The 112,352-nt window shown below is 40.9% G+C and overlaps 2 protein-coding genes across 3 annotated transcripts in view; one reads left to right on the plus strand and one right to left on the minus strand.

Annotated features, from left to right (window-relative positions):
* The first annotated feature begins 2,219 nt into the window (after positions 1–2,219).
* On the plus strand, positions 2,220–72,797 carry LOC138740375 (retinal dehydrogenase 2-like). Of its 2 annotated transcripts, XM_069892929.1 has the most exons (14): positions 2,220–2,323; positions 2,434–2,549; positions 3,100–3,204; positions 15,369–15,509; positions 16,886–17,015; positions 22,066–22,127; positions 25,022–25,150; positions 42,796–42,909; positions 50,935–51,037; positions 55,185–55,369; positions 63,908–64,072; positions 64,869–65,026; positions 65,137–65,211; positions 71,890–72,797. In XM_069892929.1, exons 2-14 carry the CDS (start codon positions 2,457–2,459, stop codon positions 71,960–71,962), a joined length of 1,533 nt encoding a protein of 510 aa, XP_069749030.1. In that variant the 5' UTR covers positions 2,220–2,323; positions 2,434–2,456; the 3' UTR covers positions 71,963–72,797. The 2 variants fall into 2 exon arrangements, with proteins under 2 accessions (XP_069749030.1, XP_069749039.1); XM_069892938.1 differs by lacking the exons at positions 2,220–2,323; positions 42,796–42,909 and having other exon boundaries at positions 2,378–2,549.
* A 16,216-nt stretch (positions 72,798–89,013) lies between these two features.
* Positions 89,014–112,352, minus strand: part of LOC138740384 (transmembrane channel-like protein 2-A) — a 106,546-nt gene continuing 83,207 nt past the window's right edge. The window contains exons 16-20 of the mRNA XM_069892959.1: positions 107,239–107,478; positions 95,629–95,754; positions 92,280–92,358; positions 91,133–91,244; positions 89,014–90,256 (exon numbers count right to left, since the gene is read on the minus strand). Of these exons, the coding sequence (XP_069749060.1) occupies positions 90,033–90,256; positions 91,133–91,244; positions 92,280–92,358; positions 95,629–95,754; positions 107,239–107,478 (781 nt within the window). The 3' untranslated portion in view covers positions 89,014–90,032. The remainder of the gene's footprint in view (positions 90,257–91,132; positions 91,245–92,279; positions 92,359–95,628; positions 95,755–107,238; positions 107,479–112,352) is intronic.

The raw sequence follows: 112,352 nt of genomic DNA on the forward strand, positions 1-112,352 counted from the left end.
TTGGTCACAGAGTCGCAGAGCACAATAACAGTCCTTTCAGCTCATCATATTCATCTATATTCATTTCATTTACTAGCTCTTGGTCTGTGGCCTTCCATGCAAGTGTAGACCTTGAACATCTGATTGGAACACTTACCTCCGTTTACCCTTTACAAATCAGCCATCATTGGTCAGAGAAAATGCTGATGCTGCAATCTTGAGTTGAGAGAAGCAGAAGATTGGTCTGTGGGTGCAAGAGATGACCAAGAAGGCAAATAGAATGTTGACCTTTATTGTTGGAGAGATTGAACTTAAAGAGAAGGGATTTTCTACTGCAACTGTACAGGGTGCTAGTGAGGCCATACCTAGGGTATTGAATTCTGGTCTCCTTATTTGAGAAAAGATGTACTGACTTTGGAGTTGGTGTAGAGGAGGTTCACCAGGTTGATTCCAGAGATGAGGATATTAGCCTATGAGGAGAGATGGAGTTGCACTTGTCTACACTAAATGAAATTCAGAACAATTAGGGATGATCTTATAGAAACAAAATTATGAAAGGGATCGATAAGAAAGTGGCAGGAAAATAGTTTCCACTTGCAGGTGAGACTAGAACTAGAGATACAGGGGAGCAGATTTAGTATGGAGATGAGGAGAAACTGCCCAAGAAGGCAGTTGCCTCATTAAATGTATTTAAGACATAGCGAAATATATTTGAACGTAATCAGGGAATTAAGGGATATGGAGAAAAGCCAAATAGGTAGAGCTGAGTCCACGTCCAGATCACCCATGATCTTAGTGAGTGGGCCGAGTAGGCAGGGTGGGCCAAATGGCCTTGTCCTCTCCTATTTGTTATGTTCTTTTTTTAGCAGTCCAACTAGTCAATCCAGCAGTTAAAAACAGGAGTGACAGAGAGTGACAGAGAGTGGCAGAGAGTGGCAGAGAGTGGCAGAGAGAGGCAGAGAGAGGCAGAGAGAGGCAGAGAGAGGCAGAGAGAGGGATCAGTTGGGACAGAGCAATGGCAACTTTGTTTTACTTGAGTGAGGTTTGTTCTGGAGTCAGATAAAGGCTGCAAAAAGCTGTCCTTAAATCTTGTGCTGTGTGATCTCACACTCATGAATCTTCTTCCCAATGGGAGAAAGGTGAAGAAAGTGTGGCCAAGATGGGATGTTTTTCAACATGTTGACTGCTTTTACAAGGTAGGGTGAAGTACAGATGGAGTTGAGGGAGGGCAAGGAGTTAGTACATTGTTATATTGACAGTCTTTGTGCTACAGTAAATTTGGACACTACCTTGCACACCAATGACCAATATAGAAGAATACATTTTAAGGTAACAACTGCACTTGTCCTAGCAAGCACAGCAAAACACAATCTGCTGGAAGAAATCAGCAGTCTAGCAGGATCAGAGTTGCCCCTGTTGTAAAGCTCCAGCAGAATGAGTTTGGCTTCAGATTCCAGCATCTCCAGTATCCAGAAAACATAGCTGTTGCTTAGTTTAATTCCTACATTATGAGGGTGACTTGTTTTACAAGATATATTATTGGACACAACATTATGGACATCCTGTTGTAGTGAAGGGTATAGTTTCTGATGAATGGCTGGGTGCCTGAAATGTTCATTGTTTCTCATTCAGTGTTTCCCCGGTTTTATTTCGGATTTGAAGCATCTGCATGTTTTTTTAAAATTAAAAAAAAAATGCAACTGTAAGGTCAGTGGGAGAAATAAGAAGATTCATAAATCACATCAATTGGCTCAAACAAAAACGTTTACAGATGGTTATCAACGGACTGCATGTGCAACAAGTTGTCTGTGGTCCAAGTCCCCATTCGAGAAGAACAAAGACCACGAGAAGAAAGACAACGACACGAACGTTTGTTTTTAATGCGACTATGTGAGGTCTAATATCCAATGACTGTGGTGCAACTTAGGCAAGGTAATCAAGACACAGTGTTACAGATACCCCGATGAACAATTCCCACAAGATCCCTTTCATTTATGCCAATCAGTTCGCTGGTTGCAAAGGATGAACATTTACCACATTGACAAAACAAGCTTAGATTTTCTAATCCAATTTATGAAGTTGCATTTAACAGACATCTTACAGGATTACATGGATCATAAATTTTTATAACAAAGGACGTTCCCATCGCCTGTTTTGACCTCACGGCGCTGACTGGAAAGAGCACGAATGGTTTTCAACCAGCCGTGGCGGGTTGTTCCAGATGAGGGGTGGGGATTTGCCCTTTGGCCGTACCATGTATGTAGCTACTTTCAGCCAATCGGTTCAAGGAATGTTCAACGTGTTTAATAACCAACACCTTGTGATTGACAGAAAGAGCAGAGAAGTACTGCAAACTTTTTTTTTGGTTGGGGGGGGGGGGGTGGTGGGGGGTGGGGTGTGGGATAGGAATATCATTTGCTTTGTTGTGCCTATATTGAACTGTGTCTGCTCCAGGAACACAAGCGAACTAGCACAATATGAGTGCCCCAGCTGCCGACCACAAAGCTCAAGCTCCAGGTCCACTCAATGTGCCCGCACCACTGACTGAGCTGGAGATCAGACACACGAAGGTGAGTGCCTTCACTCCACACTTCCTTGACATCGCCAACTCCCCCCACCACCCCTCCTTTGCCACCCGCTGAAACCCAACATCACCCACTCCCTGTCAACCTGGGGCTGACGTGGAATGGGAGCCGGGGAAGTGGGCAGTTTATTAATCGTGAAGTTGGTTTCAATGACATTTTTTTCTGATTGCAAATAAAAGCAACCGGCGAGTGCGAGACTTGTGCCTACAGAACCGGGAAGGTTGCAGATACCTCCCTGCCAGCACTGCTGCCATCATTCTGCCTCACCACTGCTGGGGGGTGGGGGGAGAGTAAAAAAGCATCTGAGTCCAATTGCAGTCAGGAACCTCGAAGCGCGGTGCGGCGAAGTTCATTATCGACTGGGATGCACAGGGTTGAGTTAGAGATGCCCCCGGCCATTGGTTGGACTCAGACCGGTGGCAGCGAGCAGTTGGCATGGCATTTGTGTTGGAAGAGGGGGGAAGGGGGGGGGGGGGGGTCGTCTCGGTGCAGATTTGGGCAAGTTGCTCATTTGTAGGTGTTTGCTTTCTTGCAGATCTTCATAAATAATGAATGGCAAAACTCTAGCAGCGGCAACAAGTTCGCAACCTACAACCCGGCCACGGGAGAGAAGATTTGCGACGTAGAAGAAGGCGATAAAGTGGGTGCTTCACTTACTCCCGGGGCGCTTTGTTGTCGCTGCGTCTGTTTTCCGTGTTAAACTCGCACAATCGCTTTTGCCCCCTTTATCACTGCAGCCTAATTTCTCTCACCTACCCAACAAGTTCCCTTCGGCGAGACCTGGTCTGCCGTAATATTACAGTCATGGTCTCCTTAGGCAGTCAGGCAGTGGATGTTGCCAACAAGGACTTCAGTAAAACATCATGGTAAGCTGATGCAAGAAATTAAGTCGTATGGGTCCTTTCATCACTTGGTAAATTTGATTCAAAATTGGCATGGACATAGAAGACAGGGAATGGAAGGGCATTATTCCAACTACAGGTCTGTAACTCAGGCATCAGCACTGGGACCTTCATTTGGGCATTAATGCTGGTAGGGTGATTAGTTGGATGTGTGAAGATGACATGAAAGTTGGCAGAATTGTTCATAGCAAGGAAGACTATCAAATGCAACTGCTGGATATTCACTGTAGGGTCAATTCGGCCTATGTGTGGAGAAATGGCAGATGGAGCTTAATCTGGATAAGTGTGATGTGTTGCACTTTGAGAGGAAAGGATGCAGCGAGGCTTTGAAAGGCATTGATGTGCAGAGGGATCTTGAAGATCTTAGCTCCTTGAATGTGGCAAAGCAAGTAGAAAGGGTGTTGAAGAAGGTGTATTGTATACTTGCCTTTATTGGTTGGGGCATGGAATATAAAAGATGGGAAGTCCTGACGGAGTTGGCTAAATATTTGATTGGCTCAAATTTGGAGCATTGGGTGCAGTTCTGGTCACCAGACTTCAGGAAGGATGTGGCGGCTTTGGAAAGGATTCAGAAGCAGTTCACCAGCATGTTCAAGACACAAGAAGTGGAAGATGTTGGAATATCAAGAAACAATGACAAGGTGAAAGAACACAATGGGTCAGACAGCATCCATGGGGAGAAATGGTCAGAACCTGTTCCAGTCTGAGCTGGGAAGGTGAAATAGCAGATATAAAAACAAAGGTAGCCTGACCCATTGTGTTCCAAGCCCAGAGGACCCCAAAACCCAGCTGCAATAAATATTCACCAAGACAAATGGATACTTAAACAAAAATTCCTCTTAATTATCTATAAACATGAATAAAGAATCAAACTTTAACTTATCACTATTGACTTACTTAACCTAACTTAACCCCCTTCTAATTCTAAGCACACATGTATGTAATCTGTGCCTAAATTCAGAAAGGTTCTTTGGTTCACAGTCCAATCTCACTTCTCATTCCTCCAAGTTCAGAGGTTGCAGGCAATTCTTGTACTGTGCACAAAATTTAAGATTTATAAAGTTCACCAGGCTTTGGTGCTTGAAAGGTAAATGGTTTCAGCTCAGGAAGGTTCTTGTCGGTTTTCAGAGAGAGATTTGTTGTTCCAGGACATCCACAACTGATGTAATTCCATCAGCCACTCCAGTTTCTTGCTGATGAAACTTGCCCCTTCAGGGTTCTCCAGGTGATAACCTCTTTCTTTCAGGTCACCACAGAGTTCCTTTTTGTTTCTCTTAATCTTAGTGAAACATTAGACAGCCAGTCCTCTCCTCTTGCATGAACCACAAGGGCTTTGAACAGTCCATCTTCAAAAAGGGCTTTCCATAAGCTTGCCAGCTTGTCCTGTTCCAGTCCCAGCTACTTCTGCTGGCTGTAACACTGTACGAGTGATCTCTGCCTGTCTGTCTGTCTGTCTGTCTCCCTGCTTCCAAAACCACATGACCCTCTTACAACAAGCTCTCCTCCAGACAATATGCGGCTCCAGCAAGATCTTTCATCTGTTGCCTTTTGTAAATAACAATCCATTAGTGAAGTTCCTTGAGCACTCTTCAAAGCTCTTGAAAAAGGTCCGAGGCCCCGATATGTCGAGCATGGGGAAGAGCTCCAGTATTTCAATTAAGATCTGTTTTAAAGAATGTGACCTACTCTAACAAACCTTTACAAATTTATCTCCCAAAAACATATCTATATACTCTGTCAGAATTGAAACTCTCTCATTATATGACCAGGATGTTCCCTTGATGTGAGAATATAAAGGGAGGTTGGGCAATCTTGGATTGTTTTCTTTGGAGCATCAGAGCCTGAGGGACGTCCTGTCAGAAGTTTACAAAATTATAAGAGTCATAGGGATAAGGTGGAAGTGTCAAATACCATGGGGTATTTTGACCATGGGGTAATTTACCATGGGGTAAATTGAAAGTGAAAGGGAAACATGTTATGGAAGATTTGCAAGGCAAGTTTTTTGCACATACTGGTAGTTGCTTGGATCATGACACCTGGGGAGGTGTTGGAAGCTACATTTAAGAGGCATTTAGACAGGTACACTATAAGGTAATGAGTGAGCGATTAAAGACCACGTTCAGACAGATGTGATTACTTGAAACAGACATCATGGCTGGAATGGACATCGAGGGCTAAAGGCCTATTTCTGCACTCTACTGTTTCTTTTAGAGATATAACACGGTAACAGGGCCTTCTGGCCCATGAGTCCATATTTGATGTTCTATTTAAGGAAGAATATAAATGCAATATAAAGGAAGAATAGCAGTTCAAAGATGGTTCGCTGGACAGGTACCTCAAATGAATGGTTTATCTGATGAAAGCAGCTGGTATAGGCTTTAAATAGACACCAAACTGTGTTATAAATGGCTGTGTTTAAAACATGTGACAGTAGCAGCTGCATCAAGGACATCACAGATGATATTGCCTTCCATTTTATTTTTCTGCATAGGCATGTTGGATTCACCAGTTAATAAAAAAGATTGTGCGATGCTTATTTAACCTTAGTCAACTTTAATTTTAGGAAGGGGAAGCCAAAGGACCATTGCCTTGTGGTGGAGAGGATTAATAGTTTCTAGTTCCTGGGATCCACATATTTGAAGACCTCTCCTGGGCCAACACAACAAGGTTCCCATGAAGGAGGCACATCAATAGCTTTACTTTCTAATGAGTTTGACGAAATTTTGGCATGACGTCAAATACTCTCTCAAACCTCAGCAGGTGTATTGTGGAAAGTATACTGATTGGTTGCATCATGACCTGGTTTGTAAACTTCAATGTCCAGGAACTCAAGTGGCTGAAGAAAGTGGAAGACCAATCAAATTCATCACGGGCACTGACCTCCCAGCCACTGAATGCATCTGCATTAGGTCCTGCCTCAATAAGGCAACCACTATCTTAAAAGAATCCATGACCCTATCCTTATTCTCTTGTCTCAGGCAGAATATGTAGAAGTCTGAAATGCAATACCTCTAGTTCACAGCAGTTTTTCCCAACAGCTATCTAGCTCTTTAACCCCCCCCCCCCCACCCAACCCCCATATTTACCTCAATCCTTTCTGAACATTATTTCAAGACCGTCAAAGATCTGTTTGCACTACTGACTCAGCACATTTTTTTCATCATAACCAACTGTGAACATTTTTTTCCCATTCCTTTTATCTTACTATCTTTTTATTTTCTCTTCTTTATGTGCTGTCATGAGCGTTGTGTACCTGGGAAGATGCAGCATGTAAGACTTTATTACTTTTGTACTTTGGACTTGTGTATATGGCAATAAACTTCATTTAATCCTTTATAAAAATACAGAAAGGAAAAAAATTTTATTGAAAACTGACTTTAAAAAAAAATATATCTGCGGCATCAATTGCTACCACAAGGAATTAATCAATTCACTATTTGGACAGAAGATAGTATTCAGAAAGAAAGAAATGTTATGAATATGTTTTTGTTCCTTTCGGATCATCATGGTCTGTTTACCAATCAAGACTGGCTGTAGAAACAAGCCAGCCAATTCAGCAAACTCCCATAAACAGTAATATAATTCAGTAAAATCCCTGTCATCTGGAATTCAAGCATCCAGCAACCTCAAGCAACCAGGAAAAAAAAATTGGAGAAAATAAATTTTAAAAAATTACATAAGTTTAAAATGGCACCCCCAAGTGGTTACTTCGCCGGACAAGCAGCACAAAATCTCAAGCAACTGGCAAATTCACTTATTCGGCATCTGCCAATCCCCTTAGGTGCTGGATTCTGGAGGTTTTACTGTCATAAGTAGAAAATATTGATTTTGATGTAAGTAATGGCCAAATATCAGCAGCTACTGCCCTTTAAATTAGTGACACAAGACACTGAGATAGCAGTTGGGTTTTGCTTTAACATCCGAAAGATTCAACAATGATAAGGGGTTTATATCATTGGATGTGATTGGGCGGCAGGGGTCTATTGGCTGAAAAAGCTCAATTCTAAAATGTTTATAATTAAACATTCAACAATGATAAGTTGGAGTGTCAGCCTGGATGATGGCACTCAAGTCATGAACCCAGAATGTTTTGGATAAGAGTGCAATCCACAGTAAACATCATTAAATATATAAGGACATAAGAAAATAAGACCAGAAGTAGGCCAGTCACCCTCTCAGGTCTGCCCTGCCAGTCAATGAGATCACAGCAGATCACGCCTCATTTTCTCTTTTGTGCCAATCACCAATTGCCCTCGATGCCTTGACCTTTCAAAAAGTTATCCACTTCCTCTAGAAATACCTCCAATATCTAACTTCTACCCCCTGTGGTGTAGAGAATTTAAGGAATCCACCAAACTCTGCAAGAGGTAATGTATTTCAGTTATAAATGAATACTGTAACTATAATTTTTGTTTGAGATTCTCCTACTAGTGAAAAATTGTTGATATATGAAACTATCAGATATGTTATTTACCACCTTAGACACATGGAACATAAAATAAATCTCCAAGAAATGTTTAGTTATAATCAAATCATTCCTGTTCCAGTTTCATTACGCAGTAACTTCAGAAGTAACTCTAACTTTTTAATTTACATGGCTACTTTTTTAAAGAGCCTTTTTACTATATTGGAAGCACGTATTTGTAATAATAGAGATCGTTGTTGCAATGCAACTAGCAATGCCCTACTGTTTGATTAGACTTGGCTACCACCAGGGACTGACATAGAGCAGGACACACAGTATGCAAGATCTGTAATGGTCATGGCCTGCCTCATGGTGCTGTTTACAACAACGTTAAAGTAAAAAAACCTTTTCCTTCATTCATGTGTTGTCTAAGAACTTACCCATATGAATACAAGATGAAACAGTATTCAATAGAGCTTAATGAAGATTGCCATTGTAGTGACCTCCAGTATTCTTGATTGACCATTGCTGAGACTTCATTCCTATTAAATATTATTTGCAAACTGATTCATCACTAATACAGTGAGTTACAATTGAGACATATAAAGAACACAGAATATGGCAATGCAGGATTAGGCGCTTGAGCTCACGATATATGTACTGAGTACAATGCCAATTTTAACTAATCCCACCCTCTATCTAAAGACATACTTGTGGATGTAGTATAGTTAGATATCTTTTTTAAATTATAAAAATTTTAGAATTGAGCTTTTTCAGCCAATCACATCCAATTGACCTACAAACCCCAGTATGTTTTTTTGTAGAGGGTGGGAGGAAACCAGAGCCCCAGGGAAAACCCATGCAGACACAGGGAGAACGTACAAACTCCTTACAGACAGCGTGGGATTCAAACCCCACTCCCGATCACTGGCGCTGTAACAGCGTTGCGCTAACTGGCACGCTAACTGTGCCACATTTGATAAGGTGCCTCATCAGAGAGTATTTCAGAAAATAGAATATCATGGATAGAGTATACTTTGGTGAACACAAAATAAACATCAATGTGTCTATTTGCAAAATGTAAGAAATGGTCTTTCATGCACTTTGTGCTGAAATCTCAAATGTTTGCAATTTACATTAACTGATTTAGATGAAGGCACCATAGATATGATGTTAAATTTGTTGATGACACGAAGATAGGTTGAGATATAAGTAGTAAAATGGACATAAGAAGGCCACAAAGGGTTCTCAAGTGAACTAAGCTCTGGCAAATAGATGATAACGTAGAAAAATAAGAAACTGCACATTTTAATTTTTAAAAAGTTTAATAAGCATTTATGTTTTTCTAAATGTAAAACCACTGAGATGCAGAGGGATCTATTTGTTCTTTGCATGACTAGCAAGAACTGAAGCTCAGCCCGCTCCTGTTCGTGCTAATGATCCACGACTGCGTTGGCCAGATCCAGCTCCAGCAGCGTCATTAAGTTTGTAGATGACACGACAGTAGTCGGCCTCGTCGCCAACAATGAAGGGTCGCACTGCCGAGAAGAGGTAGAAAATCCCATGAAATGGTGCAACCTGAGTCTCCACATGGACAAGGTGAAAGAGATGATCGTGGATTTTAGGAGGACCAGGAACGACCACCCTCTACTACACATCAACTGCCCTGAAGTAGAGAGAGTGGAGACCCCCAAGTTCTTTGGGGTTCATTTAACTAGTGCTCTATTGTGAGCACGCAACATCTCCTCACTTGTCAGGAAGGTGCAACAGCGACTGCACGTCCTGAGAAGAATGAAGCGGGCAAGGCCATCATTATGCGTGCAGAATCATTGAGGAACCCTTTCACCCTGCAATCTTTCAGCTGCTTCTGTCCAGAAAGAAATACAGGAGGATCAGAGCCAGCACCATCAGGCTGAGGAACAGCTTCATCCCACGGGCAGTGAGAACGCTGAATGACCAAAGGAACTATTCACACTAACCATCTGAGACTTTCACATACATGAAACAATGTTTATTTATTTGTATATATGGAGAATTGTCCTGCATAAGTATTGTTTCTCTGTATGTGTGTTATGTCTGTTTGTGAGTCTGCATGTTTTGCACCGAGGACTTGAGATCGCTGTTTTGTCTGGTTGTACTTAAGCAATAAGTTTGACTTGACTTGAGAAGACTTATTGAGTTATAGCAAATAAATTTTAAAAATGATGGAATATTGTGGTTTATTGTGAGGGGAATTGAATACAAAGGTGGGGAGGTAATGATTTAGTTACATCTGGAATTCTGTGTACAATTCTGTGCGGTTGGCGTAACAGTTAGTGCAACACCTTTACAGCGCCAGTGATCAGGACTGGGGTTCGAATCCTGTGCTGTCTATAAGGAGTTTGTACATTCTCCCCGTGTCTGCATGGGTTTTCCCCAGGGGCTCTGGTTTCCTCCCACCATTCGAAACATACTGGGATGTAGATCAATCGGGTGTAATTGGCCAGCACGGGCTCATGGGTTGAAATGGCCTGTTACCTTGCTGTATCTCTAAATTTAAATTTAAAATTTAAAATAGTGGAGGGATGATAATGTGTTAGTTACAGTTTAGATTAAGCTAATACCTGGAATGGGCGGATATCTTGTAAATAAAGAATGCATGGGCTAGGCTTCTCTTTGCTGAATTTTAGAAGAGTGAGAAGATGTTTGTTTGACAGGGTGGATGTTGAGACGTTGTTTCTTCTTGCAACTGAATCTAGAATTTGAGTCCTGTTATAAAATAAGTTAAGAAAGAGATGAAATGATTTTTTTTTGATTCAGAGCATCATTAAAACTCTTTCTCAAAGAATAGTACAAACAAATCTGTATATTCTTAAGGCTGTAACACATACAGGCAATTTCTGGGTGATATATGAGTTTCGTATTTGCAACCTTGCCAGCAAAAGGTGTAAGATCATAAAAATAATTTAATTGCTGGCAATTCATTCTGAATTTTAAATTCCTTTAATGTGTATATGTTTGTCATTGCTGTGTCAAATTTCTGAGACCACCATGGTGCTGGCTGGAACTCCAATTGGAAATGGAAGATTGGGATTGGAGGTAGCAGTTAGTAGCCCAACACAATTTTTGGCTCAGCAGGCCTGACTACGTTAGCTATCGTTCATGCCTATCAAAGTTTTTTTTGTGATATTTTATCATTTTAAATATATTTTGCAATCAACAATCATACTAAATACAAAACATCAAGATAACCCCTCCCTCCACCCCTCCCCTCTGAGTCCTATTAAACTGAGAAAGAACGTAGAAAAAGAAAAAAAAAATCATCCAATTATCAGTGCATACAGTAAAACAGATGAAGACACAATAATAGCACAGTGTTAAAATCTTTATAGAGGTCTACTGGCTATCCAGTAGCAATTGTAACTCCATATTAGTGCCAGTGAAATACCTATATACTCTAAATAAAGTTGCCAGATTTTTAGGAAGGTGGGAATCCCTTTTTGAGATTTATACGTGACCTGTTCAAGTGGAATGCAGCTATTCTTCTCCGAAGACCACATCCATGAGTAGATGGGATTCAGCCTTCTATGTTACTGCTATGCACTTCCAGGCCACGCTTAATGGAACTTCTGTGAATATAATTTGAGAATTAATTAGTGATCTACCAACCAAGGTAAAGTTCCTCAGAAGACAAAGCTCTGGGGCCTTTCAATCTTCAACGATAGTTCAGTGATAGTTAAATATATTCTCAGATACATCTGAGATCGGAAATGTGCTTTAAATGTGGTGTGGAGATTTGGACCTTAATCCATTCAACCTGGCTGTGCATAAAGTCGAGATCCTTCTGGGAGGACCTGGGGGACATTCTGGGAAAAAAAATACAAAGATGGATTTTCCACAGGATTCGGAATTGTACCTTTTGTGGTTTAGACTGTCCAAATACCAAGTTCAGTTTGTGAGGGTCACCTTGGCGATAGCCAGAAAATGTATACCAGTCACGTGGAAGTCTGACTCCCAACTAAATATTACACAGTGGAATACAGAAAAGCAGAGTTGTATTCCCCTGGAGAAAATTGCGTACAATTTAAGGAGAAAATATTTCACATTTGTTAGAGTGTGGCATCCCAATTTGAAACTCATAGATACACAGACATAATTTCACCCCTTTGGAATAAAGGAAATGAAGTAAACCATCTCAACAGGGATCAAAGTGGTGGGACGTGGCGCAGACGATGTGTCTTTTTTGTCCCTTACCCCCTTTTTATTTAAGTACCTGGGTTTTTTTTTCAGTTTTTCTTCAGTTTTTTGCAAGGGTCATAGACCTCAATGGTATTTGTGTTTTGTGCATTTGAATAACTTATATAACTTTATTCTCAGTTGTATTGGGCATGGTGGTGGTGGGGGGGGTGGTGGGGGGATGTGTGTAGGGAGGGGGAAAACAGACTCTGTTACACATAAGTGTTGTAAAACAATGTTTTCTTGCCTGAATTTGTACGAGAGTTTGAAAACCAAAAATAAAATAGTCAAAAAAGAAAACTTATACATGCTTAGATGCCATTCTTACTGAAGGACCTTGTGCGTTTTGTGAACCTTATTGTTTTTCTAACTTAATGTATTTTCTATTGTGGATTCTATACACATTGCCTATGTCTGCAAAGTGCCGATTCTTTTAATTTTCCATTTCATTAATCTTACTATTTAACAGGCTGCCCTAAGCCCTTCACATTCATTTTCGAAAACACAATGAGATGCGGTTTGAATCAAATGCTTTCTTATGCAATTAGTCCTCGACTTCAACCATTTCAGGTTTCCTTTTAAGATAAGTAATGAAGACTATCATTGTGTGTTCATCCAAGTGTCTTAAAGCACTTCCTGTTTTCATTACCAGAAGCTCATACGTTGTACTTGAAAGGCAAATTGTAAATGCTGCAGCAGGATTCAAAGAGGTGGGGCAAATATCAAGTTAAAATAAGCCAAAAACACTTTTGTTTTAAAGAAAAAAAACTCAACTTTATTCTTTAAAGACACAAACAATGCAAGGCATGAGGGAATCACATCTTTTTGGACGTTGCTTTTGTTAGTTTACTGAACTTTTGTTCTGATTTCTAAAGACAAAATTGTGAGAAGAGATATTCATGAATAGTTTGTGGAAGTTCAGGCTACAAACTAAATTATGTAATTTAAAAGGGAGAATTTTGTTTTGCTGAATAAAAAGGTGCAGATTTATTTAAGATTAAATTACCGGCATACTGATATTTGACAATGCAGGAGTTAGAGATGAAATGCAATTGAATTACCTCACTCTGTTTTTTGACTTATTGCTTGAAGCTTGGTTTCACATGCATTTATTCCCTATACAAAGCTGAAAGAATGGATAATGTCAGGTGCTTTCATTGAACTAATCACTAGGGAGAAAAAATGTTGCCACAGACATTACATTACATTTTGTTGGTTTTCCCCCTACATTCTTTCTATGTTGTTCATCATGTGCACCGCATGAAGATTATAATGAACGTGCAGATGTTATAAACAGGCAATGATGCAAATGAATGTCTGATTAGTCCACTTCTGAAAGAAAATTGTTTCAATATTTGTATTTGAAACCACAGTAATGATGAATTTCAATTTATTTTATCTTTGAAATTGTCTAATCCTATCTTCAGATTACTTTAGTATTACACTTGGAGATAAAACCTGTAGGGTATGCAAAGGGCCTGGGCCCGAAATCTTGGTTCCATTTTCTATGGATACTGCATGGCCAGCTGAATTTCTCCAGCCCATTTAAATATTGCACCTGACAGCAGCATGTGCAGACTCTCTTGACTAATGGCATCCTGTTTTCTCCAAGAAAGCAGCGAGGAGTCTTCTGCTTTGAATTCAACTTATTTCATATATCAGTTAAGTATTAACCATATTAATGTGAAACTCGAGTCAGAAACCAGAAAGGAAAATAGAAGATTATTACGCTGGTTATTTTTATTCAAGATCTAAATTGACTTGCTAATGTTTAAATTTGTCTGTCACATTGTACCTGGTGCAGAGAGAAAGGTTCTCCACGAGCAGTCTAATACTTCAATTCTTAATGTTTATACAGCCTACAAAGTAGATGATATCGATTGCCAGACCTTGACAGAATAGTAAGATAAGCCTCCTAATGTAAAAGTAAAATTAAATATTGTCTTTTTGAACCATAAGAAAAACCAAACCAGAGTCTGCCTCAGTATGGGTATTTGGAGTTCCAAAGTACAAAACTAAAAATGGCCTTTGAGCTCATTTTCCTGCAGTTTTTGAGCTCTGGATAGTTACAGAGCTTATCAGCAAGCACAACTTATTAAAACTGTTATGATTGTGGCTCAATTTAGTCATTTATTTTCGTAGCACCTGTTAAGCTGCACACAGACGCACATGTCCGCCCACACGCGTACTCCAGCAAACTCAGAACTGGACTCACAGACTCAAATATGCATTTGGCCTTCTATTATAATCTGCAAAGAAGGCCTACTAACCTCAGGTTTGGATATAGGTGTTTTTAATCTAAAATTTGATTAAGTGAAATACCATTAATCAAAAAAACTAGATAAAATGCCATGTGGGCATTTTGGTGTATGGTATGTGTAGTGGTGGAGAGTGACATGCTATTAATTTGGTAAATTGAAGATATGTATCAGAAAAAAAGAGGCAATGGTGTTGTATCAATAATCCATCCATCCATCATTCCTCAGCATGCACTGATATTATTTGGCAGCAAATGAAGGATCACCACTGAACCTTCTCTTTTTTGCCTACTTTATTAAAGGAGAAGCACAGAAATGTTGTAGGAACTCGGCAGGTCTCACAGCATCCATAGGAGGTAAAGATATATAATCGACATTTGGAGCCTGAGCCCTTCTTTAACGTTGAAGAAGTACTCAGGTCTTAAATATTGGTTATGCATCCTCACCTTCCATGGATGCTGAGAGACCTGCTGAGTTCCTACAACATTTCTGTGCTTTTATTGCAGTCATAGCATCTGCAGACTTTTGTGCTTAGGGTGGTTAATAATCACCTTTAAACAAAGTTCTGGCCTTATTTTCTTTAAAGAATATCAGGTCTTTCCATTTAACTGATTCCTATCCTTTTAATATGACTTTTGATTTGTCAAAACATTCACCCCTGAAACTGCAATGTTGTATTCAGACACTAGAAAACTGAATGTGTGTGATGATGCGAGAACATTTATTGCCATTATGTCGTGCTAAAATCTGATAGTCATACTCAGTGGGTCTGGCACCATCTCTGGAGAGAGAAAAATAATTAATATTCTAATGAAACGTGCAAGGACTTTGAACATTAACCATATTTCTCCCTCCACATATGCTGAATAAATTATGTTTTTATTTTGGACTTCCAGTACTGTGATGTATTTCACTTTTCAAATCTGTATTATGAATTATTAAAATGTTTTAACCGTGTTCTTCCTGTACTGTCCAAATGCTATTGAATCTCAAACACCTTATGTTATGAATTGTTTCCCTGAAGGTGGAAGTTGACAAGGCAGTAAAGGCAGCCAGAGACGCTTTTCAGATTGGCTCAGTGTGGCGCAGGATGGACGCTTCTGCAAGAGGAAGGCTTTTAAATAAACTTGCCGATTTGATGGAGCGGGATCGTGTTGTACTGAGTGTAAGTTCTATGTTACTCTTTCACATTCATACTTGTGAAGATTCTACATTTATTTTATTGAAACACCAGTATAATGACATCGCACTTAATAAATAACGCAAGCTTGAATTTAACAGAACTTGTCCGATCCTCTGCTTTTGAAATTGTTTGCACAAGTGCAAATTACTTTTATTTCTACAATTTTGGTAAAGTTACACAATGCTGCAGCCCTCTTTAGTCAAGTCCAGTTTCTCTTCAGAACTGAAATTCTTCATCCTGGGCAACATCCTGGCAAATCTCTGCATTCACTCCAGTGCAGTCCCATCCAATGTGGTGACTTGACACACAAAGTATACAATGGCCTTAGTAATGTTTCAGAAAATTATACTATCACATCCCAAACCTTAGGTTATGTACCTCAGCTAATGATTATCAATTTCCTGTGAGCCTTCTTTACTACTTAATCTGCCTGTGCTGCCACCTTAATTGATTCTTGAAATTTTATACCATGCTCTCTCTATTCTTTAATATTCCCTGAGGCTTTATCATTTATAAATATCTCCTCATCTTTGTGATAGAGATGGGAGTTTAGGAGGTACTGTTGAAGTTGTCTGAGTAAGTCATTGACGATAGTACAAACTGCAGTCTCTGGGCATTGTCGATCGAGGGAATGAATGTTCAAGCATCTGGTTGTGGGACCAATCAAGCAGGCTTCTCTTATTTTGAATGTGGTCAAGAGTCTTACGTGCAGTTGAAAATACACTTATCCAGGCCCAAGGACAGTACATGGCAGAAAGGCTATGAGATGAGTCCCTTTCCACATGATACCCAGTATTTGACCTATTATTTGCAGGTACAGTATCTGCGTGGTTGATCTAGTTGAATTTCTGGACCAGGATAATGTCAAAAGCTCCAAAGCATGGATTTATTATCGCAGCAGTGCTATTGACACAGGTTTAGCTGCCCTCGCATCACAACCCATTCCATGTCACCAGACAAAACGTTAAAGATCGACAAAAAGTTCAAGCTAGTTTCCGTTAAATAATTAATAAGGAACCTAAACAACAGCTATGGAGAGACTAACTGCTGTATTTTTATACTGTATCCTATACTGCTGTATTTTTAAATGTTACTGTAATTAATGAAATCATCAATTTCACGTGCAAAGGGATCAGGTTTTACTTTCTGATAACTGTTCAAAAAATGGTAACATTTTTCCACATAGCATAATAGCATATATCTTTAAAAATATTTTCATACCTGTGTCCTAATTCTTAAATCATAATTAACTTTAACTTTTCAGTTGCTGAAGTTTTCACTGGTCAATCTTGCAAAACTATTAATGCTGAATTCAATGTACATCATCAAATTTAAAGTTATTTTTCTTTTTATTTAAGACAATAGAATCTATTGACTCTGGAAAGCTGTTCCTGCATGCTTACCATGTTGACCTAGATGGTTCAATTAAAACATTACGTTATTATGCTGGCTGGCCTGACAAAATTCAAGGACGCACCATTCCTGTTGGTAAGCTTTAATTTATGACCGATAATTGTGTTAAATTAATGTCCTAATCTGCCCTTGAAATAAACATCATGGGAATTTTATTATAATGCAAGAGTGTTCACGGAAGAATGTCTATTTTTGTCCTTCGTATTTCAATCTCTGTTCAGAATTTGACACAAATTATCTTGGTACATTATACCCAATTCAAGTCTTAATGAATCAATTGAATCCTAGAACTGTTTTGTTGGAAATGTTGGTTAGAATGTCAATTATTTCATTTATCTTATTTTAAAACAAACAATATATTTGACTCTTTTAGTTCAGGGGTAGTTGAAATGGATATTAATTCTAGGCATTGCCAACAACATTCACACTCAATTGGGGGGGGGGGGTGGGAACCAAACTAATAAGGCTTTGAAATCTGTTAATTAATAGATCCCCAAAACATAAAATTATTATTATTGTACATATTTATTTATGGATGCTTTACTCCCTAATCTGCTATAGACATGAACATCTTGCTGATGTCTCAAGTTCAAGTTTATTTATCATCTGATTGCACAAGTAAAACCCGACAAAACAACGATCTCCAGTCCTCGGTGAAAAACATGTAAACACACTAGAGATAAAACACACACAGGCAAGCAATACATATGCAGAACCAATATACATATATAAAAATAAATAAATATTGTTTAATAAACAGTAGAGTCAAAGAGGGTTAATATGAACAGTTCCTTTGGTTGTTCTGCAATCTCCCTACTTGTGGGAAGAAGCTGTTTTGCGGCCTGGTGTTACTGGCTCTGATCCTCCTGTATCTCTTTCCAGATGAGAGTAGCTGAAAGACGCTGTATGCAGGGGGATAGGGGTCTTCAACGATTTTGCGAGCCCTCTTCAGACGATCCCAGTAGATCACATTAATGGGAGGGGGGTGGGGTGGGGGGTGAAGGGAGACCCCAGTGATCCTCTCTGCTGCCCTAATGGTCCTGTGGATTGGCCTCCAATCCAATACTCTACACAAGCATCTTGTGGAAGTAGTTGTTGTTTATTCATAAGTTTACATAACAAATCAAGGGGCATAAAAACTACCTGGTTAAAGTTAAACTTCAGTCATGTCGGGACTATAGTGCTCTGAACTGGTACTGATCCAAATCAGCTCTCACTGTCTAACAGTATCATTAAAATGAAATGTTCCCTTTTATTTCCCGATCTAATTATACATTGTAAAGCCACCTGTTTATAGCAAGATAGTTGAAAGATGAAATAAAGGAAGCACTCCTAAATTAAACAGTGGTTATCCATATATTTCAATCTTTCACATACCTAATGCAAAACTATTTTCAGTGCTAATTAGAAACACAAATAAATCAATTTAGCCAGATTTGCAGAGTCAATCCTAGATTATTTCATTCTTACCATGAGCATCGTTTTTTTTTCTTTAAGGATAAACATCCAACTCAACTTTTAATTTAGTATTGTTATAGAGTCATACAATGGAAAAGAGGCCATTCAGCCAACTTGACATTGCCAACCAGAACGTCCAACCCACACTAGTCTCATCTGCCTGTGTTTGGCCCATATTCTCAACCTCAAAAATAGTAAAATAGTACCTACCTCAACCATGTCCTCCAACAGCCTGTTCTATACACCCACCACCCTCAGTGTTTTAAAAAAAAAAACCCTCAGGTCCTTGTTGGGGTGAAATATGCACTTATAACCATCATGAATTAAAAATTAAAATAATCCATTGGTGTTTAGATTTGCAGTATTCACATTGCAGGATTCGCATGTTCATCTGTGTTTTGAGAGATACACAATGTTTTCCAGATTTTGGTGAACGGACTATGTTCTTCAATATTGTGACAGATCTACAAAGTTGCTGGAGATCTTACATCAAAACAGAACAACCACCTAGTTTTTCTCAAAACTGAAGATGCTGGAAACAGAAAGAGGAAATGCTGAAAATGGTCAACAAGTTGAGCAGTTTCCGTGTTTTTTTTTAAAAAAAGTCGTATCAATACTTTAGGTCATAAATTCTGATGAAGGGTCTTGGACCTGAAAAGTTAACTGTTTACCTCTCCACGGATGCTGTCTCACCTGCTGAACATTTCCAGAACCTCTGTTTTCTTATAGAAACATAGAAACATAGAAGATAGGAGCAGGAGTAGGTCATTCGGCCCTTCGAGCCTGCTCCACCATTCAATGAGATCATGGCTGATCTTAAAGTTCAGTACCCCGTCCCCGCATTCTCTTCATAACCCCTAATTCCCTCAAACTGAAGAAATATATCTAATTCCCTCTTAAATATATTCAATGAACCTGCCTCTACTGCTCTCTGTGGCAATGACTTCCACAGATTCACCACCCTCTGGGTAAAGAAATTCCTCCTCATCTCAGTTCTAAATGGTTTGCCTATTATCCTTGAACCATGGCCCCGGGTTCTGGACTCTCTCACCATTGGAAACATCCCTTCCGCATCCATTCTGTCCAGTCCTGCCAGAATTTTATATGTCTCTATGAGATCCCCTCTCAATCTTCTAAACTCCAGCGAGTAGAATCCCAAATTACACAATCTTTCCTCATAAGTTATTCCTGCCATTCCAGGTATCAGCCTGGTGAATCGCCTTTGCACTCCCTCCATTGCAAGAACATCCTTCCTCAGATAAGGTGACCAAAACTCCACACAATACTCCAGGTGTGGTCTCACCAAGGCTCTGCATAGCTGCAGTAAGGTATCCTTATTCCTATACTCAAACCCTCTTGATATGAAGGCCAACATACCATTTGCCTTTATAACCGTCTGCTGTACCTGCATGCTCGCCTTCAGTGACTGGTGCACAAGAACCCCAAGGTCTCTCTGCACTTCCCCATCTCCCAATCAATTGCCATTCAAATAGTAATCTGCCCTCCGGTTTGTATTAACAAAGTGGATAAACTCACATTTATCCACATTGTAGTGCATTTGCCATGTCCCAGTCCCCCAATTTATCCAAATCAACTGGAGCTTCCTGAACCCCTCTTCAGTGCACACAACCCCTCCTAGCTTAGTGTCATCTGCAAATTTGGAGATATTACATCCAATCCCCTCATCTAGATCATTAATGTAAATTATGAACAGCTGGGGTCCCAGTACAGATCCCTGTGGCACCCCACTGGTCACCACCTGCCACTCAGAAAATGAGCCGTTTATCCCAACTCTCTGTCTTCTATCTGCCAGCCAGTTCTCAATCCACATCAATACCTTGCCCCCAATCCCATGAGCCTTGATTTTGCTTGCCAGTCGTTTATGTGGGACCTTATTGAAGGCCTTTTGGAAATCCAGGTACACCACATCCACTGGCTCTCCCCATCTATTTTACCTGTCACCATCTCAAAGAATTCCAATAGATTTGTCAAGCATGATTTACCTTTTGTAAATCCATGTTGACTCTGTCTGATCCCTTCTCTGCTAGTCATATGCTCTGCTATTACATCCTTAATAATGGATTCCATCATTTTGCCCACTACTGATGTAAGGCTCACCAGCCTATAATTCCCCGCTTTTTCTCTCCCCCCCTTTTTAAATAGTGGGGTAACATTAGCTACCCTCCAATCCATGGGTACTGATCCTGAGACTATCGAGTTCTGGAAAATAATTCTTAAAGCATCTGCTATCTGAATGTCCACTTCTTTAAGTACCCTAGGATGTAGATTATCAGGCCCTTGGGATTTATCGGCCTTCAATCCCTTCAATTTCCCCAAGACCATGTCCTTAGAGATACTGATTTCTTTCAGCTACTCCCTTGCATTAGTCTCTATGTTTCCCAACATCCTTGGGAGGTTATTTGTATCCTCTCTTGTGAAAACAGAATTAAAGTAAGAATTTAATTGGTCTGCAATTTCCTTATTCCCCATTATATATTCCCCTGATTCTGAGTGCAAGGGACCTACTCTGGATTTCACCAATCTTTTCCTCTGCTTTTGCAGTTGGTTTTTATGTTTGCCGCAAGCTTATTTTTGTAATTTATTTTTGCCCTCTTGATTAATCCCTTTGTCCTCCTTTGCTGCATCTTGAACTGTTCCCAGTCTTCGGATTTGGCACTTTTTTTGGCCAATTGATATGCTCTCTCTTTGGACCTAATGCTGTCTCTAATTTCCCTTGTTATCCACGGTTGAGACACCTTTTTTGGTTTACTTTTATGGCAAACTATTTCTGCAATTCTTCCATTAGATCTGTGAATGCTTTCCATTGTCTTTCCACAGTCAACCCCCATAAACACCACCCAATCAATCTTACTCAACTCCCGTCTCATACCATCATAATTCCCTTTATTTAAATTCAGGACCTTAGTCTCGGTTTTAATTTCATCACTCTCCATGTCGAGTGAGAATTCGATCATATTGTGATCGCTCCTACCCAAAGGGCCTCGTACAACAAGATTGCTGATTAGCCCCTTTTCATTACATAATACCCAGTCTAAAATGGCCTGCTCCCAAGTTGGTTCCTCGACGTATTGGTCTAGATAACCGTCCCGTAAACATTCAAGGAATTCCTCCTCCTCAGTATTTTTACTAATTTGGCTAGTCCAATCTATATGTAAATTAAAGTCTCCCATGATGACAGCTGTTCCCTTATTGCACGCTTCTCTAATTTCTCTTTTTATGCCTTCCCCACCTCTACATTACTATTTGGAGGCCTATATACCACCCCCACTAACACACATGATGTCACTGAACTTTTAGATGTTGAGGCATTACATTATGCAGCTTAAAGGGAACCTTAACTGTAAAATTTAGAAGAATGACTTTTTTTACAATAATATCGATTCTGAACAACCTTAAAATAACTAAAAATATATGTGCAGCATTATGATTGGGTGAATGCCATTAATAGAGACTGTACATTAATTTTAAAATGTTAACATCACATTGATTATATCTATACCAGGGTAAAAATGCAATATCTGTCATTCTGTCAAATTGCTTTTATGTATGTTATTTTAAAAATACTGTTGAGTTGTTGAAATATATAAAGGTTTGCTCATGTTATCTCATGATCTTGTCATTAAGTTAAATCGATGTTTTCTGTTAGATGGTGATTATCTCACATTTACAAGGCATGAACCAATTGGTGTGTGTGGCCAAATTATACCTGTGAGTAAAAGAATTGTAATCTTTATTTGCAATTATTTCTGTATAGAGCTTAATTTTCAGTTGCTAAGTAGAAAAAAACAAATTAAGCTAAAGTATTGTAAGCATGAGGCCAAGTAGGTAGTCTCTTATGGAACATTATTCATTCATATTTGGAGTTACTTGCACGCATATATCTTCATCATGGAGGTTCTGAACACCAGTAACATCTCCTTAAATCTATCACATCTCTCAAGCTTCAACACGCTCCTTCAGGCTTATCTGTGTGATCAGGTTGTTAGCCACATGTCCCTTTTTTTAGTTTCATGTGTGCTAGTAAAGCACTTGGAACATTTCCCACATTACAAAATGCCAGTATGAAGCCTTCGTTAATTATTCTTCACTTTCCCCTCTTATAAATATCCCAAAATGAACTGAATGTTGATAGTTTAATTAGATGTGTTCATTAGCAAAATGTACTATTAAATCATATTTTTGGTTGTTTTCTTCATAGGCAAAATAAAATGTTTTGGTTTACAATAGTATCGCCATTTTCCTGCTTATCAAATTTCCCGCTTTGTCTCAAAATACATCAATTTTTTAATGGCAGCCTCCTGAACTATGCTGACACCTTTGGGTGCGACATTGAAAGTGAACAGGATATTTTGCAAAATTATTCGATTGAAATGGAGTAAATAATGGAGTTAAAAAATGTCCTTTTTGTGTGATCAGCTGCATCGTATCCATTTTTAAATTTATTCCTTACCAATAAATTATTCCCCAAAAAACACTTAGTACTTTAATCTGTAACCTCAAGCACAAAAATGCTTATTGTTTTATAAAGTTCAGCCAAATGAACAGCAAGGTGATTAGGCTTTATTATAAATGGTTCTTTGTCAAACAACCAAAAATTAAAGAATGTATGTTTGATTGAGGAGTAAATAGAAATAATTAATATTTGCTATTTCAAAAATTTGAAAGAATTGTATATGCAGTTATGTTTGTGCAGAGTCAATTTGTGAATATACTGGTTAAATGGGTGTTAACTTTGATTCGCATCTAAATTACCGATGTGTATCACTGCCGAGAAAGATTGGCTGGAAGGTCATTGGCATATTCGTGGTTCAATATTTACAGTTAAGAATCTTACTGTCCGTGATTGTTAAGAGAATCAACATTGAAATTTATTTTGTGCATTTCCTTTGTTCACATACCTCATAATATCTCCTCACAACTTATTCCTTGACGCCACATTGACAGAGGGAGCTGTGATTAAAGGGTGTATCAGCCAAAGAGCTTAATTATAGCCTTCAGTCTGACCCATACTCTCAATTCATAACTACACAATATAAGAGCATAGAAAATAAAAACGATTTGCTCTTTCGAGATTGCTCTATCATGTTTGATCTTTTATTTTCATACAATTGCAATATTGCCACCCTCTCTCCAAACTCCTGGATAATTTTTGTCCTTCCTAAATATATTCGCAAATTGGCCAGCACAGCATTCTATGATAGCGAATTACACAGATTCACCACCCTTCAAGAGAATTAATTTATCCTCAGCTGCCAAATGTCTTTCCTCTTATCCTGTGACAATGACGCCAGGCTCTAGATCTTCAGCTGGAAGAAGCATCCTTCCTACATTCAGCCTCTGAGACCATGTCAGAATTTTGTACGTTTCAATTTAATTTGTGGTGGTTTTGAGAAGGGTACAGAACAGATTTACCGTGATGCTGCCTGGTTCAGCGAGATAATATACTATGGGACAGGTTGGGCAAACTTGAGTTGCTCTCGCTAGATCATGGGAGGATGGATGACAGGGCACCTGATATAAATTTATAAAATCATGATTGGTATAAATAGGGTAGACACAGAATCTCTTTTTCCCAGGGTAAAAATGTCACCTACTAGAGGATGTGCATTTAAATGAGGGGGGAGGCGTGGATTTGAAAGGGATGTGTTGGACACGTCTTTTACAGCTGTAGGGGCCTAGAGCAGTCTGTCCGTGGCAGTGGAAGAAGCACACACAAAAGTACAAAAGTAGTGTTTAAGGGGCTTTAGTGGACACATGAATATGTAAAGAATCGAGGGATATTTTTCTGCACAAGCAGTTGAGTTTTAGCTCAACTTGGGCATGATGTTCAGCACAGGCATGTAGGAAGAAGGATCTGTACGTGGCTGTACTTTTCTATGTTTTTAAATTCTAAGGAATCTTTTTTTCTCTTTTCATGCACTTCCAGTTGAGCGCTGAACAATATTAACCTTGCGATTTCAGTCAAGGACTAAGCTACAAGAAGAGGTAGTGCAGGCCATGGCTTTATTCCTTGGAGTGCAGCAGGACGAGGAGTGATCTCATAGAAGTGGTGCTAAATGAGGAGAGGAATAGATTGGGTGAATGCCCAGTGTTTTGTCTAGAGTAGAGGAATCGGTAACCAGAGGACAGAGTTTTAAGGTGAGCGGTTTAATAGGAACCTGAGCGGTCATACTTTTGCACTGAGGGTGGAGATGAATGGAATGGCCCTGCCAGAGGGGGTATTTGAGGCAGGTACTGTAGTGCTGCTTAAGAAACATTTGGACAGATGTATGGATAGGTTTAGTAGGATATGGGCTAAGCAAAAGCAGGTGGGACTAGTGCGGTTGGGACGTTGTGGTTGGTGTGGGCATGTAGGACCGATGGACCTGTTTCCATGCTGTTTGACTTTATGAGTCTGAGATAATATACTATCAAATTATAGTTATCATTTCACTTTAAATTTCAACAATGTGCTTTTGAAATTAAAAAAAATTTCTGTGAATATAAACCCACCATGTTATATTACTGTAGTTCGCAAAGTTTAAATTTTGTTTGTCAAACTAGACTTTAAATTTTCATAAAATTCGATGCTATTGATGTAGTACATATTTTTGTCACTTTAGTGGAACTTCCCTCTGCTGATGTTCACTTGGAAGCTGGCTCCTGCTCTTTGCTGTGGCAACACGGTCGTTATCAAACCAGCCGAACAAACACCACTCACCGCCCTCTATATGGCAGCATTAATCAAAGAGGTAATGGGTTGGAATTGAGAATCACTCATGTTCTACAGGTACTCATTCAAAAGTTCCTATCAATCCATGTAAATATCTTAGAAATGTGGAATGGTAAAGATAAAAGTTATGCATTTAATAACTCGACACCAGCCAAGTGAAAATGTTCCAGGAATGATTCTGGCCTTCTGTTGCAATGTGTTTACAGAATTTAAATAATTGAAAATATATGGGAGGCTTGGTGGTGGCAGGCAACAACCAAACAGCATTGAAGCCCTGACAGTAGCTTCTGGCACTGTCAGGCTTTAGGACCCCTGAACGTGAAAAAAGGGAGGCCGCTGCCTCTTTTAGGATATCGACAAGTAGGTGATTTCCCCAGATCATGACAAGAAGCTCTACACTGAAAACGGAGCTTACTGCCAGCCGTTGCTCACCCTCCAGTGTAACCGCTGAAATCTCATCCATCTGATCCACCTGAAAAGTCACCTCTGGGATTTCAACTGGCTCCTGTGTTCATTACAGTTGTGGACCTATTTATTCTGTTACGCCTTGACTACACATGACTGCCATGTTCAGAATCCAATATTAGCTTTTAATGCAGACATTATCATATCTCTATACTGGCTGTTCCTCCACAATACTTGCAGGGACTCTTGACATTTTAATCATAATTCCTCAATTTATTTTTCTAACCCAGGTTAAACATTTTCATGTGCTTTGGTAGCTCACTTGAGATATGCTGCTTGCTTTTGCTTGAAATTTGTTTGATTGAAACTGGTATATTCAATAGCTGGAATGGCATTCATAAGTCACAGCAAATAAATGATTTACTCGAACTGTGAACATATTGAATTGGAATTAGTTGATAACTTTTCTTTCACTTCACACCAAAGGTCTAGGTCAAGTCAAGCTTGAGTTGATCTCCTCAGGCATCTCACTCAGTAATTACCATAAAGGATGCAAAACGTCCTGCTTTACTGGTTTTTGAAGTTAACTGTTAATTGAAGGTAAACTTATTTTTCAGAAGCAGTTTCAACGCCGCTGTGTTTTGTAATATATGTAAAAACAAAATATTTGGCATTGTTTCCAAATTGTTGAGAGGTTTCTATTAACATGGATAAAAGAAACATTGAGATTTCTCATAATTGATCACCTTTAGCAATAGACTATGGCATTGTTCCCACTGGTTAAAATATTGGGTGGTTAGTACTTCTTGCTACCGAAAATTAAAAATTAACTTTCAAGTGAAAAATGCTTTGATTTTTTTTAAAGACAAATGTCCACAGCATTGGTATTCTTTGTTTTCCCACTCTGTTTAAAAGTTACATTGGACTTGCACCTTTACCGATCATTAATTGTAATTCAAATAGCCTAAAGCATCTGCATTTTTTGTTGAGAAATCTAGGTAAAGGGCTGAGGCCTAGAGACTAAAACATAAGTTAGTTTGACAAAAATCTGCAACTCAAGTTGATAGTCATTTGATTGTCATTTGCAATACCAAGCCTGAATTTTTAAAAAAATTACCTCAAATATTTGACGAATCTATCTCAGGAATATTCCTTCAGTCCTGTTCCATTTCTCGAGCCTGAAATCATTATAATGCAATTTCTAAGGATGTAATATCTTTCAATAAAATTTAAGACACTGTCAAATTTAAATATTTTATTTCATCCTTTGAAGGAAAATCAGTTTGTTGCATAAAGCTTTCATCTTCATTTTTGACCTCAATTTTTACTATCCATTAAACTAAAATTGTAAAAATATGTTTCTTGGAGCAAGTTGATTGTTGCTAAATCCTGTTTCAATTACAGACAAATTTCAGTGAATGTAGATAGATCATTCAAAGCTAAGTTTAAAGCCAGAATGTGTCCTTCCTTCGTTAGCTAAGCCAAAGTCTCAGAGCATGAGTTTGCCAACAACTTAATAGGTGAATGGCAATGAAGCCCACCCTTGAAAATTGTAATGGTGGTTGAGCAATGAATACACTCTACCTGAAACCTTCCTCTTGTGCTTATGTTACTGATATGCACGGCAAACCAAACTCTCAAGCTAAAGAACTAGATTTTAAGTTATTATAATTTACTTGTTTTGAAACATTTAATGGATTTATGGTATAAAAAAATGAAGTCATAGGTACTCAAGGTAAAATTCCTTTGTATCAAAATAAGCAACTTAATAATCAACTTCTGAAGTTATGGGTTCAAAATGGTATTAAATTGGTGCAAGATTGGTATGAAACAGGATATTTTATTTCTTTTCAAAGAATGAAAGAGAAATATGATATATCTTTGAATACTCTTTTTTCTTATTATCAAATTAAAGCCTTATTGTTGGATAATTTTGGATGTACTTTACGGTTACCTAGACAATCTCAGTTTGAAATTTTACTTACTGAAGGTGGCAAGAAGGGATTTATATCTGAGATGTACGCTTTATTACAGAATAAAATGCTAGATTAAAATGGGAAATAGATTTAGCCTATCTATTTCTCAGGATGACTAAAATTGTAAATGTAAGGTATCGATTGGTTCATTATAATTCTATTCATCAATTATATTTAACCCCGGAGAAATTATGGAAATATGGGAATTTCTTCGGATTTCTGTTTTAGATATCATAAGGAAGTAGGTTCTTTTTTACATTCAACTTGGTTATGTGAGACTGTGAAACCCTTTTGGAATAGATTTAAGGAACTTTTAGAAGCTATTTTTAAACTGAAACTTTCATTAGATTCTTTCGTATTTTTGTTGGATAATATTAAAAGATTGAGTTTAGAATTAAAATTAAATACATTTCAAATTGCTTTTTTGAGATTGGCTTTAGCTGTGGCTAGAAAATGTTTGGCAATTACTTGGAAAAATGTGACTAATTTGAGTGGTCAGAGATGACATATGGAGTTCCAAACCATGGTAATTAATTGCTGAATTTTATGTTATGTGATCTTCTCTTTCTTTCTTCTTTCTTTTTGGGGGTGGATTAGAGGGGGTTGAGTAGGTTAGGGTAGGGGGTGGGGAGGTTGTAGGGCTTTTTACATACAAAAAAATCATGTTGTGGCGGCATGCCATTAGGCAGGCGAACCGGCCCTACATTTCTCACACACAGTGGGCCAGCCGGCCAAAATGGCGCCATCAGGGATTTCTTCCCGACCTAGGCACCAGGCTTAGAAGCCCGCACTCTGCGGCCCATGTGACACCCTGGCGGCATTGGGGCCCACAACGTGGTTCTCAGCCAGATCCGGGCTGGGAGCATAAGACCAGCCAGGCAGACCTCAATAAATCAGTTTTGCTTACAGAACTCAACCCGTTTGGTTGGGGAGTTATTCAGTAAGCAGAGTAGCCGTCACTACATTGGTGACCCCAACAGGTTAAAAGGCCTTTGAACCCAATATGAACGACTCTTCAATTAATGCTATAGCCATCAAGCTTCTTGATTTCTGGGTTCAGGAGCCTGAGACCTGGTTCAGCCATGCAGAGGCTCAGTTTCATCTCTGCCAGATTTCATCAGATACGACCAAGTTTTATCATGTGGTCACTGCCCTGCACCAGGCCACTGCCAAACGAGTGCTGCACCTCGTTCAGCACCCTCCCACAGAAGATAAGTACGGGACCATCAAGTAGGTGCTTACTGGCTCCCTCGGCCTCTCCAGGCACCAGCGTGCCGCTCGGATGCTGCACCTCAACGCCTTGGGAGACAGAACTCCAATCGCGTTGATGGATGAGATGCTCATGCTCATGGGCGATCACACCGACTGCCCACTCTTCGAGCACATCTTTCTTGACCATATGCCTGAAGACATCCGGCTGTTACAGTCCCAGGAGAGCTTTGATGACCCCAGTAAGGTCACTCCAAAAGCTCAGGAGCTATGGCTTGAACAATTCCCAGAGGGCTCAGTAGTCCAACTGGTTACAAGTCCCGGGCATGACCATGACAAGCCTTCCCCTAATGCTGCGGAGGAATACTCAGCCCCTGCAGGGGCCTCAAAGTGCATAGCCAGAAGCAAGCCATCCACTTCAGGCCTCTGCTTCTTCCACCAGTGCTGGGGAGCCAAGGCTCGGAAGTGCCGTCAGCCCTGCTCGTTCCAGGGAAACGAGCAGGCTGGCCGCTGTTAATGGCTGCAGTGGCTGGCCAAGAACACAGCCTTCTCTACCTGAGAGATGCAATCAGCGGCCGACGCTTCCTCGTTGATACCGGGGCCCAGATCAGCGTCATCCCAGCCACAGCCATCGAGTCCCGGATCTGGCCTCGAGGACCTCCACTCAGTGCAGCCAATTCAACGGAGATCCGAACGTATGGTAACAAGACCGCCCACTTCGAGCTCAGCCAGCGGAAGTTCTCATGGAGGTTCACTGTTTCGTCCCTCCCAACCTCCATTCTGGGTGTCGACTTCCTCCTTGCCAATGGGCTCCTGGTCAACCCCCGAGGTAGCCAACTTGTCGATGCCCATACCTTCCAATCCATTCGTCTCAACACCTCCTGCACAGAGCAGCTGCAGATGGCCATGGTCAGCGCACCCAAGGACGAGTTTCAGCGCATCCTGAATGAGTTTCCTTCCCTCCTCAAGCCACAGTTCTCTGCTGCCTCACCATGCCACAGGGTGTTTCATAATATACCCATCCAAGGCCCACCTGTCCATGCCAAGGCATGCTGGCTCCCACCGGATAAGCTCCAGATAGCAAAAGAGGAGTTCTCGCATCTGCAGGAACTGGGGATCATTCGACGCTCTGACAGTCCTTGGGCCTCGTCACTCCACCTGGTCCCAAAAGCTTCCAGTGGCTGGCATCCCTGCACAGATTATTGATGGCTTAGCAGCACGACAATACCTGACCGTTACCCGATCCCTCACATTCAGGACTTTACGGCCAATCTGCATGGCGTGAGGTGTTCTCCAAAGTCGACCTTGTGCATGGGTATCATCAAATTCCGGTACACCCCGAGGACATCCCCAAAATGGTCATCATCAGCCCCTTCGGTTTGTTCAAATTTCTACAAATGCCTTTTGGGCTCAAGAACGCCGCCCAGACCTTACAGCGCCTCATGGATATGTGGGCAGGGATTTGAACTTTTGTGTTCATTTATCTAGACGATATTCTTGTCGCCAGCAGAGATGGGGCACAACACAAGTCTCACCTGCACACCTTCTCCCGACTGGCCGACTTCGGCCTAATGATCAACCTGGCCAAATGCCAGTTTGGGAAAGAGTCCATGCAGTTCCTGGGTGATACCATCACAGCCAAAGGAGCTGCACTAGCTGCTACAAAGGTCGCTGCAATCAGAGAGTTCCCGCGCCCGGACCACCTCAAGGGGCTACAAGTGTTCGCGGGTATGGTCAACTTCTATAACCAATTTATTCCAGGCACTGCACGCATCATGCAGCCGCTCTTCGCTCTCATTGAAGCCAAGGACTTCAGAGGCCAGCAGGGCATTCAAAGCCATGAAAGTTGCCCTCATGAAGGCTATCCTGCTCGTCCACCCGCGCACCGACCTTCATATGGCGCTCTCCGTTGCCATTGGTGCTGTCCTGGAGCAGCAGGTTAATGGACAGTGGAATCCACTGGCATTCTTCAGCCGACTTCTTCATCCACCAGAGCGCAAGTATAGTGCTATCGACTGTGAGTTGTTGGGCACGTACCTCGCTGTGCATCATTTTCGCTATTTCTTGGAGGGGAGGCCTTTCACCATTTTTACTGACCACAAACCCCTCACTCAGGTGCTCACTATGGCTAGAGATCCCTGGTCGGCCCACCAACAGTGTCATCTGTCCTTTGTGTCGGAGTTCACCACCAACATTCGGCACAAGGCGGGGAAAGACAACATGGTCGCCGACGCACTCTCCAGATCAGCCGTTTGCTCGCTGACACCCAGCTTAGACTACGACCAGCTTGCCTGGGACCAGAAGTCCGATGAAGAGACACAGATCTTCAGGACTGCTATCACGGGCCCACAGTTCCAGGACCTTCCGACACCTCTCGGTGATGATACTGTCCTGTGCGATGTCTCCATGGGCACCCCATGACCAGTGATCCCCAGCAATGGTGCAGACAAGTCTTCCACCATATCCATGATCTTTCCCACCCTTCCATCAGGTCCATGATTTGTATGGTGGCAGAATGCTTCGTCTTGCACTGGCTTCGAAAGCAGATTGCAGACTGGGCCAGGACCTGCACCCATTGCCAGCTTTCCAAGGTACACAAGCACACCAGAGCACCTGTGCGGAATTTTGAACACGTCTGAGAACGGTTCAGCCACATACATGTGGACATTGTTGGCCCCTTACCCGTTTCCCGAGATAACCTTTTCACGGTGGTAGACCGCACCACTTGTTGGCCCAAGGCGATTCCGATGCCAGATGCCTCCATGGACTCCTGCTCCTGAGCACTTTTGACTGGTTGGGTTGCCCGGTTCAGCATCCCGACCCACCTCATCAGTGAACGAGGCACGCAGTTCACCTCCGCGCTCTAGGCACAGCTCGCCAACAGGCTGGGAATTGAGCTGCATCACACAACAGCCTATCACCCACAGGCCAATGAACTGGTCGAGCAATTGCACCGCCACCTTAAGTCGGCATTTATGGCCCGCTTCACCGGCCCCGACTGGGTGGGTGAGCTGCCTTAGGTACTCCTGGGCATCTTCTCAACACCCAAAGAAGACCTGCAGGCATCATCGGCTGAGCTGGTCTACGGTGCACCGCTTGTCCTGCCCGTTGAGTTTATCAATGCACCTCACAACCCTCAACAATCACCGCACAGTTTACTTCCCCGCCTCTGGGCCCAGTTGGACTCCTTCACACCCCCACCACTGCCCAGACACGGCACACGGGCCTCTTACGTCCCCAGCGAGCTGTATTTTGCAGAATATGTTTTTTTATCAGGCAAGGCCCGTCCACAGCACCTCTTCAAAGACCATACAAAGGGCCCTACGGAGTCATCTAGCGTTCAGGATCCACTTTCACACTGGACATCAGTGTTTACTGTGGACAGATTAAAGCCAGAACGCCTCGACTCCAACGGGCCAGTGGTCGCGGCTCAGCCCAAGAAGCGAGGCTGCCCGGCAAAGAAGGACATTGGCATCGGTTCGGGGGGGGTGGGGGGCTGTGTGGTGGCACGCCATTAGGCAGGCGAACCGGCCCTGCATGTCACGCACGCGACGGGGCAGCCGGCCAAAATGGCGCGGTTCTCAGCCAGGTCCAGGCTGGGAGCTTAAGACCAGCCAGGCAGACATCAATAAATCAGTTTTGCTCACTGAATTCAATCCGTTTGGTTGTGGAGTTATTCAGTAAGCAGAGTAGCCATCGCTACAATGTATGTATCTTGTCTTTCTAATTTGTATCCATTATTGTTTGTTTAACCATGATTTAATAAATAAAATTTAAAAAAAGCTAAAGAACTAGATTTCAGACTGTAGCCAATTGCTACAAAGAAATACACACACACACACACACACACACACACACACACACACACACACACACACACACACACACACACACACACACACACACACACACACACACACACAGTGTGGCAGGTTAAGCTCACTCCTTTACTAGGGCTGGTAAGGCTGCTTTTATACTCTTCAGGTTCCCGCCGTTTTTGCTGATTGACTGAGTCAGCCATATGAATAACGATATTGGGCGGGAACATCCATGCATATGAATTCCCTTCTTCCCCAGCCTGTTTCTGCTGAGTTAGCTGAGCAGCTTGACCAACGCCATTTTAGAGCTGTTGGTCTGATGCTGCCCCAGCTTCTACCTCTGCTGGTTCGTTGTCCTGGGAGTCGCTTTAGTGATCTCTGTCCGCATCTGCTGCCGCTCGATGTGCCGGGCCGATCTCCACACTTGTGGGCTGCCACATGACACCCCCCCCCCCCCCAAGAACCGGCATTACAGTCTATAGTGTCCGAAGATATAGTCCCCAAAGTCTTTTGTGGTCTGCCTCTGCATCGATGGGTCTGTGTGGGCAGGCTTGAGTCTATCTGTAGTGAAGACCTTTGGTTTACCACCGATGCCCAGCTTGAAGGTGGCTCCATTGTTCCAGATGACGTGAAAGGGACCTTCATGTGGCTTCTGCAGTGGTGAACGGTGGGGTCCTCTGTGTACAAACACATACTCACAGTCCTTGAGTTCTTTGGGGATGTTGGACTTGGCTTGTCTGTGTCTGGAGGGTGGGATTGGAGCCAGATTACCAACCTTTTCACACAGCCTGTCCAGGAAGGTGGTTGTCTCCTTGGAACGAAATCCCCAGGAACTGTGAGTGGGGCTCAATAGACGAGTTCAGTGGAGGATGCATGAAGGTCTTCTTTTGGCACTGTGTGGATGTCCAGTAGTGCCCATGGTAGCTTGTCCATCCAGTTGGGGTCCATGAGTCTGGTCATGAGGTGCCTGTGGAAATGCTCCAACATGCTGTTGGCTTGCGGGTGGTATGCCGTCGTATGGTGTAGCTGAGCACCCCACAGGTTGGCAATATCAGTCCACAAACTGGTGGTGAACTGTGCGCCTCGGTCAGAAGTGATGTGCTATGGCAGTCCGATTCTTGCAATCCAGGATGAGAGGAGTGCTTTGGCACAGGACCTGGTGGATGTGTTGGCCAGGGGGATTGCTTCTGGCCACCAGGTGAAGTGGTCGACCACTGTGAACAGGTAGCGGAAACCCTGAGAGACTGGCAAGGGTCCCACTATGTTCACGTGAATGTGGTCAAACCTGTGTTCTGTTGGCTTGAAAGGCTGTTGGGGGGTCCTTGGTATATCACTGCACTTTGGCTGTTTGGCACTGCCTACACACCTTGGCCCACCCCCGGACTTGTTTCTGCAATCCGTGACACACGTACTTGCTGGCCACCAACCAGACTGTAGTCCTGATGGATGGGTGTGCCAGCCCATGGATGGAGTCAAAATCTCATTGCCTCCATGTCATTGGGACTATAGGTCGAACCTGCCCAGTGGCCACGTTACACAGGTGGGTGGTAGTACCTGTGCTGATGGGAACGTCCTGAAGCTGAAGGCCTGTGACAGCGGTTTTGCACTGCGGGATCTCGTCGTCCTGCTGCTGCGCCTCTGCCAGTGCTGTGAAGTCCAGACTGTTGACCAGGAAGTGGATGCTGTGTCTTTGCCTGAGATATGCTTGATGTCGTGGTGTACTCTGAAATGTAAGACAAGTGTCTCTGATCGATTGTAATTTCTCAATTGTACTATTTCTCGATAGTACAATCGAGAAATAGAACAATTGGAAAGGGAAATAACAAATACAGAAAAAGAATTAGCAATAAAGGAAGATACAACTAAAAGAAGAGAATTGACAGACAAGAAAATAAAATATGAAACACTACAAACATATAAGGTGGAGAAGAACATAATGAAGACAAAACAGAAGTATTATAAGCTAGGAGAAAAAACACACAAAATACTAGCGTGGCAGCTAAAGACAGAACAAACTAAAAGAACGGTATTGGCATCAAGGAAAAAGGACAAACAAATTACATATAACCCAATGGAGATCAATGAAAACTTCAGGGAATTCTACGAACAACTATATCAAACTGAAAACGAAGGGAAAGAAGACAAAACAGATGAATTTCTAACTAAAATTGAACTACCGAAATTGCAAATAGAGGAACAAAATAAATTAATAAAACCTTTTGAAATAGAAGAAATACAGGAGATATTAAAAAAACAATAAAACACCGGGAGAGGATGGACTCTCAATAGAATTCTATAAAACATTTAAAGACTTATTAATTCCTCCTCTCCTGGAAGTAATGAAACAGATTGAAAAAACACAAAACATACCAGATTCATGCAAAACAGCAATAATTACATTAATACCAAAGACAGGGAAAAGATCCACTAACACCAGCATCATATAGACCAATATCTCTACTTAACAGAGATTATAAGATAATAGCTAAATTATAAGCAAACAGATTGGCTGACTGTGTACCAAAAATAGTAAAACTAGACCAAACTGGATTTATTAAAAAAAGACAAACAGCGGACAATATCTGTAAATTCATTAACTTAATCCATGCAGTACAAGGAAGCAAAACTCCAACAGTAGCGGTTGCTTTAGACGCAGAGAAAGCCTTTGACAGAGTAGAATGGAATTATTCATTCAAAGTACTACAAAAATTCAACCTACCAGGGAAATATATTAATTGGATTAAAGCATTATATAAGGGACCATTCGCGAAAGTGACAGTAAATGGATATATATCAAACCAATTTAAATTAAGCAGATCAACAAGGCAGGGATGTCCACTATCTTCCTCACTGTTCACGCTAGTTATAGAACCACTAGCAGAACTGATAACAAACAGAAAATAAAATAGGAGGGATAAAAATAAAAGAGAAGGAATATAAAATCAGTCTATTTGCAGATGACGTTATAATATACTTAACAGAACCAGAAATATCAATAAAAGAATTACATAAGAAATTGAAGGAATATGGAGAAGTATCGGGGTACAAGATCAACACAAATAAAAGTGAAGCAATGCCAATGAATAATGCGGATTTCACAAAGTTTAAGAAAGAATCACCATTTTGATGGCAAACACAAGCAATTCGATAATCTCGACCATCTATATAAACTAAATTATCAGCCATTAATGAAAAAAATTACAAGACAACTTAGAGCACTGGAAAGACTTACCACTAACACTGATAGGAAGGATAAACGCTATTAAAATGAATATCTTCCCAAGGATACAATACCTATTTCAATCATTACTAATTCACCTAACAGAGAAATTCTTCAAGGAGCTAAAGAAAATAATAAGGAAATTCTTATGGAAAAGGGGGAAACCAAGGATAGCACTAGATAAATTAACAGAATGGTAGAAACAAGGAGGCTTACAACAACCAAACTTCAAGAATTATTATAGAGCAGCACAATTAAGATACCTATCCGATTTTTATCAAACAAGGGAAAAACCAAATTGGACCAGATTAGAGCTAGATAAAATAGGGGAGAAGATACCTAAACATATACTATATAAGTGGGATGAAAAATTGGTGTAACATAGGAATTCACCAGTATTGCACCATCTGCTCAACATTTGGAAGAAGATTCACGTAGAAAGGAATAAAATAAATTATCAACTACCAAAATTAATACTGACACAAAATCAACTAATCCCTTTTACAATAAATAACCTTTCCTTCAGAGAATGGGAGAGAAAAGGGATCAAAAGAATATAAAATTGTTTTTTGGGAAATAAATTATTATCTTTTGAACAAATGAAGGACAAATATAATATAACTCATGATACAATGTTTGCATACCACCAACTGAAAACCTACTTGAAGGACAAATTGGGAAGCAGTCTGAGGTTACCAGAAGGAAGCAATTTTGAATATGTGATTACAGACACAATGGTAATTAAAAAATTTATAGCAAACATGTACATCAAACTGCAAGAAAAGTAGAACAGCGAAATAAACTGTAAACCTAAACAAAAATGGGAACAATATCTAAACATAAAGATAAAGAATGAAATATGGGAAAAGCTATGCTCCGGAACTATGAGAAACACAATAAACAAGAGGTTACGCATGATACAATATAATTGGTTACACAGGCTATACATCACACCCCAAAAGTTAAATAAATGGGACCCAACAGTATCAGACAGTTGTTTTCGCTGTAAAAAGGAAACGGGAACAACAGTACATGCAATTTGGGCATGTGAGAAAGTGGAAAAATTTTGGGAAGATCTAAACCAGATATTAAATAAAATCACAAAAAGCAATATACCAAAAAACCCAGAGATCTTCCTTCTAAGTAATATAAGAAATAAAGAATTTGGACTCGATTTGGATGGAGCACAAAAAAGATTTGTTATGATAGCCCTAGCTGTAGCAAAAAAATGTATTATGTCAACCTGGAAATTAGAAGACAACTTGAGAATACAACAATGGTACATAGAAATAAATAAATGTATTCCATTAGAAAAAATAACATATAATTTAAGAAATAACATCACAATATTCGAACAAATATGGGAACCATACATGAAACACAATAGAGAAATCCTACCGTAGACCTCCACCACCTAAAACGACAGAAGGAGAAGACAACAAAATGAACTGACTCAGTATGTAAAAGTAAAGGACAAAAATTTCTTGTTTATTTTTATTAAGTGACGACATTGTTTAACGAATTTAATGTATCTTATAGATTGAACTTTGAATAAATGGGAACGGAGGGTGAGGGAGGGAGGGAAGGGAGGGGGGAAAAAGGGGAGAAAATGACACTATATATATTCAAGAGAAAAATGTCTGTATGTATTTTGGTCAGTATGGTTCATTGTGTAAAAAATAAAAAAAAATTTAAAAAGTGTCTCTGATCGGAGATTTTAGCCAGGGCGAAAGTCAATGTTTTGAACTCCATGAAAGCCCTTCCCTCAATAAAGTACCGCAAGTGGCGGGTGGCTAAGTACAGAGCCAGCAGCTCTCTATCAAAAGCGCTGTATTTTAGTTCAGGGGGCTATAGATGTTTGCTGAAGAAAGTTAGTGGGTATCAACTTCCTTCTATCTGCAACTCCAGGATTCCACCAATCACTGTTCCTGGGGTATCAACTGTGAGGGCTGTGGGTGCATCTGGTCTGGGGCGGGTCAGGAGTGTAGCTTTGGCCAGGGCTTCTTTGGTTTCTACAAACGCACGTGCAGATTTGTCATCCCAGGTCCTTTTCCTTGCCGGACATCAGGATGAACAGAGGGCGCTTCACTCGAGTAGCTGCTTGGATAAACCTGCAATAAAAGTTTATCATCCCCACGTTCTCCTGCAGACCTTTGCTTTACTGGGCTTCAGGAAGCTGCGAGTGGCCTCTACTTTGTCGGGCAGTGGTGTGGCCCTGTCCTTTGTAATCCTGTGGCCCAGGAAGTCGATGGTGTTCAGGCCAAACTGGCATTAACTTAATTCATGCAGTACAAGGAAGCAAATCTCCAACAGTAGCGGTTGCTACTGAACTCCTACAGACGACTACAGAGATTTCGGAGGTGCTGAAAGTGTTCCTGTTGGGTTCTACTTGCCATGAGGATAGTGTCGAGGTAGATCAAAGTGCCATCCAGGTCTCGGTCCACTGTGTCCATCAGTCGCTGAAATGTCTGTGCCGCATTTTTGAGCCTGAATGGCATCGTCAGGAACTCGAACAGCCCAAATGGAGTGATGATAGCCGTCTTAGGGATGTTATCAGGATGCACTGCGATCTGGTGATATCCTCTCACGAGGTCCACTTTTGAGAATATTGTTGCCCCGTGCAGGTTTGCTGCAAAACCCTGGATGTGTGGCACAGGGTAATGGTCCGGGGTGGTGGTTTCATTGAGCTGGCGATAGTCACCACATGGTCTCCAGCCCCCAGTTGCTTTAGGCATCATGAGTAGTGGCGAGGCCCATGGGCTGCCTGACCGTCAAACAACACCCAACTCCTCGAGCTTGCAGAACTCCTCCTTGGCCAGATGGAGCTCCTCCGGGGGAAGTCTTCTCGACATTGCGTGGCGAGGTGGGCCCTTGGTCAGGATGTGATGTCTGACATTGTGTTGAGGTATCTCTGCTGTGAACTGAGGGGAAAGGATTGCCAGGAATCCTGCTAGCGCTTGGAGAACTCACCCTCTGGCTGTGGACGGAGTCCAAGTGCATTGCTGGAAACCTAGCGCCCCTCAGTGCAATGGTTTGGTAGGTCTCGGAGTGGATGAGTCGCTTACACTAAGGTCCACTAGAAGGCTGTGGGTTCGCAGGAAATCTGCTCTGAGGAGTGGTTGTTCCACTGCGCCCAGCATGAACTCCCATGAGAAGTGGCTGCCCCCGAACTACAGCTCGGCCCTACAAGTGTCTTAGGTCCATATACTGCTGTTGTTGGCAACCCTCAATGTGAGTCCTGCTAGTCTGCGCCTAGTGTCCAACCCTGTCGGGGGTATCACGCTGACCTCTGCTCCTGTATCCACCAGGATGCGTCTGCCAGACAGGTGGTCCCAGACGTACAGGAGGCTCTCTTGGTGGCCAGCTGTCATGGCCATCAGTGATGGCTGGCCTTGTTGATTCCCTGGAACTCACGGGGGACTGGCATCGGCGGGCCTCGGTGCCCCACATCCGGTGGTAGAAGCACCATCTGTCGCTAGACTCGCTCCTGCTTCTTGTCTGCTGTTCCTTGCTCGGGACCTCTCTGGTCTGATTGCGGGTCTTCTTTACGAGCCCCACGGTAGCCGAGCAATTCTGTTTCTGTTTCCACAGAATGTCTGCCCATGCTGCGACTTTCTGGGGATCGGTGAAATCCGCATCCACCAGGAGGAGTTGGATGTCTTCAGGCATCTGTTCCAGGAACGCCTGATCGAACATGATGCCGGGCTACTCATCTTCCAGGAGGGCCACCATCTTGTTGATGAGTGCCGACGGGGATCTGTCTCCAAGCCCATCCAGGTGGAGCAAACATGCTCCTCACTCTCGCCGCGGAAATCCAAACATCTCGGTCAATAGCTCTTCCAAAGGTGGCCTGTGGATAAAGTTGGCCACTCTGTCTGCAATCTGCGGATCCAGGGCACTGACCATATGGTAGTACCGGGTGGTCTCTGCTGTGATGTCCTGGATCTGGAGCTGAGCCTCCGCCTGGCCGAACCACAGGCCGGGTCCAACTGTCTAGAAGGTCGGGAGCTTCAGGCTGACTGTGCTGACTGCTGCTTTGTTCTCCATCGCTGTTTAGATTCCTTCTAAACTGTCGGGATCACCAATTGTAGCCAACTATTACAAAGAAATACACACACAGAGTTTTTTTCTTTGGCTTGGCTTCGCGGACGAAGATTTATGGAGGGGGTAAAAAGTCCACGTCAGCTGCAGGCTCGTTTGTGGCTGACCAGTCCGATGCGGGACAGGCAGTCACGATTGCAGCGGTTGCAAGGGAAAATTGGTTGGTTGGGGTTGGGTGTTGGGTTTTTCCTCCTTTGCCTTTTGTCAGTGAGGTGGGCTCTGCGGTCTTCTTCAAAGGAGGCTGCTGCCCGCCAAACTGTGAGGCGCCAAGATGCACGGTTTGAGGCGTTATCAGCCCACTGGCGGTGGTCAATGTGGCAGGCACCAAGAGATTTCTTTAGGCAGTCCTTGTACCTTTTCTTTGGTGCACCTCTGTCACGGTGGCCAGTGGAGAGCTCGCCATATAATACGATCTTGGGAAGGCGATGGTCCTCCATTCTGGAGACGTGACCCATCCAGCGCAGCTGGATCTTCAGCAGCGTGGACTCGATGCTGTCGACCTCTGCCATCTCGAGTACCTCGACGTTAGGGGTGTGAGCGCTCCAATGGATGTTGAGGATGGAGCGGAGACAACGCTGGTGGAAGCGTTCTAGGAGCCGTAGGTGGTGCCGGTAGAGGACCCATGATTCGGAGCCGAACAGGAGTGTGGGTATGACAACGGCTCTGTATACGCTTATCTTTGTGAGGTTTTTCAGTTGGTTGTTTTTCCAGACTCTTTTGTGTAGTCTTCCAAAGGCGCTATTTGCCTTGGCGAGTCTGTTGTCTATCTCATTGTCGATCCTTGCATCTGATGAAATGGTGCAGCCGAGATAGGTAAACTGGTTGACCGTTTTGAGTTTTGTGTGCCCGATGGAGATGTGGGGGGGCTGGTAGTCATGGTGGGGAGCTGGCTGATGGAGGACCTCAGTTTTCTTCAGGCTGACTTCCAGGCCAAACATTTTGGCAGTTTCCGCAAAGCAGGACGTCAAGCGCTGAAGAGCTGGCTCTGAATGGGCAACTAAAGCGGCATCATCTGCAAAGAGTAGTTCACGGACAAGTTTCTCTTGTGTCTTGGTGTGAGCTTGCAGGCGCCTCAGATTGAAGAGACTGCCATCCGTGCGGTACCGGATGTAAACAGCGTCTTCATTGTTGGGGTCTTTCATGGCTTGGTTCAGCATCATGCTGAAGAAGATTGAAAAGAGGGTTGGTGCGAGAACACAGCCTTGCTTCACGCCATTGTTAATGGAGAAGGGTTCAGAGAGCTCATTGCTGTATCTGACCCGACCTTGTTGGTTTTCGTGCAGTTGGATAATCATGTTGAGGAACTTTGGGGGACATCCAATGCGCTCTAGTATTTGCCAAAGCCCTTTCCTGCTCACGGTGTCGAAGGCTTTGGTGAGGTCAACAAAGGTGATGTAGAGTCCTTTGTTTTGTTCTCTGCACTTTTCTTGGAGCTGTCTGAGGGCAAAGACCATGTCAGTGGTTCCTCTGTTTGCGCGAAAGCCGCACTGTGATTCTGGGAGAATATTCTCAGCGACACTAGGTATTATTCTATTTAGTAGAATCCTAGCGAAGATTTTGCCTGCAATGGAGAGCAACGTGATTCCCCTGTAGTTTGAGCAGTCTGATTTCTCGCCTTTGTTTTTGTACAGGGTGATGATGGTGGCATCACAAAGATCCTGAGGCAGTTTACCTTGGTCCCAACAAAGCTTGAAAAACTCATGCAGTTTGGCATGCAGAGTTTTGCCGCCAGCCTTCCAGACTTCTGGGGGGATTCCATCCATACCTGCTGCTTTGCCACTTTTCAGTTGTTCGATTGCCTTATATGTCTCGCCAAACGAACACAGCTCAGCGCGGACATTGGCGACTTCAGTGGTTTCTACGAGGCCCTAAAGGCTGTGTACGGCCCCTCACCCCAAGTCCAAAGCCCGCTGCGCAGCTCAGACGGCAAAGTCCTCCTCAGCGACAAGATCTCCATCCTCAACCGATGGTCAGAACACTTCCAATCTCTTTTCAGTACCAACCGCTCAGTCCAAGATTCCGCCCTGCTCCAGCTCCCTCAACAGCCCCTAAGGCTAGAGCTGGATGAGGTTCCCACCCTGGATGAGACACACACACAGAGTGTGGCAGGTTAAACTCACTCATTCATTAGGGATGGAAAAGCTGCTTTTATACTGTTCAAGTTCCCGCTGTTTTTGCTGATTAACTGAGTCAACCATATGAATAACAATAGCGGGCGGGAACAACCTTGCATATGCCCTTCTTCCCCAGCCTGTTTCTGCTGAAATAGCTGGGCAGCCAACGCCATTTTAGGGCTGTTGGTCTGATGCTGCCCTAGCTTCTACCCCTGCCGTTCATTGTCCTGGGAGTCGCTTTAGCAATCTCTGTCCATGTCTGCTGCTACGCGATGTGCTGGCCTGATCTCCGCAATTGCGTGCCGCCACAAGACCTTGATCAACAAAGCAACTTTTTAGCTAATTATGCACATGTGTCAAATTATCTGATTATAAAGTGGGTATCTCTTTCTTTCCTGATCCTACACCAAGGCCTCTGGAACGCCCACAATGTGAAGAGGTGTAATCTGAAGCAGCCTAACCAAAATTCTAGATGTGCTGGTTGATTAATTGAATCTGGCAAATTCTAATGAATGGTGCTCTAATTAATATTTGTCAGATACTAGCAGACCTGTCAGGTATCATTCAGGTCTCATTCATTCTGATTTCAATTGGTGATCTCTTCTGATATTTTAAAAGCTATTTTGAAAGAATAACAGTGCTTCAGGAACCTAAAATTTGTAATCTTATGCACTTTCATTTTCTTAAATTTATTCTTAATTTTCTATCAATTATGGATAAGTATTATTAATTATCTATCTATAAATCTGCAATCTATAAATCAAAAATGCAATGTATTTGTATATAATTAATCATAAATGCATATCTAATTCACTGTATAGGCAGGATTTCCTCCTGGGGTGGTAAATATTGTACCAGGATATGGGAGAACTGCGGGAGCATCTATAGCCAGCCATATGGACATCGATAAAGTTGCCTTCACTGGTTCGACTGAGGTACATAGGGTTGAGCATTATTCACTTTAAAAATTAAGTATGATCTTAAATGAATTTGCACATTTTGGACAAAGTTACTTATTGTTTTAGCCAATTTACAAGAGGTGTCTCATATATCATCAAAATTCTTCATAAGTATGATGTTTCTTTTATTGTAAAAAGGAAACTTGGGTTCTTTTGAAACAACTATATTTTATTTGCTAAAGTACACACAAGACCATCTTGAATCCAACTAAGCCGCCACAAACTAGTATCTCACGCCCTCTAGTGGTCAGGAGGATCACTAGCACTAACACTACATCCCCCTTTCTTTAAGATGTTTAATCTAACAACATGACACATTAATACAGTATTCATTTCAATTTAAAGTTCAACACAAGCATAAACACAACATCAGCAGCACAAACTTTTTAAGTGTGCAGTCCTTTTTCTTTTTCTTTAAGAGATTCAGCCTGTTGGGTGCTTTGATAATGTGTGTGGATCTTCTTTTTTTATATAATTTTTTATTTTTCACACCATAAATCACATTAACCATGATACACATTTTTTCCTTTTCACACATATACAATGTCATTTTCTCCCCCCCCCCCCCTCCTCCCCTCCCACCCTCCCCACCTCCCCCCTTCCGTCCATTTAAGGTATAAATCTAGGATACATTAAACCAGTCAGACAATGTTGTCATTCAATAAAAATACACCAGAAATTCCACTGAGTCCATTCTTTTCATTTCCTTTTCCTTCCGTTAACTTAGGTAGTGATTGTCCCCGGTAGGTTTTCGCTATTGTGTTTAATGTAAGGCTCCCATATTTGTTCGAATATTTCACTATTATTTCTTAAACTATATGTTATTTTTTCCAATGGAATACATTTATTCATTTCTATATACCATTGTTGTATTTTCAAATTATCTTCCAATTTCCAGGTTGACATAATACATTTTTTTGCTACGGCTAGAGCTATCTTAACAAATCTTTTTTGTGCATCCTCCAAATCAATTCCAAATTCTTTGTTTTTTATGTTACTTAGGAGAAAGATCTCTGGATTCTTTGGTATATTGTTTTCTGTTATTTTATTTAATATCTGATTGAGATCTTCCCAAAATTTTTCTACTTTCTCACATGTCCAGATTGCATGAATTGTTGTTCCCATTTCTTTTTTACATCGAAAACATCTATCAGATACTGTTGGGTCCCATTTATTTAACTTTTGAGGTGTAATGTATAGCCTGTGTATCCAGTTATATTGTATCATACGTAACCTCGTATTTATTGTATTTCTCATCGTTCCAGAGCATAACTTCTCCCATGTTTCCTTTTTTATCTTTATATTTAAATCCTGTTCCCATTTTTGTTTAGTTTTACCATTTGTTTCCTCATTCTCCTTTTCTTGCAGTTTAATATACATATTTGTTATAAATCTTTTGATTATCATTGTATCTGTAATCACATATTCAAAGTTACTTCCCTCTGGCAAACTCAAACTGCTTCCTAATTTATCCTTCAAGTAGGATCTCAATTGGTAATATGCCAGCGCTGTATCTTGAGTTATATTTTATTTATCTTTCATTTGTTCAAAGGATAATAATCTATTTCCTGAAAAACAATTTTCTATTCTTTTAATCCTTTTTTTCTCCCATTCTCTAAAGGAAAGGTTATCTATTGTAAAAGGGAGTAACTTGTTTTGCGTCAATATTAGTTTTGGTAATTGATGATTTGTTTTATTTCTTTTACATGAATCTTCTTCCAAATATTGAGTAGATGATGTAATACTGGAGAACTTCTATGTTGTACCAATTTTTCATCCCATTTATATAATATGTGTTCAGGTGTCTTTTCCCCTATTTTATCTAATTCTAATCTAGTCCAATCTGGCTTTTCCCTTGTATGATAAAAATCTGATAGGTATCTTAATTGTGCAGCTCTATAATAATTTTTAAAGTTTGTGGATCTTCTTAACGCAGGTGCTTGTGTCGACCCTGCTGGTCCACTACTGTGTAGTAGTTCCTGTGTAGTAGTGTTTCCTTTGTTGCTGTGCAGGTTGGATTTTCTGGATTTGTGTTGTTCCTGCAGTATCTTTTCATTTTCAGCAGGTTATTTCAATTTCTTCTCATTATTTGACCCTCCTCTGTTCTGACAGTGTAGGATCTTGGATTTACTTCCTCCAGAACTGTGACCTTTTTGTCTCAGGTGTTAGAATCTCTGAGTCTCACTGTGTCATGTTGTGCCAGTGGCCCTTAGCTTCTTGCTGACTTGTTAGAGTTTGCTTTTTGTCTCCTTTACAGACACTTCTGTTTCCTTTTGACCACTCTGTTCTTGTTTGGGTCTGCAGAGTAGGGAAGTGTGGTGCGTAGTCTACGTCCCATCAAAAACTCAACGGGTGATATGCCACGTTAAAGTGGCAAAGCTCTGTAACTCAAAAGAGCTAGAAAAGGATCTAATCCACTGTCTAGTGTTTTCTTGAGCAGCTGTTTAACTGTGTGAACTCCTTTCTCTGCTTTACTGTTTGACTGTGGTTACAGAGGAGTTGAAGGCACATGTCGAAAATCATACTCTTCTTCAATGTTCTGGAATTCTCTACAACTGTAGCATGGTCCATTGTCTCTGTAGATAATTGGAGGAATTTTATGTCTTGAAAAGATCGATTTCATATATTTGATCACAAAACAGCAAGCACGTTAGGAAGCAACACAAACTCCGGATAACTCAATAGATAATCAATAACCAACAAGCAGTTCTTTCCATCAATATAGAACAGATCAGTCCTAACTTTCTGCCATGGTTCTGCTGGTCAATAAAAAACAGTTTTGGCTTTCCTCTTCCATTGTTTCATTCCAAGGTGCCCCTCATGTACCTTTTTCAGCATCTCTTGTCGCGGTGATTGAGGAATGATAATTCTGCTCTCTCTGAGTAGAAACCTCTTGACAACACTCAGCTCAGCTCTGATGTTGTAGTATGGCTGACATTCACCTCTTCGCCATTCTTCATTCAGATTCTTGATAACCTTCTGTAGAACTGTGTCCTTTTCTGTTACAGCTGTGATCCGCTTGGATTTCATGTCAGATATGGGAAGAGATTCAGTGATCAGGTTCACATGGAGATTCACATCTATCTCTGTAGAATTCTCATTGTGTGCTTCGCTTTGCATCGTTGCCCTGGATAATGCGTCAGCTAGCACAATAGGTTTCCCTGGTGTGTACACCTTCTTGACCAAGCTTACATGCTTTGTCACCCAGCAGTGATTCATGATCATCTGCGAACCTGAGATGGTACTCTTTATCTTTAACTTTCACCTTGAGTTTACATGTAGCATTCATGTCAATGCTCTTTCCATTATAGGCTTTGAGCTGTACAGGATTTGCATGGATGTATAGCTTTATCTTCATTGCCCTGATGTCACGCTCACAGATCAAATTGACCTTTGTCCCTGTCTCTAGCTTGAAAGGAATATTTGTTCCATTTGTATGCACTGACACAGTCTACTTGTCCTGCTTGGCTGTTCATGTCTTTTCAGTGTCTATTGGTTTATAGTCTTTCTGCTCTACCATGCCAATGAAAAGTGTATCACTGAGAGCAATTTCTTCTATAGTGTGTACAGTGTGCATGCTTTCACTTCTGTTTTGTTTCCCTTTGGGAAAACATTGCTTTATGTAATGATTCTGCCCTTTGCACTTATTACAGACTTTTTCATATGCTGGGCATTGTTTTAGTTTAGTTTATTTATATAGAACATTGACCAAAGCGCTGTACAGATCATAAATTATATCTTAACTTAAGCAGCTATTTCGAGTGCAGTGTAAAATGAGTACCCGAGGTTCAGAATTGTATATACAACATGGTAACAATCAACAATCACTTCAAAACACTCGCGAGTAAAAATACAACTTCAGCCTGGATTTGAAAGAGTTAAAGGAAGAGGCTGATTTGATGGAGGAAGGAATGTTGTTCCACAGTTTGGGGACTGTTATCACAAAGGGACGATCTCCCCTGAGTTTGCGATTTGAGTGTGGAACAACCAAGTGCCCTAATTTGACCGATCTGAGGGCTCTTGAAGTGGAGTAGGGCATTAAGAGATTGGTGACATAGGAGGGGGCTAGTCCATTAATAGCTTTAAAAACAAATTGGAGAAATTTGAAATCTGTACTGTCCCACACCTTCAGCCAGTGAAGGGAGGCCAGAACAGGAGAGATATGGCCCTTCTTCTTAGCCAAGAACTTTGGCCATAGTGCGGAGCTGGAAAAAACTGGCTTTTATGACACCATTGACTTGTTTGTCAAACTTGGAGTCAAATACCACACCAAGGGATTTGATGAGGGTGGAAGTTACCTAGAGTACAGGAAATAATTTTGGTGAAGTTGGGAGGGCCCAATAGGATGATCCCTGATTTGCCTTGATTTAGCTGCAGGAAGTTTTGAGCCATCCAACACTTTATGTCCTCCAGACAGTCGATGAGGCTGGTTATCTTTGCTTGATCATTGGGTTTCAGGGGGAGATAGAGGGTGTCATCAGCAGAGCAGTGGAAGGAGATGTGTGTTTTTGGATGATGAGACCGAGGGGAACATGTATAAGGAGAAGAGAATGGGGCCCAAAATAGATCCTTAAGGGACCCTGCAGGAAAGGGTAGTAGAGGAGGATGAAGATTTGCCCATGTTGACTGAGAAAGTCCTATCACTGAGATAAGATTTAAACCAGTTCAGTGCTGTGCCATCGACACCGACCCTCTGTCGAAGGTGATCTATTAAAATAGCATGATCCACAGTATCAAACGCTGCACTAAGGTCCAGGAGAATTAGAATGGTGGAGCTCCCTGCGTCATTGGCGATGAGCAGGCCATTGTATACTCTTAGTAAGGCCGACTCTGTGCTGTGGTGGGCCTTATAACCTGACTGGACTCTTTCAGGTATGTTGTTTTGATGTAGGTAGGGCAACAATTGGCTAGGAACAAATTTTTCAAGGACCTTTGACAGGAATGGAAGTTGAGAAAAGGGTCTGTAATTTTTGGGTGTGGTAGGGTCTCAGTTGGGTTTTTTCCAGGAGGGGCTGGACCACAGCACACATGTTGGAACTGTCTCAGTGGCCAAGGAACTGTTAATAATAGGGAGAGGATGCTCGGACCAGTTGCATAGAAAACATCCCTCTGGAGGGGAGTAGGGTGAATGTTTAGAGCCACGTTGTTTGCAATTGAATGTCTCTCCAGCTTTTTGTTGTTTCCTATATCTCAATTTTTTTGTTTATGTGTGTGGCCAGTCACTGTGGCTATGGCTTGGCCTTTTTTCCACTGGCTTTTGCACTATCACTGAACTTTTTCACCTGCTGCAGAGCTAATTCACTGACATGACATATCTTCACAGCTCCACCTAAGGTAAGCTCTGTCTCTCACAGCAACCTCTCTCTCACTTACTTATAAATAATCCCAAACACAATTTGATTATGAATCATTGAATCTTATAGCGATCCAAAATTGCATGTTCTTGCTTTTAATTTCATCTGTTTATTTTTTTTTAAAGTATCAAAGCTCTCTCCCTTCAGTTGCGTGTGCATGAGAAAAATATACCTCTAGAAAGTTTCATTTTCCTTTGGTGAGCAGCGTTCATCAAACATTTCAATAACCTTGATGAACTTGCCCTAGACTTCTGCCTCAGCAAAAACAAATGTATTGAAAATCTTTGGTGCTTGAGGCCCCACAAGTAACAGTACAACATTCTTTGCATTAGGTTTGCTATTGAGTCCAATTGCTTGCAGATTCAACATGAATCTTTGTTTGAACAGCCTCCACTTATAGTCAATATTTCCAGTCCAATTTACAGTGTCAGGAACCTTCACACTTTTCATTACTCTGCTGCTATATCTACTGATTCTCACACCTGGTACCTGTGATGTTTCTTTTATTTATAATAAAGAAACGTGGGTTCTTTTACAACAACTGTACTTTATTAGCTTAAGTATACACAAGACCGTGTAGAGTCATCCATCTTGAATCTAACTGAACTGCCACAAACTAGTCTCTGACTCCCTCTAGTGGTAAGGAGGATCACTAGCACCCTACAATAAGTACATATCCAAGATAGACATGAAGCACACTGCCTGACCTGTTTTTACAAAAGGCTAAACTGCCAGCTCGATATGACTACTAATCCTACACTGAACCCATCCCTGCTAGAAGCAGATGAGGGCATGCAGTACAATTTGTATTGCCATCTTCCAAGACAGACATGTTTTCATTCTTCCCCCACACAATTAAAGCATGGAATAATCTTCATCTTGCCATACTCACACAAGCAGACCCAGTTAAATTTAAGTCCACTCTTCTTCAAAAAGCACCTCCTAAAGCCCACCCTCCCCATCTTCAGTTTAAATTCCATATGGAATATTTTGTGGATCAAGAACCAATAACCAAGAACTATTGCCCACATAACGTCTTTCTCCAGGAGATGTTGGCACATAACTAAATGGAAAGTTTGAAAAATAAGAACTGGTCCCCATTACACTCCAAATCTTTCAGAGTGGGCACAAGATCAAGGTATATTTTGAGTTATTCCCAGCGGCTTGAACCAAATTTATCTCAACCAACACCCATAAGTCAGTAGCACATAATAATTTGCAGAACCTTTTAAATTGGCAGTACATTTGCTACATTGCATTGTGTTCATAGTTTAAGTATAACTTCATTGACTGTAGAGTATGAGGGGATGTCCTGCTGGTGTGAATAGGACTATATCAAAGAAAATCTTTTTTTCTTCTGTGGAAGGGATGGGGCATTCGACACTGGAAAATACCCATTTACACAGAAGAAGGTGTTGGACCTCTTATTCTTCATCCACCTAACTCTTTCAGACCCCTGCACATGCAGTGTAATTACTGTACAATGTTGCCATTCACCCATTGTTCTTACCATTATGAACTAACAAACCTTGTATTTCTACTTTTTTCAGGAGTCTCTATGACAAATGGAGCTCCGAAGAAACAAAATGGAGAAGAAATCACTCCAGAACATTATTCCAAGCATCAGTGTAGAAATTGACATCTCTTACGTTTTAGGTCAGTGGTTCTCAACCTTTTTCTTTCCACTCACATACCACTTTATTCCCTATGCCATCGGTGCTCTGTGATTAGTAAGGGATTGTTTAAGGTGGTATGTGGGTAGAAAGAAAAAGGATTGAAAACCACTGTTTTAATCGTACTTCAAAGATTCGTTATGTGCACATTTCCTAACTCCAAAGGAAATGGGCCAATGACAATTTTTCTCAAGCAAAATATTTCAGTAACAATTGGGTCTTGAGCAGTGATTCTCAACCTTTTTCTTTCCGCCACATACCACCTTATGAATTGCAGAGCACCAAAGGCAAAGGGATTATTATGTGAGTGGAAAGAAAAAGGTTGAAAACCACTGTGCTAGGTAGTTGATTAAAGGGATCTTCACAATGAATGATTCACAGAGCACAAATGAGCAGGAACAGTCCTGCTTAAAAGGATAACTTAGGAAATGATTAATCCTGACTAGTTCACAAGTTAACTCTGTTGAAGACAAATATAGACTTTGGAAGAGTCAACCTTTGAAATTAAAATGTTTTCCAAATAGTTAGAATGCTCACTATATTACACTGCCTATTGCAAAGCTTTACATCATGTCATTGGATGTGAAGGAATCCATTATAGCTTATTATATGGCTTATGCCAATAAAAAAAACCAAAAATCCCTCCAAACTATCCTTTACCATTGATATCTCCATCATCATCCCATTCACTTCAAATAAATTGACATAGAACTTAAATAAAAGATGAGATCTTCTGATTTGACAGGTTTAAACATATTTGGTTTCTATGAGGCAAGGTAAATAGGAAAATTTTTAAAGGTGCTCATCTGCTTAAGAGCTTTGCCAGAAATCGGAGCCATGTAAAATGAATCACTCAAGGAAAAAATGTATTTTCCAATTATTCCTGCCTTTTCATATTTGCCAATTAAATATCATTCTCTAAATTTCTGTTTTTAATTGTATACAAAAAATTTTCTGTTGTCATTTCCATCCAGGTGGGTAAACTAATACAGGAGGCTGCAGGCAAGAGTAATCTGAAGAGAGTGACGCTGGAACTTGGAGGGAAGAATCCAAACATCATATTTGCTGATGCAGACTGTTAGTATTTTCAAGTTATTTAAAAACTACTATTTTATGCTTATCAGACAACTTTCCTGCTTTTTCCTTTGTTGATAAAATAGTTTAAGTTCATTGTCACTTTTTATCTGGTACCGTGAGACGGGGTTGCTTCACAAGCAGTTGAGCAAGTCAACTCTAACATGCATCCAACAGTACAAAGTAGGGCAGCTAAGGCATGTTACAGCATGTAGTGTAACAATGAAAGATCAGTTAGTACAGAGCAAGGACAACATGAAATCACTATCGCAAAGTTCACTCAGAAGCTTTATGGCTGTACACAAGAAACTGTCTTTGAACCTGCTGGTGCTTAATTTCACACTCTTGAAATTTCTGTGGATGAGAGAGAGAGAGAGAAGAGAGAGAGAGAGAGAGAGGGGAATGTGACCAGAGTAGGATAGGTCCTTCAGTATGATGGCTGCCTTTCTAAAGCAGCAAGATTAATGAATATTGGCAATATTATATTTACTGTCCGTGCTTGTTTTTGGCAAAAAGGTGATGATGGTGCTGTTGAACACTTTGATTGATGTATAAGTGAATGATCCAAAACAACTGTTAAGTCATTGGCATTTTCATGTGTTGGTACGTTTGTCTTCCTGTTGATAGATATTTGGAGCAGAAAAGCCCTAGCAAAAGACTTTCAAGTGTTGCGGAAGCTCTACTAGGCAGTAAACACTGTGGCTGCAGTGTGTCAGGGCAGAGCAAAAAATACCAACATCAATGGCAAAAATGAACTGCTCTACTCCTTGGTGATGTTAAGTTAGTGCTGCTAAAGGTGAAAGAGAGGGCTGGGTAGGTTTTCTTGGTTACATTTGTTCATTTCCTTGCATTGTGGAGTGTGGCTGTCAGGCCAGGTATGAGGATTTGACAGGTTTTTTTCCCTGTTTTTCTTGGGGGAATGTGTTCTTCATCCTTGTGTCTTCTAAATTTTTTATTTCAGTAAAATTATTGAGTTTATAATTTTTTAATGGAGTTAACATGGATTGGGGTGGACTACCAGCAGCTTTAAAACAGCCTGTTAAAGGAGCGGACAGAAATTTATTTTAAAATCCTGTAATTGCGGAGTCTGGGTCGAAGATGTTGTCGACTGTGCTGGCAGCGACCTCGAGGGGTTGGAGACTCTAAGGAAGCAGAGGTCAAGCACAGGGCACTGGAACATGTGGAAAACACCCCTCGTTTGAGAAGGAGAAGTAGCGGAGATGATCCTATGGGATGGCGGACTAGTGAGGGGCTCTGTGGCTGAGAACACACAGGTGGCAGGTTGTTGGTGACTTGAGGTATGGAACTCACATAGACTGTGGGCTGCTGGAAACTTGCAGTCAAAGGACTCACAGGAGACTGCAGACTGCAGGAGACTGTGGACTGCAGGAGACTGGCTCGAAATTGGGTGAAGGGGTAGCAGGTTTTGGAACCAGGATACAAGAGGGTGCCAAGGGTGGGAAAGGCTTCTGAGGAGCCTTGGGCACTGAAGGCATCCTGATCATGTCGAATGTTTGGACCTGGAGCTCAGGTTGCCAATCTTTCTGTGTGGCTGCAGATGTTACGGGAGCGCTGGAGGCAAATCCATAGACACTCAGGGACTCACATTTGTCTAAGCCAACCTCTTTCCCTTAAAGTAGACTAAATGCAATTTCATGTAATATTACATCTATTTTATTATGTCAACAAAATAATCCTGAATCTTGAATCTTGATTTGAATGGTCACCCTGGCAGGAAATTTAACTTGCATATTAGTCAGCTTTTCCACTCTGAACCATTATTAATTTAACATCTGATAGATGGCAATCAGACTGTGCTGAGTTCACCATCTTTACATGAAGATAAAAGTTGGGGTAAAGGAGAAATACAAATGCTTTTCTATGTTTAACTTCATGATCCATTAACCAAAGACTTGATATATGTTTGAAATTGTAAGGCTACCTATTTGAATTCAAAGTTTAAATGTATTTATGTGGGTATTGATATTTAATTAGTGGATAATAACTTGAATAATAATTTCATATGATCTATTTTCAATTGACTTTAATGATTATGGGTTATGGATATAAAATTAATCTTTATAAGAAATGAATTATTCTTAATAAACATGCATTTACCTGTTTATAATCACACACCTTTTAGAGTGGTTAAAGGCCGTTTTACTGATCTTGGGCTCAAAATTACAAAGACATTTAAAGATCTATATAAAATTTAACTTTCTTCCTTTGATAGATAATGTGAAACAATGTAAATGGTCTCCGTTGGTTTTATCTTTAATAGGTCATATTAATGCTATTAAAATGATAATCTTACCTAAATATTTGTATTTATTTCAAGCAGTCCCAGTTTTTATTCCAAAATCCTTTTTTGATAATATTGACTTATTTGATAATATTGATAATTTGATAATATTTGATAATATTGATAATAGCTTCTTATATTTGGAATAAAAACAATCCCAGATTGTTTTTCCAAATTATAGACCCTATTATTGTGCAGTTAACGTCCACTCGATTATTTTTGGATCTACTATTCTGATAAATTTGAACGCCCTTATTGGGTAGATTTGGAATTAAATTCCGTGCAGAGGTTTTCAGTAGCCTCTTTATTGGGAGCAACTCTTCCTTTTACACTGTCTAAGATCAGTAGACGTACCTTCAACCCAATATTTAAACACATATTATGGATTTAGTTTCAATTTCGGAAGTTCTTTGGCTTGAAATTTTTTTTATTTTATCTAGTACCATTCCTCTTAATTTTTTTTCAACTGTCTATAATTGATCAAGCCTTATCTTTTTGGAAAATTAAAGGAATCGTCTCTTTTTCAGATTTATTTTTAGATGATGGCTTAATGTCTTTTGAACAATTATCTAATAAATATAACATACCCAAATCACATATTTTTAGTAACTTCCAAATTATAAATTTTCTGAATATTTTACTGTCTAACTTACCAACATTGTACCAACTGGATATGATTGATAGTTTTTTTCATTTGAACCCTTTTCATAGGGTTTAATAGGTAACATTTATTATGTTATTAAGATTGAAATCAAATTCTAATGACAAAATTAAAAGGGCCCAGGAGGAGGAATTGCAGTTATATCTACCAGAGCAATTATGGGAGAAGATTTTTGGATTGGTTAATACCTCTTCAATATGTGCTCATCATTCTTTGATTCAATTTAGAGTGGTACATTGGACTCATATGTCAAAAGACAGATTGGCCCTTATTTTTTCTAATGTGGGCCAATATTTGTGATAGATGTAAATCAGAAGTGGCTTCTCTAACTCATATATTTTGGTCATGCCCTATGTTGGAGAGGTATTGGATAGATATTTTTAAGACTTTGTCAGCTAACTGGATATTGGTTTGTAACCTAATCCATTGACTGCTCTTTTTGGAGTTATAGTTCCAGAAGTGGGACAAGTTCCCACTTCCACACCTCAGATTGTAGCCTTTTCTACATTGTTGGCTAGAAGAGCTATCTCATTTAAATGGAAAGATTCTAATCCACCTAGTTTGCTCAACGGTTCTCTCAAATTATGTCATGTTTAGAGAAAGTTAGGAATCATACATTGGATATTTCTGTTAAGTTTGAAGAAACTTGGTGACCTTTTGTAAATTATTTCCACATGACTTCTGGACTATATTTAATTTAATTTTACTTCCTTTCTCTTTGTTAGTGAAGACCAGACGGTTAATTTTTATTAATAAATTCTCAGGATAGGCTGCCCAGTCTTTTACTTATTTTTGTTTTGTTTTTAGATTAGGTGGGGTTTTATATAATAATTTTTTTTAACCCTTTTTTGAAGATTGCAGATTGAGGAGATGTGAACATATTCGGTAATTGTGGCATAATGCAGTATTATATCATATGATGTCATGCAATGATATTTTTTCCCTTTTTCATTATGTTCTCCTATTCTCCTCATGTATTCTTTACCTATAATATGATAAATATAAAGATTGAAAAAGAAAGAAAGAACACTGGCGATGCTTTTTTATGAAGTATCCCATGAGGTTAGATTTAATTTGAATGCTGGAATTGAACTCTGATAAGCAAATTGAATTGACAAAATTTCCCCAAATGATGTTGCACGTTTTCAAATATGAATGACTATACCAACCTGACTTATATTTTGCAGTGGACTTTGCCATAGAGCAAGCTCATCATGGTCTGTTCTTCAATCAGGGACAGTGCTGTTCGGCAGGATCCAGAATATTTGTGGAGGAATCTGTCTACAATGAATTTGTTTGCAAGAGCATTATCCTGGCACAGAAGCATGTTATTGGAGATCCCTTAAATAAAACAGTCACCCATGGACCACAGGTATCAAACAAAAAAAAAGATAATACAGTATGTTATGGAGCAGTGATACACACTCTCACTATAAAGCTGGATTGACAATCTGAAAAGGTTCCAAGGGCCACTCTCATGATCTATACATTATTTTAACCACATGTAGTCATGTGTCTGAAGCTGGAGTTTATTAACAACCAAATTTCTGTTTGGATTGGTATAAAACAAGAATAATCATTCCAAAAACAGTGGGTCAACCTAATGAGTTACTCCACCAGGTTGATTCTTTGTTACTCCAGATTGCATAATCTGCGGTCTCTTGTGGGTCAAAAATAATGGCTTCCTTATTGTAGAGCTCTTCGAAAGAATCAAAGACTTGTTGATCCAAACCAAAGCTTTTATTAGCAAAAGACAGGAGCTCTTCACAGGTGGCCGACCCATCCGGAATGATCTGACCTGGCTAGGGACACAACCCTTTAAGGCCCAGACAGTAGGCGTGGCTAAGCTCTCAGCCAATCGCTGTAAGCACAGTCTAGATACTGTAACTATATACACTATATACATTGGTGATAGATCTGTGCTATCACACTTATTTCAAACCATACTGATATATTTAAGCGTTTGAAGCATAATTTAGTTGGCCATCCTGAAAATTCAGTAACAGTCTGGGCTTTTTGATCCTAATAGCTGTTATCTAAATCTAGAGAGCTTTACAAATTATTCTCTTTTTAATTATTAAATCAATATAAACAGTTACTAATTTGCATTGCAAAATACAGATTACAATAAAAGTCGTAATTTTCATGCAAACTATTTCTCACAGAGATCATACACATTGAAAACTATTAGCTCCATTATATAATTGACAGCAATTTACCAAAAAGCTACTTGCTGTTTGCCAGTGTGAACTGCAGGCCTGAGTCGGCTCAACTGATTCAATTCACCCTTACAGTTCTCTCATCGTTATAGATGTGGTGCCCTGTTAGCCAGAATCAGACACACACAAAGGTAAAGACTGTACAACAGGCTTTCATCCACAAAGACTTCCACAGAGCCAGGCTGGATGTGGCTGCAGCAACTCTGAGTGAGGCCTCGGGAGGCTGACGCAGGCTTATATCCCGGAGGGTGATTGACACCCGACTGGGTGGGGCTTGATCCATTCAGGCAGACTGATTGGCAGCCGACCAGGTGTTGTCCTGTCCCCTTACACTCCTGCAGGGACAGAGGTTGCCCCCTGCAGTAGGCCAGTGGTTTACCACCACAATAGACTCTTCGTTTTGTACACACACACACACACACACACACACACACATTCATTCTTCTGCTAGTCTTCTACCTCCCTCACTTCAGCTAAACAAGTTATAACAGGTGATGATCGAATATGGATCTCCAAAATGAGTCAGTCAAAGAATCTTTATACCTCTAAGAGTTTCTGGAGTTTAATGCATTTTTTAATTGTTAATCCAGATATCCCATAGCGCCCCATCTGAGGCCTGTAATCCCAGCCTTCTCCAGTTGATCACAACTCAATAATTCTAAAGCACCACTCTTATGAGAATGCCTTGACCAAAGGATTTTTCCAACATCTGTTAAAGGTTCATTGTCAATAGTTATTTGACTACCACCAACCCCTTCCCCTTGACTGAGCCTTCCAGCTGCAGGATTCCACCTGTTCAAGCAAAACAGGTGCCACAATGCAAGCAATGTAAACTCCTCAATGCAAACTCCTCAATGCCACAATGCAAGCAATGTAAACTCCTCATTTGTCAGCAGAGCAGCCTCTGCGTGGTGATCAGGTCTACTGGGGCCCTCTGCTCTCTGTGAGATCTGAGAGTTTATAAAATTCCTACAGAAAACATACATCGTAATTATTTGACCAGTGTAGCCATCTATTAACTCTGGGGAGGGCTAGAAAAAACATCCTGGCTGGAGAGGACAGCATGGGAAGAGTTAAAAAAAAGAGTAAAAAATCATGATGAGATGTTTATTTAAACATGTTTTAGATTGCAGTATAAAGGATATATCTGCAAACTTATCAGGGATTTGATATTTAAATATGGGAAGAATATCACAATGTGTTGGTTAATGCTTGTTTGAAATTGTAATGTAGTCATGTTGGCCAGATTATTATTCCAACGATCAAATAAAATCTCTTTGTGGTATCATTTAATATCTGTTATTTTTAAACAATACAGCAAGGTACAAGGTCCTTCCAGGCCATGAAACCTGAGCTTCCCAATTACACCCAACCAACCCCATTCGTTTTGGAAGTGGGAGGAAGCCAGAGCACTTGGAGAAAATCCATGCAGATCACAGAGAGAACGTACAAACTCCAAGCAGTCAGCACCAGGTTCAAACTTGGGCATCTTGGGTATCTAGAAAGGAGGGAGGCAGAAAAATGTTGTGTATTTGGATTTTCAAAAAGACCTTCAATAAGGTGCCACATAAGAGGCTGCTTAAATAAGATAAGAGCACGTGGAATTAGAGGAAAGATATTAGGTTGGGTGGAGCATTGGCTGACAGGCAGAAAGCAAAGGATGGGAATAAAGGGGTCCTTTTCTGGTTGGTTGTCTACTACTAATGGCATTCCATAGTCATAATGTCGGGGCCACTTTTTACAATTTACATTATGATTTAGATAATCGATTAAATCATTTTGTGGTCAAGTTTGGAGATGACACCAAGATAGGTGGTAGAGTAGGAAGTGTGAAGAAACCGAAAGATTGCAGAGAGACTTGGACCACTTAGGAGAGTGGGCAAAGAAATGACAGATGAGATACAATTTTGAGAAATGTACGGTTGTACATTTTGGAAGAAGAAATAAACAGGATGGGGAGAAAATTCAAAATTCTAATGTGCAAAGGGACTTGGGGGTCCTCGTGCAAGATTCCCTAACCACCAGGTTGAATTGGCAGAAAGAAAGCAAATGCTATGTTGGCATTCATTTTAAGGGGAATAGTGTATAAAAGTAAGGAGGTGTTGATGAAGCTCTATGGGGCACTGATGAAACCTGTACCGTGTGCAGTTTTGGGCCCCTTAGCTTAGAAATGATGTATTAATGTTGGAGAGAGAACAGAGAATGTTTACCAGGATGATTCCAGGAATGCAAGGGCTAACATACGAGGAATGCTTAGCGGCTCTTGGACTTCATTCATTGGAGTATAGAAGAATGAGAGGGAATCTCTTAGAAATGTTTTGAATGACAAAAGGATTGGACAGAGTAGATGTGAATAAGATGTTTCCCTTGGTGGGTGAATCCAGGACAAGAGGGCACAGTCTTAGAATTAGAAGGTACCCATTTAAAATAGAGGTGAGGAGAAATTTCTTTAGCCAAAGGGTGTTGGATTTTTGGAATTCATTGCCACATACAGCTGTGGAGGCCCGATAATTGGGATGTTTAAGAGGGAGATTGGTAGGTATCTAATTAGTCAGGGTATTAAAGGATATGGGGAAAAGGCTGGAACTTGGAACTAGAAGGGAGAACAGTTCAGCTCAGGGTATGCAGAGCAGACTTGATGCGCCAAATGACCTACTTCTGTTTCTTTTTCTTTAACCATATATAACCATATCCTCTCTCTTTGGCTTGGCTTCGCGGATGAAGATTTATGGAGGGGGTAAAAGTCCACGTCAGCTGCAGGCTCGTTTGTGGCTGACAAGTCCGATGCGGGACAGGCAGACACGGTTGCAGCGGCTGCAGGGGAAAAATGGTTGGTTGGGGTTGGGTGTTGGGTTTTTCCTCCTTTGCCTTTTGTCAGTGAGGTGGGCTCTGCGGTCTTCTTCAAAGGAGGTTGCTGCCCGCCAAACTGTGAGGCGCCAAGATGCACAGTTTGAGGCGATATCAGCCCACTGGCGGTGGTCAATGTGGCAGGCACCAAGAGATTTCTTTAGGCAGTCCTTGTACCTTTTCTTTGGTGCACCTCTGTCACGGTGGCCAGTGGAGAGCTCGCCATATAACACGATTTTGGGAAGGCGATGGTCCTCCATTCTGGAGATGTGACCCACCCAGCGCAGCTGGATCTTCAGCAGCGTGGACTCGATGCTGTCGACCTCTGCCATCTCGAGTACTTCGACGTTAGGGATGAAAGCTCTCCAATGGATGTTGAGGATGGAGCGGAGACAACGCTGGTGGAAGCGTTCTAGGAGCCGTAGGTGATGCCGGTAGAGGACCCATGATTCGGAGCCGAACAGGAGTGTGGGTATGACAACGGCTCTGTATACGCTTATCTTTGTGAGGTTTTTCAGTTGGTTGTTTTTCCAGACTCTTTTGTGTAGTCTTCCAAAGGCGCTATTTGCCTTGGCGAGTCTGTTGTCTATCTCATTGTCGATCCTTGCATCTGATGATATGGTGCTGCCGAGATAGGTAAACTGGTTGACCGTTTTGAGTTTTGTGTGCCCAATGGAGATGTGGGGGGGCTGGTAGTCATGGTGGGGAGCTGGCTGATGGAGGACCTCAGTTTTCTTCAGGCTGACTTCCAGGCCAAACACTTTGGCAGTTTCCGCAAAGCAGGACGTCAAGCGCTGAAGAGCTGGCTCTGAATGGGCAACTAAAGCGGCATCATCTGCAAAGAGTAGTTCACGGACAAGTTTCTCTTGTGTCTTGGTGTGAGCTTGCAGGCGCCTCAGATTGAAGAGACTGCCATCCGTGCGGTACCGGATGTAAACAGCGTCTTCATTGTTGGGGTCTTTCATGGCTTGGTTCAGCATCATGCTGAAGAAGATTGAAAAGAGGGTTGGTGCGAGAACACAGCCTTGCTTCACGCCATTGTTAATGGAGAAGGGTTCAGAGAGCTCATTGCTGTATCTGACCCGACCTTGTTGGTTTTCGTGCAGTTGGTTATGCTAACAGTACCACCCAAATAAGGGAAAGAAAATTTTAAACCTTTTTCATTTAACTAAGATATTTCACCTTGGCCTATTATTTAACACTAAACTGCATCCTAGATTTAATTTAACATGATAATAGAATGAGCTGATCACTCTGGGACAAGGTATTATCAGTGATATTTTACGAGAGTTTGGCAACCAAAAATGCAATAATTGTGATACATTGCCAATCGAAAACATGGAGATATAGAAAATCTGATAAATAAACATTTTTGTTTAATTCCCAATGTTGTCGAAGAAGCACAAACTGCAGATTTAAAGTGACATTGCAGCGATAGGGACCTATTACTAGATGTGAGCAACAGGGTACTAACTCACCAAAATAGTCAAATTGTGAATGCTAAAAATTTAACGAAGATATTCAAAATGCTAGAAACATTCAGGAGTATAGGCAATATCTTTTGGAAGAAAAATATATGGTTCTTATTTCAGGTCAGTGGCCTTTACTTTCATACCATGAACCAGAAATAAGTGAATCAGGGTTGCTTTGGATGTGAAGGATTTTAAAATCCCAAAATTAATCCATCCCAAATCAGCTCATTTTTGAGAAACCCAGAAACTGCAGACGCTGGAATCTTGAGCAAATAAAGAATTGCTGGAGGAACTCAGCAGAACAGATATCACTCATGGATAGAAATGGTCACTCAACGTTTTGGGTCGGTTGGGACCCTTTATTCAGCCATTTTTGATTTCAATACATTGAAGCTGGAAAGGGCAACCAATTTTCTCCCATGAAGCCAAAGGGACACTTAAATACATTAATGAGATTTCATACCTTAGATTTTTATCTCTTTTTTAAATTTAAGCCTGAATGGATGGGTTTCCCAGACCTCGGGAATCCTGGCAGCTAAAGGGAAGTAAAGACAGCTTTGTGGAAGAGGTAAGTGTCTTTACAGCATGGCTTGCAAGAGATGTGAAGCAGGATGCCTTAAACCACAAGCTTTTTTGCTTCCCTCTTTGCTCTCAGATGTCCTTTGCCACTGCAATTGCATCAAATAGATGTCACCCACACATCTCCCAAACCACTGTTATCATATGCCCATAAATCACCAAACTTTAATCTTAAAAACAAGATTTCCCACCCCAGCAAAATGATTGTAACCTCCCCATCTCTGCTTCAGCCTGTTATCAGCCTCCTCCCAATCCTCAGTCCATGGAACTGAATTTTGGGAGCACAGGGCAAAGGCAGCCACTATGACATGGGCAGTCTTAGATAAACAAAATCAAACATGTGTCTCGTTCTTTTAAATGAGTTATACTTGGAGCCCTGTGTAAAGTATATTTAAAATTCAATTAATATATTGAAATATAAACAAATAAAAACAATTATGGAGACCTCGCAGGTCATTCAGCATAAAGTGTGTGTCAATGTTTCAAGTCAAAACTATACATCAGGACTAATATGCAAGGGGAAATATTACCAGTACACACCAATACCAAGGATGTGGGGGTGAGGTGGGGGGTAGGGGGGAGAGAGTAGAGTACCGAAACTGGTAGATGAAAGATGAAACAAGATAGAGAGAGGATGACAGGCTAATGGAACCAGGTGAGGCTGAGGCCACTGGAAAGGTAAACAAAGGATGAAGAAAACTATCTGGACCAGTGAGTGTGTGTGGGAGGGGAGCACATCGATACCATTGGATTGCCAACGCCATTAACGAAATATGAAATGTTGTTTGACCATTGTGCGTTTTTTCTCTCCATAATAATGGAAAAGGGTGTGGGGTGGCAAGTTGGTGTGTGAATGGGAAGGAGAGTTAAAATGACACAACCTGAAGCTTCAGGTGCCGTTGCAAATGCTCTGCACAATATTTGCATAAACAAAACTCGATTTCTCCATTGCAGAGGAGGACACTCCATGAGCATTGAATGTAGATGAACCTCTGCTTTACTTGGAGGGCTGTTTGTGTCCCTGGATGATGGTGCTCACAATGTGGCCTCCTCTACGTTGGTGAAACCAGGCATAGATAAGTGAGCATTTTGCAGAACACTGCACTCTGTCCACAAAGGCCATCTCAACCTTGCAGTAGCTGGTCACTAATCATATTACAGAGGGGCCAAAACCCAATTGGAAGAAGTGTTTCATATTCTACTTTGGTAGCTTGCAATGATATGAACAATGCTTTCAAATTTCAGGTAACCCAAGCCCCTGGCATTCTCCTCCCATTTAGCTGTTAGTTTTCTTCTCCCTCCCTATTCATCTTTTCCATCCCTTCAAGCACCCAGTTTCATCTGCCCTTCGTTCCCTTCCTTCTGGTTTCATCTATCACCTACTGGCCTCTATCCCACCCTCCCTCCTGCCACCACCCTGAGTATCTGCTAGAATCAAGAAGGGTGACAGGAGATTTGATTGTAATAATACAAGATATTGAGGATATTAAACTGATGGATGATATGGGGGAGAATCTAGAGCTAAATGTCTCGCTGTATAAAATAAGGGTCACCTATTGACGATAGAGAGTAAGTGTGATAGTACAGATTCTATCACCAATGTGTACATGTACAGATTGTAGTGTAGGATGACTGTGATTGGCTGAGAGTGTAGCCACACCTACTGGCAGGTCTTAAAGGATTGCTCCTAGCCAGACCAAGTCATTCTGGACTGGTCGACCTACTTGTGATATGCTCCAGTCTTTTAGTTAATAAAAGCCTTGGTTTGGATCAACGCGCACTACAGTAGGCATAAGATTTTTGCAGAGGGACTGAATCTTTGGGATTCCCTTCCTCAAATAAAAGTAGAAGAAGACTTGCTTGATGGATGCTTAATAAGCACAAGGGTGAAAGGATATTGTGTGTAGATGGGAATGCTGGTGTCCTGGCATGCTTAGCAATGTTGACCAAAACTAGATTACTTCCTCATGAAATATTGATGTAAAGTTTCCAACATATAGCAGAAGTTATCATGAGAGGGCGCAGAGACGAGCAACTTTTTTGAGCAAAGTTCCAGTTGTGAAACTAATTACATTTCTTGGTTTAGAATCTCTGTCATTTCCCACTTTATTCGTAATAGGGACATCTGGAATCAGACTTGGCTAAGGAGCCAAGTAAACAGAGGCTGTAGTTGGAAGCCTATGCTTGGGACCTGAATGATTGCAGGTTGACTAAATGCAAAGTACCCCATACATGAGAAACTAGGAGTGTGGCGCTAGCTCATAGCTCCAATATCTTAGATTTTAAATGGGTGTAGGGGCGGGGGAGGGGTTTGGACATTTTTCCTGTGATCACATGGGTTTCCTCTGTATATCTGAAATGATAATTTATCCAATAAAAAGGGATCTACTGAAGAGCTTTTAACAAGCCCACTATATTTTAAAAAGGTTTTGACTTAAGTTTGGAATAAACCTATCAACAAAGTTAAATCAATGCAAGCTTATAATGTACACATTAAGTGATAGCTCAAAGTTAATAAGGAGAAAATGAAAACCGAGTTAAATAATAAAAGGTTCTATAACAAGTAAGCATGTATTTGTTTTAGCAATCAGAATTTGCAAAAGCGACGTTTCCACAGAGACATACAAGCAGACAAGTGTTACTCTTTTCATTGCAATCTAGCCTTCAAGGCATTTTTACATTCCCAGTGATTTTGCACAGTTCAAAAAATACCCTAGATAGAAGGCATTCAATGTCGAACTGTTTTGTGTGATGTATTCATTCTTTTTATTTTCTCTGATGACATTTTGACAGATTGATAAAAAGCAGTATGATAAAATTCTCAGTTTAATTGAGAGTGGGAAGAAAGAAGGAGCCAAGCTGGAATGTGGAGGCTTGCCATGGGGAGATAAAGGCTTCTTCATTCAGCCTACAGTATTCTCAGAAGTCACAGATGAAATGCGCATTGCTAAGGAAGAGGTAAGGCAGCTTTGCACATCAGCTTGTAAAATAGATGCATATTTCAGACTCCTATTCCTAAATGTTTTTAACAGGATTTTTTTAAGCTTACAGTTTAATGGAAGTATTCTTCTTCTGAGTTCTTTAGTTCTGGCAATACAAGGTGATTAAGAATGTTAAATCTTAACTTGTATTTGATTTCAGTTTACTCTCAACCAGTCTTGCTGATTAAAAGGCAGCATATCTAAATGGTGGACTGCTCCGTTTTAATGGAGGAGCAGCTGGCAAGCTCCTATCTAACAAGGAGAAACACAGCTCCTGGTACCAGCTGCAGAAAACCACTTAAAACAGCTATGATATCTCCAGCTCAGATCATTCAGATCATGGAAAAAAAATCACAAAACTTTTTTAAAAGTGGGAGTATTAAGATTTACGTTGTTTATAGACCACAGTAACCTTGAATTAATGTTTGTTCATGACACCAAGGGTATTGCAATGTTCCATGCTTGTCCAAGTCAACCAAGCATACATGAGAACAGTGAAAGTTGGCAACAGTTTGAACTTGAGAACATGATGTTGCTTCACATGATGTCCACACAAATCAATGAGACAAAAAGATAATGTTTAGTGTCATAACACGATGGGAACCATGGCTTGCCAACTTTATAAAATGTCCAAAATAAGGTCAATTATCTGTTGATCAATGTATTAAAATTTTAACCCTTTTTAAATATGCTCATAATTTAAGGAATATTAAAATAATTGTGCATATATATTGTTTCCTTCACAACTTCTCAACGACTTTAAAATAAAACAGATCTTTGGACCAGTGCAGCAGATAATCAAGTTTAAAACAGTTGAAGAAGTTATTAAAAGAGCTAACAACACGCATTATGGTTTAGTTGCTGCAGTTTTCACCAAAGACATCAATAAAGCATTTACAGTGGCTTCAGCTCTTCAAGCTGGGACTGTGTGGTAAGCTTTTTAAGTAGATACAGAGTATGTTCACATATTCCTGAGCTATCTGTGAATTATATGGCCCATTGCATTGAATTTCACAGTTGAGCATATTAATCTTCCCACAGGCTTAATTGTTACAATGCATTGAATGTTCAGAGTCCCTTCGGAGGATTTAAAATGTCTGGAAATGGTAGAGAAATGTAAGTATTAAAACAGTGTTTCAAATAAAATTGCAAGGTTAGTGCTTTTAGTTCAATTTAGATTTCGTATTGCAACGTATGTGCAATAGTATATAAAAGAAATACATGAATTACTCTTTAATGGTAGAGTCACTTTTAGACACAGGTAAACAGAGAGATGAGGCCCTACAGAGAGAATTTAGGGGGTTAGATACAAAGTTGAAAACCAGAATCTCAGTGGTTGTCATCTCAGTATTAGTCCTTCTGCCATGTGAGGAATACGAAGGTAGGACAGGAAAGAAGTTGAAGGAGGGAGGGGAGAGTGTTTGGATCATGGGGATCCCTTCTCGTGACCAGTATTAGATTAACAGGTTGCACCTGAATTTTAAATCTAAATTTTTACATTTAATTTTAAATTTAGACATAAAGCATGATAACGGGCCCTTTGGGTCCACAAACCTGTGCCTTCTGATTACACCCAAATGTACTCCTGATACATTTAGAATGGTAGAGGAAACTGGAGCCCCTGGAGAAAAGTCATGCAGACACGAGGAGACCGTCCAAACTCCTTACAGACAGCACTGGAGTTGGTCCCATTTGTTGGCGCTGTAACGGTATTGCACTAACCACTACGCTATCCGTGCCAGCTGGAGAGGTTAAGAACATCCTTGCAGAGAGATTTACTAGTGCTACTCAAGATGGGTTAAATAAGAGAGGGAAATGAGTGGAATGCAGAATGATAGTGCCGTAGATGGGGAGTTAGAATCTTGTGCAGGAAAAGAGACAGGCAAGTCCAGAGGGCAAGTGGGCAGCGAGAGATGGGGAAATATGAGAAGGAGCGCAGCTTTTACTTCAATATAAGACTGATGAGCTGGGAACATTGATCAATAAATGGAATCACGATGTTGCTGCAATCATAGAAACATGATTAAGGGAAGGGCAGAAGTGGCAGCAGTATTGCTATGTGGTAGAGAGGTTTCTGGTGCAACAGAGGGCATACAAAGCGAGTGGGTGCTGTACTGCTGACTGGGGACACAATTCTGGCAGGACTCAGAAAAGACATTTTGGAGGAACGGCCAACGAAGCCATATAGAGTCATATACAGCATGGAAACAGGCCACTCGGCCTTCTCTGTCTACGCTGACCATTGTGTCCATCTAAACTACTGCTAGACTGCATTAATTCTATATTCCTGTCTTGCACATTCAAATATCTGTCAAGATGATTCTTAAACATTGCTATTGTTTCTGTATCCACCACCTTTTCTGACAGCTCATTCCAGATATCAACTATGCTTTGTGTGAAAAATGCACCCCTCCGATCTCCTCTAAAACCTCCTCCCTCCCACATTAAACCGATGCCTTCCAGTTGTAGTTAAACAAAATAAATGTGGAGATGCTGGCATTGTGCCATGCACAAACCTGCTGGAAAAACTCAGCAGGTCAGGCAGCATCCATAGGAAGTAAAGGGTAGCCAATTTTTTGACCCTAGGCCCTTTGTCATGTTGGTAACCCACACAGCCTAGTCCCACCTCTGTGTGTTTGGCTCTCTAAACCTATCCTATCCATCTATCCATCCAATTTTTTTTCTTAAACATTTCAATTGAACCTACTTCAACTACCTCCTCTGGCACCTCATTCCATACACTCACCACCCTCTGTGTGAAAAGATTGTCCTCAAGTTCCTGTTAAATCTCTTCTCCCTCACTTTAATCCTATGTCCTCTGCTTCTTGATTCCCTACTCACACTAAAGCTCACTGTGTTCACTTTTATGATTTTGTACACCTCCATGAAATCACCGCTTGTCCTCCTGCACTCCAAGGAGAAAAGCCCCAGCCTGTTCAACCTCTCCCTATAGCTCAGGCCCCCAAGTCCTGACAACATCCATGTAAATCTCTGCACCCCTCTCCAGCTTGACAACTTGATGTAAGAAACATCTAGTAAAAGCACAATGCTGGAGAAACTCAGGAGGTCAAACAGTGTCCTTTATAGAGTAAAGATACATAACTAATGTTTTTGGGCTTGAGCCCTTCATCAAGGGATGGAAAACTGTAGGTAGGCACCTGAACAAAATGCTGGGGAGAGGGGCAGTGGGAGGGTCAAAGGGAGGAGCACAGTCCCAAAGGCAGAAGGAAATAGCTGGATAAGGGAGGGAGGGCACACCAGCAATCAGAGGGAGGAAGGATGGCTGTGAATGGAGAGGGAATGGGGTGGAGAGCTAGAAGACAAAGGGAAAGGGAAAGGAGGGAGAATGGAGTGTAGGCTGGCAGAAACCAGAGAAGTCAATGTTAATGCCATCCAGTTGGAGAGTGCCCAGGTGTAAAATCAATTTATGGGTAGTCTTGATGGGACAGTACATGAGGCCATGGACAGACAGGTGAGCATGGGAGTGGAGCATAGAATTGAAGTGGTTGGCCACTGCGAGATTCCTGTCACTTACATGGACAGAGCAAAGGCACTCAGTGAAGTGAACTCCCAATCTGCGCCCAGTCTCTCTGATGTCGGAAGCACCGAGTGCAGTAGATCACTCCCATGGATACACAAGTCAAGTGTTGCTTGAAAGGATTGTTAGCGGTGTGAAAGTATAAGTGTAATGAATATGCTTAACAAAGGGTTCATGGATTAATTGAGAAAATACAGTAGCTGCTTGTGAGATGATGAGAACATAACTGTTTTCTTACCATGACCTTCTTTGTGCTGCAGTGAGATAGTAGCTAACTCCACATGAATGTCAATATATCCTGAGTAAAGAACATTGACATTTCTCAGAGATTTCTAGGCACTACAGGTTATTGTAAACACAAAATTGCCAGATGTGTGTAACTTGTGTGAAACTTGCGAGGGTCTCATGCAGACCCCTGCCCAAAAGGAGTATAAAAGTCCAACGAACATGCCGATGCTTTGAGTGGGGGTTCAGTGTAGAGAACGAGTTACTAAATTCTTTCCTTATCACTCCTCACTCCCACTTGCATTTCCAAGGTGAAGCAAAGAAACCGTTGTGCGCTTAATTGGTTCTGCTCTTTTCTGCTATTTGGTGAGGGAGGAAGTGTGCGCACAAACATGGCACTTCCTGCGGTCGCAGGGGAAGGCGCCAAGGGGCAATTGAGATGAGGGAGTCACAGAGGGAGTGGTCCCCACAGAAGGAGGAGAGGGGCTGAGAAGGGAAAATGTGCCTTGTGGTGGGATCATGATGAGGTGGTGGAAATGATGAGGGAATAACAATTCAAGAGGCCATGGACACACATGTCAGCATGGGAGGGGGGGTGCCAAATTGAGAACAGTACATGAAACCGAAACTTCTGGTTAGCAACTCCTTGTGAGCAAACATCCTACTAATTTCCAGAAATGTTTCAAATGCCCGTCAAGACACAACCCAAAGTGAACCAGCAACCAAAACCGTGAAAAGAATTTAAGTGCTGTGATTATATCTGACCTTTACAAAACAGTAGTGCAGCCAGGAGTGATGCCGACTCTCAGTTCCAGTGACCATGGTTCAATCCGAACCTCTGGTCCCATCAGTGGAGTTTATATGTTGTCCCTCTAACTACATGGCTTTCCTGCTACATAAGTTAATTGGCTTCTGTAAATTTTTCCTAGCATGCAGGTGAGTGGTAAACTCTAGCATTGGGGAAGTACATGAGGAAAATTGGTGTAAAAACAGGTGCTTTATAGTCGGCCTGGTTCTGTGCTGTATCTCTCCAGGACTCTGTAACATTGAAAAACCTTCAACTGCCAAAAATAATCAAATTGTTTTTAAAAAAGTGAAAATTTGAGTTAAGAATAAATACATTCCTTCAAAAAAAAATGTAGTTTTCCTGAAATCTTACTCCCTTCCTTGAAGGCATTCTTTTCCATCAAAAGGAATGAAAATGCTGAATCTATGCCAAGTCCAACCTGGTTCAGGTTTATTGCTGATGCATCAAACGCCAAATATTACTGCACAGTATGGACCCTTCATCCCACAATGTTGTGCTAATCTAAATAAACCAACTCCACATCAATCTAATCTTTCCCTACTCACAGCTACTATAGTTGTTACATCGATGTGCCTATCTAAGTCTTTTAAATGTCTCTATTGAATCAGTCTCCACCACCATTCTCTGTGTAAAAATAAACTTTCTTCCACTCACATTAAACAAATGGTATTGGGCACTGTCACCCTAGGAAAAAGGTGCTGGCTGTCCACCCTATCTATGCTTCTCATAATCTTGTACATATCCATAAAGTCATCTCTCATCCTCCAACAATCCTTAGCTCTCTCAATCTTTCCTTATTAGGCATGTTCTCCAATCCAGGCAACATCCTGGTATATCTCTTCTGCACTCTCTCCAAAGCTTCCACATCCTCCCTTTAATGAGGTGACCAGAACTGAACACATGACTCAAAGTGTGGTTGAACCAGAGTTTTGTAGAGCTGCAACTCAATGAAGGCCAGCACACCACATGCATTCTTAACCACCTCCTTGGGGGAAATATGGACTATATCCAGCTTAACCAAGGAAAATTTAGGAAGTTGGTGTTGTCCCACTTCCTCTGGACTCCAGCATCAGAGCGTGTTCTGAACCTCAGTGTTCCTCCAAATAGACCTCAGATGTAATTTATATGTTAATTTGGACATCCCTTGACAAATATCACAACAGAAATTAATGTTGTGAGCACAACTGCATTGCTGATACTAATTTTGGTTATTCCCATAATGATGACTGAATTAAAGGACAAGAACAAATTCAAGAAAGCACAGAATTTCCTGAACATATTCCACTCCTGTCTAAACCTAAGGATTTATGCTTATGAATGTTAAAAAGGAAGGCCCATTTAAACCATACCTTTCACATTCCTTTGAGAGCATATCACATTTCTGCTGCCGTTGCAACATGGAAAATGTGCCTTCTCCTTTAAAAACAACAGGATTCCACCTCTAATATAACAATAGGCAGGTAATCTGGTTTTGGACATTTGGTTTCAGGAATGAAATACTGATCGGAACACTGTGGTTTGCTGTTGTTCCATGAAATGCTGCATGTGATCAATATCCCAAAAAGAGAACCCCTGCAACATGATTCAAGATGCCAGTGATGCTTGCAGTTGTTTTAAAGGTGGTGCTGCCGTGGGTATGGACCCAGGAGGAGTGGAGGAGCCAAACTGTGTCTTCAGCACTCTTCTTCAGGATCCTACTGCCCAGTCATCCCAACTTGCCCACAGCGACCAAAATGTCCCACCCACCCTTGTACCACCTGTGTGCTTCAACCACCTCCTCCAGCAGCCATATATGTGGACCCTTAGTGTAAAAAAAGTTACGCCTCAAATTTAAACTGCCTGTAGTATGGGGACAATGGCATTTCTGTTACAATGAATCCATGAAGGTCATGCCCAAGATGGTGACACACTTGCTTGGCAGCCCAAACCACATGTTGTGGGCTCCGGGGGAGCAGCTGGCCAATGCAGTGGGCCAGAGTTGGAGATTCGCAACCCACCAAGACGAAGCCTGCAGTGGACCCTACAGGGCGGGAGACCACAACGAGCAGCTCAGAGACCGAAGACCTTAAACCAGGCTGCCAGAGTCTAGCTCATGGGAACCAGGTATCCATACAAGGATTCATGAAGGTGCCAATGGCCATTATGGTTCCCGCATTCCCTCAGGCACTAGTAAGCTTCCTAATCATAATAGGGGGTTTGGAACCAGAGGAAAGGGACTTGGATGCCTGGAGCTCAGGTTCACCATTGAAGGTTACGAAAGCGCAGGAGGTGGCGGGATCCGTGGAGTATCGATGACTGATTTGCTTGTACTTCTCTTTCTCTTGATGAGGTCCTGGAGAAGTGGCACCTCTTTGTGTGTCCTTATAGGGCAAACAAAAGAAAACAAATCTTGGATACGTCTCCTTTAAAAACAACAGGCTTCCACCTAATATAATAATACATTACAATAAAGGAAACTGAAAATCTTGGAACTTGATGGACAGATGAACTGAAGATTCAGCCCAGATTTTTATGCTGATCTCAAGAATGAGACTTGAAAACTTCTGACTCAGAAGCAAAAGCACCGCCTGCTGAGTCACAGAAGATCAAAGTTGAATGACTGAGCCTGGGCTTGGAGCTTGAGCAACGAGAAGGATGAAAGGAATCCTAACACCGTGCTTGTGTGCAAATATTTTACTTCCCAAGCCAGCACACGTAACATGGTTACTGTGGTTTTTCCAGGCTGGGCAACTGGAACAACTTTGGAGACTTAATTTGCTGCCTCTGCCACCTCCCTCCACATATCTTCTTTTTAAGAGGGTAATCTTCATCATGACACCTGCATATCTTGTAGTTAACACTCCATTTGTTAAAGGGCATTTTGGTTAATAATGTTACTTCCAGATGTACTTCTATCTCACACCAAAAAAATCGTCTCTTCCTTTAAGGCCAACAGCTGCCCATTAAAATCATTTAACTGAATGGATTTTGCAACTGGCAATCAATTCCACTGGTGGTCTGACACCTGCAGAGGATTTTCCACTTGTGAGTTACCAAATATGAGAGTTGTAGTCAAGTTAGTCATCCCAGCAGTGGGCCTGGGTGGGAAACCAGCCATCATTTTGCTCGTCTCAGAAAGGTTGGGCTAAAATGTGCAAATATCTACAAATAAACATGAAAAGTATCATCTACTTTTGCATTAATTACAAAAGCAAAATTACCTAATATAATTCTTTCTTTCCAGGGGAGAATACGGTCTTCAGGAGTATACAGAAATTAAGACCATTACCATCAAAATTCCACAGAAGAATTCCTAAAATATTCTAAATTAAAACAGGTGAAGAATTTTCAACAAAAAAAATATGATCTGAGGCTTTTTAATTCTAAATCTAACCACCACAGTTCATTTGTGTAGTTTTGCAACCCTGTATGTGACAGCCATTTTATATCCTGAAGTATGAATAATATATCAAAGTAGAATTTACCTATTAGTACATTACATAATAAAATAGTGATTTAAATATATATTCAAACTAGCTTATAGTATGGACATTTTGTTTTGGCAATTTTAATTTTTTATTCATTTAATAAAAGATTGATCTTATCTAGCTTCATCAAGCAAATTACTGTGATCCATTCCCTGATCTTAGTAATGTTCTTTGATGTTGTTATATTTGCCTCAATTTGCAAATCTATCATGCTTGTTTTGAAATTCTTTTCCCTACTTACTTGAAGTGCACATGTATATTCTGTAGATTATTCCCTTTTTTCTAATATTTTGTGGCAAATATCTTTAGACAAAAATGCTTGTGATATCAGACAAGAGTGAGTAAAATGCAATTGCACTGGTATATAAAAAAAATAGAATCATTGGAGAGAATAAATGCAAGTAGGCTTTTTCCACAGAGGTTAAGTGAGATACATCCAGAGGACATGCATAAGGGTGAAATGGAAAAGGTTTAGGGGAACATTAGGGGCAATTTCTTTGTTAGAGAGTGGTGGGAATATGGAATGAGCTGCCAGCTGAAGTGCTGAATGCAGGTTCAATTTTAACATTTGTTACATCGCAGACCAGCTGCAATGGAAATTCGCCAATGCAGTGTTACTTTTCTTTTAGTAGTTATTAATAAATATAGTGTTTTAATAATATAACACATTAGTCAAATCAAATCCAACTCTGTGTGTGTGTGTGTGTGTGTGTGTGTGTGTGTGTGTGTGTGTGTGCGTGCATGTGTGTGTGTGTGTGTGTGTGTGTGTGAGAGAGAGAGAGAGAGAGAGATCGAGCGCTACCTGAACTATTACTGTTTATAGGCACAATTCTGGAAAGACATTCCAAAGTTCAGTCTTAGAAATTCATCGTCAAAATGCACACTTTAAAACTGATGCACAGAAGTAATCATGAAAGTGAGGGGAGAGACCGAGTGACCGGACTGCCAAAAACTCATGAATCCTCAACCAGTTGCTTCTAGAGAAACATCCTTTCATACAAATGGTTGTCACAACTTCCCTTTTCCTTCTGTAGGGGAAATGAAATGCGTGACTTCCATAATGCTTTCAAAACCCAGGTACTGGTCAATTGAAATGACCTTTCCTCTGGTCATGGGGGGGGGGGGGGTTTAATAATTTCCCTGACAGGGAGAATCAACTGAGTCATTTCTGCTCTGTGTTCAATGAGATGGCTACTGGTCATGAAGTGTTGTTCCTCCAGTGTTTCACGCACAGGACTCTCTCACGTCCTGTGTCCCTGGAAAAAGCCACACATTGTCCTTTCTCCTCTCCAAAGTAGTGAATTTGGGTACAGCTTGTTCTAGCTGTTGAGACCAAGGCTGTCCACAGCTGTGAATGATTGCAGCCTGTACTAGCCCTCAAAGTGTTACATTAAATGAAAGGGGAGGTCGTAACATGTTCCCCCCCAATAAAGAAAAATTTGATCTGTATGAGCAAAAGTTTAACTGCAACCTACAATGTTTGGAATAATAAATTCACTATTACATGATATAATAGAGACAAATATAATTTTTTACAGCAGCAGATACAATTAATAAGTTTCATTTTGCTGCAAAACATTGCAAACTTAACATCTTGAAAGGCAATCAGCAATTACATTATCCTTGCCTCTAATATGAGTTATCATTAAATCATATTCCTGCAGAATTAGTCTTCAGTTTAACAATCATTTATTTTCATTTTTCATTCTACTCATGAAAACTAAGGGATTATGGTAAGTATACACAACAGGTGGTCCCTGAGCTGTGCAGATGTAAACATCAAAATGCTGCAAAGCCGGTACAAGGGACAATAATTATCTCTCTATGGTAGAATAATTCTTTTGATGTTCATTGAATTTCTTGGATAAGTAAGCCACTGGATGGTCAACTTCATCACAACTTTTGTACTAACACAGCTCCTGCTGCTTCATCAATGCCATCTACTGCTAAAGAAAATGGCTTCTCAAAGTCAAGTAACTTAAGCACAGGCTAGTGCTTTCAGTTTATCAAGTACTTCCTTTTTTTCTGAAAACTTTATTTATAAGTTTTGTTAAATACATGCAAAACAAACAAAAAAAACCATTAAATCCCTACATCCCCTAAAACCCACCCCCCACCTGTCAGAGCAAAAAAAATATATTGGGTATTTAACAGTTGATGCTTGGTGTTCCAGCCCTTTACATCATGAAAAAAAAACATTTACTTTATATCCAAACCCATACATTTCAAATATAAAGTCCACATTTTAACAAAAAAAGGATAATTATTTCACAAATTGTAAGTTATCTTCTCTAAATAAAGACACAATTGTAGTTTGTTATGCCATCTTTGTATATTCAGTTCAACATCATTCTTTTACACAACGACTGTACATTTTCTAGCTACTGACAGCCCTAAACGAATATATGCAATTTGAGATTTGTCCAATCACAAACCTGTCATTAATGTATTAGTGTAACCCATTAAACACACTAATGGATCGAATTGAAAATCAATCTTAAATAAATCTTCCAAAAACATAATAATTTTTTCCCAAAAAGGTTTAACTTTGGTACATGCCCATACTGAATTTAAGAAAGTACCTGTCTGTTCTCCACATCAAAAGTACAAATCTGAAGAACTAAAACCATATTTTTTCAACTTCACAGGAGTTAAATACAACTGATGTAAAAAAGTTATAATTAACCAGACTATATCTCACATTAATTGATTTTGTAACACACATATTGGACCATTCCTCCTGAGATAATGTGATAGATAAATCCTTCTCCCATTTGTCCTTCATTTTATATACATCAACCTTAGTCATCTTTTCCTGTAATAACATATACATTTTGGAAATAAACCCTCTCTTTCCTTTATCAGCAATGAACATCTCAAATTTGGTTTGACCAGGTGACACCAAATCTCGTCCAAAGCTTTCTAACAAAAAAACTCAAACTTGATAATAAGCAAATAAAGAATTCAGTGATATCCCAAATTTCTAAGTCTAATAAAAGAAAGAAACATACCTGCTTCAAAACAATATTCCACCAACTTCACACCTTTCATTTCCCAATCTTTCAGATAGAGGTTATTAAGAGAAAAAGGAATTATTTTATTCTGATATAGTGGTGTCTTAGCTGAATTTTACCTTTAGTTCCTATAATTTGATTCCGTTTATACCAAATATCCATTAAATGTCTTAATACTGGCAATTTATACTTTTGCAAAAGAAAAGAATTCTATTTATATATAAAATGATGTACATTATTCTCAGATATCTTCGCCCATATTGGAGGTTGATCGATATCAAACATCCTATTGATAAATTTTAATTGTGCTGCCTCGTAATATATCTGAAAATGTGGTAATTGAAGTCCACCTAACTTGTACCTCCATGTCAACTTCTGCAGGGAAACCCTTGACAGTTTACTCTTCCATTAAAACAACCAAATCACCCTATTTAATTCCTTTAAAAAATTCCTTCGTATAGAACATGGAATAGACTGAAAGAGATATTGAACACCAGGAAATATATCCATTTTGATACAATTTATTCTTCCAATCAAAGTTAAAGGCAAGTCTTTCCATCTATTCAAATCAAATTTAATCTTATTTAATAATGATACATAATTTAAACCATACAGATTTTGATATTCTCTATCTACTATTACACCTAAATATTTAATTTTATTAGACCATCTAAGAAACTTCATAAGCTGTTTACAATCTGAATAATCACCTGCATTTAATTTGTCTCGATCAATTAGACAGGGTTGTCCATTATCACCATCCTTATTTGCATTAGTTATAGAACCATTGGCTCAAGTGATTAGACAGGATATTAATATTAAGGGAATTAAAATAGGTGAGCAAAAATATAAAATTAATTTGTTTGCAGACAATGTGTTGATATATTTATCACATCCTAGAAATTTTTTTAGAGGCCTACAAAATTTGCTGAATCAATACGGAGAAATTCTGGGTTCCGGACAAAGTTCTGTCCAAACAAACTTTTCACCCTTCTTCAGAAAGTTAGTCAAAAAAAGGTGATATCAGCCAAATCTGTACAGAGCTTTTGATAATACCCTACCATTCCCAAAAACCTCCTAACGGCTTTCTTATCTGTGGGGATGGGAAACTCAGAATTTCCCCAGACCAACAACATAATCAAGATAAGTCACAGTAGCATTTCCAAATTAAGCTACATTAACAGTAAGGTTGGCTTTTGAAAATTTGTCAAACAATTTCTCTAACTCAGAGATATGTGGCTTCCCAGGTGTCATTCCCTGTAACCAAATCATCAATATCTAGATGCTTCATCCATTTGCTGTAAACCTTGAACCATAGAATTAATCATTATTTGGAATGTCCCTGGAGCATTTTTCATTCCAAATGGTATAACCCTGGCGAGGTCACAATTGCAGAAATGTCCCTACCTCTGTCTCTTAAAGGAACACACTTGTAACCTTTTAATAAGTCCATCTTCATAAGAAACTTGGCCTTTACAACCTTGTCCACTTTATCATCCACTCTAGGGTTAGGATATGAATATGTCTTTGTTACTGCATTAACTTTTCTATAATCAGTGCAAAATCTAACTGTCCCATCTGGTTTATGCACCAGGTCACAAGGCGAACTCCAATCTGAGGTAGAACATCTAATAATATAATTCTTTAACATATATTCAATCTCCTGATCCACTGGTCTGTACCTGTCAGCATTCATTCAATGAGGATGTTGTGTGGCATCTCCAATATCATGACAGGTTATTGGGGTTCTCTTACGCACGTCTGGAAACAGGTTCTGTTACAAGCCCAGAGGACCCAAAAACCCAGTAGCAATAGATCTTTAAACATGAAAACAGAATCACACTTTAACTTCTCACTATTGACTTAACTAACCCAACTTAACCCCCTTGTAATTATAAGCTCATGTGTATGTAATGTGTGTGGTAAGTTCAGAACAATTCTTTGGTTCACAGTCCAATCTCACTTCTCATTACTCCAAGTTCACTGGCTGCAGGGAATTCTTATACTGTGCACAGTATAATGTTAAATTACATTTATAAAGTTCACCAGGCTTTGAAAGGTAAATGTTTACCACTCAGGAAGGTTCTTGTTGGTTTTCAGAGAGATTTATTGTACGCTGGACACCCACAACTGATTCCTTTTTAACCAGCCACTTTAGTGTCTTACCGAATAAACTTGCCCCATCAGGGTTTCCCAGATGATAACCTCTTTTTTTCAGGTCACCACAGAGTTCCTTTTTGTTTCACTTATTTCAAGTGAAACATTAGGCAGCCAGTCCTCTCCTCATGTCCTCACCACAAGGGTGTGGACCAGGCTGAACTAAACACTCACAACCTGTCTTCCAAATGGGGTTTTTCCACAAGCTTGCCAGCTTGTCCTGTTCCAGTCCCAGCTGCTGCTACTGACTGTAAAACTGCAGAACTGTCTCTCTCTCTCTCTCTCCCTTTCAGAGAGAAAACCTGTTTGGCTCTCTCTGCTTGCAAAACCATATGAGCCTCCTAGAAAAGCAAGTTCCACTCCAGACAATCTGCGGCTCTGACAAGTTCTTTCATCTGTTGCCTTTTTGTAAACAACAATCCATTACTGAAGTTTCTTGGGCACTCTCCAAAGCTTTTGCAAAAGCTCTGGGGCTGACATGTCTAGCATTAGCAGAGCTCCAGTATTTTAAATAAGATCTGTTTTAAAGTGCTTGTATGTGACCTACACTAATAAACCTACCCTGATTTATCTCCCAAAAATATATCTATAATCTGTCACAGTTCCTATATTTCAAAGTAACAGTTTTATTAGTTCCTTCTCCTGGGGCTGGAGATCACCCAACTTATCCAAATCCTGCAAAACACTTGAATTAGACAGACAAACTGGGGCAATGTTCTGTTTGAAGTGACCTCACAAGAGTCAGCTTGTACTGTCTCATGGTCGTGGACTCGATTGTTCTATCAAAAATCAATACGTCTGGTGAAGGTTGTTCCTTGTTAAAGGACAAGTTCTCAAAATAAGGTTTTAACATGTGGACATGGCAACTCTGTGTTTTATGTCTCTGATCAGGTGTTCTAACCAAGTAGATTACTTAATTCACCTTTGAATCTATCTCATATGGCCCTGAAAATTTCAGATTTCCGATTTCAGATTTATTGTCAGAGTACATACATGACATCACATACAACCCTGAGATTCCTTTTTCCTGTGGGTGGACAGTGTAAACATGTAAACAAATAAGAGAACTGTAAACAGATAATGAATGTAAGCAAACTGACTGTGGAATACAGGGAGAGCAATGAAAAGCAATAAAGTGCAATGGAAAACCCTTAAATGAGTCTCTGATTGAGTTTGTTGTTGAGGAGTCTGATGGTGGAGGGGTAGCAGCTGTTCCTGAACCTGGTGGTGCAAGTCTTGTGGCACCTCTACCCCTTTCCTGATGGTAGCAGTGAGAACAGAGTGTGTGCTGGTTGGTGTGGGTCTTTGATGATTACTGCTGCCCTCTGACGGCAGCATTCCCTGTAGGGGAATAGGGGAGAAGGTTTTGCCTGTAATGTCCTGGGGTGTGCCCACTACCTTTTGGAGGGCTTTGCACTTAGGGGAATTGGTGTTCCCATACCAGACCGTGATGCAGCTGGGTTTCTGGTGTCATACCAGACCGTGATGCACCAGGGTTTCTGGTGTCATACCAAACCCCTGAAAACTCCTGAGGAAGTAGAGGTCGTGACTTGTTTTCTTCTCAAAGCATTTGGTGTATCGTGTCCAGGTAATCCTCTGAGATAGTGACTCTCAAGAATCTAAATTTGCTCACCCTCTTCACCTCTGATCCCCCAATGATCTCCGGATTGTACACCTCTGGCTTTCCTTTCCTGAAGTCAACAATCAGCTCCTTAGTTTTGGTGATATTGACTGCAAAGTTGTTGTTGGTGCACCATTCAGCCAAGTTTTCAATCTCCCCCCTCTTTGCTGACTCATCCCCTTCCTTTATACAAACCACTACCGTGGTATCGTCGGCAAATTTGCAGTTGGTGTTATTGTTGTACCGAGCTACACAGTTGTAGGTGTAAAGTGAGTAGAGAGGTGTCTAAGAACACAGCCCTGTGGTGCTCTGGTACTGATGGAGATGGTGGAGGAGAAGTTCTAACTAATCCTCACTGATTGTGGTCTGGAGGTGAGGAAATCCATGATCCAATTACACAGTGGGGTGTTAACAACCAGGTCTTGGAATTTGCTCATCAGTTTTGAAGCGATGATGGTGTTAAATGCGAAACTGTAGTCAATAAAAGGCATCTGATGTATGTATCTTTGCTGTTCAGGTGTTCCAAGATTTAAGGGTTTAATCTAGCCCTAAAGGGATTGGAATTCATTGGGAACAGGACTCACACTTTATCCCCTGGTTTAAAAGTTCTCACCCTAGCCTTTTTATCATACCAGATGTTCATTTTGCCTCGGGCCATTTTCAAATTCTCTTGAGCTAATTTACACACTTTTTGCAAATGATCTTTAAACTTTAAAACATAATCTAACAAATTCAACTGCACATCCTCATTAACCCATTGTCCTTCAACTTCACTAAAGGTCATCTAACTTGATGTCCAAACACCAGTTCAAAATGGCTAAAGTCTTTTTTTTAAACTTTATTTAAAGATTTTATCACATGAATAAAACAAAGAAATTACATTTAAAGAAAAATAAAAATAAAGTACTTATTACAACACAGCATTAATAACCTAACTTAAGTCAGTCTAACCACCCCCCCCATATATACGGCCACTAAAAAAACTATATATATATATAAAAAAAACCACCCTTCCCCCCAAAAAATAAAGAGTGAAGAATTAATAAAGTTAGTAATATATATAAAAAAAACACTCACAAACAAAAAAAATAACAAGTAAAAATATAAATGGCTAAAGTCTAATGATTCTTGTACAGACTCTCTCACTGCAAACAAAAACAAATGGACACCTTCATCCCAGTCTTTCTCATTCTCACAATAATTGGTCCTCATCATGGTTTTGAGAGTCGAATGGAACCTCTCCAAAGCCCTTTGAGATTCTGGATGACCTGCAGATGATGTGATCTGGCTAGTTCCTAATTTATAAACTATCTGCTGAAACAATCCCCACATGAAATTACTTCCCTGATCTGATTGAATCTCTTTAGACAAACTGACTAAAGTGAAAAAAATTATGAGCTTTTGCCATAGTTTACCTTTAATATTTCTAAGTGGTATTTATTCTGGAAATCTGGAGGCTCTACACATGACAGTTAACAAATACTGATTCCCAGCTTTTGTCTTGGGCAATGGACCAACACAAGCCACAATAACTTTAGAAAAGGGTTCATCAAAACCAGGAATGGGTTGTAATGGAACCACTGGGGGACCCTGATTGGGTTTACTCATAACCTGACAAATGTGACATAGCCAGCAAAATGTCACAACATCTTTTCTTAAACTAGGCAACTAGAATAGTTTCATAATCTTATACATAGTTTTCCTTACACCAAGATGACCACCTGAGAGCAAGCTATGGGCCGAGGTTAAAATTTCATCCCTATAGCCTTTAGGAACTACAACCTGGTGAACAACTGACCATTCTTCACTGGCAGGGATATCAGATGGAATCCACTTCCTCATCAACATGCCTTCATTGAAATACTATCCAACTAGCACTTTCTTAATCTCATCATCAGTGAAAGTCTTATCACACACTTCAGTAAGATTGGGATCTCTGTTCTGCCCCACTATAAACTCTTTTTGTGATAATGACAAATCTTTACACTTGGGTTTAACACCAGAACTCTGGTCCAATAAAGAAGGAGGTAAAGGCTTTAGCAGGTCATTACAACCTGAGTGCTGTTGTGCACTATCACAGATTCCAGTCCCTGTGAAATCAGTCTGTACAGCACCACCTGCATTGGCAAGTTTATTAGCCAAAGCTTGAGTCACTGCAGAGGCTGGATGTCTCATTAATGACTGGCTTAGCTGTCAACTGCACCACAGGGACAACTTTACCCTCTGCAAGGTCATGTCCTAATAATAATGAAACTCCCTCCACTGGTAAACTTGATCAGATCCCTATCACAAGAGGTCCATCAACTAATGCAGATTTCAACACTATTCTGTTCAGAGGTATCGACTCCAGATCACTCCCCAGACCTTGAATCAAATTTATTTCACCCATGGTAGTCTCATCGCCAAACTCAAAACACTGTCCAACATGAGTGATGGGTGGCCACAGTATCTCGAAGGATTTTCACGGTTACTTCCTTTACCAAAACCAAACCCTCTTGACACAAAATTTGAATTCATTCCTAAATGGAACCTTTTTGATTTCTAAATTTTTCATCTCTTTGAATACAGGCATCTGACTCTGCCTCCTTTCCTTTTTTTCTCCCCACAGAACAATTTGCTTTCACGTGACCAGGTTTCTTCCAATAGTGGCAAAAGGGACCTGAAGGATTTTCCTTTACTTGCTTCCCTTCATCTTTACCCCTATCACTACTTCCCAATTTATTTTCAGACTGACTTCGATGGTCCATATTACTCATTTGGAAGGTTCCTCTTGGTACAAACTTAATCTTGTGGGTTTTGCTAATTTAGCAGATTCCTGCCAACTTTCCACTTCTTTTTCATCTAAATATGTTTTTTTTATGTCATTATGTCATTAGAACAAGATCGTGTTCTATGGCGAGCTCTCCACTGGCCACCGAGACAGAGGTGCACCAAAGAAGAGGTACAAGGACTGCTTAAAGAAATCTCTTGGTGCCTGCCACATTGACCACCGCCAGTGGGCTGATCTCGCCTCCAACCATGCATCTTGGCGCCTCACAGTTCGGCGGGCAGCAACCTTCTTTGAAGAAGACTGTAGAGCCCACCTCACTGACAAAAGACAAAGGAGGAAAAATCCACACCCAACCCCAACCAACCAATTTTCACTTGCAACCGCTGCAACCGTGCCTGCCTGTCCCGCATCGGACTTGTCAGTCACCAACGAGCCTGCAGCAGACGTGGACATACCCCTCCATAAATCTTCGTCCGCGAAGCCAAGCCAAAGAAAAAGGAGCGCTCCTTTTAATTTCCTCAACTAACACCAGCTCTCTCAGTTTGTTACAATCATAATTTTTTTATGTGCACTCTCGGTCAAAGCACACAGCTTTTTCATACGCAAAATCCATGTAAGACTGATTCACCGATTTCCTCAGATTCCTGAATTTTGTCCATAAGCTTCTGGACAAAGTCATAAGATTTAAGCACAGCTTGCTTTACAGTCTCATAATCAGTAGATTATTCATCTGGGATTCCCTTTAATCACACTTTGTAACATGAGGGACCAATGGTCTTGTGGCCACTTTAAACTCTCACCTTATCAAATGGAGGAACTAACCTAACCTCCCTACTGGTCACAAGCCTCTCACAAGGACCAGAAGGTGGAACTTCACTTCCCTTCTTCCCTCTCTCCATCTGCCTTTGCTTCTCTGTTTTCTCCACCTCAAATGAACATTTTTCTAACTCTTTAACTCAAATACACAATGCTCAAACTGCCTTTGTTTTCTGCTTCCTCAAATCTCCTTTGCTTCTCTGCTTCCATATAACCATATAACCATTTACAGCATGGAAACAGGCCTTTTGAGTCCGTACCGGTTCACTTGAACAACTCCACTAGCTCAAACCTCCTGCTCACCGCCAATAACCCTCCAACCCCCTCACCTCCATGTACACATCCAACCTTCTCTTAAATGACAGAAGGGACCCTGCTGCAACTATCTCATTCAGAAGTTCATTCCATTCTGCCACCACTCACTGAGTGAAAAAGCCACCTCTAATATTTCTTCTAAAGTGTTGCCCCCTTACCCTTAACTCATGGCCTTTTGTTCCAACCTCCCCTGCCCTTTGGGGAAAAAGTCTGTTTATGTCTAGTCTATCTATTCCTTTCATAATTTTACATACCTCTATCAAGTCCCCTCTCAGTCGTCTACGTTTCAATGAATAAAGTTCCAGTTGTCTTAGTCTCTCCCTGTAATCCAGATGCTGTAAGACAGGCCACATCCTTGTAAACCTTCTCTGCACCCTCTCCACCTTATCTATATAGTTTCTATAATATGGAGACCAGAACTGAGCACAGTACTCCAAACCTGGCCTCACCAATGCCTTAAACAGCTGCAGCATCACCTCCCAGCTCCTACTCTATACTATGATTTATGAAGGCCAGCATATTATATGCCTTCTTAACCACCCTGTCTACATGGGAATCCACCTTAGTGAACTCTGCAACATAACTCCCAGGTCTCTGCTCCTCTGCATGCCTCAATGCCCTCCCCTTAACTGTATATTCTGGTTATTTTTACTAAAATGCAATACCTCACACTTGTCTACATTGAATTCCATCTGGCATCTTTCAGCCCACTCTTCCAAACAAACTAAATCCTTCTGTAATCCAAGAAAATCTACCTCACTATCCACCACTCCCCCTATTTTTGTATCCACATATTTGCTTACCCAGTTAACCACACCCTCCTCTAAGTCACTAATATAAATGATGAACAAGGAACCAATCTCTGAGGCACCCCGCTTGTCACAGGCTTCCAAGCTGACAGACAGTTGTCCACCATGACTCTCTGCTGTCTATCTCCCAGCCACCTCTGAACCCATGTCACAATCTCTCTACTAATTGCTAGAGACTGAACCTTCCTTATTAACCTTCCATGCGGAACCTTATCAAAAGCCTTACTAAAATCCAAATAGATCACATCCACCGCTCTACCTTCATCCACCTTTTTTGTCACTTCCTCAAAAAAGTCAACAAGGTTCATCAAACATGACTTTCCTTTTACAAACCCATAATGGGTACCTCTAATCAATCCCTGCCCATCCAGATATGCATGTATACTTTCTCGAAGAATACCCTCTATAACCTTCCCCACCACTGAAGTCAAACTTACTGGCTGATAATTACTTGGCCTACACCTACTGCCTTTTTTGAACAATGGAACAACATTTGCAACCCTCCAATCCTGTGGTACACCCCCCTCCAGTGGTCTTTGAAAAATCACTGTAAGTGCCCCCACTATTTGTTCCTTGACCTCCCTTAAAGTCCTGGGAAAATTCCCATCAGGACCAGGAGACTTATCCACCTTAATTGACCCTAGAAGCTCCAAAACTCTTGCTTTACTAATCCCTATCCTTTCCATACCTAAGCCCTTTGCCTCTCTTATCTTGTATAGCCCAATGTGAATACCCTCGTGAATACAGATGAGAAAAAATTGTTCAATATTTCTCCCATCTCATACGGTTCCTAACATAGTTCACCGGTCACATCATCCAGTGGATCTATTCTATCCTTAACCTTCCTTTTACTGTTCACATATCTGTAAAAACCCTTAGGATTCACCTTCGCCTTATTAGCTATGGACTCCTCATACATTTTTTTGCCTTTCTAATTTCCCTCTTAAGGTTCTTCCTGCAATCTAAGTAACAACCTCAATCCTCAATCCCTTGTTTTTTATATTTGGTATAGGCCTCCCTCTTGTCCCGAACCAACTTCTTAATTTCACCAGAAAACCATGGCTCCCTTGAACCTTTAGTGTTCCCCTTCGGCCTGACTGGAACATAAAGATCCTGTACTCTCAAAATCTCACCCCTAAATGCCCCCCAAATTTCCTCTACATCCTTTCTATCAAAAAGATCAGCCCACAAAACTCTCTGCAAATCCATTCTCATTTCTCCAAATCTGACCTTCTCCCACTCGAAGACCTTCAACCTCGGAACCGACCTATCCCTTTCCATCATTAAGCTAAAGCTACTGGATCCGAAGTTCTCTCCAATGCTTACCTCCGTCACCTGCCCCATTGCATTCCCAAACAACAGACCTAACACCACTCCCCCTCTAGTTGGTGTCTCAACATATTGCTGCAAAAAGCAATCCTGAACACAATGCATAAATACTAATCCACCCTGCCCTTTTACTGATTGCATTTCCCAATCTATGTTTGGAAAATTGAAATCCCCAACCAAAACCACCCTATTTCTCCTGCACATTTCACCTATTTCCTTGCACATTTGCTCTTCTAGTTCCCTTTCCCCATTTGGAGGGCTATAATATACCCCATAATAGTAACCTCACCCTTCTTATTTTTCAGCTCTACCCACACTGCCTCCCTTGACGAGCCCTCCAGTCTACCTTGCCTCAGCACTGCTGTAATACCCTTCCTGACAAGTAATGCCACACCTTCCCCTCTTAATCCACCAACTCTGTCACATCCTGAACATGCAACCTTCCTTCAACCACGTTTCGCTAATGGCCACAACATCATAATGCCACATGTCAATCCACACCTTTAGCTCATCCAGCTTCCTTACTATGCTCCTCGCATTAAAATAAATATAACTCAGGGATCTCCTACATCCTACCTTCTACATATCCTCCTCTCTACCATTCTCATAATTTTCACTACAACATCTTTTTACTTCTTCCTGCTTTTCCTCCTTCAAATTATTCAAACTTGTCTCTTTCCTTTGCCTACAAAGCCTCACCCTGCTGTTCTGCCTAACTTGAAACCCTGTCCCCAACCATACTAGTTTAAACACCCCCCTGACAGCCCTAGAAAATGCCCCCGACAGGAGACTGGTCCCTCTGGGATTAAAATGTAACCCATCATTACGGTATTGGTCCCATTTTCCCCAAAAAAGGTCCCAGTGGTCCAAGAACTTGAAACCCTGTCCTTTTCTCCACCTCTTTAGACACACGTTTAACCTCCACTTAATTCTATTTCTGCCTTCACTGACACGTGGCACAAAAAGCAATCCAGAGATTACCCCCTTAGTGGTCCTCCTTTTAAGCTCCCTACCCAACTCCCTATACTCGTTCTGCAGGACCACTTCCTCCTTCCTTCCAACATCATTGGTACCAACATGTACCACAACCTCAGGCTCCTTACTCTCCCCTTTTAGGATGTTCTGAATGTACATAGTCACATCCCGGACCCTGGCACCAGGGAGGCAAACCACCATCCGGTTTTCCTTATTGCCTCCACAAAAACCTCTGTCTGTCCTCCTAACCATTAAATACCCTATAACTATCGCCCCTTTTCCTTTTATCCCTACCTTTCTGGGTCACAGAGGTTGACACCACACCTCTGCCCACCATAGGCTGACTATCCCCCTCCTCAGTACTCAAGGTGGAGTACCGATTTCTGAAGATTACAGACTCGGGTGCTTGCACATGAACATGACCCCTCCCTTTCCTCCTCCTAACAGTAACCCACTGCCCCTTCTCCCGTGGCCCCTGTGTGGCCATCTGCCTGTAGCTCTTGTCTGCGATAGCCTCATTCTCCCTAACCAGAGTGAGGTCATCGAGCTGTAGCTCAAGTTCCTTGACCCAGTCCTTCAGGCCACACTCCTTGTCCGTGATGGCCTCATTCTCCCTAACAAGAGAGAGGTCATCGAGCTGCAGCTGAAGTTCCCAGACCCGGTCCCTTAGACGCTGCAGCTCAGTACACTTTGTGCACATGTGGATGTCCAGGAGATGTGAAGACTCCATGACTCCCACATGTGACACTGAGAGCAGAAAACTGCCCTCACACTTATCCTTCCTCCTTCTCCTCACACCTTACAAAGTAAAAAAATAAACAGATATATATTAAATTAACTATGAATGTCTTACCTTTAGTCCAGGATGCTCGTCCTCAGCCTCTGCTTGCCTAAGCCTCTCGAGCCAAAGCCTCAAAACCCACTCACTCACTGGGTCGCTCCTCGCTGGCCGCTCCCCTATACTTACTCTCCTTTTATTGGCCCTTGACCAATTAACCCCATCACTCTCTCCAAGCTCCTCCTCCTCCAGATAGTCGCCCGAACTTCAGTCGCTGCCTCCTCCGCCTCAAATCTAATAATTCTATCTGCTCTCTTAACCACTGCTCAAGGAGCTTACTCTCAGGAAACTGTTCTAACTCCTCTTCTCCAAACTTCCCCACTGCTATATAGTTTTTAACGATAATTCTCCAGATTTCCAACTTTTTCATAGACTGTTTAATCGTTGCAAGTCCCAGCCTTTGGGCTATAACCACCAACTCATCCTTTTTTGCCCTCTGCAATCCCACAGAGGATGATGACTTCAAAAACTCATCAATATCCATTGCTGCTGTTTTCCCACACACCCACAAGCCTTTTAATCAGCTTAAAAAAAATTATCAATAAAATCAAAAATCAATCGATCAATAAGCTCCAATTTTGGGCAGGCCCCGAACGAGCCCCCAATTTGTTAAGTTGCAGACCAGCAGCAATGGAAAAAACACCAAGGCAGTGTAATTTTTCTTATAAAAACATTACATTTATTAATAACTGCTGATAATATAACACGTTAGTCAAAGCAAACCCAACTCTGTGTGTGTGTGTGTGTGTGTGTGTGTGTGTGTGTGTGTGTGTGTGTGTGTGTGTGTGTGTGTGTGTGTGTGTGAAAGGGAGAGAGAGAGAGAGAGAGATACCCAGACCATTTCAGCTTAGGCATAATTCTGGAAAGTCATTCCAAAGTTCAGTCTTAAAAATTCATCGTCAAAATGCACACTTTTAAACTGATGCACAGAAGTTATCGCAAAAGTGATGGGAGAGACTGAGTGACTGGACTTTTGAAAACGCATGAATCCTCATTGAGTTGCTTCCAGAGAAATATCTTTTTATACAAATAGTTTTCACAACTCCCCTTTCCTTCTGTAGAGGAAAAAATGTATGATTTCCACAATGCTTCCAAAACCCAGGTATGAGTCAATCAAAATCCTTTGGTTACAGTGGGGTTCAATAATTACCCTGACAGGGAGAATCAGCCGAATTGTCCATGATCACACAGAGTCATTCCTGTTCCGTGTTCAATGAGATGGCCACTGATCATAAAGTGTTGTTCCTCCAGTGTTTTACCCACAGGACTCTCTCACCACCTGTGTCCCTGGAAAAGGCAACACATTGTCCTTTCTCCTCTCTAAAGTAGCAAATTTGCGTTCAACCTGTCCTAACTGTCGCCACCCCATCTGTCAACAGCTGTGAATAGTTGCAGCCTGTGCTAGCCCTTAAAGTGATACTCTCACTTAATGATATGGGAGCTTGTAATATATTTAAGAAAGATTTAGGTAGGTACATGGATGGGAGTGGTATGGAGGGCTATGGACTAGGTGCAGGTCAAAGGGCCTGTTTTCTGTGCTGTATTATTCTATGGTGAAACTCAAGGTTAAATCTCTCCATTGGTCTGCGAGAACCAGCCACATAAACGTTGTAACTGCAAGAATAATAGAACTCCTGATTTTCTAAAACTTTCTACATGTAGAAAGCACAAGTGTAATGGAATGCTCTTGAATTGTGAAGAATAAATCATGGATATCGCAAGGAGAAATGCACAAAATAAGATTTTTCAAAAGTTAGCAAGAGGCAAAAAAAACACATCGATCCTGATAACTGGTAATGATGCAAAGAACAAAGAAAATGAAAAATATATAAAACAAACAAGAGCAAACAATGAGCTGCTAGTGGAACTGAACAAGCCAGGCAGCATCCATGGGTAAAAATTTTGGAGTGGGACCTTTCTCTGAGTCTTAATTTGTGTGCTAGAGGAGGAAAAACCCAACACCCAACCCCAACCAACCAATTTTCCCCTGCAACCGCTGCAACCGTGTCTGCCTGTCCCGCATCGGACTTGTCAGCCACAAACGAGCCTGCAGCTGACGTGGACATTTACCCCCTCCATAAATCTTCGTCCACGAAGCCAAGCCAAAGAAAAGAAAGAGCATTTGATCTTCACTACACCCACTGAAGCAACAGTTAATATGATGGGAAGGAAAGAACATTCTTTGATTTAAAAGGATGTTTCTCTAATTTAACTTTAAAAAAATTTATTTGCTACTGTAAAACAAGCATTACCTTTTTGCATCTCAATTTCCCATAAGGAATTTCCTGTTGGAAGCTGACAAGTAGCTCATTGATAAACAACTGTTTACATTTTTCTTTACAGAGGTATTTGCAAACATACTGTACATATCAATATCCACAATAGGAGCTGGAGTCGGCCATTCAGCTCCGCAGACCAGGTCTTCCATATAATATGATCATAACTGATCTGAATATATGCTTATTTCAGCATTCCTCTATACCTGCACTGTACTATCTAACGCTGCCTTTAAAATGTTTTCACACTTTTTCTAACATTACTCTTTGTAGAAGAGTTCCAAAGACTCATGGCCCCTAAAAGAAAAGATTACACCTTTACCCCTGTCATAAAGTTCACGGTTTCATTTTTAAATGGAGAGCCTAATTCTAGAGTCTACCAGAAGAAACGTCTTCTTCACATCCATTCCCTTAAGACCTCTGAGGGTCTTTATGTTTCAATCAAGTCACTTTTAGTCTTCTTTTTCTTAATAATTGTGACCAAGCTTTCTAACAGATTGATTTGGAAATAATGTAAAATTAGACTGAGTCCTGAACTACTCTTTCTACATGTTCTTTCATTTTATATTTTTTCTGTTACATGTTAAATAAGTTGCAAACACAGCTACATAATAATTGTTGAGATGATTTGTACTACGCTGGTATTAATAAATCAGTTTATTAGAGAAATGCCACAAAGCTTCTTTACTCCTCCTAAATTTAGCATGTGACCAAGGATGAATTTCTACCCTATTTTAATATTAAACTTTCTTGAAAACCAGTACAGTACCTAAACAGTGATAATATACAGTGATATACTCCATAATGGTTAAGAAAATATTTATCCTCCTTCTTACAGAAAATGGCAAGTTTACTTATGATGGGAGAAGTGGTTTCAGGGTTAGATAAATATTTGCCCAGAATTATTGACAACAATTAAATGCTGACAGATCAAAGTACGGTGTCATCTGTTTTAGACAGGTACATTTCTTCCTCCACCTCAATGCCTTGGTTGTCCAGGAGGAGGCCTGTGCTGACGTGGACCTGGTGCTCCAGGTCTGACTTGTCCTGGTGGGTGAGGTGGTTGCCGTGAGTTAGGTGGTTTTGTGACTACCATTCGTGGAGGTGGCGGTGCCAACATCGTTTCCTTTCCATGTTTTCCATTGGCTCTTGTGACTCCATTGTTGGCAGTGGGTTGTTCATTAACCACTTTTTTACTTGTGTCTGTCCATTTCGATTTAAAAAAAGGGATTTAATAGATTAATGCAGCAGATTGAAGTGAGTAGCCTAAATACATTATCATTATATAAAATTGAATGAATCACCTTATAAAGCTCTTTACAAATGAATAAAGTGACATCTCTGGACAAGAAGGAAGTAAAGCTAAAGGAAAAAATTATAGAAAGTGGCAAAAACTACCACGAGAGGTGAAAAGATTGTGGAAATAAACATGCAAGACTTATCAAATCAACAAGAATATCTACAGAAAGTGTGAGAGGAAGGAAGGCCGGCCTCAGCAACAAACCACCCTCAGCTGAAGTCTCAAAATTGAAGGTATAACTTCACTCATACTGACTAAAATGAGCTTTAAGATCTTGAAATGGATAATGAAGCAGACAAAGATCAGAATTATGGAAGAAATGACAAACCTTTAACTGCTCATTTAGAAGCACAGAACAAGGCAAGGGTTGTGAAGAAGGACAAATATAATTTTAAAACAGTTTGAACATCTGGTAATTGTTGGATAATTTTTTTATCTGAAGGCGAAACAAGTATATAAGCACTTATAGTTCAAATGGCAATTAAAAAAACTTTGGGGGTTGTACTTGTGTTTTCTTCACTCTGACAACACTGAAACTTTAATGACGTCTTTGGTTGAGAAATAGCTGCTGAGTGACTGCCACGATTGAAGGTTGATTCTGACCCTGCTCATGGGTGATCATAAGCGCCTTCACTTCCAAGAAGAAAATATTTATTTGGGCAACATAAACAATTGATATATGAAAATTACATCAAAACAATTTTCCAAATAATTTATGGCACAAATGCATGTGGTTGTATCAGTATTTAAAATAGCCAAGAACTTAAGAGGTTTCCTACCTGTTTCTTGTTTGGTAGGATTTGTTCTCTTTGGTAAAAGATCTTCTAAATCTTGCAACATTGGATTGACAGTGTTTTTATTGTTCCTTTTATTTTTTTGCTCTTCACGTTGCTTTTTTTAACAGAAAGGAATTGTACCATATTTAACATTTTATTGAAGAATAATATATTGAAATAATGTAACATGAAAATGAGATGTTAGCATTTTGTTTCACAAGAATAATGTGCAAGAAGAAGATTAATTGCATAATTTGTTTAGTATTTTTGTTATTTTTCTCGCAAAGTATCCTAATTTTCTCCACCATACAAACTGGATTGCTTAGTACATTATTTTTTTAATGATAAGCAATCCAGAATTGATGTAATTCACAGTATATTATTACATAGTAGAATCTTGAACATTACAGCACAGTACAGGCCCTTTGGCCCACAATGTTTTGCCAACCCTATGTTAACCTACTCCTCAACAATCTAACTCTTTCCCACCTCACACCCATAAACCTCTATTTTTCTTGCATCCATGTACCTATCTAAGAGCCTTCTGAAGCTTCCACCACCATCCCTCGCAATGCATTCCAGATACCTACTACTCTCTGTGTAAAACAAAATACCTCTGATGTCTTCTCTAAGCTTTCTTCCGCTCACCTTAAACAGATGCCCTCTAGCACTCGCTATTGTTGCCCCAGGTATAAGATTTTGGCTGTTCAACCTATTGATGCCCCTCTCATTCTTATATAGCTTTATTGTCACCTCTTATCCTTCATCACTCTAAAGAGAAAAGATCCAGGTCTGTAGATCTTGCTTCATGAGACATGTTCTCAAATCTAGGCAACAGCCTAGTAAATCTCCTCTGCACCCTCTCTAAAGCTTCTACTCTCTTTCTGTAGTGAGGTGAATGGACCTGACTGGAATACATCAAGTGTGGTCTAACTAAAGTTTTATCGAGCTGCAGCTCAATAGAATCGAACTTAAGAAGAGTGGTAGTACATGGTTTTACTGCATACTCAGTGCATCACATGAGAAGACAAATTTTTACTCCAAGGATTTTCATCTGTGTTCTTCTCGAAATAATGCAGAAATATGGAAAATCATGGATCTCCAAGTTTGCATAATATTCAGTGTGGGCTAATTTCCAATATAAACATACCATTTGCATCTTCTTTTTTAGCTCCAGATTTGCTACCTCATATGATTTTGATGTGGCATTGAGGTAATATATGCCTAAACTGCAATTAATCACAGGTTGAAAAATATTAGTTATCATGATGTTCCAATACATACAATTACAAACATACCTTATAATATACTTATAAGCACTTATTGTTCTCCATGCAGAATAACAGATATGGCAACACTTCTGGTGTCACATTGGGTGAGCAGTCAATGGGGATATGGGGATGGAAAAAGAATCAGTTTATATACAAGTTAGAAGATTCACTTGTGCTTGAATTTGAAATATGAACAAACCTATTTTAAAATGAAAAATATGCTTTGAAATGCACATTTGAAGGTCTGAAAGTCCACATGCATTAAATTAAATTTATTAGGACCAGACAGTGAAAGTACATAATTGAAACCTCACTCATAGCTTGTGCATCATTGGTAATTCTTTCAGGGTATTTTAAAATATGAGTAGTTCATTAATCCATGCATTGATTTCCCTTGACCATTATGAAGAATTCCCAAACCATTGTTAATTTCACAGCAAAATAACAAATGTTGTTGATATCAATTTGGACTTGCAAAAACAGCAGTTAAATTATTTAATATTTATGTTTTCCAAATTTGGTCCTTCTTATAACTCATTAAAGCAAAAAAAATAATTATTATTTGTAATTGTGATCAATTAGATTTAATTTTAATCTCTGCACTGTGAACTGGTAGAAGGAATTTCTGCCAGGAATCTATTCTCCAGACATCTTTGCCCATTTTAATTACTAAATTCAGAAAGTGCACCTGATAGAATATGAAACGTGGTTTGGACTGGGCTACTTGTCAGTCAATTAAATTGTTACTTTATCAGGTTGCGAAAAACATGTCAGTTGCCTCTTCACTAGGCTTGAGACTGTAGTACAAAACTCTTCATTAAGACACTACTTCATTTTTTAATGTTCTTATGTAATTATTTTTAATTTTCTCCTGGAATTATTAGCTCCAATATAAATTTAAGCTTACCCATATAAATCCAAATTTATTGAAAGTAACCAAATGAGGGAAATCCAATAAGGTTAGTCTATAGCTTATAACTCATCACTTTTACCTGAAAACATACATTTTCATAACTGGCAGTTAATATAATCTTTTTCATGCTGATAATTATTTGTTATAATATTATTTCTCAGATTGGTACCATAAGTATCATAGCAGTAGCATTTCTTTGGCTTGGCTTCGCGGACGAAGATTTATGGAGGGGTATGTCCATGTCTGCTGCAGGCTTGTTGCTGGCTGACAAGTCCGATGCGGGACAGGCAGGCACGGTTGCAGTGGTTGCAAGGGAAAAATGGTGGGTTGGGGTTGGGTGTTGGGTTTTTCCTCCTTTGTCTTTTGTCAGTGAGGTAGGCTCTGCGGTCTTCTTCAAAGGAGGTTGCTGCCCGCCGAACTGTGAGGCGCCAAGATGCATGGTTGGAGGCGAGATCAGCCCACTGGCGGGGGTCAATGTGGCAGGCACCAAGAGATCTTGAAACAGTCCTTGTACCTCTTCTTTGGTGCACCTCTGTCTCGGTGGCCAGTGAAAAGCTCGCCATAGAACTCGATCTTGGGAAGACGATGATCCTCCATTCTGGAGACGTGACCCACCCAGCGCAGTTGGGTCTTCAGCAGCATGGATTCGATGCTTGCAGATTCTGCCAGCTCGAGTACTTCGATGTTGGTGATGAAGTCATTCCAATGAATGTTGAGGATGGAGCGGAGACAGCACTGATGGAAGCGTTCTAGGAGCCGTAGGTGACCACCATGATTCGGAGCCGAACAGGAAAGTCCAAATAATCATTAATTTAAGGACAGTCTGATATATACCTGAGAATGTGTATACATAAATATATATGGTTTTCTACCCTGCAATCATCACTTGAAGGATGTTATTAGTGTTTATAACCATATAACATTCTACAGTACGGAAACAGGCCATTTTGGCCCTTCTAGTCCACACCGATTTACGTGAAACTCCACCTGTTCCACCTACCCACTCCCTGCCCATGACCTTCCAACCCCCTCACATCGATGTACTCATCTAACCTCCTCTTAAATGAAAGAATTGACCCTGCCCCAACTACCTCTTCTGGAAGATCATTCCACTCAGCCACCACTCTCTGAGTGAAGAAGCATCCTTTCATATTACTCCTAAAGTTTTGCCCCCTAACCCTTAACATGACCCCTTACTCCAATCTCCCCTATCCTCAGGGGAAAGATCCTATTCACATCTACTCTATCTATTCCCTTTTGTAATAGTAAATACCTCTATCAAATCCCCTCTCAACCTTCTACGGTCCAATGAATAAAGTCCCAGTCTACGCAATCTTTCTCTGTATTCAAGATGCTGCAATCCAGGCAACATTTTTGTAAACCTTCTTTGCACCCTCCCAATCTTATTTAACTCATGGGTGATGGACTCCTTCCAATACTTTGCTCAACAAGCTGGGCTATTTTATTATCTTTAATCCTAGAGTATGGGGCTTTCTTATTGCAGCTGAGATAGGACCAGCTCATTATCTTCTGCAAAGGATCAAACCTAGAACGATGCAACTCAGCTATAGTTTGGATTAATTAATTAATTGGGTCAAATTCTACTGACCTAAGACTTCAACCCTCCCTCTCTCTCTCAAAGTCATTGCCTTTGGTATCCTATTGCCCAGACCTACCTGGTCAGGGGATGGAGGCCCATCTTGTTGACCTGAACTATTCTGCACTCCCACAGCAGGGACTCAAATGGTGCATGAGGGAGCCTCATCCTGAAACATTGCTGGAAATATTAATGTCAGGCAGGACCCCACACCAACTTGTTGTAAATGCTAAAGTCTTATTTTAAATGCCTAAATGTCAAGAAATTTTTAATTAAAAAATAAGTATCTAACCTAAACATTGAAAATAATTTAATTGAAAATACAAAGACACATAAATGACATATATTGTTAAGATCTTCAGCAAAAGTAAAATAATTTCTACTAAATAACCTTCTTTGGTTCTTGCAGCTCCATAAACTTCATGGAATCAAATGAAGTGCTGGACCCTGCATCCATATGAAACTTGGCATTAGATCTGAGAGGTGATTCCACAATAAATCTGCTGGGAATCTCAGCAAGATGAAACTTCCTGAAGACCTCCAGGTGGAGTTTAGTAACAGACAATCCAAATATGACACCATTTTGTCATTTAGTAAATTCAGGACTTCTGTGCTTGGCAATATTTGTGGGTCTATTTAAAGGACCTGTTTCTGAAAGCATAATCATTCCAGTGATCAGAGATTTTTTTTTGTTGTTGAAAGGTAAAACTAAACTTACACCATCAATAAGATCCCAGGAAGAATCAGCCCTGGATTTGAAGCATAACCGAAGAGTTTTCCAACAAATGCTGGGAAATCGTATTTAATTGTTTCCATAATAACCTCAAACATTTTAGCTTTCCCACTAGAAGAAAAAAAGTAAGAATTAGACTGAAATATGATCTAAACAATAAGGTCTAACTTGAATATTGTCCTTCAATTGTGAATATTTTGTGTTCTTTAAAAACATAAACTGGTATGTAATGCATCAAAAGGTTTATATGGGAAAGGTGTGATGTTACAGGTGAAATTGTAACAACATAAGGGAATCTCAGGCGCAGTTAACATGAAGTGTCCACATAGGGTACCGATATTGCTGTACGTGTTCCTTTTCAAAGTTCAACTCCCATTATCCAAAATCGGATTCTCCAAAATCCTCATTAATCTGAAATTTTTTTAAAATTTTGAATAAATGAGGATATCTGAAACAAATCAGGCTCCCAACAGCAGGTCGGGCGCTCAGACTGTCCTTAAATTAATGATTATTTTAATGCTTAAAAAGACTTCCCTTGTTGTTTGTTGTTGTTTAAACATTGATACAAATGATCTGATGTTGCTACTGGGCTGTTTTTAAAAAATGACTAGTTCTCCTAAGAAAAAAAAACGTTTATCTGACATAAAGCCCAGTCCTGACTGTATAAGGTAAATTCAGAGTTTTGCATAATTTACAGAAGTTGTATCCAGTTCAAAAAAATACAAGGTGTAATGGATTAGTGACTGTGAAACAGATAAAAGGGAGAAAACAGGTAGTTCAGGAGAACGGAGGGCATATTGCTCTCGAAATAACATTCATTTGTGAGCACCAATGGGAGAGGGGTTTGTCTTTGGGTTTGCCAAAAACCCTAAGGAGAGACAGGAGTAAACTTATCAGGGATAGAGAAACAGTCAATGCCTGCTGGAAGGAATCTTCGGAGACCTTCCAAACTGCAACTCTGACCTTGATGTGTCTCCTCTTCCTTTACCCAATGACCTATCCAAGCCAGCCACGTTACCACTTCAAAATGATCAAGAAGTCAAAAAAATAACAAGGTTTCTGATTTGGACAACATCCTCACAGAAATATCAATGGTGAAGAGTTTCAGTTATAAATCCAGAATCTCATCATCCACATCTAGGAAGAGGGGGATAGACCTGTGGTAATCTTGACCACCTGCTGGCTGTCCATCACTTCTCAAACACCTCATCCTAGTGACCAAAGAGCTGTTCCGAGTTGTAAGATGGGCATGGTTTGGCTAGAGGCACTGTGGTGCTATATGTGGCTTTCTTCAACCTCACTCCATCTTTGAATCAGTCAGGAGAGAATGTGGAAAATCTTTCTCAAATCTGGCTTGGCCACAGAAATGTGTCTTTATCGTATATTATTTCATGGTGGCTTGAAAATCCTAACTAATCAGTCTATAACAGGTCGAATGAAAATGAATACTGGTGTCAAACAAGGCTGCATCATCACCTCAACACTCTCTTCTATCTTTCTCGCCATAAGTTGCACCTTATGTACAATAAGCTTCCTGCAAATTTGGAGCGAATCTTCAGAGCCAAAGGAAACTCTTCAACCTCTGACGAATGCATTCCAGAACTACGATCATCCAAGCCTCAGTAGTTAAGATGCAGCATGCAGACAACATGCTTAAAGACTGAGCTCGAAGGCATCATCCATCATCAACCTGCTCATTCAGGGAAGCATTTGAGAGAATGACCCTTAAACTCAATCACCGCAAGATGATAGTCCTTCACCGATCCGCCCTGCCTGCTGGCAATAAGTATTCACAAGAAGACCCTGTAAAATGTCCACTTCCTTTGTCTTGGGGTATTAACTCCCTGTAAAGACAGGGATTGATGCAAGAATTCATCACTGCCCTCCATGCACCAGCAGAGCCTTGGAGCAAAAAGAGTATTCAAAGATCGTAACCCTAGATCTGGCCCAAAATGGATGGTCAACCAGGTAACAGTGATCCCTGCGAGTAGATTTCAAAAGCAGAAGGTAAACATTCAGGGATCATGATCTTGTTGGTAGCAATAACAGACATCGAAAAGGGAGGAGAGAGTGCATATACATTTTCAGGAGTTAATAAAGAGCTTAAGCAGCAGGACTTCAAAGGTGGATGTCTCTGGATTGTTCATGGCACCACCAGACCAGTGGCTACAGAAGTATGTGGGTACAACCCATGGATGGAGAAATGTTGCAGGAGGAAAGACTTTAGATTCCTATTGTATTATTACTGAGGTGAGGCTGTGCAGACTGAACAGGTTGTTCCACAACAGAACGAGGATCAAGGTTCTGACTGCATGGTTCACTTGTGCTGGGGGGGGGGGTTAACAAATATACCACAGAGTGAGCAGAAGAAGACAGCAGTGAAAAGGAGAAAATAGGACCAAAATTAATTGGGAGAGTTAATTAGCATTGGAACAAGAAACAGAGAAAATGAATATTTGAAGGTCTGAGACAAGTTAACAATGCATATCTGTAAATATTAGAAATGCATTAAAGTCGATCCTGAGCCATGGAAAACATTTTCCCAGAATCTAGTCTGTCAAGCTCTTCAAGAATATTGTAAGATCCAATGAGATCTCCTCTCATTCTTCCATTCATCAAAAATACAGACCCATGTCCTCTCATTCAGCAAACGTGTTGTTCCTGGCACTAGTCCAGTGCTTCTTTGCTGCACTTCCCTCTGAGTCCAGTATATTATTGCTAAGATTCATGAACTGTATGGCTACCAAGTCCCTGTGTAACTGCAGTTTGAACCAGTACAGAACGAACAGGCCACCTTCCATGAGGAACCATCAATCAATTTCTCTTCCATGTTTCAGTTCTGTTAAACAAAAATGAACATTTGTCCTAAGATTAATAGAATCAATGTAAATTATATTCCAATCCATGAAGATGTTTTGACACTCTGAAGGTCACATGTAATCCAAACAGAAATAGATGACCAATTTATTACATTTCTCAAACTGCAGTTCAACATTACATGCCATTTTTCTTTAATTAGATCAATTTTTCATTGTTTGATGAGTTCCAAGGTAATTGTTAACTGAACATTGTTCATTGAAAGGTTACTTAAAAAGTATGAGCTTTCAATGTCAATTGAAAGTGATTTTGTATTTGAAGTAATGTCAATGAGTTTCAGTTACCTACAAATTAGATTGCACCTATTCTTGATGCACTAAAACTTTATTGCATTTAATACAAATGCCAAATCTTATTCCTTTAATAAATTCCTGTGGCATTCCAGGTTATTGAAGAGTAGAATCAATGGCTGCTTATTCTCATGTGAAGCCAATTATGTCAGCAGACCCCAGTGCTCAAGATACCACCTGAATTAGGAAGAGGTGAAATAGTTTATTCACAAATAGAGTGCCCGAGGACCTTCTGTGATGCAGTAATGTGCAGTAAATAGTTAGACATGTCCAGGATCTGCTGGAAAGATCACATATGAGAAGGGCGTCAGTCAATGTGATCTTGACCTCATTAGAGAGGGAAATAAGGCAGAAAAGCACAGAAGAATGTCATCTTGCAGAATGTTGCTTGCCTCAGTGATAAAAGCCCTGGAAAACCTAAGCCTTCATGTACAGTTTTCTTCAGAGAACTCCAGGCGGGATATTGTGTCGCTGAAGACTTGAGGCCAGGAGGCTATGCTCCCTCATTGACTAGCCATGATCCATTGATGACAAGTGTTGCAAGCAATATCATGACTGAGGAACTTGTAGAATGAATATCTCAGCAGTTAAAAGCTGGAAAGAGCACTCCTTACTTTGGACTTTGAAAGGTGTGGTCATGGACAGGCCTGTGTACCTCTACCTGAACTCATCTCATTGACAAAATCTCACCAGGCTGTTGGATAAGCTGGCTATTACTCAGCTCTCAGAGGGAATATCTTTCAGGAGGACTGCAGCAGTTGGTGATGGCAGCTCATCACATCTTCTCAAGGGCAATAAAGAATGGGTAATAAAAACTGAGCTTGCAAGAAATACATGTATCTTATAAATTAATAAAAATAAAGATGTGTATCGCTGATAATCAGGCATCTAGAGATCACGTGCATATGTATCTCAGGCACATTCTAAACTTTGTCAACTCGCAGGAATCCTTTCACATGAACAATTTTGATTCTGAAATGTACTTTCATTCCTCAGGTTCATAACAGTTGAAACAGAATTTGTAAGCATTCACTCTTCATGATCTCTGAACATAAAACACAGCAGTTATTCAGCCCATTATGTCTATGGTGATAAAGAGATCCCCAACCTAATCCCATCTTTCAGCACCAACTTACAGCCTTTCAAGTACATATCAAAGTGTTAAGTCAATATACAGGTATCATCTTTACTTCCAATCTCTAGGTGAAAAAAAAGTTTTCTCATCTTCTCTACAATCCTTCTGCTAAATCTACACCCTTGAATTTTGGCCCCTCATAATTTGATACATCATATCTCCCCTCAACCTCCTCTGTTCCAAAGAAAACAATTTATCCCAACTTTCCTCGATGCCTTAGTTTCCCAATAATTCATGCTGCAGCCCAGCTAGCATTACGAGGCCCAGCTAGCATGTTGAGGCCCAGCTAGCATAGCAAGGCCCAGCTAGCATTATGAGGTCCAGCTAGTAGCTGCAGAGGCTGCAGGAGCACTGGGGCGAATCCACGGACACTTGGCGAGTTTGGGGGGAGTTCTTTTTTTGCTTCTCATTCTCCGACTGTAAGAGGTGCTTCAGGTAATTTCTGCCGATGATAAATCTGTCTGCCTTACTGCAGGCGAAAGGCAATTTCAGGTAATATGACACTGGATTGTTTCATGACAATAAATTGAACCCTGAATCTTGAATTTTGCTGCATGCTGATCTAACATAATCTCTGTTTCTATATTCAACGCCTCATAGTGTACAAAAATGTCCCATCTGCTTTTTCAACCACCTTGTTGACATTCTTGATATCTTTGATCTGTGAACATCCATTCTGGTCCCGGTGCCTCTGAACAACACTCAATACCTTTCCAGGTACTTGACGTACTTTCATACGTGAATCACCTCACAATTCTAGCTATCAAAGCTTTTAAAGTTTCCACACTTCCACCAAAGGACAACCAAGGATCTGCCTGTACAACTGACTCCGCATATTTTGCATTCTGACCAACTGCGAATGTCTATTTATTTATTTTTCTCCTCATTTTATTATCTTCTTCTCCTTTATGTGATATTACATGTTGTGTGTCATATATCTCTGAAGCTCCAGCAAGTAAGACTTTTACTGCATCTGGATATTGCACTTGAGTACATGATAATAAAACAAACCAAATATTCACTCCTTTGGCTAACCTGACCAGACCCTCTATATCTTCCTAAAGTTTAAACTGTCCTCCTCATTGCCAACCATTCATTCATTTTGTGTTATCTGCAAACATATTTATCATGCCCGCTCTATGCCAGTCAAAATAATTGTTAAAAAAGCCAAGGGACTCAGCACTGTGTCTCTGCGAAACATCACTGGTATCAGCAAGAGAATCAGTTGTTTACTGATAATCTGGTTGAGTAGATCACCCACTTGCCTCAGCACTTTTTTTTGATTTTCCATTCATTTGGCCACGCTGTAATTATATCCTTCCCCTAATTGCAGTCTGACAAGTTCTGAAAATGAATGTATTATCAAAGCTGTTGATAATAATTATAGCTGAAGGAAGTGCAGGCATAATTTGAAAGATTCTAAGATAGGCACATGGATAAAAAAGACATTTGTGGTTTTGAGGAAGGGAAGGATTAAATCAGGGATGGCCAAACTAAGAGCCACATACAATAAACTTTGGAAGTTTGAGAGCCACCATCACGTGATCGCAACCATGTTGACTAAAACTACCATTGTAAGCAGCGGCTGGTACAATTCCTGTCTCAGCCACCTTACTGTACATGCTGTTGTATAAGGACGACGATGTACAGGATGACCCTGGAATTTCCACCTAAAATGTTGGTTATGAGTGATACCCTTTCAAAAAGGCACCTCCTCCCAAAAAAAATCTGGCACCTACTGCTGACCAATGTTAAAAGCAAATCACAATATTTTAATAAAAATGATTATTTTAAGGTTTAAGTTTTATTTGAATATTGTAAAATAAGCCACTGTCGGCTCCAGTGACAGGCCATTTAAAGCCTGTACAGAGCCGACAGCACAGAGATCGGGCGGATGGACCCTGCGGAGGAGCACTGAGACTTTGCAAATAACTAACGGGGTGTGCGTAGGATTACGTTGGAGCCGGCAAGAAGATGCAGCAGAGTTGTCAAGGTAATAATTTTAGACTCTTTGTATAGGACGACCCAAATTTAAGGTGAAAATTTGAAGTTTAGCCGATCGTCCTACACAACGGCATATATGCTGCTGTGGCGAGCTGCACATTACATGTCAAAGAGCCGCATGTGGCTCGCGAGCCGCTCTTTGGCCACCCCTGGATTAGATTGTTATGAAGTAGGTTTACATCAAGGGCTGAAGGGCCTGTACTATGCTGTAATGTACAATGTTCCATGTTTAAAAGTTAGATTTTTTAAAATATATTTCTATTTGGGTGTCTGCGACTTGGTTGAGCAACACAATAATCAGGGTTTGAGAACTATGATATTCAAACTCTTGCATGGTACACACTTTGTGTCTTCTTTCTTTTTCTTTTCTTTGGCTTGGCTTCGCGGACGAAGATTTATGGAGGGGGTAAAAAGTCCACGTCAGCTGCAGGCTCGTTTGTGGCTGACCAGTCCGATGCGGGACAGGCAGACACGATTGCAGCGGTTGCAAGGGAAAATTGGTTGGTTGGGGTTGGGTTTTGGGTTTTTCCTCCTTTGCCTTTTGTCAGTGAGGTGGGCTCTGCGGTCTTCTTCAAAGGAGGCTGCTGCCCGCCAAACTGTGAGGCGCCAAGATGCACGGTTTGAGGCGTTATCAGCCCACTGGCGGTGGTCAATGTGGCAGGCACCAAGAGATTTCTTTAGGCAGTCCTTGTACCTTTTCTTTGGTGCACCTCTGTCACGGTGGCCAGTGGAAAGCTCGCCATATAATACGATCTTGGGAAGGCGATGGTCCTCCATTCTGGAGACGTGACCCATCCAGCGCAGCTGGATCTTCAGCAGCGTGGACTCGATGCTGTCGACCTCTGCCCTCTCGAGTACCTCGACGTTAGGGGTGTGAGCGCTCCAATGGATGTTGAGGATGGAGCGGAGACAACGCTGGTGGAAGCGTTCTAGGAGCCGTAGGTGGTGCCGGTAGAGGACCCATGTTTCGGAGCCGAACAGGAGTGTGGGTATGACAACGGCTCTGTATACGCTTATCTTTGTGAGGTTTTTCAGTTGGTTGTTTTTCCAGACTCTTTTGTGTAGTCTTCCAAAGGCGCTATTTGCCTTGGCGAGTCTGTTGTCTATCTCATTGTCGATCCTTGCATCTGATGAAATGGTGCAGCCGAGATAGGTAAACTGGTTGACCGTTTTGAGTTTTGTGTGCCCGATGGAGATGTGGGGGGGCTGGTAGTCATGGTGGGGAGCTGGCTGATGGAGGACCTCAGTTTTCTTCAGGCTGACTTCCAGGCCAAACATTTTGGCAGTTTCCGCAAAGCAGGACGTCAAGCGCTGAAGAGCTGGCTCTGAATGGGCAACTAAAGCGGCATCATCTGCAAAGAGTAGTTCACGGACAAGTTTCTCTTGTGTCTTGGTGTGAGCTTGCAGGCGCCTCAGATTGAAGAGACTGCCATCCGTGCGGTACCGGATGTAAACAGCGTCTTCATTGTTGGGGTCTTTCATGGCTTGGTTCAGCATCATGCTGAAGAAGATTGAAAAGAGGGTTGGTGCGAGAACACAGCCTTGCTTCACGCCATTGTTAATGGAGAAGGGTTCAGAGAGCTCATTGCTGTATCTGACCCGACCTTGTTGGTTTTCGTGCAGTTGGATAATCATGTTGAGGAACTTTGGGGGACATCCGATGCGCTCTAGTATTTGCCAAAGCCCTTTCCTGCTCACGGTGTCGAAGGCTTTGGTGAAGTGTTGTTGACACTTTGTTTAAATATGTAATATATCACACCACAAACTTACTGTAACAATATAGCAGTGGTTCCCAACCTTTTACTTTCCACTCACATACCACTTTAATATTCCCTCTGTGATAAGTGTTCTGTGATTAGTAAGTGATTGCTTAAGGTGGTAGGTGAGTAGGAAGGGAAGGTTGAGAATCACTGTTCTAGACCCAATTATTACCTAATTATTTGGTTGAGAAAAATTGTCATTGGCCCATTTCCTTTGGAGTTAGGAAACTGTGCACATAACGAGCCAATTAGGTCCGATTAAAACCGTAGTTTTCAAACATTTTCTTTCCACCCACATACCACCTTAAGCAATCACTTAATAATCACAGAGCACTTATGGCATAGGGAATACTTAAAGTGGTATGTGAGTGGAAAGTAAAAGGTTGGGAACCACTGCAATATAGGATATCTCAACTTATTGCGAACAGCGCTACAGGGGTCAAAATAAGCCTATCAACATTTTTGCCTTTAAAATTATATATCAAATACCTAGATGATTTATTTATCAAATAATTACATGAAATAAATACATTTTATTACTGTCTATAAGCCTTTTCATTATCAATTGCTTTACAATGTTGGAGTGAGAAAAGATGACACAATGTGTTAGAACTTGAAATGTTTGGCAAAATAGCTATTAGATAGAGACTACAACAATTGATAGAAAAATTGGCTATCTCTTTGAAAATGAGAAATACAAGATGATATGGGGAAGAGTTGAAAATGGAATTAAATTTCATTTGAAAGTGTTAACGCTTTAATGACCTTTTGGGCTGTAATGGCTATCATTACAAAATACACTAACTTGATAACATGATCCGAATGGAAACTGTGTTGGTGCAATTATTTCTCAGATCATTTTTCTTGGTCAAAAGCATACTAATACAGTGCCCTCCATAGCGTTTGGGACAAAGACAGTTTTTCCTTTACACGCCCCTGTGCTACGCCCCATTTTACATTTGTAATCAAGCAATTTACATGTGATTAAAGTTCACATTCTTGATTATATTCAATGTTATTTATATACCTTTTGGTTTGACCATTACAGCACTTTTTATACATGGGGACTCATTTCAGAGCACCGTAATATTTGGGACATAGCAATGGTACGTATATTAGTCAAGTTTAGTACTTTGCATTTCCCTTGCATGCAATGACTGCTTGAAGTCTGTAATTCATAGACATTACCAGGTGCTGAGTATCTTCTCTGGTGATGGTCAGCCAGGCTTCTATCAGGCTTATCTCCTGAGGATTCCTCTTCAGCATATGGAAGCTATGCTCAATTGGATTGAGATTGGGTGACTGACTTGGTCATTCAAGAATTTTCCAGTTTTTACCTTTGTTGCTTTTGCAGTATGTTTGGAATCATTGTCTTAGATGAAGCACCGTCCAATGAGTTTAGAGGCATTTGGTCAAACCTGAGCACATGACATGTTTCTATACACCTCAGAATTCATTTTGCTACTGCCATCAACTGTTACATCATCCATGAAGATAAGTGTACCAGGCCATAACACAGATGAGGTGGTATGCTTTGAATCTTGGGCAGTTCCTTTACGCCTCCACTCTTTGCTCTTGCCATCACTCTGAAACAGGTTACTCCTGGTCTCATCTGTCCACAAAAGCTTTTTCCAGAATTCTGCAGGCTCTATTAAATAATACTTGGCAAACTATAATCTGGCCATCCTGTTTCTGTAATGAATTAATGGTTTGCATCTTGCAGTGTAGCCTCTGTATTTCTGTTCATGAAGTCTTCTGGGGACTGTAGTCACTGTCGCATCCACAACTACCTCCTGAAGCATTTTTGATCTGTCGGGCAGACATTTCTTCATTACGATGAGAATTCTTTTGAAATCAGCAGTGGGGTTCTTCCTTGGTCTACCAGTCCCTTTGCGATTACTGACCTCATCAGTACTCTCTTTCTTCTTAATGATGTTCAAGAAATGGTGATTTTGGTCATTCTAAGGTTTAGGTGATGTCTCTTACTGTTTTATTCTTGTTTTTCAGCCTCATATTGGCTTCTTTGACTTTCATGAGCACAACTCTGATCCTCATGTCGAAAAATGGCAACTACAGACTGCAAAGGTGATCAAAAGCTTAGAAGCCAGCCTTGCTCTCTTATACCTGAACTAATGAAGCAATTAAACTTGAGTCCTCACGAACACCTGTGAACCCAAATGCCCTCAACATTTTGGCACCCTGAAATGATGGGACTATGTATAAAAAGTTCTGTAATTTCTACATGATCAAACCAAAATATATACAAGTAACCTTGAATAAAAAAGAATGTGCATTTTAATTCCATATGTATTGTGTGATACATTTCTATGATGTATCTCCTATTCCAAAGTGAGGGCCCGAAGCCAGGCTTACACAGGTCAAGTGAAAAGTGGGAGACAGACTTGGGCACAACAATCCCTATGCGATGTTGGTCAGATCTATGTCTGGACAGCCTGACAGGTGTTATTAATGCCAGGTACAGGTTGGTGCAATACAATTTCCTGCATCAACTGTACCTCACACCATAAAAATTACTTAAATCCAAACCAGAAATTTTGCAAATGTGGTTTAAGTGTGGTGTGGAGATTAGAACCTTTACCTGGCTGTGCACAAAGGTGAGATCCTTCAGGGAGGGCCTGGGGGAAATTCTGAAAAAAATTTACTAAGGTGGATTTTTCCACAGGATTTGGAATTGTACCTTCTGGGAAACATTATGGACATGAGTTTTAAACTGTCCAGATACTAAATTCAGTTTGTGGGGCTCGCCTTGTCAGTAGCCAGGAAGTGTATAGCGGTTACGTGGAAGTTTGACTCCCAACTAAATATTACACAGTGGAATATGGAAATGCAGAGCTATAGTCCCCTGGAGAAAATCACGTACAATTTGAGGAGGAAATATGGCACAATTGTTAGGGTGTGGCAACCTTATCTGCAACACATTGGTGCACAGATGTAATTATACCCCTTCTGAATAATGGAAAGGCAACAATCTGTGCCAGTAGTGGAGTGATTGAGATCAATGAAGTGGGTCGTAGCACAGATGACATGCTCTTGTATTCTGTTCCTTATCTTTTTTTTATTTTCTGGTTACTTTGTTTTTTTTTCTTAAGTTCCTTTAAGAGTCTGTGATTTTACCGATAATTGTTTTTTTTTCGTGTTTGTTTAATTTATATAATCTTCTTGTGGTATTAGGGTATGGGAGAGGGATGGGGGAAAATCAGACTCTAAATGTTATGTACCATTATGTATGGGAGAGATTGTGTTGTTTGGTTGGATTTGTGTGAGTCATTGAAAATGAAAAATAAAATATTCCAAAAAAAATTGTGTGATTACAAATTTAAAACTGTGGGGAATCCAGGCAAATAAAGGAAAAAAAAACTGTCTTTGTCCCAAACACTATGGAGAGCACTTTAATAGTATGAGAAAAATAAAAGAGGTATATTAGATGAAGTCTAATCCATGTTTGTTTCATTATGTAGGAGAGAACATAATGGTTTAAAACAGGATCGGTTTCTTTAAAACTGATTACCTGAATGGCCCACAGTCAAATGAAGGGGTGAATGTCATTATTGTGTAGATTACTGGCAATAAACTTAGAAACAAAATCAACAATAATAATGACATGTAGAAATTATTAGATCCCGATGCCTTGAAAACTCTTGACTGGGGGACATTGCAACACATAACAGCCCAGCACTGAAAGTACATCGATGACAGCAGCCGTAGAATATTGATGCCAATTAAGCCAGGGGAATAGAAGGTGCCCATCCTGAAAGAAAAGAAAAATCACTCATGAATGCCTGAACGAGTCCTGCAAGATCTAGTCTGGTCCTACATTTTTTCCGTGCACCATTTATAATTGATTATTTAATCATTATCACATTTGTTTGTGGCGTTTTGTAATGATGTTTGTAAGGTTGCATGTTTTCTCCTATTTAGAAGGACAAAATTTTAAGGTACTTCCTGACCGTAAAGTGATCCAATACATTCCGAGGTCATAAAAAGTATTTAATTTGATTTATTTCTGATAATGATCAAGAGAAAGGTTCAAAAGGTGTGAACCCCATCTGCTGACAGAAAACCAGTTCTGCAGGATAAATTTCCTCAGCATTAACAAATTTAGCATCTCAATGAACAGAAATCTTCACTTCAATTCCATTGGGGTTACAACATTTTTTACAATGATAAACGTGAGGGGGTTCAAGACTACAGAGTGAGGCAGCCCAAACACCAAAGTCCAGATATTTGCGTAGCTGATTATTGCTGTCATTCTGACAGAGCTCCAATGCTGGATAATAACATTTGGTGAGAATCAAACATTATTTCATGCTTAAAAAGCCTTCCCTTGTTGTTTGTTGTTGTTTAAAGTGATTTGCTGTTACCTACTCAGCTGTTTTTAAAAAATGGCCAATTATCTGAAAATATAATTTATCCGTAATGGGCCCAGTCCCATCCATTTCGGATAATGAGGGTTGTACTGTATTTTGTATCTTCTAGTTTTTGATCCTTTCACACAAAAGAACAGATTCTATCTACTATGATTTTTATATCCCCTTAGAACTTCTGATCAGAGGAGAATAACCTTAAATTTTGCAGAGGTAACCAAAATTCCTCATTCCTGGAATAATTTTCATCAATCCTGTGCACTTTTCAACACTTCACATCAATACCAAAGTATGGGACTCAGAATTATACACTGTACTTCATTTGTGGCAAATTACTATTTAAATCAGGTCGATCTCACTTTTTGAACACTGTGGCTCAATTTTAAAAAGCCCAGGATTTAATATACTTTTAAAACTCCCTCTCAACTTCCCTGTCACTTTCAAAGAAATACACACAAATATTTTCAAATCTCCTAATTCGCATACCCATTTAGAATTCTACCCTCTGGTTTAAACTATCCTAATTCACATTTTACAGCATTAACATCTATATGCCAGGTAACTGATCAATTCATCATGCTGTCTATATTTCCTTGAAGATCATTATTATATTCACCATGCCTTCAGGTTTCATCAAAGCACATATACCTTGGCTTATCGAATCTGTAAAGACCAATATACAGTAATTCCACACAAGTCCTGTTTTATTCTCCCCACATTCCCATCAATACTCCCACATTGCCATAGGGACTCTTTTTCCCCCTTTTTGTTTCCAAAACACCTCTCAAGTAGGAAAATTTAGAATCCCATTCCTGATTTTATTAAATATTTGCAAATGACTGTGTTAGTGACTGGTTAAGACTGGAAGTGTAGTTTCACACCCATACAAAATATTTGAGTTGAATTGCCATGGGGGGTGGGGGGGGGGCGGCCACACTGAAGAGAATGGAGATTACTTTTTTAACAAATATCACAGGGACAAGTTAAGTACAGTTTTAGGAGATAAACGCCTTGTAAATGCAAACAGATTTAATGTTTCTTCTGGTAGAAAGAAACCCTCCATGACTCAGGTATTTATTTAACAATAGTATTAATTTGTTTTAATATTTGTATATACATACAAATATCGTTTGTCTGTATGTGTGTTATATCTGTAGCTGTGTTTGTAGTATGTTGCACTGAGGGCCGGAAAACGCTGTTTTGTCAGGTTGTACTTGTACAATTGGATGATAACTAAACTTGAAGTTGAACATGACTTGGAGCTTGCACTTGTACAGGTAAGAAAAAATATATCCACATAGAGAAACACCTTAAAATATTCCATATGAACATTAATATGTGTATTCTGCATTAATAAATGCAAACAACACAAGCACAACTAATTTTTTCCTATATTCCCTGAGCTTTTAGTTTCCTTACAGCTTTAGCACAATCCACGCAAATTGCATCGTGTACTGTTTACATCAACTTCCCACCATTCCCCTTCCCTTCCTGCATGACATTGTTTCAACAAATCCATGTTGAATGATCCAAATTATACTACGACTGTCATTCTGAATAATTTCCAATAATTTTCACACCAGAAAGGTTCATCTTACCCATTTGTAATTGCTTTTTAAACCAATGGTACAAATTTCACTACCTCCAGTCATCCAGCATCTCATCTTCAACTAGATTTGATAGGAAAATAATTATCAAAGTCTCTGATATTTCTACTGAGTCTTGGAATGCATTTCATTCTAATGGATTGTGTGTGTGTGTGTGTGTGTGTGTATGAGTGGGTGTGTGTGAGTGTGGATGTGTGTGTTTGTGTGTATGTGAGTGTGTGTGTGGGTGTGCATGAGTGTGTGTGTGAGTGGGTGTGTGTGAATGTGTGTGGGTGTGTGTGTGTGTATGGGTGTGGTTTGTGGCTGTGATGTGGGTGTGTGGGTGTGGGTGTGTGTGTGTGGGTTTGTGTGTGTGTGAGTGTGTGTGGGTGTGCGTATGGGTGTGTGTATGGGTGTGGTTTGTGGCTGTGATGTGGGTGTGTGGGTGTGGGTGTGTGGGTGTGGGTGTCTGGGTGTGGGTGTGTGGGTGTGGGTGTGCATGAGTGTGTGTGGGTGTGTGGGTGTGGGTGTGTGGGTGTGGGTGTGTGAGTGTGGGTGTGTGGGTGTGCGGGTGTGCATGAGTGTGTGTGTGAGTGGGTGTGGGTGTGGGTGTGTGTGTTTGTGTGTGTGTGAGCGTGTGTGTGGGTGTGCATGAGTGTGTGTGTGAGAGGGTGTGTGGGTGTGGGTGTGTGTGAGTGGGTGTGTGGGTGCGTGGGTGTGGGTGTGTGGGTGTGCATGAGTGTGCGTGTGACTGGGTGTGTGGGTGTGGGGGTGTGTGTTTGTGTGTGTGTGAGTGTGTGTGTGGGTGTGCATGAGAGTGTGTGTGAGTGGGTGTGTGGGTGTGGGTGTGTGTATGGGTTAGGTTTGTGGCTGTGATGTGGGTGTGTGGGTGTGGGTGTGTGGGTGTAGGTGTGTGGGTGTGGGTGTGGGTGTGTGGGTGTGGGTGTGTGGGTGTGCGTGGGTGTGCATGAGTGTGTGTGTGAGTGGGTGTGTGTGTATGGGTGTGTGTATGGGTGAGGTTTGTGGCTGTGATGTGGGTGTGTGGGTGTGTGTGTGTGTGGGTTTGTGTGTGTGAGTGTATGTGGGTGTGTGTATGGGTGTGTGTATGGGTGTGGTTTGTGGCTGTGATGTGGGTGTGTGGGTGTGGGTGTGTGGCTGTGTGTGTGGGTGTGGGTGTGTGGGTGTGGGTGTGCATGAGTGTGAGTGTGGGTGTGGGTGTGGGTGTGGGTGTGTGGGTGTGTGGGTGTGCATGAGTGTGTGTGTGGGTGTGTGTGTTTGTTTGTGTGTGTGTGAGCGTGTGTGTGGGTGTGCATGAGTGTGTGTGTGAGTGGGTGTGTGGGTGTGGGGGTGTGTGTTTGTGTGTGTGTGAGTGTGTGTGCGGGTGTGGGTGTGTGTATGGGTGTGGTTTGTGGCTGTGATGTGGGTGTGTGTATGGGTGTGTTTTGTGGTGGTGATGTGGGTGTGTGGGTGTGGGTGTGGGTGTGTGGGTGTGCATGAGCGTGTGTGTGAGTGGGTGAGTGGGTGTGGATGTGTGGGTGTGGGTGTGTGGGTGTGTGGGTGTGGATGTGTATATGGGTGTGGTTTCTGGCTGTGATGTGGGTGTGTGGGTGTGGGTGTGTGGGTGTGGGTGTGCATGAGTGTGTGTGGGTGTGGGTGTGGGTGTGTGGGTGTGGGTGTGGGTGTGTGGGTGTGGGTGTGTGGGTGTGCGGGTGTGCATGAGTGTGTGTGTGAGTGGGTGTGTGGGTGTGCATGAGTGTGTGTGTGAGTGGGTGTGTGGGTGTGGGTGTGTGTGAGTGGGTGTGTGGGTGTGGGTGTATGTATGGGTGTGGTTTGTGGCTGTGATGTGGGTGTGTGGGTATGGGTGTGTGGGTGCGTGGGTGTGGGTGTGTGGGTGTGCATTAGTGTGTGTGTGAGTGTGTGTGTGGGTGTGCATGAGTGTGTGTGTGAGTGGGTGTGTGGGTGTGGATGTGTGTATGGGTGTGGTTTGTGGCTGTGATGTGGGTGTGTGGGTGTGGGTGTGTGGGTGTGGGTGTGTGGGTGTGTGGGTGTGGGTGTGTGGGTGTGCGTGGGTGTGCATGAGTGTGTGTGTGAGTGGGTGTGTGTGTATGGGTGTGTGTATGGGTGAGGTTTGTGGCTGTGATGTGGGTGTGTGGGTTTGTGTGTGTGTGAGTGTATGTGGGTGTGCGTATGGGTGTGTGTATGGGTGTAGTTTGTGGCTGTGATGTGGGTGTGTGGGTGTGGGTGTGTGGCTGTGTGTGTGGGTGTGGGTGTGTGGATGTGGGTGTGCATGAGTGTGAGTGTGGGTGTGTGTGTGGGTGTGGGTGTGTGGGTGTGGGTGTGTGGGTGTGTGGGTGTGCATGAGTGTGTGTGTGGGTGTGGGTGTGTGTGTTTGTTTGTGTGTGTGTGAGCATGTGTGTGGGTGTGCATGAGTGTGTGTGTGAGTGGGTGTGTGGGTGTGGGGGTGTGTGTTTGTGTGTGTGTGATTGTGTGTGTGGGTGTGTGAATGGGTGTGGTTTGTGGCTGTGATGTGGGTGTGTGTATGGGTGTGGTTTGTGGCGGTGATGTGGGTGTGTGGGTGTGGGTGTGGATGTGTGTATGGGTGTGGTTTGTGGCTGTGATGTGGGTGTGTGGGTGTGGGTGTGCATGAGTGTGTGTGGGTGTGGGTGTGTGGG

Source organism: Narcine bancroftii, chromosome 1, assembly GCF_036971445.1.
Source record: "Narcine bancroftii isolate sNarBan1 chromosome 1, sNarBan1.hap1, whole genome shotgun sequence".
Lineage (NCBI taxonomy): Eukaryota > Metazoa > Chordata > Chondrichthyes > Torpediniformes > Narcinidae > Narcine > Narcine bancroftii.

What these genes read in the sequence shown, in the direction of transcription:
- LOC138740375 (XM_069892929.1), top strand. Translation starts at nt 2,457, where the DNA reads ATGAGTGCCCCAGCTGCCGACCACAAAGCTCAAGCTCCAGGTCCACTC. An exon ending in GGGATCGTGTTGTACTGAGT is followed by an intron (nt 15,510 to 16,885) that starts GTAAGTTCTATG and finishes TTTTTATTTAAG; the next exon opens with ACAATAGAATCTATTGACTC. An exon ending in CATATTTGCTGATGCAGACT is followed by an intron (nt 51,038 to 55,184) that starts GTTAGTATTTTC and finishes TATATTTTGCAG; the next exon opens with TGGACTTTGCCATAGAGCAA.